Source organism: Lathamus discolor, chromosome 2 (assembly GCF_037157495.1).
Source record: "Lathamus discolor isolate bLatDis1 chromosome 2, bLatDis1.hap1, whole genome shotgun sequence".
Classification (NCBI taxonomy): Eukaryota; Metazoa; Chordata; class Aves; order Psittaciformes; family Psittacidae; genus Lathamus; species Lathamus discolor.
In genome coordinates this window covers 18,667,209-18,811,387 of record NC_088885.1, presented here as the reverse complement: position 1 = coordinate 18,811,387, position 144,179 = coordinate 18,667,209, and the positions used below count along the sequence as shown (strand labels likewise).

At 39.0% G+C, this 144,179-nt stretch overlaps 2 protein-coding genes across 17 annotated transcripts in view; one reads left to right on the top strand and one right to left on the bottom strand.

Annotated features, from left to right (window-relative positions):
• Positions 1 to 1,938, top strand: part of TBC1D5 (TBC1 domain family member 5) — a 328,319-nt gene extending 326,381 nt beyond the window's left edge. For all 11 annotated transcript variants that reach the window (XM_065666027.1, XM_065666031.1, XM_065666023.1 and 8 more), the window contains one exon: positions 1 to 1,938. This exon is cut by the window's left edge and continues 1,217 nt beyond it. The gene's annotated coding sequence lies outside the window, so the exon portion shown is untranslated.
• A 38,275-nt stretch (positions 1,939 to 40,213) lies between these two features.
• On the bottom strand, positions 40,214 to 143,949 carry PLCL2 (phospholipase C like 2). Of its 6 annotated transcripts, XM_065666018.1 has the most exons (7): positions 143,550 to 143,937; positions 142,301 to 142,861; positions 81,073 to 83,559; positions 77,421 to 77,624; positions 62,728 to 62,803; positions 50,062 to 50,171; positions 40,214 to 41,492 (listed from the first exon to the last, which is right to left on the bottom strand). In XM_065666018.1, exons 2-7 carry the CDS (start codon positions 142,631 to 142,633, stop codon positions 41,313 to 41,315), a joined length of 3,390 nt encoding a protein of 1,129 aa, XP_065522090.1. In that variant the 5' UTR covers positions 142,634 to 142,861; positions 143,550 to 143,937; the 3' UTR covers positions 40,214 to 41,312. The 6 variants fall into 6 exon arrangements, 4 of the variants coding, with proteins under 4 accessions (XP_065522090.1, XP_065522092.1, XP_065522091.1 ...); XM_065666020.1 differs by lacking the exon at positions 77,421 to 77,624 and having other exon boundaries at positions 143,550 to 143,938; XM_065666019.1 differs by lacking the exon at positions 143,550 to 143,937 and having other exon boundaries at positions 142,301 to 143,033.
• Between the last annotated feature and the right edge of the window lie 230 nt (positions 143,950 to 144,179).

Genomic DNA, 144,179 nt, shown 5'->3' with positions numbered 1-144,179 from the left:
CTTTATGTCTCATTACTAGTATCTTCTGTAGACTCTGTTTACATATATTCCTATACAATTTCCATATTTCTAGTCAAGACAAGCATAATGGTACAGCAGTGTTAACCATCAGAAAGTTTCTGAATAACCCTAGAACTTGTTCTTCTACGAAAAAAGTGTATTTCTTTCCCATCAAGTACATAGTACATCTAATAACAGTTTTTTCAAGCTGATGGTGGGGTTCCTTTTAAACTCTGTTGAAATTCATAAAAAGAAAGCAGTGGTAAGCAGACACCTCCTCTTTCAAGACCTAGACAGAGCTAGCTTTACGAAGGAATGCTAGAAAGTCATTCTATAACAGCATCAAAAGAAATTGTGTTATTTACTTTCAGATACACTATACCATGCAACAACTTCATAATTGCATGGCAAAGCTTGTGCTTGTATGGAGTTAAGAAATGGTAGTTATTTGCTGCTTAGTCTATAATTGTAAATGAAGTTAAGTACTGTATCCCAAAGATGAGGTGACATGTAGTTTGCTGGTCTTAGATTTCACAAGGTTTTTGTCAGTGACTGAATTGAAGAGATAATTGTAATGTAATTACATGGTAGCTGCCATATCCTTATACCTTCAAAAAATGCCGTGTAGTCCCTCTGAGATTATTTGTGCCTTGTTATATGATAAAATACTAGAATGTTATGAGCAGGCATAGCATGATACCTCTCTGCAACAGTGATACAAACAGTCAGATGACTGTTTAGATGAGAGATCTTAAATGCATAACATTTCAGAGAGGAGTTTATTTTGGTTTAATTTTAAGCTTCATTGAAAGTCACGTTGGAATTCAGCATGCATGCCTGTCTTCAGGTTTGTTTTATTTCCCTGAGTTTGCATGAATGCCAGGGGATTAGGTGGGCTGTTGATTTATTTAGGTCTTTCAAGCTTTTCTAGCCTTAACCCATTCAGCAAGGCTTGTGCCGCACTACCAACAAAGGGGAATCTGTTCAAGAAGTACCTATGGAAAGAGGAAAGAAATATTCTGGGGACAGAGAGAAAAGTTTTATATTCTGTGACACATAAACATTCAAAGATTCCAATACTTTGGCAGGGGAAATATTTTACTTCTTTTTTATTTTTTTAAGCATCAATCTTTTGATTTCTGTTCTGGTTGGTTGTTTCAGGGATCACATTGCTGTTTTCTTGAACAGTCTCATTGCCAATGGAAGAGTGTGATTTGTACAGTTCTTTTATTTTTGTAAGTTAGTTGTATCTTTAATATTGCATATTTTAAAGCAGTCCTAAAGGTTTGTAAAGATTTTGTGAGTTTCTGAGAAGTTTTCACTAATCAGTGAATACCGATGAGCTGAATGCCTGTCATGCCATGGGATATGATAAAAATCTTCATAAGCAGAGACATAATTATACTAACAAGATGAGAGCAATTTCCAGTAAATCAATTTATCTGCTTTGGTTATACCATGTCCTTCCACATCTCAAATATATCTGATACTTGATTATAGTGCAGGGGTACTTAGAATTTTGTACATTTATCAAGTTTGAAACTTCTCAGTTAGACAAAATGTCAAGTCATAACCCTGTCTAGTGTTATGTTAAAAATTCCAAGAAAGAAATTTTCATTTAAAACACAAAATCAGTCTTTTTCTCTGAAGATGACCTACTCGTAATATTAATGGATAACAATAAGCAGATAGAAAAATTATAGTCATTGCAATTTACTGATGAAAACTAATATGGGATAAGATATGTATCTGAGACTGTTGTAATGTATCTTGCATCTGTAATTTATGACTGTTTAAAGTCTCTTGCATGTCATGTCATTGTATGTACTGCAGAAAGGCAGTATCATATTTTCACTGGGTATTCATTTAGTCGTGGAACTTTGTATCTTTAGTCTGGAAGAACATCTAGTCTGCTTTATTAAAGAAAGAATTAACAAATTTTCTGTGCTTGTGCTGTGTTCTCAATAGGAGGGAAAGCTTTTTGACTGGAAGACTGGAAGTGTGAATACTGAGGACAAAAGTAGTTAAAAATTTTAAAATTATCCCATTATCTCCATAAACGCAAATATTCTCAGTATTTCAATCAGATTTTATATATATGATCCATAAAATAAAACTGACTGTCATTTATGTCAGCCAAACAACAGAAAACATTTCTTATTTTACCCTATTTATTGTATCTGAAAATATCAAACCAGAATTTAACAAGGTATAGCTTTTCTGCAGTTTCAGGAAACTTGGGATAGTTACATCCCTGTGTGTCAGTCACAGTGCCAGTATCTGTATGGTTCACTTTTCTGAATCTCAGTACTTTATTTCATATTCTTAAATGTTTCCTGCGATTCTCCAGTATGTTCTTATTAGATGGCACTGAGGCAGCTTTTTAAAAGATTAAATTTCAGATTGAAGGTGTACTTGTGCCCGGCAGTTACAATGTCATCTTTCAAATGTAGTCATAGCAGTCCTAACATGAACTCATTTCTGAGGGTGTCAGCCCTTAGATAATACTTTCAATTCTGTGCTGCACATGTTGGTCTTGAGTGAATATCTGTAATGGTTTATTAGACTTGAAAAGGTGCAATTTCATAAAATAAACTGCATTTGGCTACAGAATAGTAATGACGCTGTTTTATAATCTCTGCCGTACTTTTAAAAGTGATTATATACAGTCTCTGCATTAGTGTTTCCTGTGTCACCAAATCTGCTAGACTCCCACTTTAGTAGCTAGCTAAATTTAGAGATGAAAGAGCATGAAAGGAGGTCATCAGAGAAACAGCAACTTGAAGCGCGCACATAGGCAACTTGTTTGCCTGCTGCTTGAAATATATTTAAGCGTTAAAATGAGGGGAGCTTTTAGATATGTGGGAGGACCCTGCAAGAGGCAAAGTGCATAAACCCAGAAACAATGAGCTGGAAGAGATGAAGCATGAGACTCTCAAACTACAGATTCTGTAGGGCAGGAACCATCCTTTTCTCTTGAGTTTGTACAGACCTAGCACAGATTGCTATCATAGAATCATAGAATGATTGGGGTTGGTCCTTAGGATCATCTAGTTCCAACCCCCCTGCCATGGGCAGGGACACCTCACACTAATCCACATCACCCAAGGCTCTGTCCAACCTGGCCTTGAACACTGCCAGGGATGGAGCACTTACCACTTCTCTGGGCAACCCATTCCAGTGCCTCACCACCCTCACAGTTCACATCATCATAGATGCTGTCAAAATTAGGATGGTAATAGCAATATTATTTCACCAGGTTTTACTCTTTCCAACAGTGAGCTAGATGTAGTCCATTAATAATAACCTAGCTGATGGCAGTAGTACTGTGTCAGAGGAATTTGTTCCCGCACTGCTGAAATGGGTGCAACTGAAGAGCAGTAGCTTAAACAAGTAAGATAAAACCCCAAAAAAAAATCCGTACCAAAACCAGGATAACAATATTGCCAAATATAAAACGCTGCATTTCTCTCGAGACATATAGTAAGTGTAAGAAGTGTTTTCTAAAATGTGCTTCAGGTAGCACTTGTGTACCTTTTTTGACCACACCAAGTCAGTTTGAGCAAACCTGTCTTTGGTTTTAAGTTGCAAAAGCCTAGCTGAAGCTGAGGTGCAGGAAGTATTAAAATACATCAGCTGCAGAGGAAGACACTGCGGTTCCATTTTCTATGAATGGTAAGAATTTGATCATTCAAAGCACACTGATTTAACACTTTCGCTGTCTTTCATGGTGACAACATGAAAAACCCTGTAAGCATTTACAGAGACTTGATGGGAACTCTGCTGCTTCACTCGTCACGTGCAGTCACAGAGCTTTAAGCTGAGAAAGTTTTCGCAGCTTTGCTTTTCACTGTGTGCTTTAGGGACCATGGCAAGATTAGATTAGGTTCGCCTGAATTTTTAACTAGTACGAAGAAGAATTTGAAGATGCTATAAATTATCATGTCAGCATTTGAGACCTTTTGGAATGTGAATGGCTACACGGCTTTGAGATGGAAGAATGATTGTCACAATATCTTGATTTCCCACCTGCTGTGATAATTAAATCCAGGGGATGGGGAAGGTAGTAGCTTTTTCAGATCAGCAGTAAATTCCCCTTTAAAGTAAGAGAAAATATCAAGCAAATATCTATTGAAAGGTTATCATATAGCTTGCTGGATAATGCATACCTTTGTGCAATACTCAGGAACATGCATTTTTTATGCATAAGTAGGGGGACTTGCAACAGCTTGTAACGCATTGCAGAAAATGTACATGAATGCGAGCCTGTTCTTAGAAACATTCTTAAACTTCAAGGATTAAAATACATCAGGATGTTAAAAAAAGATCTTTAAATACACAGAAAGCTTCTTTAGGCTTGAAAAAATATCATCAGGTCTCAATAAAATTTCACCTAATTTAGAAAAGTTTGATTTCCTTATCTAATCACGCTATCGCTTGTTGCACCATGCAGACTTCCATTTACCACTGGTACTGCTGTCTGGATTGCTGCAGTACTTGCACCCATAGTTAATGTAATACCCATTCCACCACCTATCTGGGGGGGGTTGAACAGCATTAGGGTGGGGTTTTGCTGTGAGCACGCTGAATGTTACTTTCTGCAGTTACTGCCTTCCTCATTTATTACTACCTCGCAGTCTCTACCTGTGCTTTATCATGTGTGTCTTTTCATATTGATCTTTGATTGTAAGGTGTGCAAGTCTTCTCCCATCACATGTGCATTGCATGTGCAGCAATGAACCGCCAGCCTCCAGGTGACACCATAGTGCACCTTACAAAGGCACCTAAAGGTAGGAGTTTGGGACCCCAATGAACTTCTTGCGTTTCAGAATTGTGCTTCAGACCAATAACTTTCAAAACCTGGAGAAAATTAACTGTGGTATTTGAGCAATGACTTACATGTTTGCCAAGTTGTGAAGAAGTTGCAATGCGGGAGCTCCCCAACAAACACTCCTTCCAAACCCACTTTGTTCAGTCAACCCCATCTGGCAGTTTTGTGTTACCGGACATAACTCATAAAAGCCTCAGCTGTTTAATCTTCTTGAATCAATGAGTTCTCAGTCACTGTGATCGAAGTTAGCTGTTCATCATCTGAGGACTCCAGTACCCTGTGTCTGCAGCCTGGCCACCAGCCCAACCTGTGTGCTCCTTCTCGTGAAATCTTATGAAAAATCCCATAATACTTATACAGCAGGTGGTACCCATATTCAGTCCTCATAACTTCCCTGTGGTAAGCTTTACTGTAAGGTTTACTGCCTAATAGTTTCTTTATCCACACTTTATTTGTAATTCTTGCAATGAGAAAAAAAAATAACAGAAAAATATTGGCTTGGCTCAAAAATGCTTTGCTTTTTCTTTCCTCCCTCTCCAGCTAAAGGACCTTTGCTAAGATGCTTTTACTTGTAAAACATCCTACATGTATTTAAACTGGTTTCAAGACAGAGTTCTGGTATGTTTTGTCTCAAAAATGCTGAAACAAAACCATTGATTCCTCCAAAACTTTTCCCTTACTGAGTAAGTGGAGATTAAGTTATGCATCAACTTTACTGAGCTATAAATGGGAATAGTATATATTTTCAGTTACTAAAAACCAGCATGTTTTGTTGAACATATTGGACCACAATTGGGCAAATAACACACACACTTACCAAGCTGTGCTTTAATAATAAATTGAATTCAGTATTCCCCCTGGTGGGACCACAGAGAAGGAGAACAGCCTCAGGCCAAGGAGGCCGATGTGGCACGGTACCAGAACTTGTCTGTCCTCCTCCGAAGGGACCACAACCACATTTGGAGAAGGATGATCATGGGCACAGGGGAAGGTGGAGGAAACGCAGGGCACACAAGACCATGCCATGCCAGTGTGTGCCCCTGTGATGTGGGTCATCCTTGTGCAAGGGCCAGGGGCTACAGTGTTGCTAGAAAGATGGAGGATCAAAAGATGACAATTAGTGTTTGCTGCCTTCCACAGATCTCTTAAGCTTCGGCTTAAAGAAGGAAAGCAATTGCCAAGCATCATTAACCATGCTGGCATTGCAGTCGCTGCAGTGTGCTTTCCTCAGTGTTTGCCTTCTGTAGGATGCCAATTTTACATTGTAGAGTGGCTTATAAGGAAGAAAGATACATCTAGTTTTTCATACTTTGGCAGTTTTGCTGTATGTTAACATCTTTTTTTAAGAAATTTTATTATTGGTGTAAGTCCACAGAGAGACTGTGACAACTCTGCCCTTTTTGTCCCCCATGTATTAAGCATCTTGAAGTGAGCAAAAGAAAAAGAGAACAAAAGAAAAAAAGAGAAATAGCAACTTTAAAATTCTTGTAATCTAAGTGTTGGGGGTTTTTACATAATGGGATTAGTATGTTTAGTACCTTCCATGGAGTATAAAACCAATGTCTTTTAAGACATGTTGGACAATATGTTTGCACTTCTTCGACTGCACGGATGCAGACAGGACTGGGTGCTTTGATAGTGCTTACTATGGTACATCTGGCCTTATTGGTAAAAGTTATTAAGATTAATATGGCTTCCGCACAATTTTTTTAAGGAAAGGAAATCAGTTCATGTTCTTGCTTGTAAAAATTCTCATTTTTTCCTAAAATCTTTGGCCTCTGTAAATACCATAGAATCATAGAATAGTTAGGGTTGGAAAGGACCTTAAGATCATCTAGTTCCACCCTCCCCTGCCATGGGCAGGGACACCTCACACTTACAGCATGCCACCCAAGGCTTTGTTCAACCTGGCCTTTTGTGGTGCTCCTCTAAGGTATGGCAAGAGTATCTTCACTCATCGTCATCCTCTGTCTTCCTGTCTGCTCCCCGACATGTGCACAACCTACAGAACCATCTCATCCCCCCACCACCACCTTCCCTAGGCCAGGATTTATGAGACACCCAGTTGCAAATAATTTTGGGAGAACCACACAAAGGTTGTGGAGGTACGACACAAATCAGAGCCTGACACGAATTAACAAATCAGACCTTGCCAGAAAACATTCATACAGGTGCTGTGGGCTGGTGATAAAAAAACAACTCAAATATCCACTGCAAAATGCTGATGAGACCAGATGGAAACATCAGGTAAGAAACAGGTGATTTCAACAAATCGTGAAATACCACCCATTCCTTCAGAAAGAAGCTTTAAATGTTTTAGATATACTGGTTTGGTACTTTGTGAGAGACAGTCACCTTCTGGTTACAAATTACTTATTTTGGAAAACGTACATAATCCTCTGCGGAAAGTTAAAAGAAATTAAATGTGTACAAAACATTCCAAACGCATCAGTGCATTTCACTTTATGACATTTTAAAATGCCTTTATCAAATCACTGATTTTTGAATGGAGGGGAGCTTATCTTTAGTAAGAAATAAAATCTATATCCAGAGAGTGGGCCTGTTGTGTGGGATGCTCCATGGGAACCAGGGCAGGCAAGTTTAAAACTGAGAGATACTCGAGACTGAGAGTGGGGCTTTGCAGCTTACACACTCACACAAGACTGGCTGTTTATGGTGTTGGCTGTTGGATGTAGAAGATTTCTGACCTGAAAACCTCAGTCATTGAGGATAGCTGCTGAGCAGCGCAGTCAGGGATAGCACTGAGGCAAAGGAGGTGTCTGTCTCTTGGCTCTCTTTGTACATGCTCAGCCATTTGTCTATACAGCAGAGGATGCTGCACTAGTATCGAAATCATTAGCTGTGTGATTGGCATGCACCATAATTTGGATGAAAGAACATTAGTCTAACCCAAGGGCTGTGGCAGTGTGCTGGTCACTCTCTTCTCTAAGCTTATCACACATGCAGATCCACCATGGGTGAGGTAAAATACCATTTTCAGAGACTGCAGTGCAACTTGTCTGTTGAACACAGACCCAGCCTGCTTGGACCTGATCTGTCCCGAGTGCAAATCATCACACTTCTACTGATCCCCAGGGTCACAGCAGCTTTTTCAGACCAAGGTATGTTTCTTTTGCATCCATCATCTGCAGCCTAGATAACTGTGTGCCTCGCGGTTCACCACCAGGCTTGGGGTGGCAGTGCAAGCCAGCAAGTCACTGTAATGCAAATGCTCTCCAGATTCAATTCCAAAAGCTGCCACAGAGGGGATTTATTTTTTATGAGAGGGTCTGCTAAAACCCTCCTGCTCAATCAAAATAGCTCTGTGCTGGCTCCTGTTCATCTCTGCAAATGACATGCGTGTCCTTCTGATTTAGGACACCCATAAGCAAAGATACATCTTTGTCCTGTCTGGGGTCACTGGATTTGGTCTGTGGATCCAGACAGTTGTGCATAAACCATCCATGTTAAAAGTGATTTTAGACCTCTGCTGCAAGCAGTTTACCACAGATCCTCCTCATCAACTCCTGCCACAGCTGCTAATGGTGCTAAGTTACGTATCAAAACACAGCTAGGGTGGCAATGGTGGCAGCAGCCACTTCTTGGAAGTCATCACCTTGGTTCAGGCCAAGTCTAGGAGGGGAATCACAAACCACCACATGCTCTCATGCCGGGGCAGGGATAGCGCACTTGCCAGCAATACAGTACCGTGACCTTGGATGTGGCTAGCATGTCCAGTCAGTGCACACCTTGCCCTGCTTGTTATCCATAGCTATTTCAGGGCTGCTATGGCAGTTGTGGCAAGTTTACAAAGACTTCTGGTGTGAATGGACATCAAACTTCTTACAGGTTGATGTATTTTCACTTTCATGCATCCATCTGTCATCCAGTTGGGCTACATCTGGGGAGAAAATTTTCTGGTTTGGCTGTAATTGACATCTTATTATAAATCTTCACAAGTTGTCCTTGGGGCTTGAACTCAGCCAAACCCCTGTGCCTTTGGGGAGGGAGGTTGATGTTCTTCACTCTTTCAAAGCCAAGAAAGTGTTGGTGTTTCTTTCTTTCCTGGTGACGGGCACGCTGTCTGCCAGGTGCTGCTCTGTGCCACGGGCAGTGGTCACAGTTTACAAGCATGAGCTGTGCCATGCTTCAGCGGGGACAAGTGGTACCACTGGTGATGGTGAGAGAGGTCTGCATCTGAGTAGGTAAAGCAGCTGCCCTCACCCATCCCATGCTCATCCCTAATCCCAGCCCTTGCTACAAGCCGTGCTGACTGTGAGCTGGGGAGCACAGCCTCCAAATTCCCCCCTGAACCAGGCTCTTCAATAAGCAGAGCATGAAGAACCCCATTATCAAAGGTCCTCCGCAGAGCAATGCGAGGGCCAGACGCTGCCCTGCAGCCTGCAAGTGCCCAACAGCAGAATGAATCTGCGCTGACCTGAATCAGCATTAAAAATAGATCTCAAGATACAAGACTGGGTAGAGCAGAAAGGCAAAGCAGAAGCTCACAGGCAATGCTGACTTTGGCATTTGAATGGATTTTTTAAAACAGTAAATGAAGAGGTAACATCTGATTAGACAGTTGTTATGGAATCCAGGTTTTAGCACCGTAATTACTGTTGCATTCAAAGTTTTCCTGCATTTCCTTATTTTACATTTCATATTGCTTAATAAAAGTAGCAGAGTTTTTGCTGAAAATGCTTGCTCAGTATTGATTAGGAGGGTAATTTAGGGAATGTTTGGCAACTAGAACACGTTGCTGTTTCATAAAAAATATTTATAGTGTCTTGTGATTTTGTGGCTTGCCTTCTCAGCTTAATATCGAAGGTGAGTTTTTCAAAGTAAAGGTATGGGAGATAATGAGTGGAGAGTGTGAGAGCGATGTAACGACTGTTGACTCTAGTTGACTCAAAACAGATCAAAGAGTCAAATACTTCTGCTTTGCTGTAGGTGTAACAACTCATCAGCAAGCTAGAAGTCTTGACACACAGCCAGTGGGCAGAGCTGCACCAAGCAAGAGCAAGAGCTGGTTGCTCTCTGGTTTAATTGTGACCCCATGTAATCTGCAGGGGTAGCATGTCCATGTGAGACTGGGCAGAGCTGACATCTGAATGGGTTAGATGCCTAAATACCACTGAAGTGGATATTTGGGTTTAATAGCTGAAGTGCCTTGCTGCTTCTGAAAATACTGCCTGCAGCTTTGAAAGTCTTGTCTTAGCCATTCTTGTGTGCCATTTTCCAAGCTCTGGAGAGTATAATTATAGTTCTTCCTCGATACTGCATAATGAATGCATGAAAAATGGTATCCTCTCTGTGCCTTATTTCAGATTGATAGCTGGAGAGGGTTTATTGATTATGGCATTTATGAGGACTATAAACTTTGAAATTAAAGAAAATGAGTTGGCTGCAGAGGTAACTTTAAAGGTACTACAGAGATATCATTAGTGTCACATACTTGTACAAACTCTGCAAAAAAAAAGAAAGCTGCAGTGGTTTGGATGCTGAGAGCATACCTGCTACTTTTTTGCTTTGATTTTCTACAGAATTCAAGATTAAGGCTCTGTTTGAAGTGTAGCCTGGATCAAGTAGGTACATGCAACAAAAGTAATCATATGACACTGTGTTTATGACTTTTAAATAAAGTTGCTGCCCCAACAAATCATTCTCTGACTGCAATAACTCTCTGGGCATGGAAATATTGACTGATAGATGCATGACTTCTTCTGAATTATCACTCGCCTAAGTGTACTAATGTGTATAGACAGTGCCTGTTCTTTGCCAGTGACTGAAAAAGTAATTCATGCTTTAGGTTACCTTTGTGGTTTTTAACAATAAAGGCTAGACTAGCTTTATACTTTCACTGAGGAATAAATCCAGTACATCAGCCTCTGCACTGTTACATGCCAATTTAGCCAATATCATGTAGTGCAACCTCTCTGCAGCATGATAGAATAGAAGAATTTAGAGCAGGTTTGTTTCCTCAGTCTTTCCCAAAGTACAGCTCCAGCTCTTTGTAATTCAACCTATTCCACAAGAAGGAAGAAGTAATTCTGTGTGTATGCGTGGTTTGTTATTTTAGGGTGTTTATTATTTTTACATTAAGCTGCTGAACTTTATTTGAATTGATTAGTTCATTTAGTTTGCAGGAGAGGAATTTTCCTGCAGAAAAAGATTAGTTGTAGAAGTCTGCAGAACAAATGTTATGCTTTGGTGTCTGAATCTGAGAACCAAGATTTCTCCTTTTAGAAATCTGAGAAAGAATACCAATGAACTCTTACATATAGCATGACTTTAAATAATCTTCCTTAGGCTGAAAAACTCTGGCATTAATAGAGGACCTAGTATCTTTGGGGAGCATAAGCAAGCCTTTATGCAAGGATGAAGGGGTTTTAAACAAGGATGACCTGTCCAAGATCAAAACCTGACATACTCCCAATTGGCTTGAAACATTCTGGCAGTTGCTATATTTTGACTTGTTCCACTTGTATCTAATGCATACCTCCACTAAAACAACAAATAACTGGCTTGCAATGTTTATGTGGCCTTAAATGAGATATTAGCATCATGGTTTTTAATAGTCATCATAATCACAGAAAGGACTGTTCTTTCAGCTATTAAGTATGTTTAAAAAGAAAATCCCTCAGCATGGCCTGTGCCAATGATACAGTAAGTTTTTAGGATGCTAAGAACTTACTGCCTGACAGTTGACATTGCCAACCTGGTCTTTTACAATGGTCTTCACCTGCCAATTGCTGTGCTAAAACCAGTTTCCCATTCCTCCGTGTTTGAGCATCTTAGGTAGCACCATCCTTAATGGACCTCTCAATCTCCATCTTATTTGTCTTCTTACAGTAGACAGAGCTCAGCACAGGGCACAGATATTACTTTGTTGGGAATAACTTTCACTTCTTTTAGGGACAGGGAGGAATGGGAGGACCCACTTTATGATGGATAAAGGTCTTACCAACATTGTTAAAGCTGGTCTTCAAGAAAGCTGTGTCTAAGAGCATCACTGGAAATCATTCCCTAACAATCAGAGCTGGAGTTTACCTCACTGCTGAAGTCTGTTTCGGAGCAATGAACTATAAAAGTGGAATTATATTTAACATGCTGTTTTCCCCAATTCTTCGACTGTCTTATTGTTATTGCTAGTATTGTGTTTCTTACAAAATACGCTATTTATTACTAAGGGTATGAAGCCCTTCCCTTACAGATAGTATCATAAAGAATACAGATCAGGTTACTTCTAGAGGAGAAAAATAATCACCTGCTGACAGTGTCCTTGATGATATACGGGAGTATGTCCTCCAGGAAGTGGGGAGATGTCATTCTTGCATGTTATCTTTCTGTATTTCCTGTAAGACTCAGCATGTTGGTTGGAGTAAACAATGGTACACCCAGACTGTCGCTGCAGGTTATTATGAGTTGAAACAGCAGGTAGTTGACTTTGTTTGGGTACAAAGTTTAAGTTCCTTAATAGAGTACCAGATCTTGAAACTAGGCTTATGCAACTATGTGGTACTTGGTAAGAACACATGTTTCTCTAGGAAAGATTTCCTAAGCTTTATGCTTTGATCATAAATTCTGTACATTGGATAATTTATGTTGACCAGGATTCTCAAATAAAACCAGTGAAAATGCAAATAATGCTTGTTTCTTTTCATGAGAAAGCTTCTAAGAACACATAAATATTTTGTTAGAAGCTCCATTTTAGCTAACAGACCTCCAGAAATTAGGGCACTGAGCTGTAAAATTCACATCCTGTTTTTTCCTTAATACCATATGGGGAAAATAATAGAAGGTTTACTGTGTTCCCACAGATCATATGCAAGATACATAATGGTGCAAGCAAAAAGGCTATCTGTCTCTTGCCTCTCTCTGTTGAGACTGTCACCATTTGTGTGAAGCCTAAACCTTGTATTAATCTCTGAATCATGCCGGCTTTATTTTCAAAGGAGCAGCTTTGATTTAAAAGCTACGTGTGACTTGAGGTTCTGGCTGCCTGAAGCTGCTGTGGTCTGTAGGTCTTCTTACAGTGGCCATACCTCACCTGACTCCTCGCTAGAAGATGCTACATTCACTCATTGTCCTGACAGGAGAAACGTAGACAGGGCTTTCTTCTTCCCAAATATTGCAGCCATCCCAATAGCACTGGGAGGGGTTTTTTATCATCTTTTGTAAATCTTGTTTGTTATATTGACAAATAAAGGTATTTCCTCTAGACTCTCCACAGATTACGAACACCTACAAGCAAAGGAACTGCACATTGCACAGACTGCGATACAGTGGTTGCAGTGTTGTTACAGGAAGAGGAGACCTGTTGAGGCTCTTTTTGCAACAAAGGATTCAGATGTTGCACAGAGGAAACAGCAAACCCATCAGTATTGTTACCTCGTTCTCCACCCTCCTGAAAACAAAATAAACTCTGGGTCTTTTCAAAAACACAGCAATGGGATCGCTCATGATTTCCATCCTGGCCTGTGTTTTAGAAGATGACTTCCCAGCAGTTACTGCAGAGGACTTGAGTTTTCATTTTTACATTTAATGTAACAGAAATAATATTAATGGGGTTTGAGGTTTTGTTTGCTCATTAAGCAGTCAGCGGGAGCTCACTTAATGGAGCACAAACTCACAGTTATTACATTATCGCTTAATTATTCAGCACTGACATCACTGCATCTTCACAGCAGGCATCCTCACAACTCGGAATGGGGTGCCTTTCACTTCAGCTTCTTATGTCTTGATGAAAATAGGCTAATAGGAGTGGCCAAAGGCAGTGCTAGGGTGCACTGATCCTGCCTTACTGCATAAAGCTTTTTATGCAAGCCAGGCCCTCAGCACAAAGCTTGAGCTGTGGGAAGTTATTGTGAAATAGGTCAGCTGCAGGGAAGAGTAATCAATGGAAAGGAGCTGTCAGTAGAAGTGTTACTTGGCTGTACAAGTGTACTCACCAACATATTTTTAGGTTGTTTAACAGACAGAGAGAAGAGAAGGATGGTGTTTTTGCAGCGGTGAAAGAAGTGTTCACATAAATCTCCTGTAATCTCAATTCCTTTGTTCATCTACAGGTAAAACATATTTAAACACCATGAAGGTGCTGTTTGTCCATGAGTTAGCTTCTAGTATAGCCTTCTGTGGAGTCCTTGAGGAGCTAGCTGTTTCTGGAGTCTTTCCCAGACAAAAAGCCTGTTGAATGACAAGGCAGTACAAGCCAGATCATCACACTTCTCCACAAAGCAGTGGACACAAAGTGCACAAAGTACAGGGGACACGTTTTTCTGACAAAATCTTTGCGGTTTTATCCTCATGGTGGAGGGATTTTTTAATCATTCTTCTTTCAAACATGCAGTATAGCAGAGGCCAGATGCCATGCAGATCTTAACAGAGTCTCTTTGTACAACAGCTACACTGCCAAAGCCAGGCATGGTTCAGGTGGTAAAATTGGGGTTCCTGTGAATTAGTGTGTGAGACAATGGTGTTCAGCTTTGCAAGGCCACACTCCAGCTCACTACTGAAAACATGGAAAAGTAGCAAGGGAAAAAGGCAGGAATACTCTGCCCAAGGTTATTTGTTGGTATTCTGTGCAGAAAAATATGTTCTCTTAGTGCTTTCTCTTGGGAAAAGAAAAATCTCTTTGGGCAGAATAATCTTTTATGGAAGTGGTTGGCAGATTTACTCAGCAGCGCATGCCTGCAGATAAGTGATTGCCTGCAATATAAAGGGAACAACTTTCACAGAAAGTCATGAACACACAACTCTCAAGCATTTTATAGTCAGTGTAAAGAATGCACCATGACACAGGAATTTGGACTCACTGTAGCAAAATGGAGACCTGTGAAGTTTCTGGTTATGACTTTGTTGATATGTCACTTTGGGATTTGGAGATTGTTATAGTGACGTGCAAAGGCAGAAAAGGTTTTGCTCCACTGATGTTATCAAGATGCCTACCTTTGTGTTGAGTCTGTGGATCTGGGTTTGGGAACTTGCAGACAGAGGGATCTTTTCACTCCATTCCTTCTTATTTGATTTTGTGTCCATCATTTTCTTATTGCAATTGGCAAGGCAACACAGTGGTCACTGCGTTTCCTACAGTTCAAAAAACCTTCTTTTTTTTTTTATCAGAAATTGCTCATTTTCTATTGACAGAAAATTGTCTGAGAAAAGAAAGTGGGGAGGGGCTGGTGTGCAAAGTACAGACAAACTACTAGTGACATACAAGGCTTGAGAAAATGGCTCTGTGGAATATTGAATATCACAGAAGAGAGATCCCGTATCTGAGATCCCGTATCTGTGGGTAATGGTTTGAACACAACCTACCTAAGAAGTTTACTGCCAGCTATGATTTCACTAACTGAGTTTTTTATTCTTTTGAGTGTTTTGAGTAGAGTTTAGAAATCTTGGAATGCCTTATTACAGAGCAGGAGCACGTTGGAGGTACATCAGATCTTGGATATATTACTATATATCCTGCATATTACTTCTATGGACTTTGTACTAAAACTCATGGACTTTTCATAAGGAAAATATCCTCTGTATGCAACACAGATGAGGCAGCAGGTCTAGCAAAAGCCAAGCAGCAGTAGGAGAAGCAAGAGCCCTTCAGTCTGATGCATTCAGACGCAGCAGTTCTAGACCCTACACTAACTTTATTTAAAGAGAAGACTTCATTGCAGATTTAACCCAGATGATTGGCATTTGAGGTTAAGCACCTGGAAGAGCTGTATTCGGGTGTAAGGAACTTTACTGTAAAACTAGAGTCCATATTGACATCATATTCAGTATTTTGGGGCTTTAGGCATTCTGCAGCCAAAGCGTCTCTTTCTCAATATGAAATGATTCAAAATCCTCCTATGACTTATTTCCCTGTCCCCGCAATGTTGCAGGGGGAGTTGATAAAATCATCCAACCACATAGGAAAGTATGATCTTAATTCAATTATTTATTCAATAAACAGTTTCTGGCTTTCTGTCCATACTTTGTTTCAGTGGAAAAAAAGCTGTAAACAGCTATAAACAGCGAGGGATGGTGACCACCTGTACTAGTATCTGGCATTAACTGAAGTCTATTTCTGAGAAAAGGAGAAGGTGCCTGATAAACCCAAGACATATTCCGGCAGTTCCTGTGTCCAGCCACCCATTACCTTAAGAAAGATGCATGCATACTGCAGTAGATGGGTTTTGATAGTTGCACACTTCTGCTTCGAGAAGGCCTCCTTTCTTGAGCTGCAGGTGTTGGCTGTGCTGCAGCAGGATGCACAGAGACAGAGGTCATGTCTGCTTATAGGAGGACAGGCAAGTTCCAGTACTGAGCTGTCTACCTTCCTGGTTCTAGTGGTGATGAAGTCAGCTCCGTGTAGATTTGCTGTGTAGCTGTTCCTGTGGCTGGTCTGTACATGGTGAAGACTGCTGCAGTCTATGTGAAGGGGTGTTAGATATTCCAAACTCCACAGCCATAAGGGACACCCTTGACAACTGGTCTCCTGCAACCCCTCCAAATCTACCTACTTACCCAGTAGCAAGCTTACTATTCACCCATCATGGAATCCCTCACAGGAGGAGGTTTGTTACATGGAGTGTACCAACAAGGTGCCGAAGCAAACAAGAGATGCATTCCAACTCAGATTTTAAGGGGTTTTTTCTCCTTTTTTGCAGCTGCTGTTCGGAAGGTTTTCTGTGTTTCCAGTGGATGGGGAAAACCACTATGTGGAGAACAGTGTTTAATATTGAAAATGCAGAAGTGACACCAGGGATGGCATTTTTCTGACCTTCAGGTTTCCTGAAATTAGCAGAATGTTTTACATTTTATGTTTTGTAACTTCATTCTACTCCCACCTATACCCTGAACCTTTTGTCCTCCCTTAGTCATCCTGCTCTGCTGTCCGTCAGAATTGTGACTTGTGGCCTTTTAGTGCAGTGACCACTGTTTCCTGTCTGTGCATAAGCTGTTTTATGCATTATTTGATAGCATTGAGGTGAAACAATTAACAGTAAGTTAACTGCAACTGTAACTCTTGTAAACTCTGCCTTGCAAGTACGCTACCTTGGGAATTCACCTGCTGATACAGGGAAAGCCTGGTCTTCATTGATTGCACGTGTGCAAAGAGATGGCTAATTGAGCTCTTGTCATCTTTGTTGCAAATAAATCTTCTGCATTCTGGAGCTGTAGTCTCAAGAGTCTCAAGATAGATCATCTTAAGGTGTCCCTTTTACCACAAGCCCACAGTAATGTAGATTGATCAAGGGACTGGGGAATTGCGAAAACAATCTGACAGATGTGCCTGTGGCCACTGGTTTCATATTTAGTGCTACTAAATGCTTAAGGAAAAGTAATGTAGCTACCTAAAATATTCAAATATTACTATTTCCCCTCACATAGTTGCAGTTGCCTCTAAAATACCCCTGCAAACTGAAGCAGGGACCTCTGGAAATGTGGCCTTCCCCTCCTGTAGCATGAGGAGGTACAGCCCCAGTTTGATCTTCTCACAGCTCCTCAGTACTTTGTCCCTCTAATTTATTCCTGAGAGGCTGAGGCTGACAAGGGAGTGATAATTATGTGCTGACTGCCTTAATTAACCTTCAGTGACCTACTCCTGTCACTAAGCTGGCAGGAGCCCCCTTCCCCACATCACAGGGAAGTGACAGAGGTGCTGCTGGTGCCCCAGTGGGTGTCTGCAGCCTCACACGTGAGTGCAGCCATCTGTGCTCCCCGTTGATCTAACACGTGTAAAATATCAAATTAACATGGTGAAGGCAGCTGGGGGCAGGTTAATGCGAAGCTGGTGACAGGCTCTTTCTTCCCCTGTTCTTTTATTCTACTGTTGTTACACCATGATCATTTAAAAGGTTTTTATCTGCTGTATGGTGATGGTTCTGAACAGAGCTGCTACTGTTCTTGCAGAAAACTCTGACGTGCTTCTTCAGGGTATTTAATTTTGGCACAGGAATCTTGTGCATGGCAAGTTACAGAGCTATTACTAGCAGGACTTAGTGCACTGTGGTTCGTGTCCTCTGGGCTTCAAGACAGTCTGGGCTGAATCCCAGAGGAAATTTAGGAGCTGCTTTCCAAACAGGCATGGTCAGAAGAGACAAGTAAGGACCTGTCAGCACAGCTGGTACTTCCCCTTCCAGCAGAGAGTGGACAGGCAAATGTAAACCTTTTCTTTCCCCTCTCTGCACCAAAAGATGCCCTTCCAAATTCACTGGTAAAGGCTGGTACTGATTTTTGCCCTCGGAAAGAAGAATAAAGTTCAGACGACCTGCTAGGCAGAACAAATAGGTAATGTTGCCTGTTCCCAGCCCTTTGTGGAATCCGTGGGGAAAGCAAGGATGTTGTTTCCCTCTCCCTCACTCACCTCCAACAGTTGCTATCATGACCAGCTAGATCACTACTTCTCTTTTTTTACCTTTGTTCTCTGCAGAGAAGTCTTTCCACAAACTGAGCAGGATTATTCATTATAAGCCTTTGGCTGCTTAAGCTTTCGGTTCCCTTTTGCCCTGCCTGAGTCGATTTTCCTGCTCTGCAGGACCCACAGCGGTACTTTGCAGGAGCCTACTTTGTGGATGTCTGAGCTAGCTGCAGAGCTGTATTGAATCTGCCCTTTGGCTCTGGCAAAAGTAATCCTTTTGGTCTTTTGAAAATGTTACATCATGGACCAATCGTGTTTTTCATAAACCATGTTTTGCCCATCTACTCTGACAGCTAATACTGTTAACACTAAATTATGCAGGTCTTTGATCACCCTTGTATAGCATAAATGAGTATGCATGTTTGAAAGTTATTCGACATATGAGAATGGCTAATACTGGGTCTTCTTCAGATTGCCTGGAGATCTTCTTAGGTTTCATCCATCTCTGATAGTCCTCTATCACAATCCCATATAGCCTCCAATACTGCTTTCTTGGAAGAAACTGAATCAAAAGACTACCCTCAGCAGGAAGTTAAGACTTTACTGAACACTTTTAAGACTTTACTGAACACTTTTGTGACCTGACTTTGCAACCTGTCCCCATGCTGAACTCCTCTGGTTGATGAGACTTCAGGGTTTTGAAATGAAAATCCAGCTGGATCCACAGATCTACCACAACACAGGTGCAGATGCGAGGGGGTTTTAGTGGATTGTGTCAGGGTTTATCCAGCTTCCTTGTCTGTCTGGATTTGCTTTCAGGCATTTATGGATTCTTTTCATTCCCAGACAATTTCTCCAATCTTTCCAAAATGCAATTAGTAAAATTTAGCAAGTGTGCCTGCAACCTAAGAGAAAGCAAATTTGAAACAAGTGACAACTGCTTCCCTTGCTGGCTAGAATGGCAAGCTGTATATTCATAATATGCTGCCTCTGTTGAAAAGTATAGAAAAGTACTCACAACCTATCTTTGGATACATAAAATGATTTAATTTAAATCTTCTTCCTACATGGTTAGCTGGATTAACCTTAATACATCAATCTTGTCCATACCAGCACTTCCTTCTTTGCTCCAGAGAAGCAGCTGAATGAGAGCGCAAGCAAAGGATGCTAAGTTACTTTTATGTATTGGCACACAAAAGGTATTTGTTTTACCTTTAAGCAGGACCTCACTTCCAGGAGGGTGAATGAATGACTGCATCATAATTCATTTTGACTCTTTGTTTCTTCCCCTTATTCTGACACCCATATGTTTATTTTCATAAATGCAGGGATGCACATAGTTAACTTGGAGATAAATAGATAGATAAATAGATAGATAAAATGGAATATACTTCTTCTGAAAAGCAGAAAAAAAAAACCAAACCAAGTTTGGATGCATAGAAATGCAGTCTGAAACTGCTTTCATAACACAGACTCTCCTACCCCACCCCAAAACCCCAAATTACTAATTCTGCTCAACCATGAGGCACAGAGAAAAGAAGAAAGATCAAGGTATTTTAGGCAGGGAACTTGAAGCCAAAAGAGACTAAAAAAGGAATGAATAACTCAGTTAACTCTTATTTAAGCCACATTGATAGATGTCCTCTGAGTGACCTCCAAAAAGCTTTGCAGAGGCATCCTTTTATACTCTTCTGTAAGACTAAAGCTAACTTCCATAGCTTTAAATCTTCTCTTTCACAGATGCCATATGCTGTCATTCTTGATACATATAAAAGAGAGCTGATTAGAAAGCCACCTTGAAGACATGACTTTACTGAGTCATCCAATTTTGGAGATACATAAAATTGTTGCTGGGTTCTGGGCATTTCTCCTGAAAGGGTGAATGAACTGATTAGGCTGAAACTGTCACTGGCTTTTTATTGCCCACGGAACCAGCCATTCCCTCCAGCAAGAAGACAGAGAAGAAATGCTGCAGGCAGCTCTATTATACCAAAGAGATTATACAGGATTTGTCTGGCATTGAATCACTGGCTTGTGTAAACACCAGATGTAAGTGAAATGCAGTATCTTAACTAAAATGCTGTGTTTGGCCAGAAAAAGCCAAATATATTATTAAAGATAATGCTACCGTTACCTGTGTTTGGGTTATGTACCTGTAAGCATCCTCCCTTGTCTCCCCCAGCTCTGCCAGGGGCTGCTCTCATACACAGGAGCAGGTCCAGTGCCATGAAAGGGTGCTGTTGAGGTCTCCACACATGCCCTGCTCTCGGGTGGGCTCACAGGCAATGTTTCTTGACATCTGCAGAGATTAGGTCTTGCTGCTTGATGCTCAGAATAAGGAGCTGGGCACCAGAGCCTCCTTCTTCTTGCCGTAGTGCCTGAGCATATGTCCTTTGGGACAGGGTGTCCTGGCACTACGCTCCCCGGGGGAAGGCACACATGGGGTCTTATTCTGTCCAGAGGGAAAATGTGGCCATGGCCTGCTGGGAGCAATGTGGAGGAAGAGTGCAAGCGTTTAAATTCCAGGGACACAGCCCATGGGGTCAGTACCTGCCATTCTGTGTTTAATGGCTGCCAATTCAATTTGCTAACAGATGCAGGAAAGGGGCAGAAAGCTGTTGGCATAGGGTTCTTGCCTTCTCAACCCTATCTTCTCCTAGCCACTGCTGTTCCCAGACTCAAGGAAAGCCACCACACATTGTGTGTCCAGGTGGGTGCAGGAGATGGGTCCATGCAGGAGAGTTCTTGCTGGTGGCCAAAGGAGCTGGAGGTAGGTGTTCCTCCTGAAGGTATTGCCTGGGGCACCTTCCCATAGCCCTCCACAAGCATGCATCTAACGGAGAAGCATGGCCATAGATGTAGTCATTCAAGTTGCTGAACCCTGAAACAGCGAATCATTTAAGTACTGGGTGATAAATGTGGAGTCAACAGGGCTTTTTAGATGTTTATGGTAAACATAGTCCTGGGGTATGAAGAGGATATACATACGTATACATAAACACAGCATACACCCCATAAAACTTTTCATAGTCTCACAGCAAGCACATGCCTGAACCAAGAACTGGACTTGCTCTTGCAAAACCTTGCCTTGGATTTTGTTCCTAGGAAGGGCAATAGAAAATTTTTTTTCCTTCTTCCAGCTGTTGGAAGAACTGCATTATAAAAACACTCCTTATGGGTCTGCAGAAGAGGATGGTGAAAGTAATGTGCAAAAGGTCAACTGGTGACAGTAATACCCTGCAGATCTGCTGTGGTGAGGGGATTGACAAGAAGGGTTGCTGGTGTACCTGCATGGGGTGGCAAACTGGCCGACAGCAGAATAAACTGTAGTACAGTCAAAGTCTGCACTAGGAGAAATCATTTTACAAACAAAAATATGACTATGTCAGGTATATTCAAGTATAAACGCTGGTGCTACAAGGGTCAGCTAGTGCAGAGACTGAACTGGCAGGGAATTAGTGATACATGACAGTCTTACAGATTTAGTCATAGACCCAAAGTAAAAGACTTCTGAAAACTGAGCTAGCTTTGCATTTTATGTCCTGCCTAGCCAGGGTGGAGTAGTTCTCTCCAGCCTGGCTGCTTTTCCTGCTCTGCAGTTATCACAGCCAGCGATGCAGTGGGGGGCTGCTTGGTCTCTCTTCGCAGCAGCCAGATGCAGCTCTTCATCTGGCAGGGGAGAAGGAAGAGTACCACTTCAGGCTCAGCATGGTGCCTGCTTCATCCACAAAGTGGTGCAGCAATTGAGGACAAGGTCTGAGGTTTTCCAATGCTGTTCTGCTATGACAAAAATAAATCGATTAGCTGACCGAAAAAATGTGACAGAGGTATGAAGTGCTAAAATGTGTTCCTTCTCAGTTAAAGTACATTGTTATGGGAAGTCATTAACCCTGCTGCAGAAGAGCTGAAAGTATCTTGATGCTTTATTAAGCCAATGACTATATTCAAGGTACCTGTTTTAAGTTCCCAGCTTTACTTAAGCCATCTGGGATCTGCACAAGCCATCTGATGACAGGTTTGCACCACTGGTCTGTTAAATGAACTTTATTAACCTCGCACTCTGCAACAGTGAGTAGGTTTATGCAGCTTTCTCTTTCTATCATGCGGTTCGCTGAATTACCAAATATCCAGGAAAACTAGTGTCCTCCGAGGCTGGAAATGGCTGGAGAGTATAGTTCCGATCACAGTGATCTTGAGTCTGAACTCTTTAAATTAATCCCCTGTTCCTTCTGGCCTCTTTAAGAAGGGAAGGTTTGCAACTTTCCTTTTTATTACCGTGGCACCACATAGCGAGGAATGAACTAGCTTTTCCATTACAAAGCACTTTTTCATTTCTCAGCATGCTGAAGCCTGGCGCACAATGCCAACCCAAGGTGCAGGAAGTTTTTTTAGCAGCTTAAAGCAAATTAAGCTTTCTTTGAGTTTGGGGAGCAAACAGGGTTGTTTGTTTCTGAGGGGAAAAACTGGGTGGTTTTAGCTGGAGCCTGGCAAAATAGTGCATATAGAGAGCCAGGAAAGCCAGGTTGTTTTGCAGGCTCTAAATATACTCTTTCCCCTTACTCTGACTAAGATTTTATTTTTAAAAACAGACAAGATTCCAGCAATCTCTTAGTTCTTGCTTTGAGTAAGTTCCCTCTTTCGTTCATGTACGCTGTTTGCCTCTGTTGTTTTCCTTATTTTGCTTTGCCAGTTCAACACTGAATACACATCTCATGTCCTAGATTTATCAGCACAGGAAGTGATCACTCCTATTCCCACTGCAAGCAGCCTCTTTGGGTCACCCTTCACATAACACCCTTCACACGATGTGATCACAAGCAACATAAGTCTAATCCCTGCGTGATTTCAAGGGAATATAGAGAAGGCCAATACTGGTCTTGCAGTAACTTTACCAAAACATGTTCCTGTCCTGTGAAACAATGTCACCGTAATGAGGATCCAAGGCAAGTATTTCCGAGCTCACTTTCCTTCCTTCTTAGGTCACCCAGAGAAGTAGCTCTCGTTCCCAAAGAGGGAGTGGGCTTTTCTCTCTTCTTTCGCTTCTGCTGAGAAAATGTTAACATCACCATTGCTAATACCATATTCTTTATGGTCAGTTGCCTCTGTTTCATTTGTAAAGTATTCCGAGATGCCTGAATAAGTCAGAAATACCCTCCAGCTATAAGCCAGGCTTGAGGAAAATTGATTGAGTGAACCGAAGTCATTAGAGAAAATAAAGAGTGCAAAGCAAGGTATATGAATGTATAAACCTACACTGCTTCTTTGCCCATTTAAAGATCACAATGTAACATAGATCTATGATCTCTAGTTTAATTTTGACTTAAACTGGTTGCTGACTGTGTATCAAATGTTATTTTCTTACAAAAAATTACGTATTACATAGAACTGGGGTTTTTAAAGAAATGCACATCTAGTTCTCCTTAAAACACAGACAGGATTAGCAGAAACATGAGGGGTTTTTTTTGCTTTTATAACACCAATACAACAGCAGAATTGCCCAATTCTGCCATTTCTGTGCTGCCATTCCTGTGTTGCCTCCTCCTAATGGCAAAATCATGTATGCCAATCTGTGCAATGAGCATTATGAACATTGTATTACTTTAGAGCAACCCTCAAAAACTAAAGTAAGACAAAATCCACATGGAAAAATATTTTTAACAATATAAAAGTCCCTTCTCCCTCAAACAAGAACACAGGAAAAAAGTCACCCTCCTATAAGGTTAACCCTTTGTGTTCCTTGGAGCCTGTAGACCTCAAAGCAATCTGCCAGGGGGAGTTCTCATCAGTGTGTGCTTCATCCTCATTTAACAGTGGGAGGAAGCTGATACAGCCCATCTGTTTCATTTTTGAGGTACAGAGCTTAGGAAGCTGATTTGCCATGTGGAATTTGATGTGCAGAATGACAATGTCAGGAAGAGAGCTCAGGTTGTGTTTGTGCACTGCTCTGCTCTGCTCTCGCTGGCAGCCCTTTTCCTTTGGTGCATCTGGTACAGACAAGTAGCTACATAAATAGCCTTGCAGCAGCTCTGGTGCTCTGACTAGCACATTATTCAACCCCCCGAAAGAAAGTAATGCTGTGTATGGTTACAGTTATAGTTAGTATAAACGTCCCATAGGAGAAATAATGTCCAACAACTTGCAGTCCCATTTTTCAGTCCCAAAGACTTCATGCCTCAGTCTAATTCTTTTAACTAATGGCACCACATTTGCTACCTGAAAGGCCTCTTGTGACATCACCTCTGAGTCCTGTTAATAGTTCTTGTGCCACTAAAACCACGCTGAACACACAACAGCAACAAGAATAAACTGGAGAGTTTCCCCTGATTTTTCTGGGCAGACTTTGCTTTTGATACGAACAGAAAGCTCTCAGTTGTGGCCATAGCATAGAAGTTGCATTATGCAGCTGCCTTTCTTGATGGCACAATCAATCAGCTTTGCAGGGACACTTCATGAGCATCCTGCTGTGTGCATCTTTAGAAGGATGAGAACTTTGGCTGAATACAGCAAAGATGGTGGAAGTAAAGTCTTGAATAAAACCTTCAAAATCACTATAAAGCCAGTTTCTCAATTTAATACAAGCTAATTCTCTTCCTGCATTGCACAAAGTAACTTTCTAGCTCTAAGAGCCAAGTAAAAAATGCTGTAATTGTATAATACAGGGAATGGAATACATTTAGTGTACACAGCAGTGATAAATTCCTATTTAAGAAAACAACAAGAAACCATGGTATGTTTTTGTGGCTGTATATTACCTACTGTACTGTTAAAGGTTGCAGCCAGAGCAAAAGAAGTTCTGTCTTTAGAGTCAAGATACCTGCTAGAAATTAGTCCAATGGATCGAGACAATGGGAAAATCTGTGAGATCATATTGGAAAGTCCCTACATTAATTTTGTACAATGGGATCCCTGTTTTGTACTGACCTGGACTTTAATTTAACCTTTCTTTATCAGTGCTGGCAGCCTGTCCTCAGAGACCTTTTGTAAAGAAAAACCTTTTCCTTTTAACCACCTGTCATATTGCTGGAGTTTTAATGAACAGTGGTATGTGGAGATAGACCAACTGCCTCAAACAACCCGAGGGAGATCTGTAACATCGTACGAAACCTTAAAATGTACCAAACCCCAAAGCTGCTGAGATATTTCAGGCTTGCTTCTTGCTGAAGCCTGGGGTTTGTCGTCGTGTATTACCTCATGCGAGTTTTGTTTCCTATGTGCTTCCCCAAACTGGCCAGATCTTTGTGCAACAGAGCTGGAGCCCGCCCACTGAGAACAGGCTCTGCAGTAGACATTGCTCCAGCGCTTGCCAGCCTGAGAACTGTCGTGGCTAAAGCATCAGGGCTGGGAAATAAAAGGAAGGCAGAAAGTAGGCAGAAAGGAACCGTGTTCACTACAAACAAGTGATGTTTCACACAAAACCAGGAGATAACAGAGATGAGCTTTTTAGCCGCCAGGTCAGGCTGCGCAGGAAGGGAGATGGAGGTGTCTCTGTGGCCACGTCCTCAGGCTGCTGTGAGCAGGCGCAGAGGAGGTGCTGAGCCAAGGGAAAGAGCTGGGACCCAGCCACAGTGAACTGTTACACACGCTTTTGTCACAGAAGGTAACCAGGCGGCCAGAGCAAAACTGAGCACTAGAAAATCTCTCTCTGGCTGCTGCAGAAGCCTCCATTTACAGAGTTCCCCAGGGTGATGAGGAGGATCTATATGGGTTTGGCTGCCCCATGGACAGAGCTCTGCCCTGGCTGCATGCAGTCACCCTGAGCGTGCCTAGACAGGGGACATAAGCACCTGGTCACCGCCAGGGACTGAGAGGCTTCCAGGCAAAACTACGGCATTTGGAAATGGTGTTAGAAATGAAACAAGCCAAAAATATCCCTCCAGGTCCTGCTTATTAAAGCTTTAAGGCTGGTGAGAGTCATCATGATGAGCTCTCCCCGTCTCCTCCTCCAGTTACATTTATCTTTTTGTCAGGTCTTCTTGTATCCGGACAACAACAAATACACCAGCAGATTAAAGCACATTTCCCCCTAGGAACCACCCCAAGTCCTGCCATTTACCCAATTCAGGTACTGTACTATTTTGCCAAGGTTTTTCCAGACCCCACTTAACACCTTCAAAACCCCGACTTCTCAGCCTGCACCATAGCTAGGCAGTAGTTGCTATTCTTAAATGCAAGCTTAAATGCAATGAGCATTCAACGCTGAGCACAGCAGGTATTAATAACCAGCTGCTGCTTCTCTTCTCAAGCAAAGTAAGGAGAAGCTGCTGAAGGTCTGTTTACATGATTCTTAAAAAGCAAAGTTCTTTCTCCTCAGAAGCATTATTGATTTAATTGAAGAACTCCCCTGAGGGAGGGGGTTGCTTTCAGAAAGGTTGTAGCCTGTTAGGAAAAAATTATCTCTATCAATTGTCAGCTCTTTAACCTAATGATGACAATCTTGAATAGCCTGCTCCACTCTGCAAAATTACATACAGCACTTAATTAGATTAATTAGCGAAATAGAGTTATCATAAAGAGTCTGGTTCTATACTGAAGAGCCAGAAAGGAAGGTGGGGAAAAAGAGCTCAAGCTAGTCTGAATGAAACCTGTCACTCATTAAATAGCAACTGGTAACTGCTGTGCTCTGATTATTGGAGATTCGTTTTCATGTCTGTTCCAAAAGCTGAAAACTGAGCTCAAAACCTTTTTGTTTTATTATTTTTTTAATAGATACTTGCAGAAAATACAGTTTAGGATTGCTTGCTGCTGCCTTTCCAAAGGGGAGTTTCAGTACAGTGAATCTGCCCTTAAACTAAGAAGAGAGTTGTTGTAAAGGGAGGAAGCCAAAGCAAGGAGGTGGCTAGGTCAGGTTTCTCAGAGTCCTAGCACTGTGCAAGCACAAGCTTTACCAATTTCTTAAGAGCAAACCATACTTTAAGAAAAAAAACCCCAACAAAGTGCATAAATTGATGGTCTTTGCCAAGCCCAAGACTTGTGAGACTCAAAGAATGATGTTTTGTGGGTTTGCAGTAGACACCAAAGTGAGTCAGTGTTGTGTTTCGTATTTCCTGCTGAGGAGCATCGGCACTCACATGATGTTCAGCAACAAAACCCAAGCCCAGCTCTATGCTTTGTTTACTGAGCATAAATGCCTGTTTCACACTGAAAATGACATCTGCTGCCACTGTGTTTATCAGATGTTTCAGTGTTATACAAAACTACTTCTTCCAATCAAGTCCAACCATTACCCCAGGACTGCCAAGACCACCACTAAAGCATATCACTAAGGTACCCCTAAGTAAAAAGGGTGGATTTGGATCCCTCTCTTCACACAGAAATATTGAAGGAACGTTCAGAAACTTTCTGAACCTCTGACTTTGTTCCCAATACACTGTGGTAAGCTGAGAAAGTATCCAAGACAGAAAACCCAGAAGACTGGTAGTATTCTAATGGAGTAAAGACAGAGACTGCACAACCAGTGCACTCCTGGAAAAAAAGACAAGATACATAACTTACATTGGTCAAAACTAGGCAGGGGGCTGAAGAGGTGGGGAGAAATCAATGTGTAATGACTTAAAAGATTTCAATAAAGTGATTTTACTAAGCAAGATGTCAAGTAAGCTTAACTTCCAATTTGATGAGATTATAACAATAATTTTGTGCTGATATTCCATGTCATATCTTCAATTTAAAATAATTAAAATTACCTAAAATTAACTTCATAATATTAATATGTAACTAATAGGAAGACACCATCTTCAAGAAGCATTTCTAGTGCAGTGCCATGCAGTGCCTGACAGTTGCTTTCGATTTCTTTTTACTGATCTGAAAAAAAGAAATATAATTCAGGATACAATGTACAGAGGACGCATATTACCAAAGTGTGAATGTAAGTGAGGTGAAGTCATTTGTACAGATGGATTTGCATCACTTGACTACATTAAACACATTTAGGAAAGAAGAAATGTGTGACTAGCAATGGAAGCCCATGTGATGCATCTGTCATCAGGAGGGATCACGTCTCTGTCATTCCTGAAACGCTATAAATATTTTCATAGCGTCAACACCAGAATTTATGCTGAGAGATCAAAAGAGATTAACAAAGAAAGCAAAAGAATGACTTGAGGTCTTGCCAATGCACTTCAGTGAGATACTTCAATCTGATGCATATTATAATTTAAATTTCAGCATGTTTAGACTACAAGAAAGATTTCTGATTATAGTGGGATCTGTTATCTGTTGAATGAGTGAAAGCTCAAGGCAGACAAATTGAAACTGGAAATTATGTGAAGCTTTACCACGAGAAAAAATAGTGTTTGAAAAACATAGCCTACAAAAATGGTTTCATTTTTAATTTTCAGCATTTTATAGCTCTTAAGAAGGAAGGGATCTGGAGTAAAGACCTGCTGCAGGTGAAGGATCCAGGCAGGAGATGTGAATTGAACTGGTGCTTATAACTGGTGTTAGGCCGACTAAATTATCTGAAATGTTTCCACCCAAAACCCACTCTCAATACCTCTTTCTCAAGTGTGTTGAGAGGGTTTTTGTCAGAAATCTTCAGTAAAGTGGACCCGAGACCAACTCGAGCCTGTGCTGTGGCATCCCTCATGCTGAGGAGACGGGGCTGCAATGTTTCTTTTAGTTCTCTGCAGAGGTCAGCGAGATCATAAATCCAGCTGCATGGCAACTTTCAGGAAAGGTTGCAAGAGTATTATAAATAAGTGCAGGCAAACCAACCAAGATAAAGTTAGAAACAACCTCAGCCTAGGCCACAGACTAATATTTACACAAAATATGTGAAAAAATTGGAATATAAATAGCTGTCAGTGGCTAAAGTCAGGATGTTTTACATGAGTAAAGCACCCCAGGGAAGACATCTGATGGTTAGTTGTATCATGACTGACATTTTCAAAGACGAGGTCCCAGAACTGCAGCCCAACAAACTGTGATTTTTAGTGGTGCAGCCCTATTTTGTGAATTTTGGCCTACCTACAGTCATTCCCACCAGCACTGATGACCTCCATTCAGCCCAGGTTTTGCTCACCTGGAGCTGAGTGCCTTCAAAACAGCGCTTGAGATCTGTCAGTAAGAGCAGCATAATGTTTAGTTTTATTGAAGTATCTTCAGACAGAAAACCCACAGCTCTGCCACAGGGTAGCTAGAAATAGATTGTGGTGTACCCCAAGTAACATGTTACACATAAACCATACAGAGCCTTCCTGCCAGATCCCAGGAAACCAGCACACCTCTGCTCAGTCCCACAGACTGTTAGGCATATGTTCAGCTGGGCTCAAGAACTCAGTACAGCTTGAGGTCTACAAAAATATATTTCTCCCTCAAAATATTCCAGGTCAGGCCAGCCTCAGCTTTGCCTCCAAACATCCTGAGATCTCATTTCTCTTCTGGATTACACGGCACCAAACAACTCTTCTATTTGCAGTTTGCTTCCTCAGGGAAGCAATTTGGAGGCTGAGGTCAGTTCTCCTAAAGGTGTGCAAATTTTTTGACTGGCAGAAGGATAGAGATCCCTTCTATACAAATTGGATTTGTCTCTCTTAAAATTTGGCAAGAACAAACATTACACTACTTGAAAAAAATATATTTCTTAGAATTGTATTTCTTAGAAATGTCTTGGCGACTTTTTGCAGGACAAAGCCATTTGATTTGAGAGCTTTCCATTCTCAGTAAAAGAACAAGCAGTAAAGCCATCTCTGGCATGAGCATTTGATACAGGCCTCTGGAGACAGCCAGTTCTGCAATGAGCTGACTTAGACGCTGAAACTAAGAAGAACCTGCACTGGATTTCACCTCAAATTGCCTCTGCTGCACCTAATAGGGGCAAAATCCATGCACAAGGTCTGCTCATACCTCTATGATGCTGCATATGTTCTTGCATAGATTTATATACTGGAAGGTCCTTTCGTTAGGGACTCTAGCAAGACCCAATGTCCTCTTAGTCAGTGCTGTGTGCCAGCATCCCTTTTGGCAGAACAAGCCCAAGGCAAGCACTCCAGCAATAAAGACGACCATGGCTGCCACTCTTTTCGATTTATTGTACTTTTCTATTATGAGCTCCTCAGTTACTGAGTCCTCTCTGTCTGGCTGCATGGTCAACCTGCAGTATAGGATGAATGCAGCTGTGTTGGTCACATACATACCCAAGAGCATAAAAGGCCTGGTGAAAGACAGGTTACATGTATGGGTCAACACTAAGCCAAAACCTGTTGCATTGGTGGGACAGTGCATTCACACCTGGTGTGGAGTACATGAGAGACAAACAACTTGCAAAATTAATGTCTGACCCCCTAACTGCGTTACCAAAAGGGAAAGACCTGAACATGCTCCTGCCCTGCTCTCCGCTTGTTCACTTCATGTCTGCATTTCACAAAGAAGCAGCTTCTGTTTTGGGGTTGGGTTTGGGCTGCTTGCCTGCCTGCCCGCTGCCCCGATGTGAGGATGTGAAGCACTGCAGGGAAAGTGGTTAATGAAATAAGCACACACCATTTCTCAGTCATTTAAAATATTCTCACTTGTGTCAGGTTTCATTTTACGAACCCATCGTGTTGTGTCTGAAACCGGTTGGCAGTTTGAAGCTTTTGAGAACAGTTTCACAATGGATCATCCAGTATGTGGTAACAGGCCTTTACAATACCAGACCAGTGTTTCGTACTGCATTTGAATTTAACTTTGTTTTTGGTGCTAGCATCCTTCCAACTCCTGATTGCCTCAGCATGATACAAACCACTGGAAAAGACTGAGCTTTCAGCTTGTGTTTGCAGTGCAACTGGCTACAACAATTTGAGAAATAATTGGCTGCAGCCCATTTTGTCATCTTCCCTGCTTCTTCTGCAATGTTAGAGCTCTTTCAGTCATAGAAGAGCTGTGCGCATGAGAAGAACAAAGTCCCACTGCTGAGACATTTAAATGCCATAAAATGTCATAACACCAGATAAGCTTGAAGATCTTAAAAAAGGATTAAAAGTGCAGAGAGTTTATTGGATGCTGACATGCAGTTAATAGCACTTTTGCATACAATGACTTTACACAGTGTTCCTGTGCAGTTTTAAATGTCATGTAAGTGTATAAATTCCATTCAAACATAACCTTTATTATGAGAGCATCAATAACAGAAAAATCTAATTAAAGGATAAAAGGCTTGGTGGAAACACAACCTTTCTCATACCTAATTGGTAATGAAATAATAGAATTCTATGAAGAGTACTATTTCAGAGGAGGACTGACAGAGAGGAAACCCTGCCTTCTACCACACGGTTTAATGGAAGCTCCTCCTCTCTTCAGCAACCCACCCTCTTCCTTTGTAATCCTGAGTGAATTATTATTCCACGTGGCTGCATCAAAATACACGAAAACAGTGGCTGAACCTTTGAAATCCCCCCTGTTTTGTTCAGTTTGAATCATCTACACTGGGACATTTGCCACCTTGCCACTGTCTATTAGACCCAAGCCTGTAGCTGATGAATTACAGCTCTGTCAATCGTCCTGTCTAGCAAATTGCCAGCGTATGAGAAGGAACCCAATATGATCATCAGCATTACAGAGCACCACGGACAAAGTAATAGCAGGCTACATTTCCCTCATTTGGTGCCTACCCCAGAAAACTAGGCCATGGTGTCCTTCAAACCATAATGAGAATTACTATTGAGAGGACTGTCAATCTACATAACAGAAGAAATGAGGCCTGACAGTTTAGAAAATTGGGGATAAGTACAGTAGCAGAACCAATTACTGCAAAAGGATTCTCTTTTTTTTTTGACCATACTCAGCCGGAAACAACTGGAAATTACCCAGGCCAAATCTGTTGCCTAATTTTGATAATATATGCTCTGTATGTAGCTGTGGATTTTGGCTGGGAAGACTTAGAATGTGATAAAGTTCCATTTAGAGTTTGTCTTTCTGCAAATCACAGTTAAGCCCAAGGTATGAACACGCCACATCACACTGCAGATGGACAATCAGGATAGCTCTCTTCCCTTTCTGTTTGTTTCATTATACCCTTATAGCATCTGTATAAGAATACTTTTTATATCTTTTCCTTTGCATTTTCAAACGTCACTTGTTTTTTCTTCTAAAATAAGTCAGATACTTAGAAATTATAATTTCAATGATAATTCAGAAATGATTACTCTTCCTTCCAGACTAATTGAAGTTATTACAGGTCATTTGATACATGTAGACTGAGAGTCCTCACTGACAGTGAGAACAAAAACTCAGAAGGACGTCTGAAGAGCACCACTTTTTCAAGTGCCTTTCTCTGTGACCCTTTGCTCCCAAATACTGCAGGGTTCCCTCACTCTTGTTTCAGAAGTGCTTCCAGTGTCTGCCCCAGACCCTTTCTTTCTCAGATCTTGCCAAAGAGCCCTTCCTACAGCTGACAATGCTGTGGCAGCTGGGTCCTGTAGCTCATCAAGCTGAAGGTCTTCATAGCTGCAACTCTTTTCACCTTGCCTTGAAACTGCTCTGTGGGGCAGTCTGAGCCCTGCTGCAGCCCCTGCCAGGTCAGTGGCTATCATGGGAGGAGAAGCAGCTATCTCCAGTGATGGAGGCAGCAGGTTTGGAAGCTGTCAGCACCAGGAAAAAGGAAAATCACATTTCTGGGCTCCCTGAGAAGAGTCTGTCAGAGTGTCACAAGTAAAGCTATGCCAGCTACCTTCTTGGTATGCTAAGGATAAGGGCCTTTGCGTTACAGGTAGCCAGTGGCAAACAGCTGAAATATCTAAGCAAGAGAAACAGATTTTAATAAATAATAAAAGGTGTATTTTTTTTTTTCTGAGCATCATCACATGAGCTGAGAAATGAGGACTTTGGAAGCATACCTTGATGCCCCCAGCTTGGTGTCTTTCATTCATTGCTGTTGTCCTGGACCTTTCAAAATGGCTCTATAGCTTTATGTAGCAGCCACCAGCAGCCCTGCTAAGCTAAAGATGTCTCTTGATATCAGGTATTTCATGAATACCTTGCTACACCACTGGGAAACTCATTTAGATATACAACCTGGTTTCTGCATTCCATTTTATAGTCAGGGCTTGTGCTACTTGTGATCACGTGGTTCTGAACAGGTCTGAAATCTGTGTCTAGTCCTTCATAGTGTCAGTAATGCTGGGAGGGGAAGGGTTATTTTTAACATTTTTGTGGCACAATAATGCTACTTTGAAGTCATGTGCCCTAAACATATAGCAGAAATATTTCTATATTTACTCAAAATCACAGGAATTACCACATGGCTTTAAATGCATGATCTACTGTTGGCAGCTAGTGCTGGCCATTGGCCTGTCCCAGTTGTTTCAGTAGATACCTCCAAGTTCGGTCCATCATTATGAAATAGAGATTATTTTAGGCCTTAATGTATGACATTTAATCATCCCTTGTTTCGTGCAACACCCCGAACTCACAGATTCTGTATAAACTGCAAGGTATCTTTCTTGAGCTCACTGAGTAAGTCAGCCTGAATGAAATTCTGTGGCTGTGACTACTAGTTACCATAAAGAGAAAGCATTGACCTTTATGGGTTTCTGTATTTTGCAGCCTTTTATTTTATTAAAGGGTTTCACCATTTATCTACTTTATCTGTATTTGAAACAGGTTCAGTAAAACCTAAACCCAGTAATATCTGAATATCAAATATAGCCATTCTTACAGTGTTATAGGTACTATTACTTGCACACAAGATCATAAGACAATTTTAATCTGGCTCTCCTAATGAAAAGTCTATGAACAGGATCTTCATTGCAAGGATCTGATTTTCAGAGATATTCAGCACTTAGGGGAATTGCATCGACGTCATTTGCATGTTATATACTTCGGAAATTTGCAAAAGCTGCAGTTCCATTGTTGCTCATTACAGTGTTACTTATTAACTGTCCTTCTAGGTTGTATCTGTACAAGAAAGTAAGTATGTGAAAAATACATCACTGCTAGGAAACTGGACTGAGGATGTCTATGCTGATTATGAAAACAGTGGCAGTGATTGATTTTAGAGCATACAGCGCTCCAAGCTGTGCTCCTGTATCTTCACCAGTACAGGTGCATGTTATCTATCCAGGGTCCTAATCCTAGGATCATCCTACTTTCAGTAATGTGGCTATAGTAGGCAAAGCATGTAATTGTGCTTCTGACTAGCTTGAAACACACTGTTCGTATCTGATCATTGTTCTTGCAGTTTTCCTCTGGGCTTTGAGCTGTGGCAGAGATTTTATGTGGGTAGAAAATGCCATTTTTCTTTTGCCAGAATTCTTCTGGGGAAGATGCTGTCAGAGTGCTCCATCACATGGGATGGATCATCACTTGCAGAGAATTATCTCTAATACAAAATTGAGTTTTTATCTTGAACTGACATGTCTGAGAAGTCTCACCTGTGACATGGGGGAGGGGAAGGAGCTGGATTTAGTAGCTAATTCCTCCTCCAGGACTGAATATATCCTATCTCTCATACCCAGTTCTGTCCTGCATCTTGTAACTGCTGCAGCCTCCCCTTTCTGAGCTAACAGGTCTCCTCAGTTAACACTGTCACCAGCACAGCCTCCTCCACTGTTAAGCTGTGCTCATGTTATAGTGACCATATTGTTTCAGTCCAAACCAGTCCAAAACTGTTGTGACAGTGCTGACATCACTACTGCCTTTCATGCATTCAGGCTTTTACTGTTTCTGAGCTATTTAGCTGTTAACATAATTTTGGAAAGAGTGGTGGAAAAACACTGTTGGCAAATCAGTACAACTCTCTCCAAGCGAATAAACTTTGAATGCTGGTTGTGAATCAAGGCTCAGGAAAAAGATGGGAGTAAAGACTAAACCGTGTGGTTCTGTAAAACTGTGTGCAAGTAAACATAAGCACAAAATACTGCACCCTGGAGAAGGATGTTCAGGAAATGCTGTTTATAGTCTCTTTTGCTGACTGCTCCCTGTCAGAGGCACAAGGCTCTCTGAAATGCAGGGACAGCCATTAGTCTCCTGGAAAGCTCCCTGCTCGCCTCCACAGATTCCTGGAGGTGACATTATTTCTCCAAGACAAAAAATCTGTCTTTAAGTAATCCTGGCACAAGCAGAGGCACCAGGACATTATATAGAAAGATATTAGAAGATTTTATTACATATTCAGACTTGAGAAATTTCATAATTATTTGGCTAAAGACAATCCAAAATCACAGCAGGTATCATCAGTTCTGGAATACGGGACAGAGACTGAGATCTACAGCTGAATCCTAGGGCTTTTTCTAAGATTTCTGTGGGGGTTTTTTTGATCCATAGCATAATATCTGAGATAAAGAGCAGAGCTCATGCTGTGAGCCACAGCATAAAGCCCATATTTTAAGAGTGTAACAAAATCTTCTTTTACTCTCTTACTAGACAGGAAAACTATTGAACTCCCCAGGCCCTGGGACCCCACACAGACATGCTGAGTTCATAATCAACTGATAGGATTTGCATTTCAGCTTACAATCAACTGATAGGCTTTCTATTTCAAAACCCTCTTAACCACTCAGTAGCACATCTGAGTATGTCTGGTAAGTACATGCCACTGAAAAACTATGTAGGCATCACTGCACTTTGTAAAATAGCATCTAGTGAAACCTGATGTACATTGCACTCAAACACAGAGCGCTGCCTTTCCTCCATGTACTATTTATATATGTCAGTTTATTTCACTCCTTGACGCCTTCTGGGGGGTTATTTTTCCCCTGCACTTACACAGTATGTTTCTTCTGCTACTTCAAAAAGTGGTAGGTGTCATTTCCTCCAATTTATCGATGGAGGAAGCTGCGGGCCAGAGAACAAAGCCCAGGCCTTTGAGTTCCTGCACTGTTTCCTGGCCCTGCTGTTTTCCTTCTCACAGACAGTCACTAACGCACAGGTCAGTGCTGCATCCAGCCGAGGAAGCCTTCTGCTCCATCACATTTATCTCCATGGAAAACAGATAATAAGACATCTAAGCTTATTCAGAAAGCTCTTCTGCAGACTGCAGGTGGCTTAGCAAGGCTGGATTGCTTTCAGCAAAGCAGGACGGGTTCATGACAGCTGAATCTCTTGGTTGTGCTGTTCCCACTACAGCTCAAGCTGCCTCCTTTCATACTACCCTCCCACACCACCTCTCAAATGCTCCTCCCCTGATCACACACTCCATCCTCCCTCCCCCTTCCCTCTTCATTTTGGTGTGCTGAAGTGGCACCAAGTGGGAACTCCTGTGAGCTCAAGTGGCACAAGGACATATGCAAAAGCAGCACACACAGCTGGGCACTGAAAGCTAAACAGGGACTTCAGCGTTCTCACCTGACTGCTCTTCCCAGCATTGCTGCCCTCTTTGGCACACCAAATAGTCAAGGGAAGAAACATTATGCTTTTGTTCCAAGGTACTGGTGACATCTCCAGTACCACTGGGGAGCACTAGGGATCCTGCAGGATGGCACTGGGACCAAGCCATCCTATGGATGCACATACTCCTGGGCTAAAACTCTGGATTACTTTTTTTTCCATACAATCCTGTGCATCTTCCTCCCCCTCACCACTGCCTTTCCAACTCAGAAAAGACTACAGTGGATGCTCCCCTATGAGGGCTTGTTGTTGCTCTTGTACTCAAGACCTGTTTCTAATCTTTGTTGTGCTTTTTGCTGCCCTTCCCTTCCAGAGCCACCCAGAGATGAGAGGTGATGAGTCAGAAAGGGAAGTTTAACAGTGTCCAGAAACAGAAATAACCAGAAAACCTCAAGAGTTTAACTGCCTTTTTCTTATTGAGAACAAACAAGTTGTAATGAATAAAAAGCATCACATGGGTTAGTTTTGAAAACCACCAAACTGACCTGTCCCACAGCTGCTTTCAAAACCCTGAGTGCAAAAGGAATCAAGGGCTGGTAAGAACTGTGGAGATACTGTTTTTAACTGTTCGCAAGCATTCAGAAGACTGGAGGCCATTATAGGATACATGCAGATCTATTAATTTTTAAACCGAGGTGTTAAATGTTCCACTTACACAGCTTGACTGGTCAGAGTGAGTAGGTGTGAACAGAAAAACTGTGGTGAGACCTACACCCATAACAGTCATAAGAAGCAAGCTGGTAACTTCACCAGTTGCTCATGCTCATGCTATCAAACCCCCATGGGTTAGTGATCCTCCAGCAGCAGCGCTCCAACTGTTACCTGTATGGGGATAAAATGACTTCACAGTGAAATACATGCCACTGCATATGGCTGTATGATCGTCTTCTGAAAATACTGTTCTTTACATTCATTTTGAACCTTCATTTCACACAAGCGTACACATAGGTAGGCTAAAGCTTAATGAAAGGTTATTATAGCATGCACAGGACATTAAAGAGTTTCCATAGTCTGTGCAGCAAATAATGAATACAGTGAAATCAGTGTTACTGGTAAGTCATGCTGTATAAAACTAGGAAATCATACAAAGAGAAGGCAGACTCAAGCAAGAAAAGAGGACTGGGTCCTTTCAGATGAGTTAATTTGATTAGCAGACCAGAGTTTAAATTTTTAGTCATCTTGGAACTCACTTCCATTTTTCACTGCTGGCAACTCTGAATCATCTCTTTGCTGCTTCAACTTCAAAACAGGAAAAAGTGAATACAGTAACCAGCCATGGAGGCTTACAAAAGTACTCCCATGGTGTACAAAGTAGCTGAAAAGAGGCTTGGTTCATACAGCATCTTTCACCATGCCTCCATGGGCAAGCTCATGACATTGTTTAGGGCACCAATCTAGTACTCCTTGTTACACCAGTGTAAGATTGTGAAGAGAAGGTAAAGAAACAAAAGACTGGAAACAAAGGGGAAATTTTGCAACACTTAATTCCTGGTCCTACTGACTTGAGTAGAAGAGTTATCACCAACAGCAGAAGGGCCTGAACTTCATCAGTAGAGCTTGGAACCCGGCTCTGTTTTGAAGGCTTTTGCTGTTTTGGTGGCCTCAGTAGGCTCTGCAGAGCCCCTCAGTAAGTGCTGCTGGACAAATTACTGTAGCACAGAGCTGTCTTCTGCAGTTGGCCAGTGAGTTCAGAGGATGGAGGGCATGGTCCTGGGCTCTGTCATTAAATATCCAGTGGCTGCTATGTACCACATTAAACACAACCGATGGGGAGAGGGGGTTAGGGGGAGTTTAAGGCAGGAAGAATGTAGATGAAGCTTAGAGATGCTCCTCTTTCAAACAGGCCACTGTTCACCCTATTTCTTGTGTTCAAAAAAAGAATTAACTCTTAGCATCTACGTGGTTAATCTGCATGTGATTTTCCTTTCCCAATTAGTGTTTTCTTTAAAACTGAGCAGTATGTTGACTTAAGTCTCCATAGATACCCATACTTACTCACTGATTACGAGGTCTGCAAAGTGATCTTGTGTGCTTCTTCTATACAATCTAAAATAAACACTGTAAAAACTGGTCTAATAATAAAAGTAAATTGCATCATGGATACGAAGAACACTTTAAAGAAACACAACTGAGAAAAGTATGCTGATAAAATTGGTTTTAAAATTAGCACCACTGGGTTAACAATAGAGCCTGATCCTTTATTTGCAGGTGTTTATCCTGCATTCTTCTAACACGCAACGTGTAAACTTTCTAAAGGATTTCTAGCACCATATCATCTTTCAGAGTATCTGCTTGACTTAGTTCATTTTAAGGCTTAATGTACATACAGATTTGGACTGAGTATGAATAACGCACAAAAGTGACCTCCATTTTAAGGAATCAGCACTACACTTGAATCCAAACATATTAACATATCACTTAGCTAAATGCATATATTTAAACTTTTTCTTTTTTTAGAAAAGCAGATACTAGGTAAGGATATTGTTCCAAGAAAGTATTATCATCCCTTCTAACAAGATAGAACAGGATCAGAGTAAACAGAATATATACATTGTGGAGTTGAACACACAAAATCTGTCAGCCCTAGCTTATGTGATACTCATTTTTCACTTACTCTTTTTTGCCTTAAAACTGAGAAAAAAAAAACCCCACCAAACTACGTTTAATCCTTTAAATGCTCCCTTACCTCATTCCAGGTTGTAATATGCTAAATGGAAATATATAAATGCTAAGAATACCCAAGTCATCTATTCTGATAACCTGGTTGGAGGAAGAGGCTCTACAGGAATGCTTCATTTGTGATATAAATTACATCATTCTGTAAATACCATGCAAGCAGAGGTGGGCCAGAACTGGAAATGGAGCCTTACTGACTTTTAGGCCCCTCTGAAGTATAATGCTAACTGTATTGGCATCTTTCAATCAGGACTAAACTCAAAAGCAAAATTTCAACAGCCTAGGTTTTGGGTTTCTTGGTAAAGTGAAACTGACCTTGTATATTTATGGCCCATATGAATATTGATGTAACACAGTTATTTTCCTGTAGATAAATCAGATTTAAATCTGATAGATTTGGCCCTATATCATGCTGGCTATGGTATGAAGGCTGATTTCATACCATATCAGAATATAGTTAGCAACATTGAACTTCATGGTGCTTCCCATCAACTTCAGGTGCAATTGAAAGACTTCCAGCTGGTAACATAGAGAAGGACTGTCTAAAAACCAGTGCTTACAGTTGTTTCCCACAGGTTCAGTGTTTCATTTTGTACAATACAGAACAGAACTCGCTCCTGGCAAGACTGTAATACTGAGGCATATGATCTGTCACTAGACACAGAAGAGCTTAGCACCTTCCAAAACTGCTCCTAACCCATGCAGTTTGGCATTTAGAAGTGCACGCTCAAAATGTGGCATTTACTATGGAAATTGATTTAATCTCCCCCTGCACCCCTTCTCATTTTATAAGGACTAGAAAACAAATTTAAGTCCCTAACAGTTTAGATTAAGCATGAGTACACTGATGTTCCTGGTCAGAGCTCCACTGACGTTTACAGGATGTTATAAATATAAATATAAATATTCATTACAATCTGAATGCAGAAACAGTATCTTGAATTGGTTAAAAAAATAAAGATCAGTGTAGAATATATGTCTTTAAGACCTCTAATTCAAACAATCCTTTTGAACAGACATCACCATCTTCCTTTTTCCCCCACAACCGAACAAAAGCTGCATTTTGATCTCTGTAGATTTTTTCTTCAAATTTATTAGCTTCTGTAATTATATAGTCCATTTTATTGTTAAATCAGAAACAGTAAGAGAACACTCTAGGTTGGTATAGTATTTTACAATGAGCATATCAGCTATAATACCTTTACCTAATGTCAGAAAACCAAAACAGAACAGCAATATTTTTTCTTTTGGTTTTTTTTTTTTTTTTTTTTTTTTGACAAACCTGCTTTTTGAGATATCACTTATTCTGTAAGGAAGAAAATACTTGAAAAATAAAAAAGTTAAAATTTAGTTAAAAGCTTTACCTGTCTGGGAGCAATCTCATAAAACCTGTTTTAATATGAGCACTTCACAAAATGAAAAACTATTTACAATATCTTGCTTGCAGTTTGGTCACATTATCTACACACATTTGCAGAAGATCTTAGGCAATACAGGTATGTATCTTCTGACATAGGCTATCAGATTGATTGCACATTTTCCTTTTACATAATGGCTCTCCTATAGTGCACTGAAGTCAGTGATCACTGTCTAATTACATTCTCATTTTAGTTTATGGCTCAACAATAAAATTAATACCACTTCAAACCCAAATATCTGAGCTGCTGAATTACATACAATGTGAAACACATGGATTCTACTTTTTTGGGCCTGATTTTCAAGAGAATAATTCACTGCACCAGCACAATTAACAAATTGTGCAAAGAAGTAAGGGACCTGTGCATCGATTTCATTTGAAAATCAAGGCATCTTGTCAAATTCCCTCAACTGATTTCCCACTAGTTACAGCTCATTTAAGAAATGTTCATTTCCCTATGGCACTATAATGAACTTTTCAGCACGCTGTTACTGAATTACAGTATCTTTTACATATACACTATATTTTGGCCAATAATGTAATTTCCCATGTTACACAATATCATTGCCTTCACAAGCAGAGTTGCTACATACATTCACAGTTTCGATAGATTGTAATTAGCTTCTCCAGTTGTGCTTTAAGAATTCCAAATATTTTCCAATAGTAAGTGCAAAGCAAATGTCCGATGCAGCTACAATTGGTCACAGAGTTATAAACTCCATAATTACGAGAAGAGCATACTCTCATTCTCCGTTTTCATCACCTGCTTTTTCAGGTATGACCTCCAGACTTCGACGGGGCTTTGAGATTTCTGCATTCTCAGTGCCTGGCTTATTGAGTCCACAAGAAAGAGTGGCATAATGGATTTGTTTCAGATTCTCCAGTGCTTCATTTTTAGCGTATTTGAGAAGATCAGCCTGTCCCTATAAAAACAAAAACGCAATTAAAATACACAATTGATAATAAGATTCTCTTCCCCCCTCCTCCCTTCTGTTTGTTTCAGATTAATGGTACAGTTGCCCTCCTGAAAAGTAAAAAAAATAAACAACTATAAAACCACCCTATCCTCCCCCCCAAAAAAACCTAAACCAAATATCAAAATTGGATTATTTGACATTAGAAAGAACCAAGCTTTTTGCTTTCTCTGGAGCCAACCGGTTGCATAAACAAAGGGAATAGTATCATTTCTACCTAATGGTTTTCAGGAAAGTAATCTGTGCAGTATTTATTATCCGCAGGGGCTATAAATGTTTCTGCATGAAGAAATTGTGAAGGCTGATTTTAATACTTCAGGGAGTAATTCAACTCTTTTGGTTTTTGGTCCTTAGAGATTTTTTTTTTTTCCCTAGCAATGTGATTCACTCAATAGTAGCATGGTAAAGGATCAATGTTTGTCAAAGCATAAAATATGAAAATACAGGTTGGGAACCAACATATAAAAAGGACAGTGATGATAAAGACTTCACAGGGTTGTCTGCCTCTCAGCACTATTGCTATTCCTGTTTACTTGCACTCTTCATCGTAATTAAGTTTTAAGTAAAGCTGTAAGAGAAACTGTCCTAGCCATAGGTGATTTGGCTCTGTCCTGCACTATTATCTACTCCATCTCTTTGTGTTCATCAAAACCCTCTAACAGCAACAGCTCTCATCATCAGACTATGGACAGCCTTTCCTGCAGCCCTTACCTGCCTGCCCTGCCCATATGCAGGGAACAAGGCAAGGCTGAAGCACATGGTGAGCACGCCTGTCTTACTAGTGCACACAGAACAGTTCACAAACGTGCAGAAAGTCTGCAAGGGCTGAAGTGACTGCACTGTGCCTGCCCTCCTAAAGGAGAACTGCCCCACAGACTACAGAAAAGCAAACAGTACTTCAAAAATACCAGATCTTGAGCAGTGTCATTTCCAACTGAAGGGGAGAAAAACACACACACAAAGAAACCAACCTCAGGTACTATAGTTTCCTGAGACTGTCAGTTCCTACAATGTCTAGTAAGGAATAAACACTAACTGCACCTTTTCCTGTAACTGGGGTACTCATGTCTGTCCTGTGTAAATTCGGGCTCCTGACAGACATTTCTCCTGAAGAGATGCGAATCTGTCTTCTAAAGACGTAACACATACGTTGCCTCTTCTCCTTTGCCAAAAAAGGTTGAACTCCAACTTTACTTTTTGGTTTAAAAAATGAAGGAGGAGAGGTAGAATAGCAGTTATCCAAAACCATGTGTGCACTAATGGTGTGTTACTTTGCCTTACTTCTTTAGCAGCTCAGAACATAAATACTATTGCATGAAGTAAGCAGAATTACGCACTTGAGGCACACAAATTGAAAACAAATATTGCTTACTTCAAAGACATAATGCTCCCACCCCCCCCACACCCCCACCCCCCCTTACCCAAGACTGTAATAGCCAAAGTGGGGCTTTTTTCTGATTACCAAACAGGAAAAAAAAAAAAAATCTGCAAGTTCACCAATCACAGCACAAGCTTCAGCTAAAGAAAACCATGGCTACTTTGTTAAAAAATCACATACTTTTTTCCAAACTGACAAACAACTAACGGCTAATTTAAAACACTCCAGCAGACTAAATGAGTCATATCTGGAGTGCATCTGTTTCTAGCCCAAGATCCATTTTACATGGATTAGCAGAATATAGTTCTGGAACTTTAATCAAGTTTTTTATTATAGGCAGAGCTGTGAGCAACAGTCTATTAATAAGGTTGCCTAAAACTTCTCATTTTAAAAAAACATGATTTCACAGTTGCTTATATGCTTGCCAAACTTTTAACTACTCAAGCTTATACTTTCTATGCAGGATTTTTGCCATTGGCAGATTTTCTTATTATTACTGTTTAATATTATTCTTTACCCTCATCCATATGGTTAATTCACTTCTGAGAATAAAGACAGGAAAATACTGTCAGAATTTTTAAACAATCTTCTCTCCTTCCCTCCCTACTCCCACTTGGAGTAGGGACTTGTAATTCAAATTACTTCAGAGGCAGAAAGTAGTGAATCCAGTTATGTGCTTTTAATACACAAAAATCAGATTTTGAACGTGGTTAGTACAATTACTCAGGATTTATTCTTGATCATTCTTCATCTCTTGACAGCTCCAGCAATGTGGCAAGACAATGCATATTCCATTCCCACACAATGATGAACATGCATTAGAAGAAAAAAGTTGGAGTTGTCCTGTACGGCCTCTCCAAGTTGTCTTACCACCAACATTTGGTTGCCAATGCAGGCAGTCCAAAAGACAGATTGGAGGAGGAGAGGAAGAGCCTGGGGCAGGGACTCTGAAGAGAAGGCAGATGGAAAAAAGGAGGGGGCAAGAGTGATCTTTGGGACTGACCTGGCAAGAAGTCTAGGACTGCAGAAAGGGATGTTGGACTGCACTGTGTAGAGATTAGATCTCACTGAAAGAGGAGACTGTGAAATAACGAAAAATGAACACAGTGTGACAACACTGAATTTGGATTAGACAGGTGAGTGGAGAAAGGGAAATATTGAGACAACATTTGGGATTGGAATACAGAAAGAAAACAAGACTGACAAAATCCACCATGTTGAAAAAAGCCTGAAAGTGACAGACAAGTAGAAGGACTAACAACTCAAAAAGAGTGATAGAGCTTGGTAATGAGACTAAAAGCTGGTGAGAGACAAAGGAACATGCAGAGCAGGGAGAAGACTGTAGAATACAATGAAATCAAATATAAAGTGATGAGAAAACAAAAGCTAAGATTCATCGGGAGGATCTCTACAGAAGGCGAAGAGTGGGCAGTGTGAACTGGAAAGCAACAGGGACAATACTTATCAGGGAAGATTAATTTAGCAGACAAGAGAGGATCTGGGATAAGGGACTGGATTATTTAATACAAGAGGGGCCCAGTTTAAACACATCTGGCCAAGTGGGATCAAATTTAGACAAGGGTGAAATAGAAAAATGGATCTGTGGACTTAATTCTAAGTGTTGTAGAAGAGAGTAAAGTGACTGATTTCTGAATGCCACTGAACTTAGAAAAATGTTTCTGAAACCAACTGTGTTGTCATTATCTGCTGGCATGTCTTGATCCAAAGATGAAACAAGAGCCAACCACTGCTACCGAACCGAATATGCACAAGCTCTAGTGAGAAAGGTCTGTGCAACTGATGTAAAGTTCCTAGCTTGCTGATGTACCATCAGGAAGCCATATGCTGGGGAAAAAAAGCAGTATGCATCTTAAAAATTCAAGTTCTAGTCACAGTGAACACTGTTGAACAGTAACACAACCCATCTGAAAAGATAAAGTAATACAATGCATCTGAAAAAATTGCCCCCCCCGCAATTAACTCAAAGACCTTCCCTCTAGTTATGTATCAAATATCTGTTGTCCAAGGGCTCTCAAGATTCAGTCTCAATTCTTTATATTCTATGCATTCTGTAACTGCATAAGATCCTGATTTTCACAGTAGGTGCAGTTGATTTAAAAAATAATGTCATAGCTGACTACAAGCTGGAAGACGGTATTATCTCAGATCCATGGGCTACTCAGGTGTTCATCTTCTTACCAGCCCCAGAATTGCTGCAGGCTACTTGCTCTGAATGCATATTATAAAGCAAATATGAGAAACCTATCAATGGCTTGAACTTTAGTCAAGCAGATTTATTATAAGAAACTCAAAATCCTCTACATTCAAAGAAGCAAAGTTGGTTTCACAGACAACTCACTGCTGGGATCTGGAGCAGTCACAGAACCAAACCCATGATTCTTGCTATGTAGAGCTGCCTTGTCAGGCTTTCACCTCACAGATAAGTCAAAGTGTAACCAGATTTAGTCCCTAGTGTTGTCTGGCTAACACACCACAAAACTCAAATTTACCCTTAGCACTGTGGTTAACAGGCAGTTTGTGGTAATTCCCAACTGGGAATAGGACCAACACAGGCCTCACAAAACACAAGAGAAAACAAAACTGTGAGAGCACAGTTCTCACAGCAGCAGAAGCAATTGCTGTTCCCCTTCCTTCACTGGGGTTAAAATTCACTGACAGAACTGAGTATTATGTAACTTTGATACCTATTTCATATGTTGATGTTTAAAAGCTTCTCAAACAGAAGCAAGCACCAAGCTGTTTTGTAGGCAGACATGAAAAAGACTTTAAAGAACATCAGAGAACAAAACTGATATTCATTCATAAACCTTTAATAAACAACAACACTGATACAGGATGTGAATTTTAATGTGGAAACCCAACTCAATAGCCTTCCTACCTCTCTGTCCCAGTATTGCCTGCATCAACTATCTGGTTTATTTGTTTGGTTTTTTTTTTTTTTTTTAATCAACATTAAAAATCATCTGTTTGGGGTTTTTGAAGCTTTTGGCTAAGAGGCAGTGTTTTTATATCACAGCTCCTGAAAGGTAATTTAAGGGTAATTTAAATCAAACCCAAAATGATTCTTATCAGTTCTCATACCTATGAAATGCAATATTATTTCAGTCATTTGGACATAGAATCAACTATGTCTCAGCACAGCTATCTTTATAATCTGGTAAATATTCACTCATGAATTTTGGTTAACAGATTCTTCAGTGAATGTGTGAGCCCTTGAGATGTAGAGATGACATGTGAAATAACTCCATGAGCATTCTTTCCAAGAAACTGTATCAGTAATGACTGGGCTTTAGCTCAGGTTCCAGGACCCAAAGCTTGTACCAGGAAAAGAAGCCAGTATCCCTTTCTCAAAGCTTGCTGCTCACTATATACCACATACATACTATAACACAATGCTCCATGCCCAGCTGACATGCTCTCAGGGCATTTACAGAATCAGGACATAAATGACGTAACTTCTAACTTCTAAACATTACTTTAATTAAGAACCAGAATCCCATCAGTCCAATATCAAGAGGCTAGTAGTTTCAGGTATCTAAATTGAACTGCGATGTGGGAGGCTGTGTATAAAAAGTAAGCGTTGCACCCCTACAATTGCCTTGAACGTTCCATTTATAAATACATTTATAAAAATAATGTAGGTGCAGAACCAATGTCATTACAGAGATAAGAGATGCCATTAACTGTGTGTCTTGGGATTTCTTTTAAGAGAAAGTAATTCATGTTGTCTAATGTGACATGTCTAAAAGCTCATAGCCAACAAGAAGCACCTAACAAATGCTGGGGTTAGAAGTCCCACCTTCATTCCAAGTGCTTCCATTGAACTTTCCCTATGTTTTAGAACAGCTCTTTGTTGCAAAGACTAATTTGAAGATGCTGTTATGCTCTTCCTATGGGCATCTCATATTCTGAGACTCTAGAGGTTTTTCCCCCAAAGTTTTGCTATGCCACAAAAGTCTGCAAATTGTTACATTAGGCTGTTTGTAGGAGTCTGCTGCAACAGCACTTAAGAGTCATTTTCTTCCGTCAACTGTATACTCTTTCTGTCAGGAAATATGATTATCTATGTTTAGAAAAGATGAGAGCCATCAGTCTGAGTAATAACAATAAATAAATTACTAGCAAATGACCTTTCAAATTGTCTATTTGGAAGAGAGGCATATTCTAACACTGTACAATCTCTATATCTCTCAGATGGGCAATAAAGTTCACTAAAGCACACTAAATTTACTGTAAGTCAAGTTCTGAAGTTAAACAAATACCTCTATGTGCATATGTGGAGTGCATTAGAATGGGAATGTGTGCACATACACAAATCGGATAGAGATGTTTCAGCTGAATTCAAACACACTATACCAGTAATTTATTTGTCCACATGGCTTCAAATTAGGAAAAAAAAAATCCTTTAAAGTAGCAATTGTGATGTGTGCGCATACACACAGACATATAGATATTTAACAACTACAACAGATGTTCTAAACAAAAAGTTCCCCTAGAATTAAGCTGTTTCGTTATTTTATCAATCTTTCCATTGCATCAACTGTAGTCAAAATGTCCCAATTGGAAAAAAAAATAAAAATCAATATGTACCTGGAGGGTAAAATGCAGCTTAATTGGTTTGGAAAATACATCAGCTACACCATGTGAGCATTCTATGATTCCTCTGTGAGGGAGCTGAGGGTGGCACTCAAGCAGAGTTGTTTAGTACAGCTGTTCAGAGCCACACAGCAATTCCTAAATCATAGCCAAGAGACCATGTAAAATACTGTTCCTAATTACAAGAAGAATAAAAAGTTAAATCCATCTAAGCATGGCACTGCCTTCGATGTGTTGGCTGCTCAACTGTCTTGCTTGTGGAACAGCAAAATTTGGGACCATTAAATAGACAGGGGTTTATTTTTGTGCTGTTCAAGAAGGAAGTTAATTTGACACAGGCATGGAATTCAACAGAAAAAAGAAGTTTCAACAGAAAAAAGAAGTTTCTTCTTCTCAGACTGTCACTCTCCTGGATCAATTTTCACTCTAAAATATGTGGGCATTCACTTTCCATTCGTGTCCTCACATAGTTTTTAGAGAACTGGAAAAATGGAAAAACATCGTCGTTAGATCAAAATTATGATTGCATAATGTCTTTTTCTCCAGATAGGAAGAGTAGCAGTTTAGAAGCTGATAAACTTCTTCTATTTAATTATGTAACACAAGAGAAGTTATGGCTACAGCCTACAGGTAAGAGTCAGGACTAAAATACCTCAATGTGTTACTTCAAACAAATCACAACCTGTAACTTTCTGTTCATCTAAATGTGAATAACAGCACTTAATAGATGACTATGCATGATCTGTAAATACCTTTTAAGATGTAACAACGTGCCAGAACTTTCTGTAACACTCCTGTTAAAGTTTTGACAACAGACTGATTATAAAAAAAATAAAATCTGTGAGGTTTTTAAAGTATTAATTATGGGACAAATTGTACCTTCCTACAGAAGGGATCTTATCCTGCAAGTAGGAAAAAACCTAAGTCAATGTTGAAGAGGTTTTCTCTATAATCTCTCCAAAAGCAAGGCCTTCTAACTCTGTAATTACATTAATCCTAAGGATATGCACAAAAGCCCTTCAGTGCTCTGAAGAGCCAGATCAGCCACATGGGTTCTTCAATTTCTGGCTCACACAGAAATCACGACTTCACATTTCAGTCACTTATCAACCTCAAACCTCCTCCCCACCAACCCTTATGTTCTGAATGGAAAGTAGAGATAAAGTAAAGGTACTGCTGTTTCAGGCAATATTAAAGAGATCTGCCTATCCAACCTGGTATCTGATGCCTTTGACAGAAGAGTAAAGTGGGTAACTTAGTTCTCTGACATTTGCCCAAATCCAGTGAACTGACTCCCCTCCTCTCTATTCCCTAAGTAGCACAGGAATGGTACTTGACACATCCCATGCAGGTATGTGTTCAGGAAACTCCACTCTAATAAAGTGACAGTCTGCTCCTTTTACCTGTAAGTAAAACCTATATGCATACTTTCAGAATGTATTAACAGTATAAGCTGCAGCAAATTTCACCTCATTTTGATTCTCCTCTGCATTAGATCTGTGCAGTACAGCACAAAGGGCAGTACAGAGCACCAAGCAACACCATGAGAAGCTTAACAGCTGAAACTAGCATGGAAAGCTGGAGAAATACATATATATTACTGCTTTTTTGTAGTAGTTCATTGTAAGAAGAGGTGATAGGGAATTCTACTTTAAATAAGGACTAACAATAAAAAAATATGTGGGAAAAAATAACTTTATAATTAAAACAGGCTTTATAGTTTAAATAGTGATGAAACATTTGATTGAGTGGGACAGAAGAACTCGTTAGTGCATGTAAACACAAAACTTGAATAATTTGGGCTAGGAGGATAGTGTCAAGGGAATAAATTAATGGAGGCAGTTTTCCTATCTCTATAATTTTTTCTATACCGTGCTGAGATGAAAGACCAGCAACAAGAAACCTGAACTGTTCCACATTCTAAGTTTTCTGAGGGTCTCTGGCTAAAGGTATTTTTATACTTCATCATTTATTATGGCATCAAAATGCAAGCAAATGCACTCAACAAAATGCAAAGAGAATCTCTAGCTCATACACACTCAGCTTACTCCAGTCTGAATTAATAATATAATTTGTATGTCTCATTAATCATCATTCATCACAGACTGCAGCAGCAACACCTTCCCTTTTGTTTTTCAGTAACAGCATTAACCTCAACACTCTTACTCCCTTCCAAATCACAAAGCAGGGTTTAAACAGCAGCATAGCTTCTTCCCAGCACAAATCAACACTTAATAGTTTCACCCATGTACTCCAGATTACAGTAGATCCCATTAACACAAAAAGGTTGTAAGAAGAAAATGTCATGCAAACTAAATGAAACAACCCCCCCAACAATAAAAAAGAAGAAAAATCCACATTGACAGCCTGCTGTGTTTTCAAGTTATTTAAATTAAACTGAACATGGTTAAAGAAGTGAATAAATCCATTTAAACTGTGACACAAAATAATGACCAGTAAAAATATTAGAATGTCAGTTGTGAACGGAAAAACACAGTAACTAACCAAAGGAAGACACGTTACCTTTAAAATTGTAATGTTCCACGTAAAACTTTCTACTGATTTTTGCAGTTTTCTTTCTTTTAAGCCTTCTCTTGCTCCTATACTGTGCAGGTTTTCATGAAACTCCATTGCTGTAGAGAATAAAAGAGGGAGGAATATAGTATCTATTTTAACACATTTTTTGTAATCACAGAGATAATGATTCAAAACTAGTAAGGCAAAAGGACAGTGAAAAACACTCATTTTATTCTTCAAGCACAAATGTATCTGATCTAGTATGTGCAACATTATAAGCATGCCAACATACACAACTCTCTCTAAGCCAAAATCCACACTGAAGTACCTGCTGGGTCACTGCCATACAAAGATGGAGCCAAGCAAATATTTGCTATACAAAAATACTGTTTAAGCACAACTGAACTTGTTGCACCATATGTAAAATCCTTTTTGTGAGTTGTTATAGGATGGAAACAGTAATTTCATGAAATACTTCATCCTAACAGATTTATTTTGTGCCTTGCTCTTTTATGCACTAAATTTACATCACAGTTGTCCCGCTAACAGCTTATATGCTGCAGCCAGCCCAGAAAGTAGCCTTCTCACCTTAGCCCTGAGGAGACAAGGAGTAACTGTGAAGGAGGAGTACAAAGTGAACCACTAAGGACATTTTACCACACCCACGTAAACTGCTGTGTCCACAAAACCCATATCTGACAAACTTAAAACCAAAAATTTCTGGCAAAATTCATACTAGCTTGAACTAAACATTGAGTAGAGTGACCAAAGCTTTAATTTTAACACATCGCACTGCACAGATGTAAGAAAAATAACTTGCTTCCCATGCTGCTGTTACAAGTCATATAAAAATAAAATTTGAACGGCCTCCTTCATGCAGGGGAAGTAAAATGTCCTTCCAAGGGTACACACATCAGCCCGACATGGATTACAGCAACTCTCCTATGGAAGTCATATGTTAAACTGAGCTCTCAGGATCTCCATCAGGAAAAACAGAAAAGGTATTTCTGAGGGCAAAGGCTGGCAAATGGTTGTGACTTACACCTATGAATGTAAAATCAAGTTACAAGCTTAAGTAAAAACTATAACTAAGTTGACTGAGATCTTCTATTTGCACAGTGAATGTATGTACTTCAAAATTTGTATGTAATTTACTATCATGGAAAACGCATACGAACTTGCAGTGGCTGTCAATCCTACAGTGGACTGACTTTTAAGGTACCTATTCTTTGCAACCTCTCTACCTGACACTTATGTCTTGCTGTGAAATATGACTGAATGTTTTGGTTTTGGACATTCCCTTACCTTAGGCCAGTGTATATGTATATATACACACACTCATTAAAACAATTATTCATAAATTCATTTAGAAGAAAAGATTGCTCTTTTCAGCTTTTCTCAGTATTTTAAATTTTACTACAAGGAAAATAAATGCCAAATATTTTTCCTGCATTAAACTACTCTATCGTTTTTATTTCAAATACTTCTCCATAGCTCTAACTGCCTCTAGAGTGCAGCCTCAAGTAAACCATTCATCTTTTATTCCCCCCAAACAGATTTCTAACCAGGTGAGAAATTGCAGTTCATTCATTCATCACTATTTCCAAGTATCCATTTCCTGTTCACATCATCCAAAAAATAAACTTCCAATATGATCACGGAAAAATTAGGCACAGATCCCTACTTACAACATTACATTTCTAGAGCACCATGAAAATACAGAACGATAAATGCTGAGACTATATTGCTAAACTTTTGGAGCTCATTCATCCCAACTATTGTAACTCATGTAAATACGCTGCAATATATGTAACAAAATAGGAATAGCATGATTTAACAGCAGGTTTTTAAACTGAATACAATGCTGCGAACAAATTTTCCCAATCATAACCAAAGATTTCACAGCATCTCTTTCTCCTCTGCAGTACACTTTTTTCTTTAAAGCATGCTGATAAGCAATTTTTCAGTATTTCCAAATCACTATTTTTTCCCCTTCAGTGCTGAATCACATTCTGGTTCCCCAGTGAATGCTGATTAGTTTGAATTTCATGATTATCTCAGCTTTTCCTTCTTGCTCAGACCCTCTCCCCTAACCCTGGAATGCACTAGATAGCTAGCTTTAAAACTCCTTCATCCCTTCTGGGAATACTTTACCATTCAAGACGCTCTTTTGAAATTTAATGTACAATTCTTTTCTCCCATTTTCAATAACTTCAAAGAGCATGAGGAAAAGAGAAGTGCTATAAAGCTGATCAATGCAGTAAGAACCCTGTATCATGTGAGAAGACTAATAAAAACTTGCTTGGTTAGTCTAGCAAAAAGAAAACCAGAAGAGGTGTAATTGCTCCCTAGATACAGATCAATCAGGTAAGACCTTGGACATCAAAGAATCATTTCACCTAAAGGACAATATTAGGATGAATATCTGTCTGTAAAATTGGAATTTATGTAAAATTTATAACCATTGTAGATGTGGTTCTGTAAGCAGCCCTGAAAAGCAGAAAATTACTCAAATAAAAAACTCATATTCATTTTAAAAGAGAGCTGACACGATCAATTTACAAAAACTGTGCCTGGAAGTAGAATTCAGAACCTCCCAGCCCTGTGTTTCCTCAACCAGCTGCATGATGATCTCTCTAAGTAGTATTACACAGCAGACCTCAAACCTGCATTAACTTATGCTTAGCATATTGTGAAGGAATATTTCTGTTTCTGAACTAAACAAGGGCTGATGACAGTACAGAAAACGGGTTGTCTTATTGCTATAACACACTTCAATAACAAACTTTTTCTTCCCAAATAAAACATACAAGGCAATATAACAGTCTTGACAGGCTGATAAGAATTCTGAGCCATCACTTCTCAGAATAATTTCCAGATTGCAATCTTAGCTGTATTTTATAGTCCTGGATTCTCAATATTTTAATTATCACAAATATATTCAGCAGATACAAAACTTTTCATAATTTACAATAGGCATGGTATTATTTTGTTGATACTTGAAAGGCTGGAACAAGGAAGATGCATTTCTATTGCTGCCCTGCACACTGTTGGGAGAGCCCACACTGTATTTTGAGGTGAAAAAATAATTTGGAGATTTATGTGAAAACCAACATTGTATATATATATATATATATATATATATATATATACACACACTACTGAAATTTACTTGTCTCCAACCGTATTTAGCTTAGAAAAAACAAGGGTTTTTATTTCTTCAAAATGAAGTAACGCCATATGAAATTCACTATCCTTAATGACAAACTAGAAATAACACCTATTTAAAATTGGTTAGCAATTCCTCCCACTACTGGGCTTTCACTACAGTTTCAAAGTAGTATATGTAAGATACTGATTAAAAAGTGACATATAAAGCAGATGAAGTGATTCTTCTATTTTTAAACTAATTAAGAAGCATATACTAAAAAGGTAAGTTGCCTTAAGTCACTGAGCTGCATGTATTTATATTCTGGGGTTTTAAAACTGTAAAATATATATTTTCTTTTTGGAAAACTCTGATGATAACTACATGTATAAATCAAGATGTGAAAAGAGACCAAAACAGAGAGTTTGAGTGCATGTGTGTAAGGTAAGAAGGGGTTCAGGCTGTTTGGAAGTCTGCAATTTGTTTACTTTTGTAAGAATTACTATCAGAAAGCCCTGGAATACAACCAACTGAAAGCTGAGTTACTAATATTTTAAGGAATCTTTATCAAAACAGTGAGCACCACACTTGTTATACTGTATTTCTAGCCAAATCTCTACTTAACACACTCCTTTGTTTTCTCTGATGAAGGCTTTCTTGCCAAGAGCATGATTTCAACTAGCTGAAACACAACTATGCAGCAGGTAGGCTCCTCCTGATGCAGGTTTTTTTCTCTTAACAAATACCTTAATCAAATAGCACAATGGTAAAACTTTGGCAATAAATGTGTTTACTGAGTAGACCTAATATGAAATTGGTAGCAAACCATTTGTCTATAAAATACATGCTAATAATACTGCAAAGTAAGGGCTTACCTTCAGTCAAACCAAATATATTTTATTTCATTCTTGGTAGAGCACTTTGATTTAGAAGCAAATAAATTATTTTTTAAAAGAGTAATAAGTAATAAAAATAAACATGTTTTTAAATGGAAAGAAAATACCATACAGCTCTCAATTAGGTTACCACATATTGCAGCTCAAGGACTATGTACACTCATCTTGAATGCTTACTAAGTTTGTGTGAATAATTTGCACAGACAGATTTGTTCTTTCCAAGAAAAAATCCAAAGAAAACAACTCATACATCAAAATATTTCTTCCTACACTGTGTTGGTTAAATGGTGATATAGGAAAGAATTCTAGGAAATGAAGCTGGAAGTACTCATTTCCACATATAAATATTTAATCTGCACATTCAACTGCTATACTTGGCCACATCTTTGAAAGCCAGGATTTTAGGATTTTTACAGTATTAAATACGTTTCTGAGTTTTTTTACTCTAGATTATATTCCTTAAACAGTCATGTATTTCAATCTCACAAACAATTTCCTCTTAAAATAAGTTTATCAGAAAAGTGGTTGGGAGTCTGGCTACCAGATCACATCAACAATAAATCAAATAAATCATGTCAGAGAAGAAACAGAAGTCACTATACTTGTAAATTCTCACATATTTTGCTTACAGAACACTTTCCGTACAAAGGCTTAAAATGAACCTTATTAAATTAATACTCAGAACACCTCTGTATTATCTAAGTATCACTGCTAACTGCAAAAACTGAGTCTTAACAGGAATGAGGATTATATCTTCAAGTACTCCCAAGCACCCGTTTCCCACTGAAGTCACCCAAAATATTTTATGTCATAACTAGAGAATCAGAAATTTTTTGCAGATCCTAAGTGTGCTTCAGCTTCAAGAAGCTCCAGGTCTGAATTATGCGCATTCAGTAGGTTTAGACTAATATTTGACAAAACTATACGTTAAAAAACCTAGTTGTTCAGTATTTTTCAATTATTCCAACCTTTATGGCAATGTGCAGTGTTCCACCTCCAATGTACAGAAAACTTTATTCCACAAGGACAGTCCTTTGAAAAGATAGACTGCATTTCTCAGTGTGGGTGAAGTTAAGCCACTACCACATATAAGAATGAACTAACACTGACATTAAAGGGCAAAACAGAACTACAAAGGAGAAGATTCTTTCCACAGGCTGCCGTTTCCATCTTTTATTTATCAGCCTTGATCCTCAAGAGAGGCTAACAAAAGTCTAAGGAAAAAACCCCTTGATTTTATCCAATGCTAGAAAGCAGACTTAATATAGACATCGCTTTATGGTACACTCTAATTTCTCCCAGTCTTCAGATCCTCCTGAGCCCACGTTGTTTCACTGGCAATAGTAATTACTTTTGCTTCCACAGTAATGTAACTTCTCTTTTCTTTACTATCACCCAACGCACCAGAGAAATTTGGAACCTTTTTCTTTCAAATTGCCTGATTAACACAATCAATTTAAACCCAGAGCCATCTTACCAACATATATTTAACTTGGGATTTGTTGTTGTTGTTCAAAATATAAAGAGGAGGAAAGTACATCTGAAATCCTGTTCAACTTTCCAGCACTACTTCTAATAAAGCATGTTATGAAATCTGTCTTTCACCATACTGATTATAACACTTCACTGTCTCTGCTTTTTTTTTTAACCTTCATCTACAGATAGTTTGGAACTGTTGGTTAGTCTCTGTCAGCAGGCGTTGTACTAGTTAAACTGTCACATGTAGATACAGAAAATCCACAGGTGAATAAACAGATTCCTCATCCTTTCTTACCATTTTGGATTGGATTCTAGCTAGCATAGCAGCATAGCCTTTGAGCAGATCTTGGTACATAAAATGTCTGCTGTATTTGTGCACTCTAGTATACTTCTCTATATCTTAAGAAATATAATTAATCTTAACTCTTAAATAATTTTTGCAGGTATAAGGCAACTGCCAAAAGTACAAACTACAAGCCAATATAATAGGTTAACTTTGTAAATATTCCTGTACTGGGAAAGGCTATTTAAAATCAAGAGTTCTGTTTTAGCCTCTTACAGTGTTATCCTGATTTCCAGTATATAACCAAATTTTCCAATCATTTTTTCTCACCGAGGTTGCTGAAAGTTGAGCATGGAGCTCTAAATGGTCAACATTAATACGATCTGATCTTTTACTGGGCTAGAATTATGGGAACAGCAGGGGAAAAAAAGGCTTCATATGAAGGGGCAAACTCAGGAGAAAATATAAAAGTCTGTGTTAGTTTAAGCATTTGCCCTGGGAGGAGTGAGCAAGAATGTTGAGAACTCCTACAAGTCTGGATCTTGGTGGAGATCATCCACCCTTATAGAAAATATATCAGAATCCCCAAAAAACACCACTATCCAAGGCAATCCAAGACACAGCTACATGTTGGGCAGAGAAGAGATTCCGAGCAGCCTGAGAGGAAGGACTTAGGGGTGTTGGTCGATGAGAAAATGAACATGAGCCGGCTTCAGAGTGTGCTCGCAGCCCAGAAAGCCAACCGTATCCTGGCTGCATCAAAAGAAGCATGACCAGCAGGTTGAAAGAGGTGATCTTGCCCCTCTACCCTGCTCTCGTGAGACCTCACCTGGAGTATTGTGTGCAGTTCTGGCATCCTCAACATAAAAAGGACATGGAACTGTTGGAAGAAGCCCAGAGAAGGGCCATGAGGAAGATGAGGGGACTGGAGCACCTCCCGTATGAAGACAGGCTGAGAAAGTTGGGGGTGTTCAGCCTGGAGAAGAGAAGGCTGCGTGGAGACCTCATAGCAGCCTTCCAGTACCTGAAGGGGGCCTATAGGGATGCTGGAGAGGGACTCTTCATCATAGACTGTAGTGATGGGACAAGGGGTAATGGGCTTAAACTTAAGACAGGGGAAGTTCAAGTTAGATGCAAGGAAGAAGTTCTTTACTGTGAGGGTGGTGAGGCACTGGAAGAGGATGCCCATGGAAGTGGTAAATGCTCCACCCCTGGCAGTGCTCAAGGCCAGGCTGGACAGAGCCTTGGGCAACATGGTCTAGTCTGAGGTGTCCCTGCCCATGGCAGTGAGGTTGGAACTAAATGATCTTAAGGTCCTTTCCAACCCGAACCATTCTATGATTCTGTGTATTACAGTGAGTTATATATGAGGAGCAATATATGAAAAATATGGTGTATGACTGGTGTGAATAACAGTAGAGAGATTTAAGTGCAAAGAAAAAAGGCTGATGAACACTACCAAAGTTGATTTAAGCACTTCCCCCCACCCTGCCCCCAGAAGAATGTGGCTTCAAGAATATTCAAAGCATAGGAGAGGACCAGCATTACAGAGCTATGGAATATATACAACGACAGTATAACCAGAGTTGCTGTGGAGCTGTACTTGGAAATGCTTAATGGAGCAGCCTGAGGCAGAAGGACAAATAGGCAGAAAAAAATGTAGAAAAAATGAAGCAGACAGAGTAAAGAGGAAAGAAAAAAAACCAAAACAAAACCACGTAAAAATGATGGACTGAATACATGAAGTTAAGACATATAAAGGATTGTACTGAATATGTCCTTTATTAACACTTTTCCTTAACTCTCAGAGACAGCCTACTGTGCTAACAAACCTTCAAAATGATGTTGTGACAAGTGTGGAGAAAGGACTTACAATAATTTGATAGCTGGCTTAGAAATAATGGGAACAACGAGAAAACAGAGAAAATCACGTATTTCAGAGAAACGGATTACTGACTGAGAAAGGCCTCAAAGTGCTGTTTTAGTCATAGCAGGTGATGTTGGAGTTTATTTGATGGTGGTAAATATTGTAGATTCTTTACTTTTAACAGTGAACTTCATGAAAAATATAGTAAAGGACTCAATTCTAAGATCAGCATGTCCCACTGATGTAAACACATTAAACACTGGTCACTTATGAAGTCCAACACTAACGGATAAAGCAGCATTTCTTCACTCCCTACTTATGAAGTCATAGTTTCAGTGCAGTGCCTCCTCATCAAAAGACTGGCTGATAAGGGGCATTATTTCAGAAGACACAGATTAACAAATTCTGATGAACTTGTGTAAACTCCACAGTACCCAGGACATGAATATCGCAAATTCTCTTTCAAGTCAGTGGTAACTACACAAATATTTGGAACAACTGATGCAGTCATTCCTTTTCACTGCTTAAAAAACCTCAATTGCATACCCAGTCAAAAGTGCTCATCAAGATTTAATTGTATCAATTTCTTTGCCTCTATTAAGGGATTATCTAATCTGTACATAACATAGAATACTACCTTTTTTTTGCATCTTACATGCTTTGTTTTGGTGGACCCTAAGTCAAAAACCAATGCAAATAACAGGAACAAATAGCAAAAGAAACAGCTCAGTAAACGTGGTGTTTTGCTGAAAAGCTTAAGAGGTGGGGAACTGAGAGTTACAGCTATTAGAAAAAAATCAACTTTCTTACTTTAATTTTAAACAACAAGAACTATTTGCAGTGCTTGTAAAGCTATCATTCTCATCTTCTTCTACATGCAGCTAAGATGTAACTTTTTCCCAATGGATATTGTGTACTGTGCTTATCTTTGACAGCATCCAGAATGGCTTCATATTCCCTTTCTTGAAACTGTATCCTGAAACTCCCGAAGGACTGCTTTGGAGTAGATGTTAGAAAATGTACTAATTTTATGTCTTTTACTACTTGCATTATTTAATAAACTAAGTCCCTGCTATTTTAGTCACTGCACAGATGGAATAAATAAGACAGCCCCTGCTCCAACAAGTTAGAATCAAAGTATGAGGAAAAAAGAGAACAGATGGGTAAAGAAAGAGTGGGGAGGACAAGGAAGCAACAAAAACTATTTTGGTTAAGGTGGTAGGAGGACATGTGTCAATCTAGCTACACTTGTGGGATGGCTTTTAAAAAACAATTCAAAGGAAGTAGCCTGGTGGATGTTTACAGTGAGCATGTGGGACAACATGATAGAAAGCATGACGATGGCTGACAACGTATATAGGCAGTAGAAACTCTTGCTACCAAATGAGCAAACAGAAGAAAAGTGAAAGCAGCTCAGTCTGGATGTACAATGAGGAAGAAGTACAGAAAGGAATACAGGGAGAGACATCATCAAAACAACAGCCAGGAAAATGGCATACATAAAGCAAAACTGTAAGGGTCGATCTCAGAGGAAAAGGACAGTGTAGCTGAGATCCCAGAAGACAAGAACCTGAACAAGAGATCTGGCTGCACAGATGACTACAGAAAGTTATACGTCTTAAACAATAAGGAAAAAAACGATCTGAATTATTAGCACACAGTGCTGGAATGTGTATTTCTGCATGATATTAGCAGTAAACCAACACTGTTAGAACTGTATACAGTAACTTTATTTCCTGAATTAAATCAGGAACCTTAAACACCCTTTTTTTTTGTAGGTATTGTCAAGGCTACTTTTTCCCATACACACATTAACTTACCCTTACTGATGTTACATTTCACACACTGTAATTCTCAGGGTCACGAGATCCTCCTGTACTGTTCCACAGCCATATCTACCTTTGATTATGTTCAGTAATTCCTTGTCACCAGCAAACCGTGGTTGCTCATTATTTGCCCCCTGATTACTTAATGAATACTTGGCATATTGCATGTCCTTTTGACCTCCCACTGCTGAACACTGGAAACAAATTCCTAAACTATAATTCCCTCTTTCAACCAGTGATGAGCTCAGGCAGTATTTAAATATAAAACAAAAAGAAAACAAGGAAGATTCAAAAGATAAATATAAGAATGATGCAAGATGGGTAAAGAGGAGGTTAGGAATGGGGTACGGTGACCTGGACATTCAAATTCTTTACTCTAGAGAAGATAAAGGAGAATTTCAGGTCTTTTACAGATTAAGGGGATGGACTGGATTATCTTTAAATTCCTTTACATCTCCCATTCTTTTTTCCTGCAGCATCTTTAGCTGGCTTAACAGTAACAAGTTAATGACACTGCAGTAATTTTGAAGTCATGCAGATTTTTTTCTTAACTTTGCTAAAGAATGAGAAGTACAGTGGGAACCAAAGCAGTATTATGTTCCCATATCTTTTCATTAGTTAATGTATCTAAAATGCTTTTAATAACTATTTAATTAAGAACAGAATGTGTTGAGCTGAAGTTAATATGCCAATAGGAAGAAAACAGAGAACTTTTTTATGCGGTTTAATTCTAAAGAATCAAAATGAGAAGTTTATAGTTAAGTGCTCTTGAGGAAAATTAACAGCAAAGAACCTGAATTCTGAAAACAGCCATCTAAAGAATTGTATTTCTGCTTATGCAATAGGCGAGCAAACTAAATAAGAAATAATGGTGCATTTACTTTAAAATTAGTTCTGAATTTTAAAGGAGATCAAAAGTCTTCTTATTAAACATAAGTTAGAAAACAGTTTAATGGAGCAAGTCAACTTTGTCTGCTTAACAGAATTCTCTTATAAGACTGCTCGTGACAACAAAAATTTACTGCTTATTTGCAGCTTCAGTATTTCTTCTCATTTTAGCAGCTTTTCCACTCTTTGAGTAGAGCAAAAAAGCCCAGACGATGGCATAATTTTGCTTTTTCCTTATCAAGAAACTACATAGGAAAACATATAATCTTTTACTCAGAATTAAATACAGTAATATTATGAGATCAATTAGTCATAAGGGAATCTTTAAAAACCATTTATACTAAAAAGCAATTCAATTCAGCTCATTCATCTTAAAAAGTACCTTAACCCTGCAGGGCTAAACCAGCCCTAAATAGCAGGATCTATTGCATAATCCATATTTAGGCTTACGTTATCAAGCTGGAGGCTTCTCATTTAAATGAGATCAAAATCTCTGCTATTTAACACAAAGTCTTTAGCAGCAAGTCTTTAGCATTCTTAAAATAAAAGATTCTTGGCCCCAGCTTCAATTCATGTGAAATAAGGTTGTAAGACTCAAGAAAATTAAATATATGGAAGTTTATTGGAATCCATATGAGCTAGTAGAAAGCAATCTTCTCTGAAAGGCAACAATTCTAAAATACAAGGTAAAACAGGCAATTAGCTTTTGCCTTACCTCTAACCCAAGGATCTAAATTGTTTCAGACATTGATAAAGCTAAAAAAACATGGCACACTATAACCACAAAAATGGGAAATCATTCAAGAAGTTAAGTGTGCGAGTCTGCAAGACAGTGACTTAATGGCAGCGTGGTATTTTTTGAGTTTTGTTGTTGTGCTTTAACTTCAGCCAGTAAGCCCCACACCACCACTTGCTCACACCCCCTGTGGCAGGATGGTGGAGGAGTAAAAGTGAGAAAACTTATGGGTTGAGATAAGGACAGTTTAACAGGTAAGGCAAAAACCACATGCGCAAACAAGCAAAACAAAGAATTCATTCACTACTTCCCATGGCCAGATGGGTGTTCAGCCATCCGCAGGAGAGCAGGGCTCCATCATTTGTAATGGTTACTTGAGAAGACTAACACCATCACTCAAAACATGCCCCCCTCCTTCCTTCTTCTTCCCCCAGCTTTACATGCTGAGCATGACACCATATGGTCCGGGCTATCCCTTTGGTCACCTGGGGTCAGGTGTCCTGACTGTGTCCCCTCCGAACTTCTTGTACACCCCCAGCCAGCTCAGGGGTGGAGTGAGAAGCAGAAAAGGCCTTGGCTCTGTGTAAGCGCTGCTCAGCAGTAATTAAAACATCTCTGTGACATTGACACTGTTTTCAGCATAGATCCAAAATACAGCCACATATTTGCTACTATTAAGAAAATGAAATCTGCAGAGTAGTCACATATGAAAATAATCATAAATACTCACTCATGGTGTTTATGATTATTTATGTTTTACAGCTTGAAGTAAGAAGGAAAAATAAAATTTTTCAAGTATTTTGATAGTTCTGTGCCTTAGGAATGTGTGCTATGAATAATGGGGAGATTTAGAAACCCAGAGCTATCAACTGAATACCAGAAAAACTTTCAGAAAACCAGTAGGTCATAATGAAGTTTAAAAAAGACCCTCTGCATCCACGTGGTTTGAAAAGCCTGACAGATGTAACTGTCTACAAAACCAGTTATACTCTGAACAGACAGAACAGTAACAAATCAGCAGAACTAGAAGGTATCCACCAAATAGATCTAGAGAAATGCAAGGACAAAACACCTGAACTACTGTCATGTAATTATCAGAAGGCAAGGTACTCCACCAAGGCTCCTGAAGACATTAGGCTACCATGACAAAAGAGGAAAAGTTCTCACACAGTGAAAGAGGAGATAGGAGTAAATGGTTAAAAAAAGTGATTGGAAAGGAAGATCACTCCTTCTTTGCTGTAATCCTATGTTTGCCTTTGTGGAAACGTCTATATTGACAAGCTGCTGTCCATATATAAAACACCCACAATTTCCAAAGCCAAGCTGTAATTCTATGGCTCTTTGATCTGAAACGTCCTTTTCACTGTTATTCTATGCCCCTAAATCACAATAATCTTTTTTGTTTGGGTTTTTTTGGTTGGTGGGGGTTTTTGGTGTGTGGTGGTTTTTTTGTTTCTCTACAGTTGAATAATTAAACAGCATGAAGGGTTTTGGAAATAAAAATGCAGTAAGTTCTTTATAATATTTTTTAAAAACAGCTTGTACTTACCTGATTTCTGACACTGTACGATCTTCTCATATAAGCTATCTGTATTTTCAACTAGAGTCCTGATGGTCTGAATCATCTGTGGAGTAAAAAATAAAAAAAAATATGCAGAAATATCAGTAAAATTCAATTTTTACTGAAATATTTTAATGAGTAGATGATGCTTAAATCTGAACTCAAATCAATAGTCTTATTTTTGTTAACATAATTAATACATTCATTTTGCTGGTCATGACCAGGCAGAGAAGTGCTCTAAATGTAGCATAAAGACATAAAAAAAATGATGGCTTTGGGCTGGGATCTGTGAACACTGGAGTAAAACATCTACTCCACAGTTCATTGCCTATCAAAGCAAGTGGAAATTATACAACCATTTGCCAGGTAATACACTTCTGGTGGCTTGTGTGGGATAACCTGCATGCAGGTTTCCTCTTCCTCGCACACTCTGACATACCGGCTGATGATCACTCACCACCCCCTGCTTCCTTTTTCCTATGGATCATCCCATTGCTTTTCCAGATTTATTCCTCTACATTTTCCTTATTTGTGGCATGACCTGTACATATGTATGAGACAACACTCTATAGAGGAAAAAAAAAATCAGTAGAGGCTGATACTGGAGGATAAGGAAAATAAATTATTCCTTTACCTGGTCTTTCTAAAGAAAAACCCTATAATGGAAGCTCAGCTGAAACCACACCAACTAAGATGGAACTGTGCAGATTTTCCAGCTGACGGTATGTGTTGAGAAGCAACAACTTTGCTTCACGCCTTACCCACAGACATCTCTGGTATCCACTCAAGCAGACAGTTTTCTCACCACTAAAACAATTACTGAAGTTTAACATGCTACTTATGGGGGTGTTCATGTGGAAATTTCTTTTCCTTAGGAGACCACAGTTGCTGCTATGAGCAGGAACATGCCATTTTAAGGGGAAAAAACCCAAACCTCTCTAACACTTTTCCTCAGAGAAATATTACTTTAAAAGGCATGACTGTCGTTGTCCTTCCTCACACTTATTAGGAGACTTCTCCAGCTGAGTGACATTGAAGCTGTTTTTCTGAACACTGCTCTAAGTGAGGCATAAATCACTTTGAAGAAGCACACAAGTAAGCCTCAGATTTTTGATCATGACAAGTGTGCAAGCGAGCAGGCAGAACACCTTCAGTGATGTCAAGTACTCTACAGACTTCTATTATTTTCAGCTACACAAAAATCTGGTTTAAGTAAATGACAAAGCATTTAAAAATGAACCAGTTCTGTTTCTATTATTTCAATTAAAAATCATAAAGAAAATTATGCAAATCCCCAAATTTTTAATTTATGCTACATGTAAACAACATATGAATAAAGAACATTAGAGTACGTGGAGGTCATCATACTGGATAGTTTAATTTAATCGTCACATCCTGAATAATCTGTATTTAATTTCAAAGTACCTATTTATCTTGATTTATATTATGTCCATAAAAAAAAAAGGTAAATTATAATAAATGGAGAAAAAATTACTTAATCAGGTTGTTAAGCTTCAAGTGAAATACTTAAGCCTTTTAACTACCCATTTTTAACTGGATTGTTTTCTGAATGTAAATACCAATGTTTAGTCAAGCAAAAGCTGCCTGTAAATAGAATTTATGCTGCTAATTAGATGTCATAAATTGAAGACAACCATTTTAAAGAGGAGCATACTTCAAATAAATGAATACTATATATTACCTAGATAGGCTACTACAGTAGCACTGCAAACCAACTATTCCCTATTTGTAAGGAGAAAGCTGCATTTCACTATGTTTTATTACCATTTGCTTTTAAAACAGTATTCAGAAGTTGAAATGGAGCCACTATAAATTTGCTTGAAAGGCAAGGACTCTACCCATTTCATTATGTATGTCGTGTAACACATGTAATGCACTTAAATGAAGAGAAGCAAAACCACAGCTGAATTCAACTGTAAATACACGTCCAATAACTGATTTTGCTAAATAGCCAAAAGGAATCTGTAAAGCATCCTCCACCGAGTTTTGCTGCATTGAAAATCACCTTGAAAAATGAAATGCTGAGCATGTATGGCTCTTGTTCTGTCAGGATGCTAATACAAAATAGTAAGGACTACAGTGGGACTCTATGTTAAATAAGAATCCTTTTACCTGAGAACACTTTTGACTGGAGTTCATAAAAGCAACAGACCAATTATGTTGCCTATCCAAGGTATATATTCTGGAGGAACTGCAAGAAAACCGCAACTATCACCATTTGTGTAATAATGTAATTTCTAAGACACCACAGGTCCTATTCCAGAGACACAGAACATTTCTATCTCTCTTCGTACAATACATTTTATATACAGATCTAGAATAGAAACAGTGGAGAACAAGTCTCCATAGATTAAAAAACTTACTCTGAGATACTGCACTGATTTTCAGGAATAAGAGAGTTCAAAGATGAGTAAAAATGCTTACATCATGGCTTCTTTGTTTTCTGTACTGACACAGCAAGAAAGCTGTACTGTTCTGTAACTGTTCTGCAGATGAAAGGAAATTCAACTAATTGCTGTATTAACGCTCTTTTATCACGGCAAGGCTAACACTTAAGAAGAGCCTAAAATAATGTGCAGACTTCATATTTCACCATTTTGGTATGGGAAGTTGCTTTGCCCAAATACTCTTAGATCGAAGGCAACATTTTCTTTGAAACTTTTGAAGGAAAACGTCAATGCATTTCATGTGACAGAAATTATTCTAACGTCAATTTTTATATTACCAAGGCCAGTAACAATTACTTTTTTTATCTTTGATCTCTAAAATACATACAAAACTGCATTTAAGATAGCAGCACCACTAAGCAAAACTGGTTGAGCTGACTGCCACTACCATTTAAACAATATTGTGCTACATCCCAATTTTGTTTATGCCTTTCACTCAGGAAATAACAGACCAGTATGCTGTGTGCACGAGTGTCACCTTTTAGCTATGTTTGATTGATAAAGTAATAGTATTAGTTCATTATAATTTCGTTCCTTTACTGCTGTTCACGATGCAGTCAACTTTTGGTATGGATTCAGCTATTTGTTACATGACCCTTATGGAGTGTTTGATACAAGTTCGTTCTGGTGCTCAAGCCAAAATTATAACATCATGAAAACATTCATGTATATATTAACAGAGAATGAAAGACACTTGGTAGACATAGCATATGGAACAACTAAGTACAAATGGCTTCACTTAGGAAATTAGCCTGATCCAAATGATACTTGTATGTATGTGTGTGCTTGCTATAAAAGCGAAGCAGAAAACTATGAGTAAGTAGGAACTTCAGTGTGAGAATCAATACACAGCAGAATGAGAAATGAAATTCTCAAGGCAAGTTAGTTCTGGAAACTGAGGAGAAAACTGAGTCTAGTATATATTAGACTAGTCTATATTTAACAAGTCTATCAGTAAACAGGTATTAATTACAGCCATATATGAGACTATTCTCAGTGACAAAACTGGAAAGATAAATGCAAATAAACTTAATAGGGAACAACCAGATACCAGCTGAACATTAAAAATGTTAATGTAATGGCCATTACCCATGCCTATTCTAAGATAAGAATGGATATCGTATGAAGTTTAGTAGTTATACTTTCTAGTAAGTCTTTTACAATACTAATTCCCATTCTGGAAGTAAAGATTCAAAATACTGAATAAATATATTTTAAATACAGAATGTGTAACTCTTGCTGGAATAGCTTCAACTCTCCCTTCACTTCCCCCATCCACTCCAATCTCAGTATGACCAGAGAACTGCTCTTGTACTCACTACATACTGGACTACTTCTGTTTCTTGGTCATTGGAAAATAGGAAATGAAGACTGGTATGCATTATGAGACTTGAAGTCATCACAGTTCTGCAGAGGCCAGGCTGACAGTTTGATCTATGCATCAAACTCTATTTGTCAAGTCATGCAACCATTTTACGTAGTTATCAGAAAAGCTGGCAGCAATTCTAACAAAAGGACAAATGTCAAGCAAGATGTAAAAAAAATATTGAAGTTATTCTTACGGGAGTTTAGGAATAAACACTAAATGATAGCCCGGAGTTCTCAGTAAAGATTAGAGATCTCTGTTATTATTTACTGTCCCTGCCTTAAAAAGCATGGCAATGATGGTTAGAAATCAAAACAATTCTTATTTCAAACTGATGGAACTGTGTTGCTAACAGTACCATCCACCCTTTAGATGACTGTGTATTCACAAACCAAGTTCAAAAGTCATATAATTAAAAAACTGTATCTACCCTCTTAATCAGCAAACCAGCACTTTCTCATTAAGAGAATTACACAATTTTAAAAAGAATATTATGTGTTAAGACTATCCTTTAGGCTTATTTTTTTATGTTGCAAATCTTTGTTAAGTCAGTTTTGTTGCTTTAGGAAAGAGGTAAATGCTATTAACTAACACTGTGTATGTCTATGCATGTATGTAACTGCTGCAACATACGTACGCATACATGTATTTGAAACCATTCATCCAATTTCAGCCGAATTTGAACAATTGAAGATCTATTTCTACTAGGCTCATGAAAACAGGTTTTCTGGTAGAAGACAGAAAATCCTGTTTATGCCTGCAACTTAAGGAAAAGATGTAGCTTGAACTCAACCCTAAATATTTCCATTTAACACAGAATACAGAATTGAGAAATAAATAGTTCAAAAAAAATAATAAAAAAACAAAACAAACCAAAACAACAACAACAAAACCGAAACAATATCAAACCAGAGGATGTATTAATTCCTCTACATGTGAAAGTAGCTAACAGCACACCAAGAGAGACATCAGCTGCATTTTAAAATTGAAAAACCTGCTAGAGATAAACTGCGTCTGGCTGACGAAACTCAGTGAGAGAAAATACCTTTGCTGACCGAGTTGAAACACCAAGGATGAACTCTATTTTTACCAAGTAAAGCACACTACACGTTTATATTTTGAATCTATGAATGTGTTGCCAATACTGTCAGACCTGCATTCCAACAGTAAAAATGAAACCATCCTTACAGCAGGTATAAACCGAAGCTTCATTAAAATGTGTTTCTCCACAAAATGCTACTCACATTCTCCTTTCATCTCAAATCTCAGCATATTAGAAATGCCACAAATACACTATTTCTGAAAACAGTTTAGTATCCAGTGGCCAAACCGGTGCTCTTAACAGTAATAATAAAAATGTAATTTCCATTTTCCAGACATTTTACGAAGTCCAGGGTAGCACAAATGGCACCAAATAGAAAACAGCACTTCATAAAAAAGAAAACCAAACACGAGGCATCCCAAACATCCTTCCCCTCTAGTTGGTGTTGGTGAGGCCACATCTGGAGTGTGCAGTCCAGTTTGGGGCTTTCAGGACAAGAAAAATACGGACTTACTGTCCAGTGTAGGGCCACAAAGAGAGTTAAGGGGCTGGAGCATCTTTAATCTGAAGAGAGGCTGAGAGAGCTGGGACTGTCCAGCCTGGAAACAGAGAAAGCTCAGGGGGAATTTTGGTTGCTCAAACACTGGAAGAGGTTACTCAGAGAGGTTGTGCAGTTTCCATCCTTGATGATATTCAGCAGCCAACTGGAAGCAGTCATGGACAAAGTGCTTTATCTAATCCTGCTTTGAGAAAGAGGGATGGACTAGATGATCTTCAGAAGTACCTTCCAATCATAAAGATTCTGTGTAAGAAAGGATTTTAGTAAAGTGGACATCTCCAGTAAGAAGTTTTTAGAACTAAGTTTTCTGGCTCAAGACAACAATCAATAATAGCTTCATTATAGATAAAATTCAGGTGTGTTTTCACCCAGACAGTCCAAAGCTGCTCTATAATGAAGAACAACTGACCTTTCTACTATCAAAGTATAGTCCAAAGCGGCAAGGTAAGAAAACAAAACTGCTAATTGCTATTTCTGTAAACCTAAATTTTCTTCAAAGCAACACGGTTTTTAGCAAACATTGTCTAACTCAGAAATTATTTCTCCAACTAGGTAAGAATAGAAATTTAACACCAAAATAGAAAGTCACTGAAGTTGAAAGGGACCTCTGGAGGTCACTTGATCCAACTCCTACTCAAGCAGAGTCACCTAGGTCAGGCTGTCCAGGGCCATTCCAGATGACTTTTGACTGTCTCCAAGGGTAGACTCCATAACCTCTTCGACCAACCTGCTGCCATGCTTAGTCACCCTCACAGTCACAAAGTGTTTCCTGATGTTCAGACAGAGCCTCCTAGCTTTCACTTTGTGCCTCTTCTCCTGTCTCTGGGCACCAGTGAAAAGAGCTTGGCTCTGTCCTCTTTACACCTTCCCTTCAGACATCTATACACATTGATGCGATCCCCCCAAACCTTTTCTTCTCCAAGCTGAACGGTCTCAGCTCTCTTAGCCTTTTCTTATAGGAAAGATACTCCAGGCCCTTCATCACATTTGTGGTCTTTTATTCATGGCCTTCATCACATTTGGACTCTGTTCTGTATGCACATGCTTGTACTGAGGAGCCCAGAACTGGACAAAGTACTCCAGGTACGGCCTCACCAGTGCTGAACAGTGGGGAAAGATCATCTCCCTCAAACATAACTTAGATATTATGGCATCAGTATTACGTTGCCCTTTAGACTTTAAAACACTGGCCTCTTGTGAGACAAATCCAGAAGAAATTTCCACTATTTTTCCTGAACTCACTGACATATTATGATATAAACATAATGCTGTACCTAAGTCTGCAACACACAGGAACAGATGCATGGTTTCACTTTTTCAGCCTTCCTTCATTCTCTCACCTCTCATTGAGATATTTTATGTTCTGGAAACACATACATGGAACACAGCCTTTTGTCTCCAGTAAGAAGCAGGTTGAGATTATGCCATAATGTCGTGCAGTAGTGTAAGAGACAAAATCCACTTACCAAAACCAATTACTGTAGGCCCGAGAAAAAATAGGACATCATCTGTTCTTAATTCTGTAGTATCCCAGAATGAATTAGATTTCCCAAAGTTCAAGAAAATTTACCAAAAGGAACAAACAGTCCACAAGTTCTACATTAAAGTCTTACATTCTTTCTTAATCCCTCATGAGTAAAGTATTTGAGAAAGGCTAGGTTGAAGACAGAGTAAATAAAATAATCAGCAGCTCTCTTCTAAACTATGCACACCAGGACATTAAACTCTTTTTAACCCAAGGCATTCCTCCTTGCTTTCCTGACACTCTTGCTGTTACAGCAAAACTATTTTCATCATTTTTAAACTAAAGCTGGTAAGATGAAAACACTATGTAAAAAGTGGACAATGAGGAAGCAAATGTATATAAAAGGAAAATATATCTGTAAAGGAAGCAGAAATTTATCATCCTTGTGAAAAAATTAACAGGTAGTGCTATTTTTGAAACTAAACCCACCAGTAACAGTTCCAACAGCTATCATTTTTTCACACAGAAGTCAAAGAGACAAACAGAAGATTAAGAATTTATTGAGAAAGAGAACTACTATTGAAAATATGGAGTTCATTTAAGAGAAACTGCTGTTCATCTGACCTATCTATGTTCTTTCCTAACCATTCCATTGAACTATGTTAGAAACAAGACAGTAAGCTAGATGAACTCCTCTTTCTAAGTAGTTGTATTACTTTATGCTCTTATGAATACTGTGAGTCAGCCATTAGCCATAATGGGATTAGTAAGAGGATACAAAAGGCTTCACTGTTCATAGTCTTATTAAGAAAAAAAAAAAAAAAAAAAAGCAGAAATCTTGACTTCCCAGAGCATCAAGTTGTCATTAGCAGAGCTTTTCAATCAATGTGAAATAGTTCATACTTCACAAGATTTGGCACTGGAGTCTGAATATCCTAAATTAGATGCTTGTTTCTGCCCTTGTGGACTGAAAAGCCCAACATAAGCTGAGGTTATCATCTGCAGCTCCGGTTTTAGAAGCATAATTGCAACATTCAGTTTAGAATGACTGTCCTGTTATAAAACAGGAAAATAAAAACTGCTAATAAGCAACACAACTCTTTTTGAAGAAACTGTCCAAGCTATTAACTTTATTTTCCATCAATACTTTGTTTCCCATCAGTTTTTGTGACAGACTAACAACTACACAGTCAGTAACTGTTTATATTAGCCTAAAAAACCAGGATCTACAATTATTTTAATTTGTTAAACATGTTAAAAAAAACATTACCTGGGCTATTTCCACTATTAAATTGCTATGAATGATGTATGTTTTCCCTTAAATCTCTTCACCACTGAACTGTACCCATTTATTACCTAAAGACAGTTCTAAATCTGCAGAGACTTGATAATGAAAGTAAACATACTGTTCAAAGCCAGAGGCAATAATGGAAACAGCGTGTGTTATTGGTATTTAAATACTGCATTCCTATTGCCAACTCTGAAACTTACTTTTTTAACACACATTATAACAATCCACCAAGACCAAGAAAACTGTTTAAACTTTAATACCCACACTTCTCTCACCTTGAAGATCTTTGCAAACCTGGGGGTTCCATTATGTCATACATCTTCAAGAGTAGTTAGGTATTTCAGCTAGATCAAAGTTGTTGGAGCTATACTTACTACCTCTAACTCACTCACTACAAAACCATCCTACTGCAAAAATAAACACAAGCAACTATCTTTTAACAGTTCTTTTCCTGTTAGAACATCAGGTTAAGTTCATAATTTACTACAGCTATAAGAGCTAAGAATTTTAAAGGGCAAAAAATTTAACAGTAACTTCATTACAGTATGAGCATTTGAGAACGGACTTTGTCAAATGCTTTCAGAAAATCCAACTAGGCTAATCTTCTGCGTCTATATGCTTTTTGACTTCAAAGAAGTCCAAAAGATTAATGAGCCCTTCACTTTATAAAAGCTGTATTGACTCTTCCACAACATGATTCTCCATGTTTCCTCTGATTTTCCTCTTCAAAATAGTTTCTACCCATTTTCACAGTACAGATGTCAGCATGTCTGTTCTGTAATTTCATGATCTTCCCTGGAAACCTCTTAAAACACTGGCACCACACTAACAATTTTGATAGTCAGTTGTAAGTGAGAGGATACACACAACAATTAGCAGTTTGGATATATCAATTCTTGAGATCTTTCGGAACATTTGAATGAATATCACCTATTTCTGGTAATCTTTTCTGTCATTTTGCCTTTCCTGTGTAGTATCTTCTGTCAGCATTTCAGTTAGAGATGAATTCTCCCATGTGTCCTTCATAAAAAAGGACTTCATATGAACCCTTGATGTCCACAGGTAAATGGATGCAAAACTGATTTAGTGCTGTGGCTTTCGTTCTTTTCCTGGGGCCTTCTTTTATACTTTGATCAACTTGTGATCAAACATGTTCTTTTTATTTTGTTTCTTGTATTTTCAGAAAAGACATCTCTGTTATTTTTCAGTCCATGAAATTTTTCAGTTCCTGAAATTCTTCACTGTCAGCTTTCTTGTATTTTTTTACTTAACCACTGAAGAATTCAGTATCTATCCTATCTTTCTCATTTTCATCTGACTTCACTTTTTGCAAAGACACCTTCTTTTTTTGAACAGCACCTCCTCCTTTTTTATAAGTGGGACGTATTTACTTCAAGCTCTGAGTGTGGTATCGTTAGAGTGCTTATGACATCTGTTCTTTTGAACACTCCCCTTATCTTTTTCTTTTAACAAGGTTCCCTATTTTTATGTAGTTACTCTCTTCAGTATCAAAGCTTTTCAACCTTCTGTGCAAAGCCTAAGTTCTTTGCTTCAGAAGCCAGATGATGTTAAATTGTAATATGGAACACTCATGGAGCTGTACTCCAGAAGACATGGGTTCAAAACCAACATTCTCAACCAACCCAGAAACAGAACACAGCTATCACAGTCTATGGCAGTCATGTATTCCTCAGAAAAGGCAGAGATGGAAAAATCTGGATTTTCTTCATGTGCACAAAGCAGATGGTGGTCACATGGTATCACGATTTAAAACCATATGAGATCCAAAGATTGAGTTCAACTACAACAGACTGGTGACCAACTTGAACTCAACCTTCTCTGTCACAATCAGAAATTCAACATTTAGATCAAAAGGAAGGTAGGCAAGAGTTCAAGCAACCTATTCACTCACTCCAGTTTAGGTGATAAACTGGTAATTACTGCACTTAATCTAGCACTTCTGGTTACCCCAGAAGTTTGCAACCTCAAAGGGTAATTTGTGGAACAAAGGCTTCTCAGCTAAATAACTCTGGCACTCTAATAAGCTGAGATGCATCTACTTGTTCTCAAGATACAATTCTATAACCACAGCAGAATGAAATGCACCTTACTGTGTTTGCAAATTAACCACAACCAAGGACCTGCAAGGTAATACAGATTTTATGAGGTAAGCATAACTCAAAACAGATCTTCTAATCATTCTTTTTTAGGCCCTGTGAAAGAAGCAATGAATATATTGCTTCCTTCAGAACATGTTCGATACAAAAGTGCCCCACTCAATTCATATACACCTACGAAGTTGAGTTTTAAAGGTAAAGAATATTTAGGGGTTTGAGCAGTAGCAGAATTACAGGATGACTATTAAACTTTACCATAACTATGGCAATCAGTCCTTTTTAGGTAGTCTTTTAATAAATTCTACTAGTACCAGACCAGTCGATAACTCTTCAAGGTATATTCTCAGTCTATCTCTTTCCCAACAGGACAGTTATGTTTAAGTTCAAAATATAGACTATTATACTTAGTTTATGTCATCGGCCAAATTTGCAAATCCTTCACATGACATTAACTTCCACGTGATGCCTATGCAACCTGCTGTATTGAGTCAGTAGTTGAAATGAGCCAACAATAAGGTAACTGGAATTAAACTTTCTGTAGAGCTACTAATCACATGGTGTTTTCTGGCTTACTAGCTTTGCTGTATTTAAATCTCTCTCATTTTTATCATTTCACAGCCTACATCACCAATAAACGCAGCCCTGCTCTCGAGCCTATCCCCACCAGAAACTGTGAAAAAATGCATCTAGCAGCATTATCTAATCAGGCTTTAATAACATTTAATCCTAAGTATTGCAGCAACACTACTTTATCTTCTTTCACACAGGTACAGTTCTCTGCATTTTCTGGGTTAGCTTCCCTCTTAGAAGTAAATGTCTGCTTGCAAAGTCCATAAAACCTTATCTTCATCAATGGGACACTTCATCCTCCACTCAGGGCACATTTGTATGATCCTCTGGCTTCATTTGCATGATCCTCTGGCATATCACTGCAATGCTATTATACTCATCACTGAATAATGCTGCAGACTTAGACTGAGACAATTATTCTTTTTCTCTTGCCACAGCATGAATTTTTAAGGTTTACATTGTTTATTTTAAAGGTTATAAGACATCATAAAAAAACCCCAAACGTGCAATGGTGTGGAAGAGGCACGTGCCTTGACTCCAAGCTTCAGTCTGCAGCACTGATCAGGGATGGGTGTCATGACACCAACAGAGTGCATGCTGAAGTATCACATAAAGGAAGCTGAAGTTCATGAACAAGAAGGAAAAATAAAACATTGTTAAACAGTGAAAACATTTTAAGGGAAAAATACTCAGGAGCATGGAGAAGCTAGAGAAAAATACACAATTTAAACTTCTGTCTTTCTCAAAAAATTCTCAGTCATATTCGTTTCTCATTATTCTGAAAAGATACTCCAGCTCCTATAGCATGGATAAAAGCAAAAGATCCTTTTATTTCCTGGGTGAGCTTCTGGTTCTAATAATGCTGGTGACAAATTGCTCATTAGGTTCAAAAATACAGTATTCTATCTTCCAAATAGTACTAGACTTTATCATTTACAGCTCTTTCATTAATGTAGTACTGACTGCTGACAATTTAAGGAAGGATTATGTGCTGTTTACATTTAAAACCCCAAGCGTCTAGTGATATGCTAATTAACATACTATCATTTGCCTCACTGTTTCTAAAAAAATACATCTACCTGTGCTACACTGAAGGTATTTTCACCTTTTCATGTGCCCCTGCAGTATTTCACTCTTTTGTCATTATTTCAGTTATATTATTTATACAATATTTATTTATAATGTTTATTATGTAAAGGTCTTACATCCTTTCTCACTTTACAGAGCAACACTGAGACCTTTTAGCACCCCCAATATAAACAAATTCTTAATAATTAAAAACGTTGTCCATGTTTATTATCATTTTATAAAAACAAGAGTATTTCTGACAAATAAGAATCCCTTCATTAGCCAAAAAATACCGTGATCCTGAAACAGCAGTTAATTTGAGAATATTATTATGATGTGCCATACTGAGAATACACAGAAGATAATGGCAGTCTGTGGGATTTACCAAGGTTTATTTAATAAACATTTAACACAATCTCTGTTATCAACTTGATTTGATACTTGTAGTACTTGACATACTGGAAGAACATACTTATAATAATTTTGACCTATACTGAGGCTTAAGCCAGCAGAAAACAAGACAAGCGGCTAATTATTATTTCAGCATCCACCCTTTCTTAATTCTAGATAAGGATTCTCATTTTTAAGCCGAATTTTACACCCACCTGTTAATTAGCCATGTAAAAAAAATCCTGAAGCCAAAACCAACCACTGAGATAAAACATGTCATTTTGAGGGCTTATTTTATTAATCTACACAAAAAACACACAAAAAGGACACTAGCTATGACAGTATCAGACTCTGAACATCTGCCACTATAGCAAATATTAGTATATCAAGTAAATAGCTTCACAACTATTTGAAGTTGTAGCATCTATAAGTTACAGTATATAAAACTATAGCATCACAGCTCCTCTCCTTGAGAAAAGGATGATATGGATGAATGTCTCCTACTGTTTCACAATGTGCTTTCATAAGTAAGAGCTATCAGCATAGTTCCCGTGGCTGACTTCCTTTTCCAATATACCCTACAGATTTAATTGCCTTAAAACCTTTTGTCAACCTGGACAGAGTATTGGTAAGACCACAAATTGAAATACATCTCAGTAATTTATAAGTTTTATTTGATGAAAATAATCTTAATTTTTACTGATTTTTCAATACCACTTGTATCTAGAAACACTATCATGCTTCTAGTTTGAAAGTGAGTCTTTATCCTTTAGGGAAGAAGAGATGGAAAAATGGTTTGAACATGCCACTAAATAAATATTCTGTTATTCTTACATATGAAAATATACATTTCTAAAGTAAACAAATATTCAAATCATGTGTAGACTACAGGATGCAGGGAGGGGGGAAATGCATGTGAGAGACAAAGAGACAAACCAAACTTGGACAGGAAAGATTTCTGCAGTCATGAGTAACCTCTATGTAACTGACATACAAACAAAAACATTAACCTTGACTTACAGAAAGATTTGAAGTATCTGGAATAGTTTAATAACTTAGAAACAGCATTGCCACATCAGAACAAACCTCAGGTAGAGACATCTCCACTAAGAGAACAGAATTTCATTATGTATGTGTTACAGTTGCGATCCCAACAATCAAGCTTGTTTGCATTCTAATTATAGTGACATCTTATAAGCTACCACAAAGAGGGATTTTTCCACTATCTCCTTGTAACTCTGCTACCATTCTAAGCAAATACTGTATTTACCTCATCACTGAACTCCATAAACTCTACCTAAATTACTATTTAGTAGTGAGTCCTTTTCAGACCTTGCTAGAACACTATTCTAAAGCTACTTTATCTTTAGAAAGCAGTTTTAAAAACAGATACGAAACTTGGCTACTGTTTCCTTTTCCTTCATTTTCTTTCTTTAAATAGCATGGAGTGTTTAAACAGTGACTTGATCCTGCCAGGTGAGGTTCCTAATTTTAGCAGACAAAATTATCTTAGAAACATTTCCTCATTGTCCGATGATATATCAAATTAAAGAAATTATCAAATAAATACAGGCTCGGTTACTTTGTGCCAGATTACTTCAGCAGAAATAAGGAGGACATTTCAAATCACACTTGTCTGGATTCTTTTTCCAAGCTTTAAATTAATGAAATGCAGATGTAAATCAGTATTTCCCAGTGTATCAGTTCTTCCTTCTTGCAAAACGTTTAATTTCCAGTCTCTAAAGACACAATTGATGTATTTCCTGGAGTATGAGGGCTGAAGTTAACATTACAGCTGCTTACAGATGTGAAAATGCCTAAGTAAATGAGATCTATAAGAAAGATATAGCAAAGGAAAATGAAAAACCACGTACAGAATTAACACTTCAAGGTGCTTATAAAAATACAACTCCTTAAAGCAATTCCTGATGTTTTTCTGTTCTACGTTGAGTCAAAGCCAAAAGAAATCAAGGTCCACAAACTGGAAAATGTAAAGTAGCAAATTAATGTAAGAGGTTTATAAATATGCAAAAAGTTTCAAGTTACTGCAAAACAGGTAAATTAATACATCCTCTTCATGTTAAATCCTCTTGATTATAACCACTCTGCCCTCCAAAGTGTGCAAACATGTATTTGCGTGTCATCTATTAATCTCTATGTTTTACTCAATATGAAAACACTATCAGCTGCTGTACATTCATGGGAATCACTGCCAAAGAGACTAAATGCATCATGAAATAGGAAGTCACAGGTTAAAATGACCTTTCAAAACAGGCAGGGCACTGTATATTACAAAAAGAAGGTCTTTCAAATAGCATATAAAATAACCACAAAGGACTACTCACCATGTCATATGCTGTTACAATCTTTTTCAAGACCTCTGGAACAATCCCTTGGAGCTCCATAGTTGGATACTGATCATTGAGATTCAGTACTACCAAGGGTGCATTATCAGGCCCAACCAAGCGCATAGACACTGCCAAAATGCACTGCATAAGATTTGCTACAGGAGAGAGGCCACATAATTCTTTGAATGAAACTACCGCATTCTGCAAAAAGGAAAGAAAGAGTTTCCTTTACAGTTAAGCATGAATTTTAATGTCTTATTCTTTCAGGATAAAATACTTCACTGTTATAGTTGATCTCTAATGTGGAAATACCACAGCTTTTCCCTGAGGAGCTGGCAGTTCTCCAAAGCAATCAATATTACAGATATATGTTACCAAAAATGTTTAAAATTCAAACAGAATTCAATACTTGTCATAGGGAAAACCAGCCTATTTAGAACAAGTATGTCTGGTTTCTACCACTACTAAAATTAACCATGCAAATAAATGAATTCTAAAACATAGTGGTCATGAATTGGTAAAAATTCTAAAATATATTTCATAACATTTATTAAAATGCCACCAAGAGAAACAAAATATTAGGTGCTGAACATCCCAAATCAGCAAAAGTGATGTGGAAGGAGGAATTCAGCACATTTGTAACTTTAAACATACCTGAACTATAGTCCAGACGTGCTGTGGATCTGCTGGCTCCCATTTGGTGTGATTCACAAACCCAGCACTCCACTACCGATGTCATTCCTATCACAGAATCACACTTAAGTGAATATTTAAGGCACTTTAATATAAATACCAATTTGTACCTTTCCCTTAAATTTATTATAGTTGTATTTTATATCCAATAGGGTAGAATATAAAGCTATACATTTAAACGTTAAGAAAATTTCCAGTATTAGAAATACAACGTGACTCCCAAGTAGCCACTGAAATTCCATGAGGGGCATGTTCTTAGCACTGTAATGAATTTAGGATTTTTGTACCAAGTGGGAGCTGGTGATCTAAGGCAGGTCTGGAGTTTGTGTTCCTGTAGGAAACAAAAACAAAAACATGGTGTATTTAAGTTACAAATGTGCTCAGTGCTCCTTTCTCTCACGTGTTACCCAAGCAGGGTATTTGACTCAGATTTTCATCTTAATCAAAATCACCTTCCTCCTTGCTGACATGATGCAAGTCATTTGTGGACAAGTTTCTTAGAGAGACATAATGCCAAACTTAATGCAAACAGGAATCAAACATGAAATATTCTGTTGTCCCTTCATGGGACAGAACACCCAAAGATGACTTCAAAATATGTATATATAGCATATTCATGTAAAATAACATGAATACTAGAGTACATCTACTACAGTCAGTTACAGTGTACCTTAACTCTAAGTAAATGTTTAGTAGCATCTAGTAAATCTCCAGGAAACAGAAATTACTTTTATTAACTGGACTGCACCTTGATGACACATAGTTGAAAAGACTGACATCAGTATGCCCATTCAAACATTTTGTTTGAGATAAACATCATGGGTAAGCCATTACGAACATCAATTTTACAGACAGGAGGACCCAGGGAACATACATACTAACTGCAGGCAGGACAGAACTATAGCTGGAACTCTTTGCCGTTGGACTTCCAACTCTGTATCCAGAGACTATCCCTCATACTGTCAAGCAACTCACACATACAACGTCACAGCCAGTTTAATCACACATGTTACACATTTGTCAGTGATTAATATGTAATTAACAAATTATGACATTAGCTTTTGTCGCAGTAATGTAGTACCTAACAAGGAAGAAAAAAGGCTATTTCTACACATATTTAGAGAAACCATTAGACTCACATCTGCACCTTTTTTCTCTTCTTCCATCTTGTATTAAAAACAAACAAACAAAAAATCAACCACAAAAAACACAAACCACTTTGCTCTTTATAAGCTGGTTTGTGGGCACATTATTTCTCTATCATAAAAATCATAACAATTTGTAACACAAAATTTCAGTGATATAGAAACCAAACAAATTTCACATTCCCTGGCATAAGTTGATATTTATTTTGAGTGATTTATTTACTTCTATTAGCTGTAAAACCTTAGTTTTGCAAAGTTTAAACTGTGCACATTACATAATCCGACAGTAAAGCTATGCAAAACTATTATTCCCTCATGTACCTAAAAAATCTTCTTAATAGCATTTGGAGAGATGATAATGAATTTAGTTGCTAGCACAACTTTCAAACTGACAGAATAAAATACATAAAATACCTTTTAATATCTCATGTTCAAAGAAACCACACTGTAGAGCCTGGGTTTAATTATATCATTTCTGGAAAATACTGCAGCATTCACAGCAAAGAGTTCAAGGTAGCTACAGAAAACTTACGTTTTTGTGTTTCCTCAAATCTTAGGTTAAGCTCTTCACTGAAAGCTATCTTAACACACAGTATCCTTTACATGACAGAATTCTAGCCTTCAATAGCTTAACTACAGGTAAAGTTCAGTTTGCATGTTTCCCATAATGTGAAACATTTATGAGTCAAAATATCATCCCCATATTTTTAATAATCTTTTAGTGTTGTAATTTTATATACCAAGTAAATGGGTGAACTTCATAATGCTGTACTAGTATCTTCTTTCATATGAAGAAAAATTAGTTTTAAAACTGTATTACTATTAAAATCTCTTCAATATAAGATTATTCATGAAGAAAAATTATCTACACTGATGTGCCAGAATCAAGTCTCAGACATTTCCTTCAATCAGTTTAACATTACATAAGAGGATTTAATAGGTCATTTCATTCAAAATGATTATGCTTAATTTAACTGATCACTGCTAGTATTCCATCAGAATTTTAGGGACAGTTAAAAGCTTTACTGAATAAAATGCAACCTTGCAACTCACTTTAATCTGTGTCTAAAAGGGTGTATTCACCAGGAACCTCTAATGGAATCTCCAAACAATGCATTTTTGAGGTGGGATCTCTTGACTTCCAGAAAAACAAGCACCTCAGCCTGTACTTTTTCCTGAAATTCAACGTGTTAATTTTATGTGAACTTTAAGGTAAGGTTATTTCTTCTACAGGATGCTTCCTAATGCCTTAGCACTAATTCCATGTATTTCTAACATACTGTTACTAGGAAGACTCATGGAAAGCAAATATGCTTCAGAAAGTACTGCCTTCTATTTAGGAATGATAAAAAAACAAAACCTCAGTGAAACTACACTAAACATACTTTCACATACAGTAAGTTTTCTAATAAAGCATAACGTCTCCTTTTTCTATCAGGAGGTAGATGTATTTTCCTCCTGCATTTCTATTTAACTTAATTTTTTAAAACTAAAATAGTGCCATACTTTCCTCTAGTGTGTATCTAACATTCCTTCAAAGAGACAGGACAAGTCAACAAGCCTGAGTTCTAATGCTTGAGTCATATTTTCAGTTTACATTCAACAAAACATGCATACGCATCCAAGTTACCTCAACAGACAGTATCACCTAAGAGGCTGCTCTGACATAATCCATTTTTAAAGCTGTTCAGCATTAGATTCCAGTAATGTAACCGATTAAACGCAGCAAGACTCTCAAAAACATATATTCCATATGCATCATAATACAAAAATACATGTAAGAACCAATAAATTCATTGTAAAAACTGTACCTGCATATTTTCTCTCAAATCCGTGGCATCCCGAATAGGTTGGAGAGCATTCTTGAACACTTCATCTATTGTTTTAATCCATAATGTTCTCATGGAAGCATATTCCCTTGATTTCTTGCCTTTCCTAACAGAGAGGCCCCGTTTATGAGGTTTCCCACCACCCCTTCGATTAGTAATGGCCACATGCACAAACAAGGATGCATGTGCTAAATTTTCACCAGTTAAAGACTGCAGAGGAACGTGGCGATAACCAGTCTGTAGACACTCAAAGGGAATAGTGTATTGCCCAATAAACTCATCCCCTATGTAATCATCATCCAGTACTACAAAACGCACCATAGCTAGTTCTGGTAAATTTATTTGAAATTCAAAGCTTTCATCAAAAATTGGATTATCCCCATTCTGATGCATAGTTTTAGTCCTTTGCTCTGCACAGTCTGCAGGGATTCCATGTATTTCAACATAGACATAAGGATCCACAACATCACCTTTGGCACCTGATCCCTTGGGTTTAGGAAAGTTTTGCCCACTAATGATTTTAATATGAAGCAGCTGAGGCGAAACTCCAGGCACGGTGTCTTTTGTATTTGCACTGAAGAAGGATACTTCTTCTCTCATAATAGCAGGACGAAGGACATAGCCACAGTTGCCGTTCTGTCGAAACCAACCGATGTTAAGATCCATCATTAAGCCAGGCGTTTGGAAGTTCATTGCTACTATCTGACAACCACATTTCCAAAAGTCCTGGGGATTCATATTACTGGAGTCAATTCTCATAGGACTGGGGAAAACCCGTGCAAGAAAACGTTTGTTATAATTGACAAAGTCTCCCGGGTTTTCATTGGCATACTTGCTAGCAAGCACTTCATTAAAGGAGCACACTTCCCAGTACTTCTGGAGCTGAAATGAAACTTGAAACTCTTTGAACTGAACTGATTTACATATGCTTACCAACTCTGAGAGTTCTTTACAGAGCTGAAATCGTTTCCCCGTTATTGAGTTTTGCTGTTCCACTCCCTCTTTCCCCACTCTCTGTGACATTTCTGCTCCTTCGTCTTCATCTGTAACATCTCCCTCTAGTCCAGGACAACTGGAGGAAAGCTTCTTTGCTTTAATTAGTATTTTCCCTTTGAGTGATTCTGGTGATGGAAGGTAAGACTCCTCTATGTTTGGGGACTGCGTATGTAGCTTGTCCCCCAAAATTTTCTTCATGTGTTGTACCATCACTTTCTGCTGCTTAATGGAACAATGATTTTCTAAACACAAAATAAGAGGGTATTCTGAAGCAAAAAATGCATACTTGTTAATAATGTCAATCACGCTACGGAAGACAATCTGTGATGTCATTGTATGCCCTGTGTAAATCACAGGTTCGTTATCTGGGCCATCCCATACATCCAGTTCAACGCTTCGGCAACCCATTTTAAGAGCACGAATGTAGCCTGTGATGTCAGAAGGCCCTCGAAACTGATCCTCTATCAAGTACGTATTATGAGATGAATTTATAAAATAATGAGATAAAGGTTGTTTCATATCTTGACAAACTTTTTTATGTTCTGGATCAAATATGTGGCAGTCTGGTGAAGTAAGGTAATTTGTAAACCCATCTATAGAAAGACAACCCTTTTCCTGCCCCTCTTTGGCTGGCTCGTACTTGTGAATAATTTCCAGGCTTATTTCTTCCGTGACATGTGCCATACCCTGTTCTGCTTCTAAAAACATCATGAGGTCCTTGGTATCTAAGAATTCTTTATTGCTTGAAAACTGAACCAACAGGAAATAGATTTCAGGTCTGGTACAAAGCTCATGAAAAACTTCAATAAACTCTTCTTTTGTTACTTCAGTACCAGTTTTTTCCTTGGATCTATGTAACTCCTTGAATTTCAGTTCAATTTTATTCGTTTTTAAACCAGGATTTAAGTCTTTTATAAACTGTACAGCATTACACAGGGGTATATGTCCCAAATTATCTACATCTGATTCACTGAACATTTGCGAAAGCCATGAAGTCCGCATATTATCTTGAGTACTTTCTATCATATCTAGAGTATGTTTTCCATAAGAAATCAGGTATCTTAAGCCAGTAACCCAAATATTTGCAACGTCTGCTGAATTAGCAACAAGATCTAGGGACTCATAGTTTTCTCCATATATAATTGAAAATGCACAGTCTTCTGATATCTGGTCATATATCCCATTGCTGCGAAAAATATCTGTATTTTTTCCTGTTCTTACTTCTTTGATTGATTTAATATCAATCTTTGCTTTTTCAGAATCCTTTTTTGAAGGTTCCCAGCGTAGAGACTGCATATCTGCATCTAAAAGAAAATATCGGTGATACACCCTAGAGTTGGATCGAATCTTTTTGAGCTCAGAGCCTTCAACCATTGCATTTATACAGTCACTTGCACTGCTGATCTTTTTCTCAGTTGGCATACTGCTAAACGACACAGTCTTTTTCCGTTCCCGCTTTTGTTTTGTACCATCCTGGGAAACAAGGGAGAGAAAAAAGAAAACAAGTATCAGTATGATTTTGCTCAACATTGAAATAGGTTTCAACTGCAAGCTAAAAGTTCATAAAGTAGTTAAAAAAAGCCTAGCATCTATGTGATGACCAGTAAGACGGAAATTCTTAATGGAATCATCATAAATGAAAATACTGATGATGGCTTAGTATTTGTTCTTGCCTGTATAAGTAATCTTCCAGGGTTGGGGTTTGTTTTTTAATATTTATAAGAACACAAAAGTAAACAAAGCAACCTTTGAATGCTAATGAAACAATAATGCTGTATAAATGCATTTTATCAGTAATAAACTACTTACAGAAATAATGGGTTCTAAAGCCATGCCAGTAGGAAGTAAGCTTTTCTTAGTCCTTATATGGTCTTACAAATACTTGCTGATTGTCAGTGTGGAATATAATACTTTAACACCATGCTGACAGAGTCCTTATGAACACCAGAGAAACATAAATACACAATTAACCACATAAAATTCATAGGACATGGTCCTAATCTAAGCATACAAAATGTTAACTGCAATTATGTATAGTTCCCTCCTCAGTTGCACCCATCCACATTCTTCCCACAGACTGCCCATAGCATATCATCAGAAATCATAGCGTATCATTAGAAAGAACTTGAAGGGAAAATACAAGACCCAGTTGGAAAGGGACCAAAAGTGATTCTCCTTTGCTCTTAAAATAATGTAATGACCCAGAGGTCTTAATTCACTAGAGAAAGTGGGGATAGAAAACTGCGTATGTATAAACCATATGAAAAAGGGAGAGAGGAAATAATGTAATTTAGCTACCTCTGCTGCTGGCATTAAAGCAAACAAGTGCAAATAAATCCATAACAGATGACTTTAAGTACAATCAATTTCTTAAGAAAAAAGTGAGTTTAAGAAACCAGTGTGCGTTCATTATCTGCATTTTCTGAGATTGAAAAGATGCTGGTTTTGTTTTTTCTAAGAACATCATGTGTCTTGACAAACTAACTTTTAGTCCAAAATAATACTTCCACTAAATAATCTTTCTATTTAGAACTGTTTTTACATTCCAGCACTGCTCAAAAGAATACTTTTTATACAAGCAGTATGCTGAATTCCCCTCTACTAGTTTTCCATCGGAAGTATGTTCCAGTGCAAATCAGCATTGCTTATATGGCAAAAAGGAGAGGGAAAGAAAACTTTTCACAATCACTATGTTGAACAGATGTTCAAATGAAAAACATCCATTACAGAATGCGTTTCCAGCTCAGGGTGTATGTGCTGTATGCTCAATTTCATTAAAATAAAAATGCAGAATTCTGGTTTTGTATATTGACTTATAAGCATCTGAAAAGGCTTTCACCAAAAACAGTGATTAGTAAAGTAAGCACACTGAACAGTTACTGTTCTGTCTTTGAAAAAATCAATCAACCATATCATTCTTGCACCTTTAATGACAGCAGAATTTGCTTTGCTCAAGTTCTCGTGAGACCAGTAAAAGTGAATAAACCTTCAGAGGACCGTTCTATTTCCAACTCCAGATCAAACACCTGCAACAGATACCACACAGGGTCGACTCTTGGAATCTCATTACACATATGCCTTTGGGCATAAGGACTGCTCTTAAATAAAAGCCATTTTCCTTAATTTTAAAAACTTAAGAAATTACAAATGTGATTTTTGTTTAGCAAGATTGTTACTCTATTTTAAGCCTAGCTTCCTGTCTGGCTACATACCTATATCTCCTTAACCTGGAAAAGTGGTAAGGGACAGCCCCATAGAAATGAGCAATTAGATTCCTGTTCAATATCTTCAGGTTTGGAATGAAGCATGCTAAAACTCCATAATGCTCCAGATTTCTTCTTGAACTCTTCAGTCAGAGACAGCTGATAGATAACCTCCTAACGCCAGAACTGTCAAGGCTTGGGACATATTACCTTGCCTGACCACAATCAGTATTTACCAAACAGGAAAAAGGTCTATGCCTTTCTCTATAGTCAGGATTGTGTCTGATCCAAGACACTGAATGGCAAGTAATTAAAAAACTAAAAATCCGCCATTTCTTGATGCCATCTGATGTAAACAAGTCCATCTCGAGGCTCCAGAACACCCTTCATAAGTTTTTACTTCTCCAGCAGTCACTGATCCCAGATTTCCTGTGGAAGTCCCCATCCTGACATAAGCATGGCAATCACAATCAATCTGCACGAACAGAAGAATTAAATAGCATTTTCCCAAAGACGCTGGCCAGAATGACCTCCCTGTCAAAATTACCCTCCTGTTTGAAAAGAAACAGAAAAAAACTCTCATAAGATGAAAATATAATTGCAAAGAGTATGACAAAATTGTATGAAACCAGTTTGTGAGCCCCAAATACAGTCTGTCACAGAGAAGGGAGGCAGATATATTCAGCTATATGATGTGGAGTATTTCGCCTTCAAAGTTGGGTGGCATTCATGAACCGAATCAGGTCTCTCATGGCCTTACATCTGTCTCAAATCAATGACTGGCACATCAGAAAGCTGTATATTATCTGTACACACACAGGAGTGACTTCTCATTTATGAGACTTAAGAGTGCTCTTGCTGTTCAAGATGCTCAAAGTGAGTGAGACTGGCTCTACAGTGCAGATGCATAATTCTGTCCACAGCAAAAGCTACGGGTTTTGTACTGAAACAACTTTCCGAGTCATCCTGGAATCACTCACACAATGAATACCTTGTCAGATTGTAACAGGCACTGTAATCATACATCAGAACTTCCCCTAAAGACTGCCTTTTCTTCAGAAGACTTTATGGTTGAAACCAGGATCCCCACCTCATCAATACATTTCCTAAAACCATGTGTGCCACATCCAAGGTCACCTACAAGAAGTTCTGAGACAGAGCCCAGACCACAGATGTAAATGTTAGGAAACTCTGCTAATATCCGCTACAAGTGACAACACAGAGACTTCAGTTTATCCAGGAGTTCCTATCAACAGAAAGCAAAGAATCTAGCAGTGTAAAAACCAGAAATAATCCCAGCTGTCATACATGGCACTGAAGAGACAGAGACAGCTGGAGAAAACAGCTTCAGTGAGCGAGCAGGGAAGAGTATCTCCATGATCTCCTTCCTCCAAGTATCTCCTTTTTTTATTCCTTTGCAGGTACTGACAAAGAAACATTTGTGTGACTCAGACAGCACTATCTATAAAACAGAATTCTGGAGACAACAAAGAATCTTGAATTGGATGCTGAGAGATACACACACCATTCCTGAACGGCAAAGCTTTTAATACACACAGCTTTATCACAGAGTTACTCAAAGAGCAGTTGCAACAATCACAAGTACTGACAGGCGCAGTGATGAAGTTCAGAGATTTGATAACATAAGAGATCAGGATGACAGAGGAAACAATGAATAGTGCAATAGTAGATGTTTATAAACAACTACTAAAGAAAAGAATGCAGAGCGTGAACTTTATTACCTGTAAATGCCCAAATGAATCATGCCCCAGAAGACTCCCTGGGAAAAGCAGTAGTTCTTAAAACATTCAATCCCAAAGTTACCAAGAAGTTTAGGACAGTAGAATCCAGAACACTTTGGGAAGAAACTTACAGCCCAAGGCAGGGGCTTGCCACCCCCCCCGAGGTGGGAAGTGAGGGTCTGCAACCAGACACTGTGTAGAATAGTCCTTCCATCTGGCAATACAGAACAGTCCTTACAATCACCAATGCACATGCCGGAGATAGGGTGTCTGCAATCCTGCCACTCTCCACACAGAGCTAAAGCAGCTTTGACACAGTAGATACGCTAGCTGGGCTTTGAGAATTAATGCCTTTATCTGCATTTAGCCCACTAAGGTACTTCTTTGGGGACAGAGGACTTTACAAAGAAAAGACAATGGTAACAAGAGGAAGTGGCAGAATGACACATTTTCAGAGCACTGGTCTGGGAAGTGAAAGACCCTGATGACATTACTCCATAAACATTTCACTTGGTGATCCTGAATGCAAAATGCACAAACACTCCATGCAGCAGGGACCTGAACACTGAATTTTGCCCTCTCAGAAGTGTAAGGATAACTACCTCCCCAAGTGTCAGATCTGCTGCTTCTTGTTTACACTCTAACCTGTTTGTATACCAGAGGTTCATCAGAAGCATGGAAGGCAGCTCCATCCTCCTCTTGAGAGCATGTGGCTAGCACATGAGGAGCTGCACATCTGAAGATCACCAGGCTCACCAAACCGCTCCATGGGTAGACGAGTGCTCTGCCAACCAAGCAACTACATAAAGAACAGAGCACAAGACATCTCCCTCAACCACAGCACCTCACTGCAGGCTTTCTGATGGTGAATGCCTGAGCTTTGACAATGTGTGAAGAAAATCACACATCTTGTGTCAGTCCACAGGAGTCACAGTCCCAAGAATGCCTACTGAGTTAATCCCAAACAGGCTTAGAAACAGTATGGATGCTGAGGGACTCGGCCTAGCAAAGACTGGTTATGTCTGTACATACATGTTGTTACAAGATTGCAACCATATACAGTGTCTCCAGAGCTTTTAAATAAATCAATTAATTTTTTTGCATGTAAATTCTGAATTAAGTGACATGATTCTGAGGGTCAGTGTTGTGGCAATACACGGAGCAATTACTGGTGAGTAGGTAAGAATGCAGACCATGCCTAAGTTTAATTTTTTGCTTTTGTTTTTTTTTTAAATCACACTATTATTTAATGTCAAATAGCATGAAAAGCTTGACTCCAAAAGCTGAGGGGTCAACCTCGAGTCACCCCTGGAGCTTTCTGCCAGAGGCTCCAGGTAGGACCATTCTCCCCGGCTGCAGTGTAGAGTGCATTTTTGACATCTGGCCCGGTCCAGACTGGTCCAAGGGCTACTGCATGGACTCTCTCTCGTTTAATTTGCTCAAAGGCTTGCTGTTGCTCAGGGCCTCATTTGAAATTCTTCCAGGTCACATGATAGAGAGGGCTTACAATCGAACTGTAATTTGGGATGTGAATTCTCCAGAACCCCACAACACCTAAGAAAGCCTGTGTGTCACCCTTGGGCAGGGTTTAGAAGTAATCTAATGTAGATCTCTAGCCGACAGTTGCAACACAATTCACTGTTTTATGACAAGAACAGACAATCTAATGATCTTCATGGCGAACATAGAGAGAACTGCTCTTCTGACACTCTACAACTCATTGATGACTTGCTTTTACAGTACATGTGATACTTAAGTAGCCAGTTTTGAGTATGAAAACTGCCATGTCTTCGTCCAATACAATTCAGCAGCAACTGCAAAATCACCTAGCTTAAAAATATGATGTATAACATAAGCCTACTTCAGGAAGTGGCTAAAAAAAGAAACAATAATGAAGCTTTAGTTATTTAATTAAAATTCCTAAACATTTTCCTGAAGAACCCTGAATTCTACAGATTTCCTTTATATTTAAAAAAGCATGTTTTATATATATACATATATATAGTCTATATATAGTTAGGTCTATACATATATATTTATGTCTATTCAAAGGAGAGGGAAAAGAAAAAAAACCAAGCAACCAAATACTTCAGGCAGTATTTTAAAACATCCAATTTCTAAATGCGCTTTAATAAAAACACAATAATACCAGTAATTTGTTCTTTTCAAGGTGGTTTTAGAGAGATAAATGCAGACACAGATCAGCAAATGAGTTACAAGTGCAAGGTCAGTATCATATTATCCTTCTCTTTATAAATATTTTCATTGCACAAATATTTAGGTTTTTTGCTGAAAATATATCTTTACTGATCCAGCAATAATAAACGGGACAAGTTATTTTTGCAAACACACAAAAAAAGAATTCATTATTATGTCTAGGTAGCCTACATAAAGCTGCCAGGTTATTCCAGAATGTGCAGCATTACAAAAGAAGCTAAGCAACTTTTTGTGTGAGAGAGTCAGTAGAAAATAGAAAGGAAAACAACAGGTAACTAAAGTCAGCAATGTTTCATCTTTGTTACACAGAATTTAGGATTGATTTCAAAAGTTACATGCAATTAAAGGTGGAATAAGAGTCGTCTTTGAAAGAGGGTGAGGAAAAGGGAGAAAGGGGGAGGGAAAGAACGGAGAAGATGCAGCAGGAAAGCCATTCCACCACTAGGAGCTGTGTCCTGGAAGAAGGAAGGTCTATGCCCTTGAGGCACCCACTCTCAGCCTAATTCTCCCATAATCAACAACTCAGCAGAAGAATCTGCTGACACCCACCACTCAGCCTCTCTCCTCCAGCCAAGTATGCCTGTTCCTTCCTAGTCAGTACCTTTTAATTTGCCATTACTTGTAGATTCTTACTAGCACAGTGACCCAAATTCACTAAAAGGCATATATTTTATAATGCTTTAACACAGCTGTCTAAAGCTTGCAGAGCATGTGAAAATCAAAACGGGAATAAACTCTCCTATTAATCAGCAGTTCAGCTGACAGAACTCCAAACACTTCAGAAATGGCACAAACTAAATCACATCATGTACAATGGTTTCTGAATGGAACTATAGCCACTGATGAATAGTACGCAGCACTGAACAGATGTATTTAATACAAAGTAAAGAGTCCTCAACTAAAATAATAGGCATTTGGGGGGAGACAAAACATCAGCTATTTGGAAAACACAGGGCCTCCCACTCACAGTGAATCACTATATTTGAGCTCGGCATTTAAGTATTTTTCCAAACTGGTATTCACAGCAAATCTGCTGTTTGCAGAGATCTTTTAAGAGAAACTTATTTTTTCAACGTGTGGTGGGTTGACCCCAGATAGACCCAGTTACACAGTGTTATAAATAACAGTGAGCAGGAAAGAAAAATATGAAGATTAGCTGCACAAGTAACAATCCTTCCTTTTATCATCTTTTTCTTTTTTACTAAGGGAATACTATCATTAAAGGAATACAGACACGGGGAAGTCTTAGCTCAGTATTCAAACGAAAATAATCTATATTAGTTCGGATCAGCTAATTACATAGTTCATAACACACTAAAACAATTCCCCCTTCAAACCCTCTTCACAACATTAATTTTCTGTCCTGCCTCTTCCTCCACCTGCCCCAGCTGCATCTCCCTTCTCCCCAGCCCAGCCCCTCAGGCCCACATCAGCACCTCTCAGACACACAGTAAGTTAATTTACCTCATTGCCTCGGGAAATGAAAAATCTCTTTTTTGGTGAACTAGTTTTCTGCAATTGTAGTGAGCTGAAACAATCTGCCACGTGATTGGGTAAGTATCAGAGTTCTGTCCCCACTAAAAATCCGAGGAAAGAACAGAATAACTCACTTTCATAAAAAAATTAACTGCATGCAGTTAATCAATGCAGTTGAAACTGTTCTGTTGAAATCAGATCCTGTATGACCTGACAAGAGAACTTTATGTCCTTAGGGAAAATAAAATCTCTCCTCTTGGCCCATCCTCACAGAATGTCCATCTACAATTTCATAAAAATATCGTAAAGGCAAGGTGTAAGAAAGAACTACCAACACCCTAAAGTAACAGAATTGAGGTTCTCAGGGCTCCTTTGGCTCATTTTGTTTTGCTTCTCTTCAAGAAAACAGGACACCAGAAAATGTGAGTATATTGTATGAGACAGGTGACTACTACAACTACCTATGAAGAAGAGCAGAGCAGTATGGTATCCTGTGTCATCCTTGTTGGTTTAGAGCAGGCAATTTTACTCAGTTAAAGACTGTGACTACAATGAGCAGGGAAATAAGGGGTTATGGTTTTGCAAATAAAGTTTGGACTAAGGTTTTCCTTGTAAAACCTACTTCAGAAGAGCTTATTTAGCCATTTGTTCAGTTTACTAAGAGTAAAGAATTATTTTTTTTTTTAAGTATGCTTGAAGATGGCTTGTGAAAATTTGTGCTGTTCAGCCTGGAGAAGAGAAGCTGTGTGGAGACCTCATAGCAGCCTTCCAGCATCTGAAAGGGGCCTACAAGGACGCTGGGCTCTTCATAAGGGATTGTAGCGACAGGACAAGGGGGAATGGGTTTAAACTTAAACACGGGAAGTTCAGGTTACATATAAGGAAGAAGTTCTTCACTGTGAGAGTGGTGAGGCACTGGAATAGGTTGCCCAAAGAAGTGGTAAATGCTCCATCCCTGGCAGTGTTCAAGGCCACACTGGATGGGGCTTTGAGCAACCTGGTCTACCGTGAGGTGTCCCTGCCCATGGCAGGGGACTGGAATTAGATGATCTTAAGGTTCTTTCCAACCCTAACCACTCCATGATTCTATATTGCTGTCCTAAGTATCCACAGGTTCTTCAACACTCAAATGCTCTCACAGTGTGTCGCAGGGGAGCTTTCCATGAACCTCTGCTATGAGGCAGACACTTCCACCAAGATGCCCAAGACACCCACAGGCATGCTGCCATTTGCTCCCTCGCACTCAGCTCTTAAAGCTGACACAAGCTGAGCAACTAAGAGAATGTCTTAACTCCAGTGCTAAGTCACCAAAACAGCATGAACAAATTTCATGTCTCAAAACATTAACTGCATGATATTCCTTACTGCTAGTGTTTGCAAGTCATATTGCAAGTTTTACAAAGAGAACTAAAAAAGAAATGACAGCTCAGTTCGAAAATGTTCTTCAGTTAAATGACAGAACAGAGGCTAACAAACCAAAACAGTTTAGCCATCTCTTCTTAGGGCAATGTTTTTAATGGCAAAATGTATGCCTGATCTCTTGAGGGTCAATTAATAAACTTTTTAAAAACAAAACATAAAATCACAGGGGTATTTCACCATATAAACTCAGCACACATAAACCCTTCCATGGTTTTCAAAAGAAAGTAAACAATCTGATATTGCTTACTCTGATGAAAATACTTTTAATTACTTATACTATGTTCAATTTTGACCAAGATTTTAAAAAGTCTGTAGTAACTCAGACTTTTCCATTCTGCAGTTTCATGGTCCAAGTACATTTCCCTTCTAGCAGTTATTACTGTAGCTTACACAAACATGGTTATATTTTAAAGCAATACACATAATTACAGAACCTGATAATATTATACCTGAATATCAAAATACAGTAGTAAAAAAGTCAAACACTGAGGCATTCTTCATATGGAAGTACATCTGCATATTCATGATATTAAGATAAAGCAGCATTTGGGTTTCAAAGGTTCATTTACAATACAGATGAGCAGGGGAAAAGGGAAAAGCCTATCTCAAAAGAAAATAAATAAGAACCATGAAAGAAAACTACCCACACTGCTGGGAGCACTGAGTTATGTTTGGCATGAACATCTAAGTTTTTAATTTTATTGAGTTAATTACAGTTCACGCTTCTGGGCAACATTTCCAATAGAGCAAAGCTTAATTTTCACAAGCTTGAAAAAAGCAAAACATGTACATTTCAGATCCATACAAGCAATATTTTAACCAAGTTCATATAAACTACAATCATTATTTATGAAAACCAGAAGTTACTGATCAGTCTTAAGCTGAGAAAACTGCATTGTCAGAAAGTTGCTAAAAATCACATGATGGCAGGAAAAGAGTAATAAGCCTATATAAGTAAGTAGAAAGTGGTTTAGACTCCTAATTTCTCATTTACTAAGAAATTATATCTAAACTATTACAGACCATTTTAACTACTATAAATTGATGTTTATTATAAGCATTTTCTTTTTTTAGCCCTTGATGATCAAACAAAGGGATAATAGTTACATATGCTTTCAGCATGAAGAATAACTGAAGATGACAAGGCTGACACTACAGGTGAAGGTACTGGAGGCCTCAAACAAGCAAGTGGGCTCAACAGGTTTCAGTATGGCTCAGAAGTGAAGAAGCCTCCAAGTCTTTGCTGCTATCCTTAAAACCAACAAGACACTCTTTCTGCAGTCATGCACTACTAGTTAAACTCTGGGCATTTTCATTTCTTCAATAATGTTTTAAATACCCAAATGTTATAGCAAAGCTTCATTTTCACAAGCTTTTCAAACCCTGTTGACAAGATTTTATATGCAGAATACTACAGCAATCATTCTGAAGCTGAATCTCAGATTATTTTTTTTTTAAGTATTCATAGCTGCAAGTCAGTTCCACTGGAAGAAAGCACAGCATTTTACCATTTCCCATTTCAAGCACAAACAACAATTTGACTGAATTGGCAAAATAAGTAACTTCCTTAACACAGCTGTCAGGCTTCATAGCTTAAAGCAAAAATACAGCATGTGGGTGACTTATAACACAGTAACTACGTTTAAAATTTTTGTGATTTCAGATGCAGCACAGAAAGCTGCTTCACTTCTCCCTGTGCTGCTCCTCTTCAGCATCAGAAAGGAAAGAGAAGCCAACAGCAGGATCAGCAAGAGGTGAGTGTGAGCACTGGCTCATGCCTCCCTACCCTTTCCCATTCCTGTTGGTAAAGCCTTGCCAGCAGGTTTTCCAAAGTTTCCCACAGACATAAGCATTGGGTTTGTTTTCTTTGGGGCTTGTTTTTTACCAACTTTCCTACCTAGCAGGCCCAGACATCCTCCCATCTGATTCACAACCCACAAGGCAATTTTTGCGTAGGTATGTGCACAATGTGTTGACCATAAGTTAAAGACTACTGTTTCCACATTACTTCCAAATAAGCAAAGCAGAATTAGATAAGGCTTTGAAAAATTTGACAATGGTGCAAAAAAAAAAAAAAAAAGAATACTCACTGAAGGTGTTTTGAAACATGAAGGCAGCAGACCTATGTTCACAAAATAGGGAAACCATTATTGTGCCAGCCTCTCACTGCTTCCTTTGAGAATCAGGAGAATCAGTTCATAGAATCATAAAATGGTTTGAGTTGAAAAGGACCTTAAAGCTTACCTAGTTCCAACCTCCTTGCCATGGGCAGGGACACCTTCCAATAGACCAGGCTGCTCAAAGCCCTGTCCAACCTGGCCTTGAACACTTCCTTAAACACTTAAAAACACTTCATGAACCTAACTCTACAGGTTTCCTAGCAAATTGAACTACTTCTGAAGAACTAAAGGTTTAATTATTAAAAGTAACATAATTGTGTGTATTTGTGTGTACATGGTACTTTTCACACTTCTGTATGATTTAAAATGGTAGAATCGCAGAAGACAAGTAAGGAATCATTCTGAGGGTTCATACTGAAGGGCATTTTCAATGCCAAGAGGAAAGTTATTCTCACTGGGAGCTGGGATGCCCAAGCTCTTCTCCAATTAACTGACTTAAGTTTCGTTTTATTAATATCAACATTCCTATGCTCTGCACGTCACCCACAGCTAAGGGAGACAAGAAGACAAACCAGGTGAAAAAACCAAGCTTGTAGAGCATGCATCTTAGGGTGTCATCACAGGTACAAACCCCATGATGCAAAGTTACATAAATGTAAATGTAAATGATAAAAAAAACAGTAATAAGGAAAATGACCCCTTAATCCATGCAGGCAAGATTTGTATTTTTCAATGCTGCAAGTGCAGTCAACAAATGAAAATAGCTGCGTTTGTTATAAATGGCTAATTTAGTCAGAAAGCAGAAAAGTACAGTCACTCTTCTACCATGGTAAGTAGTCTGCGTGATACTCCCATAACTGCAAAACAACTCTTGCTCACAAAAAATGAGCAGCAGATTGACCACGGAGGTGTTACACAATTTAAAGGACTTTTTCACACATCCATACAGGTCATCCCACCCAAGCTCTCTGCACGAGGTTACATGACTAAATCACACAAATTCACTGTCACTCATATAGCAAAATGTTCATTGCCACCTGTACTGACAATTCGTATCTATTGTCCAAATTTCAATCCAAATGTCATCTGCTCTCTTGGAAAGTTCCTGGTTGTTTTTTGTCCTTTCCTGTTGCTGAGTGTTTTCCAGGAACAACACAGAAGTGAAATTACCGCCTAAAGGTTATTTCATTCAAGTAAAATGTTCAGTCTTAAAAACTGAGACTTTTTTTTAATTCTAAAAACTATCATTACCTCCACCCTGCAGCCTTCTATTCATCAACTGGTTTTATTCATTCTAGTGACTGATGAACGGTCTCTTCAGATCTGCTTCTTGACTGTAATTGGACTAGTAAATTTCATAAAATAGCTCTAAATAAAGAGATGGACCTTCACAAACTGAATTGTTCTTCTTTTGTGGTTTGCGGTAAATTTCTCATTGTCAAGTAGGAGAATGATCATTACCAGTATTAACTCTTCAATACCATGAAGAGTTCATGTACGTAATTCAATATTAAATTAAGCATAAAAGTTGCAACTTTTCAGAACTTACTACTTCCTAAACAAATATTATCTTGCGAATTCTTTAGTTGCTATTTCAACCTCATTACTTAGATGGCAACGATAATTAAGAGTGATAATTAACTGTTTATTTTTAAGAAGGACAATTCTTATGAATTAGACAAAAAATACTAGGTTACAATCACTCAGTGATCACATCAGCAGAGAAGACACGAACCTAAGTACCTTTGCTAACTACACACCACTGCTTCTGATATGTTCTCTTTGTTGATTTTCAGATGTATGTCATTTACAGTTGTCAAACAATTATAGGAAATTCTCATTCTGAACGCTACATCAGTGCCCTTCTTCCCCTTTAACTCTGTTGTTTAATTATTCATAACAGTTACAAGCACTTAGAACAGTGAACTATAAATATTTAATGCAAGATGACTGTAACAGAAAGACATGAGAAAGACTACAAAAACCAAAGAGTGTAAAGTATTTGTTTAGCCTAAGCCAACAAAAAATAAGCAAGACATATGCTCTTTAGATTTTAAATTCATATAAATGCTTGCAGCTTTGAGAAACCAAACCTAAGAAGTCATCTGTATGCTTTACCAAGCAATTACAATTAAACAAATAAAAATTACCAGGTATAGCTATTTTGTCAGGACTTTTACTATTTTAAAGGGGTCTTTTTTGATTATTAGCTACAAGTTTACCTTGTGAGGAATGCTGAACAAGCATTAATACTGGACTTTAAAGTGTCAAGCAATTAAGGATGCAAGAGTCAAGACCAAATACACTGAAGACAACTTCTGAAATCCCGTGTACAACAGTGGCATATTAGGAAGCAGTTGATGATCTTAGTACAAATTTTCAATATAAATTAGAATTCTAGAACTTGGGGTGCCAAGACAGTATGCAAGAATTTCAAATATCTTGACGTTTTCTAGATGTGGAGGGCTAAGGATCCAGCATGCACTCAAACTTCAGTATAATATGGCAGGTAAAAATAAACCTACTTTTCATTTTCACAGCTCATTGTATTTAACACTTGCAATAATGAATCACAGAATCATAGCATCACAGAATAGCTTGGGTTGAAAGGGACCTTCAAAGGTCATCTAGTCCCAACCCCCCTGCAATGAGAAGGGACATCTTCATCTAGATCAGGTTGCCCAGAACCACATTCAGTCTGGCTTTGAATGTCTCCAGTGATGTAGCACCTACCACTCTCTGGGCAGACTGTGCTCTCACTCTCCCAGCTTCCCACATTCAATTGTTTAATTTCACTTTTGTCATAATTACTGATTTACAAAAACTTTCCGAACACATTTTAAGATTCCAGTAGTTCATATATTATTATTTAAAAACCTTTTGAATGTTCATCTTCAATACACATTTGTGCAAAAAAAGTGTTTTCCTAATACCATTAACCAGAACTGAAAAAAAATTACAGTAGCCACTTTTATACGTATACCATATGTACATTATATTATATATATTTCTTATATACATTTTATTATATATTATATATATTAATATAAATCATATTACTATATATTTCATTTCTATACAGCATTACATAAAGCATATGCAGATAGTGTAATCAACATGCAGTGGAGAGTATATTTAGTTTATATTTGAAAATTTGCTTGTACAGCAGACAGTAACGTCAAGAAAATCCCAGCTGTAAATGACAGCAGTGTACCAAAGACTAGAATGGACATAGTTATATCTGCAAATGCATCTTTTGGTTACCTTAGCTTACTCCTTTCAGTAGTTAAATTACATGTGCAAAAGAAGCTTGCTGTTAGAATCTGTGCAGTCCTTAAAAATAGAGCTGCCCCTCAGGTCACCTATACCGATAAATCCAGTCAAAAGCAGACAAGTCCTCAGTATTAATACTTAGATTTGAACCCTGAGAATAAAGGCAAGCATTCAAGTGCTGTAATAATAAACTGAAGGACCTACATTTTGTATATTAAACTCTCTGAATAGTTTAATTACTACACAGATTAAAATAGTAAATCTTCTAACTTCTTACAAAGCCAAAAAAGATTGTTAGATAAAAATAAAACAATGAAAAGCACAGACATTAACATTTGGAACTGTTGCTTTTTTGGCTGAAAAACAGACTGTATGCAAAACATTTTAAAAGCACATCTTTAACCAGCTTTACCCAGATTTCCACACATTTTGATAAATTCATGCTGCAACATGACTTGCCCTGCTGGACTCCACAAAACTTAAGTCTGAAATGACAGAGGAGCCAAAGGGAAGCACAGAGGAAGCAGATGTGCTTTAGTGGAATGCTGATTCAGAAAATTCTGATTTCTGTAATAAGACAGAATAGAAAGAATACATATAAGGGAAAACAATTTGCTGAATTAATTTGATGCAATGGTTAATTGCAAAGTTAACAAAATTGTTAAATTATCTGAATACTGCATCTTGCCTATTTATACATCTGAGTATAGAATTCATTATCTATTACCCACTTCTGAATTCTGAACTAAAAATAGCCACATAATAATTCAAAATGCTATAAATCAACTAATTCTCTGAGGTACAAAATAAACTGAACATAGCAAAAGCATTCTGGCAGTGTCACCAGAACTGTCTATTCCTATCTGTAGTAACTTTTTGCTGGCCAATTTTTTCTGTATCGCTGGATTTTAACTGTCAGGATAGTTTAAAAGGGAAGAACAAACAGTAAGCGGTATAACTATTTTATTGATGTTTGGCAACTTCTCATTCAATATATGTTGAAATCTTATTTCACTAATTTGCTCTACGCTGCAAGTCTATTTCAATAATTTACTAAAGTATAAATCAGCTATTTGAACTTGTAAAAGGAAACAAACTAACTTTACAATAGAAAAATGCAACAATTTTACAGATTTGGAAAATCAATAACAGTTTGGTCCCAGCCTACTGCATCTGCTTATTTACTTTAGCATTTTTTGAGAACAGTTGAAGTTGCATGCCTTACACCGCAAAGGCTTCATTTTGGACTCAGTAATTTATTATAAATACCCTCCGTTTAAATACCCTTCGTCTCCTGCAGGTCCCATTCAACACAACATTATCTCCAAAATGCGAAGGAGCTCAACCTTCAGAAAGCTCCGTTAAATGGTTTGCACTCAACCACAGCCGAAATATCCCAGTTTATACACAGCCTCTCACTCTTTTTCATACCACACTATTTCCACACTTCTCACAATGGCATTTAGTTACAATAAAAACTATTTCTTAAAAGCAAGCTACAGATTTATGAGAGGAAAATCATGGCAGAGTAAGCTTCATAATGATAGAAGTGATTGAGATAGAAGCAAGCTGTTTCCAGGGCTACCAGTGAACTGTATGTTTTAGATAGTTTCCTAGGAAAATAATCCTAGGGATCACGTTGTCAATGTTTGTCTCTTTATGTATCCTTTCTCCTAACTTAGAATTCATTTCTTGATTTCAACTAAATCTGACAAAAGAAGAGATCTAAGAACAACCAGACTCCACAAGTTTTCCAAAACTGGGAGCCAGGAATTAAAAAAAGAATAAATAAAATTCAAATCATTAAAAAAGCATACATCAAGAGTTCAGACCTCCTTTGATCTCCAAGTCAACCAAGAATACACAATCCTACTGGAGTTCACATGTGATTAACTTTGTGGCAGACATAACGAAGTCCAAAGCAGAGGAAACATCCTGCCACTTTCCACGATGTCTCCCAGAGGCAAGTAAAATTTTAGTCAAAGAACAGTTTTTCCCCTTCATTTTATTCATTCTGGCTTCACATAAACAAAACAGGTACACAACCCTCCAATCTAAACCTCTGAACTGCCTCTCTTTACTGCCCTTCGTTCAGATTTCTTCAGCAGACATTATGGCATTGCTAACAACTCCTGAGGGCACAATAAGAAAAACAAAAGCTTGTTGTATAACATTATTAGTCAAACCCTGTTCCAAGAAAGGCAGATGCAGAGTACCTGTCTCTTCAAAGACAATACCCTCTGCCACTACAGAGACTAAGATTCCTTATCTCCTCTGAGCACAGCCTGCTGTCTTCCCATGGAAGATACTGGCAATTCTGAGAGAGAACAGGAAAGGTTTCAGAACTGATCCTAACCTCTGTCAAAATCCCTACTATGATCAACAGGTATTTCCTTCAATGTACAAAATTCATGTATTGCCTGAAGTGCTTAAAGCCAGCACTGTACTATTCACTTTGTTTTCTATCACCACAGCTGTAAATTGCATCTAAACAAAGCCACCCACCCCACTGGCCTTAGTGGGTACTGACAAGTGATGGATACACACAAGAGAATCATGAAACTTCCTTCTAGGAAGACAGTCTTTCGTCTGCATTAGAACATACGAATTAATCCGTAAGACTACGAAAATAATTTCATTTTGTTAAAGCAGTAAAGATTATCCTAATCTCAACTGATTTGTTCTCTTAGGGGAGATCAGAGCTTCATAAAAGGCTACCTGAAGTACTCTTCTGAAAACATTGGTACTAAGGGGCCACAGACTTTGAGCTAAAATAGTAACAAAAGCCTCAGGCATGTCAGGTTTGTCTGGATTTGTTCTGGCCTGCTTGGAGCTTGCCTAGTTGTAATAGCAATAATCTAACACCAAGTTGTTTATTACCTGCTTTGGTTTAGATTATGGCCAATTGTGCAATGTAACACCATATATTTTTGTAGGTAATGGACAGTAATAAGGAGTAGATGACCTATGTGGAATAAACAGTCGGTGACCCTAGAATAAAAACACAGCATACAGCACAGAGCTGAGAAGACATCAGCTGGCCTTGAAAGCACATGCAAACGATGATACTGGACACCCAAAGGATTCAACAGTCCATTACCTTTAGCCAAAGGAAAGCAACCTTGCAAAGTCGGTAAGAATAGTTTTACGGCAAAACCATAACATCACAGAAAGGGGTATATAGTAGAAACTGCGTGGGAAGGACTTTTACCATACATAATTTGAACTGTGTTACGATCATTGCCAGACTAATAAGAATTCTTTCATTCTTTCATTCTGAAAAGCCTCAAAATAATATCTTCCATGCTCTAAGACTTCTGACTTACAGCATATGGTTTTCTCAGAGTTTCTGGATCGTTTCTAAGTGATGCATGAAAAAAGGTAACTCAAAGCAAGACTGCTGTTAGAAACTTACTCTTAGATAACTCTAGGGGTCTAGAAACTAGACAAGACTAAAAGGCACTTTAATAACCCACAAAGTTCTAAAAGATTCCAAAATTATCACTATTACATAGCCCCAGACATCTTGGACCAGCTTAGATTTTTGGAGCTCAACTTCCATCTGCTTCTACCAAAGTGATCTATTTTCTTGAACCCTAGCAAAAATACGTCATTCCTTTAAAGAGGTGCTGGAAGTCAGGCACCTCAAAATCAACAGTCTAACATCATCATTTCTACAGTAATGAATTTTCAATCTCAAGGAAATCTTACAGGACAGTAATCCTTGTTTAGTTCCTAACTAATTAATAGTTCTTGAAGCAGTATCACAGCACCAGTATTCCATTCCATGAAAAAGATGCATGAAAACACATCCAAAATTTTCTACTCCATTTTGCTGTTCACTGCACTTCGCTGTGAATATTTTGCAGCTACAGTACTATGATTCGAGATTCATTCCCATATGCCAGATTGAAAAAATGTTCTTCAGAGAAGATACACACATTTTACGGATGCATGAAATTGTATTATTCACTGATTACACAGGCAACTTTCCTAAAATTCTGTACTGTATGGTAAGAGGACTGCAATTCAGTTTAAGATTGAAAGCAAATTACCATATCCAAACCCAAAGTCTAGGTATACTTATATAACTTTATGAATAACAAGTCTGCCATACACATCCTTTTGTTATGGACACAACTGAACAACATATACATTAGCAGTACAAGATTCCTCAAGAAAAACTGACAGACTTCTCACAGCTCTGAATCCTGCAATGTGTGGAGGAGTCATAAAAACAAGTAACTGGATGGCAACGAGTGTTGATGGTGAGACTGCACACACATCTGTCCTGGGCTCATTCCAGAAACAAACTGAACAGCTGAACCCAAAGGGTAAACAACAGTAAATCTTTTGGATGCTTTTCAACCAAAGACTCTTAACAAGTTTCAGGAACACGTTCCAAATTCAGGCTGCAGCTCTGACTCACTGTGTGACATTAATTTGTTTTAACTGACTTTAAATATTACAAATGTGGTCCAAAGTCTGAGGAAAACAGACTGGCTCGTTTGCCATCATCAGATAAAGAGTGATAAAAAATATGAAGACTATACAGATAAGACTAAGATTCAGGGGCATAAAAGACAAGGGACTAGATCATGTATTCTTTTCCTTACAGTCAATTCCCTAATCCATAGCAACAGAGATGAGTAGTACTTTTTATACATGTTTTCCTTTGGTTTATTTGCATGTTGCCACAGCAGGCCAGTATTTATAGAATCCACGACCTTCTAAAGCTTGCCTGATATAGTCATAATGTTCACCTTGTAATCTTTTTTTACTTTATTTAAAAACAGTATTTAGATAAAATTACTACTGTAACCACAAACTAGTTTAAGAATATCACTTGGATTCCTTTTGAAGAACAAATCAGCATTTCCTTCAGGAATGGACCACCCTATTATAAAACACACAACCATAGCAATTGTATATGCTCCTACACCTTTTGATATTTTAATATATTCTTGTTCAGTGGTATTATTCACCATCCAATAATTATGTCACCGGTGTATACATTTCCGGTCTTCTTATTTTAGTGAAATTACAGTACAATCAGGAAGTCTTTGTGACATTGGTCCAAATTCTTGTTTTACTAGGAAAATTCCATTGACGTATGTTTTGAAACCAAGCTGTACAGCTACTAAATTTAAATATGCACCACATGTCAAGATTCAAATAAGGATTCACAAGTCCTATATTTTCTGATTGGGAATAAACTGCTTTCTACAATTTCTATTTATAGCTTGTCCACAAAACAAAAGAAAAAGCTTTTCAGAAGCCAAGGTAACTATGAGAGAACAGGCATTCTATGACACAGGTGAGACTATATATCTTCCAATTGAAAGCTAGGGGTAATACAGCTCACTCTTCCCCTGAACTGCATAAAAAAATGCAAGGTGCCAACATTAATAAGCCACTTCCTCCTCAGGGTTCACAACTGAGAGCAAGCGCAAGAAAGAAAGGAAACAATTACTCACAATGAAGAGAATTATTCCTTTATTAGAAGTTAGATCTACCAAAATTCTGCTAAACTATCAAACATTTTGCTGGTGATACTAATGCATATGGATTTTCCATAGGGGAGTGGAAACAATTTTATTAATTTTAATTTAATCATTTATGATTTATGAGTTCATAAATTTTATTACTGAATCTGACCTTTATATAGTGTACTTCAACTCTGTTAAAATACTGTATCTTCTTGCCTTGTCTAGAGGCAAACAGTGTGAAAGCAGAAAGTGTGCAAGATCCACACCTCTTTCTTTTATTTCATATGAAGGCAGAAGTCAGAGAATCACAGAATGGTTGAGGCTGGAAGGGACGACCAGAGGTCATATAGTCCAACCTCCCTGCTCAAGCAGGGTCACCAGCACACTAACCAGGACAGTGTATGCAAGGCGCTTGAATATCTTCAGGGAAGGAAGACTCCACAACTTCTCTGGGCAACCTATTCCAATGTCTCACACTCACAGTAAAGAAGGTGACATCCTCATGTTCAGGTGGAACTATTGTATTTTAGTTTCTGCCCACTGCCTCTCATCCCATCACCTGGTACCACCAAGAAGAGTCTGGCTCTATCCTCTTGACACCCTTCCTTCAGACACTTACACACTGATCAGATCTCCTCTGAGCCTTCTCTCCTCCAAGCCGAACAGGCACAGCTCCCCCAGCCCTTCCTCATATGAAAATGCTCCAGACCCTTAATCATCCTAATAGCCCTTTGCTGGGCTTGCTCCACCTTGTACTGGGGGCTCCAGAAGAAGACACAGTATTGCACGTGAGACCTCACCAGGGCTGAGTAGAGAGGAAAGATTACCTCCCTTAACCATTGCTCTTCCTAATGCAACCCAGGATACCATTGGCTTTCTTGGCCACATGAGCACACTGCTGGTTCATGGGCAACTTGCTGTCCACCAGGACCTCCAGGTCCTTCTCCACAGAGCTACTTTTCAGGTCAGCCCCCTGCCTGTACTGGTGCATGGGGTTATTCCTTCCCAGGTGCAGGACTATGCACTTGCCTTTATTGAGCTTCTTAACATTCCTTTCTGCCCATCTCTCCAGCCTGTCTAGATCCTTTGGAATTACAGCACAGCACTCTGGGGTATCAGCCATTCCTCCCAGTTTTGTGTCGTCAGCAAACTTGCTGAGGCGGCACCCTGTCCTGATCCAAGTCACTGATGAGTAAAAGCTAAAACATTACTGGACCCAGTAATTACCTATAGGGAACACTGCTAGTTACAGTTCTCAAACTAGGCTTTTGCCACTGATCACATCCCTCTGAGACATGCTATTCAGCCAGTTCTCAATCCATGTCTCCATGAACATGTCCAGCCCATGTTTCCTGAGCTTGCCTATGAGGATGTCATGGGAGACACTGTCAAAAGCCTTGCTGAAGGCTGAAGTCCAGGTATAGAGCATCCACTAATCCCCCCTCAACTCACCAGCCAGTTGTCTCATCCTAGAAGGCAATCAGGTTGGTTAAGCATGATTTCCTTTTGGTGAATCCATGCTGACTACTCCTGCTCATAGAATCTTAGAATGGTTAGGGTTTAAAAGGGCCTTAAAATCATCTAGTTCCAACACACCCGTCACGGGCAGGGATGCCTCACATTAGACCATGTCACCCAATTCTCTGTCCTGCCTGGTCCTAAACACTGCCAGGGAACATTTACCACTTCTTTGGGCAACTTGTTCCAGTCCCTCACCACCCTCACAGTAAAAACCTTCTTTACATCTAACCTGACATGCTTAGAGATGGCCTCCAGAATGAGCCATTCCATTGTCCAGTTTCCAGGAACTGAGGTGAGGCTGACTGGCATGTAGTTCCTAGGGCCCTCTTCTTGCCCTTTTTGAAGCCTGGGTGATATTTGCTTTCTATCGTCCTCATGAACCTCTCCTGATCGCCATGACCTTTCAAAGATGATCAAGAGTGCCCTAGCAATGGCATCCACCACCTCCCTCAGCACTTGTGGCCGCATCCTGTCAGGACCCATGGCCTTCTGGATGTCAAGTTTGTCCAAATGATCTCTAACCCAATCCTCCTTAACCATTTTTCTAATGACTTAAATATAATTCTTAGTAAATTAACTTAATTTGTTAATTAAGTCATTATGGCAAAAGTAGAAGGCATCATCAAATAATGGCTCACAATTTGGGAGAGTGCTCAGTGATGTCTTTTTAGTCAACCCACATAATTTCAAAGTGTATGCTATCTTGCAGATTTTTCTTATTTTTATATTTGGGTGAGACTGCTACCAAAACCACCTTGCTATAACTGGTTTTAAATATAAACATAATTACTCAGTATTTTTAGATGGTGCATTGGCATGTAGACTTTGGGCCACTTTTCGGGTATATTTAGAGGCTCCTGGGACACCAGTTACCAGGGCAACCTCTGAGGTCACGGTCAGCTAATGTAAATTATGGATGTTTCAAGAGACTCCAATTTATGTTAAAATTGCATGTGCCATGCATGAGTGCAACCCACTGCACCGCATCGAGCCACTACAGCTGTTACAGCACTGTAAGAGCCCCAGTCCAGAAGGGTGTTTCAGAGAATTTCTCTTAACAGAACTGAAAGAAGTGAACACAGAGAGCAAAACAATCATTCTCAACCTCAACACACCTCAACACGGCCTGAAGCAACATATTCTCACATTGCCAGATTCCACAACTGCTGTAAATCTCATTTTCAATCACATCCCTCATCTTCCCAATCATGCACATCCTCTCCACTGCTTCCTCCCATCTGAGCAGTGCTCCTACTTTACCTTATGTGAATCCTGATCTTTTCCTCTTGTACTGTGTTCACGTGGCTTGCAGGACAGCCAAGAAGAGTGGATGTGTTGTAGCTCATTTGTGACAACACTTGTGCTCAAAGGCTAGGCAACAGATGTGTTGCCTGCTTGGTAAGACTAAAAGAACACGTAGTGATTGCACTTTTCCTAAGTTACTGTAGTGAAGAATAAACAGTGCCACTTTCCTCCACCCAGCTATAAATGTCCATGAAATTTATAAAAACTAAGTTATGTCCAATACCTCTATCCATTACTCTCTGTTTGGCAGACATTAGGTAGTGGCAGGCAGATGCAATAACTGACTTCCTCGGGAAACCTGGCTGGAAAAATTATCTTCTCATAGAATTATAATCTAACTTTTATAGATACAACTGGGAATCTTTGGATTAAGCTTTAATGATAAGGTATCAAGGTAATTAATTTATTACAATCCTCTCTGTCTTTCACTGTTTTTTTTTTTTCACTTAAGTAAGGAGGTGCGACCTGTCTGGATGTCCTGAACATTAAAGGGAAAACACACTGTATGAGAAACATGTAACTATCATTTGCTTCTCTAAAAAAAAAGAATTCTCCTCAGGGCTTACTTTAGCATCCTAGAACATTAAAAATCAAGTTATTTTTCCATTGCCTAAGCACTCCAGACAGGAAGCACATACAAAAAAGATCAGTCTCCGCTGGTTTTATAAAAACCAGATATAGTTTTTATAGGAGAGAAAAGACTACAGAACTGGAGAAAAAGACAGTAAAACCGGGATCTTTTCTCATTTATCAAAAAAATCTTAGTGGCTATACAGTAAGTCACACTGCCACACAGACCTTTCTAATTTGTTGACCTCACTATTGCCACACTTACATTCCAAAGTAATCTGCACTATTCTCTGAAAGAATCACAGCTTTCTATCTAGTTTACAAGCCTTTTGCTAAGTTTTTAAATCAGCAATATAGAACAGTACCTCCTCTTTATTATGTCTTGGTTTTGGAAGGAAACTAGCCAAGCAAGCCTGTAGTATAAAGGAAAGCGCTCATTTGTAGAAGATGCCATCAGTTCAGTAAAAAAAAACAAAACAAAAAAACAAAAAAGCCAGTGGAGTTATTTTGTTTATAAAAACGTTCAACAAAACACACTGAGACGATCAGTAAGAGTTTTGGCATCATTCTTTGAGCTTAGGACTGGAGAGAGAAGAAAACACAGCTCTGGAACCACTTTCAAAACAGCTGACCCTATTCCTCTTCAGCACAGTGGCAGCAGGGGAAAAACACATAATCACACTCTCCAATAACTGATATTGAAACACATACACACAAAAAAACCCATGTTGTATTAAAAACTGTTATTAAAAAAAAAAAGTGAAGATTCTCTTGCAGTTTTCCCACTAATTAAAAAAAAAAAAAAAAGAAGAAGAAAAAGAAGTAACATGTTTTTTAAAAGATAAAAAAAAAAAAACCCAAGACAAAATACTCTGGCCTCCTTACACTTTTTATTTTCAGCGTTAATCTCTCATTTATGTCTTCTGTTTTAGAGTTAAAAACACTTCACAATATAGGTTCAAATTTCTGAAACAGAAAAATACCTGTTTTTACAGCAGGACCAAGCCATGACTCTCAAGTACAGAACACCATACCCTATGCTAAATGAAAAAAAGAGAATAAGAAATTAATAATTCTACCGGGGAGGGGAAAGAAATTTAGGGGGTTATGGGTGTATACATACATGCTGTCACGGTTTAAGCCCAGCCACGCAGCTCGCTCTCTCACTCCCCCTGCTTCTTCCTCCCCCCGCTCCCGGAGGGATGGGGAGGAGAATCGAAAGAATGTAACTCCCACGGGTTGAGATAAGAACAGCCCAGTAACTAAGGTATAACACAAACCACTGCTGCTACCACCAATGATAATAATGATAAGGGAAATAATGAGGGAGGGGAATACAATCACTCACCACCCGCCAACCAATACCCAGCCCGACCAAGCAGTGATCTAGCCCTTCCAGGTAACTGCCCCAGTTCTACATCCTGCGCATGACGTGCTGTGGTATGGAATACCTCTTTGGTCAGTTTGGGTCAGGTGTCCTGTCTCTGCTTCCTCCCGGTTTCCCCTCCTCCCTGGCAGAGTATGAGACTCAGAAAGTCCTTGGTAAGACTAAACATTACTGAACAGCAACTAAAAACATCGATGTTATCAGTGCTGTTCCCAGCCTGAAAGTCAAAACCACAGCACTGCACCAGCTACTAAGAAGGAGAAAAATGACTGCTCCTGCTGAACCCAGGACACATGTAAACACACAAACACAAAACACATAAAAAGGGATGAGGAATAGCCATCTTCCAGTCTCACATAGTTTCTACCTCAAAACAAACCACAAGCACTGCATCCTGCCAAATATGACCACTGATATTATCCAATTTCTTTACTACTCTCACAGTAAATAGCTTCTTCCTTCTATGTAACCTACATCTCCTCTGTTGAAGTTTGAACCTATTACCCTTGTCCTATCACTACAGTCCCCGCTGAAAAAGTCCTTGTAGGCCCTCTTCAGGTATTGGAAATGGCCAGAACAAGCTTGTTCTAGGGTAATTATAAAGGGATTAAGTCAAATTCTGCTTAGCTGGACTGCACTGAAAATCCGCAATACTTGATTTTAACATTTTATTTGAAAACAAATCAACAAGGAAAATCTGGATGCTGTCCTGCAGCTAGTAGTTAGACTGGTTAAGCAAAGAAAAAGTTTTTGTTGGTGGAATTAGAGACAGGGTAAAGTATAAATGTCACCAACTTTGGAACCAAAAGTTCTTACTAAAAAATCGTTACAGATTTTTTATTTTTTAACTTCAGGTTTTGCCTCAAATTTTCTAATAAAATTGTTTCATGTGCTTTGCAGTAACTCCTGGAAAACCTCAGGTAGGGTTTCATTTTGCAAATTGCTAGCACTTAGTGAAGAAATTTAGTTGAAGTCAGATAATATATTCAATAAGAGAGGAACAGAACATTTAAGTTTGATTCATATCTGAAAAATGAAGGAATAAATTTGTTTTTAAGTGCAACCTTTATTATGTGCCTTGTAACTGTTTGTTTGTTTGGGGTTCCCCCCCCCCCATATAATCATTCTTATAAAAGGAACCCCTTCTTACTCCACTGTAGTTTCTGCTTATTTGTGGATACTGACTTTACAGGATTAGAATCAGTTGTGAAGATGGGCTGCAGAGCAGACATGATCTTAAAATCATATATTTTTGTCATTGTCATTTTTGCATGAACTGGATAAGCTTATTTTTAATCATTATTTTCCTTTTTTTGATTGTTTTTTGCAGACAATTTTTTTTCAGGTTAAACCTATAGAGTCATGTGTTAACCAAGCTGAAATAGAGAATTCAAAAATTATCCGTATCAGAGGTCACTTATGCACGTCTATGTGTATAATATGGCTTTCTAAATACAAACACTTCTAGGAGATGTTAGAAAACCAGTGTGATTCAGGAGTAGATGGCTCAAAATACTTCTCCCTCTTCCCAGCCAGAATATGTAGCTAATACTCTTCAAAATGTTTGTTCCAAAATACAGGACATTCCTTTGGGAGTAATATGCTGCTCACTTGATAGTAATTGAATATATCTACAAATATTTACATTGAATGTGAAGGGCTAACACTCTTGGAAGGGACTTTCAAAACTCAGAGAATGTTGGGAATGTCACATTATGCAACAACAAAGGAGTTTCTGCTTCCAGTCCACAGATATGATCACTTGACTGTGTATTCAGGAGTGACGAAATGCCTGGAAAAGTGTTTGGACTCTTACTCTTGTGTGTTAGTAAGAGCAATACTGTGCATCTTCATCATTATAAAATGCAGAGAATGTATTGTGCAGATGCAAAAAATATGGAGAATGCATTGGGTAATACTTCAAGACCAATCTAAATAAACATTTTCAATTTAATTTTATTTTTTGTTCATTTTCTGTATATTTCATTGAGTTTTCAAAATTAATACCAATTTCCTATGCATTATTTGGGCCTCGGTACTATGCATTATTTGGGCCTCGGATGTTGCGAGAGCACTCTGTAATTCAAATAACATTTTTCACTGTAAGGAAAGTGACTATGTTTCTAGAGATTCCTGTAAACTGTTCTTCACAGAGCTTATGCCTATATATTATTGAATAGACTCAAACTGCCCATACTCTACAGATCTGGGTAGTTCTTGCTAATTGTAAAGCACTGAAAAATCAGCTTGAAGTGTGTTTTGATTGAGTCCTGAGAGCCTGCTGCTCTGAAATTAGGGCACTACTACACATGACAAACTGTGTGCAAGCATTCTATAAAATCCTGATGCAATCAGATCTGTATCATTAACTGGAACAGGCTGCCCAAGGAAGCTGTGGATGCTCCATCCCTGGCAGTGTCCAAGGCCAGGCTGGATAGGGCCTTGAGCAACCTGGTGTAGTGGAAGGTGTCTCTGCCTATGGCAGCAGGGTTGAAACTAGATTATCTTATGGTCCCTTCCAAACCAAAACATTCTATGAATTCTATGAGTTTTAGAATTTAACTGATAATCCTGTTGTACAGTTTCCATGGTTTTCCTCTTGTAACTTCACAGGAAATTTAGTATGTACAAGTTTCATTTCATGGGTTTTAGTTTTGGGTTGGTTTTTTTTTGTTGCACACACTACTAAAATCTTAGTAATCATAGAATCATAGAATAGTTAGGGTTGGAAAGGACCTCAAGATCATCTAGTTCCAACCCCCCTGCCATGGACAGGGACACCTCACACTAAACCATCCCACATAAGGCTTCATCCAACCTGGCCTTGAACACTGCCAGGGATGGAGCACTCACAACCTTCCTGGGCAACCCATTCCAGTGCCTCACCACCCTAACAGGAAAGAATTTCCTCCTTATATCCAATTTAAACTTCCCCTGTTTAAGTTTTAACCCATTACCCCTTGTCCTGTCACTACAGTCCCTGACGAAGTGTCCCTCCCCAGCATCCCTATAGGCCCCCTTCAGATACTGGAAGGCTGCTATGAGGTCTCCACGCAGCCTTCTCTTCTCCAGGCTGAACAGCCCCAACTTCCTCAGCCTGTCTTCATACGGGAGGTGCTCCAGTCCCCTGATCATCCTCGTGGCCCTCCTCTGGAAATGAAGTATGCCTCCCAACAACAACAACCATGACAGAAGAACCCAAAATTATTCATAATTTCCTGATCACAGTACTGTCCGATTTTTGAAATTCCACTATTCTGTACTTTCCAATATTGTAAACCAATTGCTCCTAGGCAACTAAGACAAAGAGTATAAACAAATTATTTCAGTGATAACATGAAGTTAGAAATTAAGTTCTCTAGTCAACAACAAAAATGTGTTTCTTCCTCTGCTAATGCTACTTTAGCTTGCCAGAAAGATTACCACCCATTTTGCAAAAACTAGCCAGTGTTTTTAACTTAAAAGCATTTGCCAAGTCTTCAACCACAACAGCCTCTAACTACCACTCATGAGGTCATTGATCATACCACAAATATTAATTAACCTACCACTACACTAAACAATAAAATCAAAGACGACAGCTCTCAGAACATGTATTTTAATTTTACAGCCTTTACAAAACATGTTTACTAAAACTCGCTTGGAAAAGCACTAGTCCAAAAAAGAGTTTAAGCACATTATATTCTCTTTCCTGTTGCAGCTGTTTCAAGAATAATAAAAAAGCTTCCCTGCTCCCTTTTCAGGCTGTCAGCTTCAACTAACAGAGTAACCACACATCAGGAGTTATTAGGGATGCAACAGATTGCAGGAAGGCAAAATCTATTCAAGTGAAAAACTACTTCAGTTAGGTTACAATTATGAATTATAGTTCATAAAAAAATTACATAGCTTCACTAGTACCAGAGTTACATTGCTATCAATAGTAAAAAGCTTCCCTAAACAGAAAGCAAATTCCCACAGAAGACTGTCAAGCAGGAAAATTATGACAGACTGACAAGTGAAGCACAAGAGAAGTTATATAAGGTCTTGGCATTCTTCTAAGAAAGGGTTTTATCCTTATCAATGCAATTAAGTTTCTTCTTTCTGCAAGAGATATGTCTATATTTTAAACTACCTTTCTCTGAGAACACACAGATTAGGTAAATACTTTAAATATTCAGCTAGTGTTTCCCTTTTACAGTCCCCTACTCACAGCTTTTAGATGTATTAGCCGATCTTAATGAAATTTGAAAAAGGAGACAGACATCTGTCACAGCATTTTATTCCAACATTTTTCCTAAAAATTGGGTATGAGAAAAAGGGAGATTCGAATCAGTATTTCTCACTAGAAAAGGTGGGCAAAATTAAGCTGCTCATCAATACTCATCAACCCATTGCCGTATCTATAGCTACCTATACTGCTAGCTCTTTAAGAATGGGGCGTAACAGGAGAACTTAACAATAGTTACTGTGAAGTTCTTAGTTTTCTGAAGATATGTATCAAGCTTTAAAATTATTATTATAAAGCCCCATTTTTTACTACTACCCATAAAACATCCTGTGTTCCTAACCAGAAACATGCACAGAAGTCAAGTGTTCAGGAATCTTAAGATCTCTACTGAAACATGCCTTAGATTCAGAATTCCAAACAAAAGGATATTCTAACTTCAGCTTCAGAATTTCAAACAAAAGGATATTCTAACTTCAGCTTCAGTTTACTTAGACAGCAAAACCATAGCTGCTGATATAGTAAACTTCTACAAAGCCATTTTGGCCACTGTCTCATCTTTAGACCCAAGAGATTCAATTCGAATTTTGTCTTCTCCAAAATGGAAAAGTAGCATTTAAGGAACAAAAACTTGTAGCTTGACTGAAAAACTGCTTCATTAACACTGTGACTCCCAAGTGCCAAGTTTCTTTTGCTGTACACAAAGGCTCAGACATTCTACCCAATGAGATGTTACATAGCCTACCACTACTGATAAACAGCCTAGAGCTGGATTTAAGACCTTACGATCTCAGTATACATAGTTAATCCACTCTGAAACTTGAGTACTTGCAGCAGATGGTAATCAGAAATCTCTCATCAGCCCCAGAACATCCTCCTAGTATATCATCCCATAAATAAAGCATATCCCATTTCCCTGGGCTATTGACTGATTATAGAATATCAGACATTGCTCTGGATTATTCTATAATCCAGCTCAGAAAGATACTATGCTGCAATGCCTTACACCTCATTGTTTTGGAGTGGAGTATTTTTACGATGAAGTTAATGCAGTTTTGAAAAACGTCCTACTCCTTTGAAGCTTATGCAATTGCAATTTACACCAGATTTTCTAATTTACAAATATAATTTTTAAAGCATGTTTTGTCTTACTACTGCTATTATGGGCAGTAGTTTTCAAGTTTCACAGAATTGTAGTCAGATAAGGATAAAAAATATAGAAAGCTAATGACCTGATTTGGTTTGAAGAGTAGATTAGACTATCCATTTAAGAGCTGGTGCTACTTATTCAAGGCAGAAAATAGTACCTTTGAGTTTCGATCACTGTTGATAGGTAACGATACATATTAAAACCAATTACATGTTCTGGTTTGTTTCCAGAATCTTTAACAATTCAGCACGAGTCCCTTAAATAATCAGCATTATGACTCCTGACTTTAATCTTTGATTCTTGTCAGCTAGTAAGTCTTTATATTGACTATAGCTTTTACATGTTTTCTATTAATGTCTATCAATTCTTGTGCCCATACGAATGTATAGAACCCTTGTAAGTGTTCGGTGCATCTAAAAAATAAAACCTGAAACCAAACTCACATCACAACACTAAGAAACACTCTCTCAACTTCCCCTTCCAAATATCAAAAAGTAACATTTATTTTTCCCCCCTAAAATTAATTTGCAAATGAGGACATCATGTTCTGAAAACCTAGGGAAGAAAGTTATTTTTAATTACTTCCTGAATGTGGGAAAGTCAACAGTCATCATTACCTCTTCTGGCAACAAGTTGTAAGATCTGGGATTTCCTCCACTGTAGAACCAAAAAGGAACTTCATTTTCATTTACTCTTATATTAAGTCATAAAACTTTACCAACTATGAATACCACCAGTATCAGCATGTGTTGTTGACCAGGAACCTTATTTCTTTAATTATATAAAAATGCAGACTCATCTTTTGGTATTTGTTTCCATTTGTAAAAAAATTTCGCCAGGCAACCCAGTCCAACAGGATTCTGCTGCAGCAGAATGCAATACCTATCAATACTTCATAATCATATTAAATATTTCAGAATACTTCTGAAGTAAATTAGAACCAAGTAAACTCTAATCTAACACTTCTAACTTCCATGCATTTTTTTCCATAGTAATTTTTATAACATCTGCATTAACAATTCATTTATATAACCTTTTTCAGAGATCTCTTCTCCCAACACACACTTGTCTACACAAAATGTCAACATATTTAGCTATTCTGAAACTTCTGATTGCATCAGCAGCAAACACAGTCAAGTACCCAGATAAACATAATTAATTTAAGTAATAATGCTTATTAAGTAATCAGTAGTGCACACATTCCACTTCCAGTATTTTACCACCTATCTATACTGATGTAAGGACAGCAGCCACAATCAGTGCGTGAAAACAGTTACACCTTTTTTTTCTAGTGATATAGATCCTAATCACAGAATGGTTTGGGTTGGAAGGGAGCTATTCTATGATTCTATGATTCTAAAGTTTGTCCAGTACCAACCACTGCCAAGGGCAGGGACTCCTATTACAGCAGGTCGCATCCAACCTGGCCTTGAACACTGTCAGGGATGGGGCAGCCACAGCTTCTCTGGGCAACCTGTGCCAGGGCCTCACCACCCCCACAGTAAAGAATTTCTTCCTAAAGTCTAACCTAAATCTGCCCTCTTCCACTTTAAAGCCATTATTCTTTGTCTTATCCCTCCATGGCTTTGTAAAAAGTCCATCTTCAGCTTTCTTGTGGACCCCCTTTAGGTACTGGAAGGCTGCTCTAAGGTCTCCCCAGAGCCTGCTCTTCTCCAGGTCTAATGATCTAAAGCACAAATAAGGATTTGATATATTGAAGTGTATGCTAGTCTAAGATATTGGGGCAATTCAGACAACTTTCAATGCCAAACATGGAATTGCTTTGGTCAGGAGAGGAAGAAGTTATTTCCCGAGACTACTGACAATCGAACAAACAAACAAAAGCCCTGCTGCTTCTTAGTAAAGCAGTGAGGTACGTGCCTGAACCCCACATTTTACTCAGAATCTGTCACAACATGTGTAAATGGTTACATGCATCCCGATATCCCTTAAAATGTTAACACCAGTTAAGAAATAATTTTCAAGTTTTGACTTTTAATGAAGCTATTTAAGTATCTGCATTGATTTTGAAGTTTCCTATTACAGACCTTAATCACAATGCGCAACACAGATTTACATTTATTCATTTATACTTAGGAACTTCAAAGTCAATTCCCTACACCTTTTTCCATCGCTACACTGTATATTAGCTTGTCAAATTCATGTCCCTGTTACTAATCACTTGTAATATGTAACACTAGAGTTCTCCACTTACAAGGTCCTCAGTGAAGGAGGATATGCTCCCTGAGTAGAAAGAGTAGCTTTCAAAACACTGCCCTACCCATTATACAGTGTAATACAGCGAGTCTTTTCATATCATATTTGCAGTTTTGTTTTAACCATATAGACACTGAAATAAATACCAGGAAACTGAGATGTCAGCAGGGCCAATAGAAATATTTTTAAAGCTTCAATAAATGATAGAATCTAAATAGTATACTTCCATAAACACATTACAGAAACAAACTGCTAATGTTAGGGCTGCGTTCTGTGCCTATCATTATTTACAACTGGCAGAAGCTGCTGCTTTGTAATTAACTAATTCTGTTAGTTATATACTCACGTTTCTGGCTGCCATGTTGTAAAATCTAAGAAAATGCTAACAGCCACTGCAAGCACACTGACTACAGAATTAGCTCAGCAAATTTATTCTGCTCTTGGGTGAGAGATTACAAATGTTTGCACACATTTGACTAATTCCTGAAGGCCAGCAGCAGGAAGAGACACGAACTCTACACTGCCCTCCAAAATTTAAACAGAAGTGGATGCAAAACTATGTCAGTTCAGCAATTACTACAGTGTACTGTGATGGCGCTTAGATGCAGTTAGGAGAGGTACCTGAACATAGTTATCAGAAAGTGCCAGTCCCAGAGTTCACCAAAATAAATCATGAGTCCCTAGGTTTTGTTCTGCACCCTATACACTGCTAAACAGTAAGGTGTTATTCAAGATCAGGAATTTTATCATACGTCGAGCTACCAGAGTCTTCAGTATTAAATCATTTACAGGTATACTCCACCTCCTTTCACTGCTGACAGGACACACTGAATGAACTTCGCAGAGCAAATAAAGATAGCATTTGTAATTAGAGAGGTAAGAGTCCTTCAGGATATCCCACTGGGAGTGGTAAAAACTTAGGTCTAGATAAAATAAAAGGAAAATAATGCATGGTGAAGCAAGGGAAGTAAGAAAGTAAATATCACTATAGCAAGTAGCCTGATGAGGGTGACCGGTGACAAACATGACAAAAGCCATTTTGTATGGGGGTTGGGGGGGTGGGGGGGTGGGGGTGTTTTTGTGGGTTTTTTTTTTTAAAGAAATCAAGACTGGAATGATGAAGATGACCCATGAGATGATGGAACTGGAGGAAAAGACAAAGGCAGCCCAAAGAAGTCTTCACAATGGAAAGAGTGGAAAAAAGGAAGGAAGTGGTGACTTCTCAGCAATGGTTCACATGGTAACTAACCTAACCTTTGGACCACTTCTCACTGAAAAACAGCACTTCAGTGGAATGAAACTCATTCCCTAGAAACTATATTCATAGAACAGAGAGAGAACCCCTTCCCCAGCATCCAAGTCCCTTGCACTAGCATTAGAAAGGTACTGTGCAGGCATGTTTATAAACAGCAATACAGAACTACTTCCACTTTTTGGAATAAGTATTCATTTATCATCAGTAGTTCTGACCATTCTTAGCCAAGTAATTCTGCAACTAAGGAAGACTGCAATTTCTTTCTTACTTCCTTCAAAGGTACATTTATACCGTGACCAAGAACAGACAGTATTAGGGCAGTCACATAGCTGCTGTGGCCAGCTACTGTCTTTACAGGAGTACAAATCTTTTTACAGAAAGATTCCTTCAGCGGTCATCCCATTTGTATATTTCTGGTATCTTATTTTTATGAATTATACCCAAGCAACTTAAGAAGTGCCTATTTATCGTCAAGCTTGAGTGATTTTTCTTTTATTTTACTCTGTTTTATTAACACACTCGTCCTGCCTAACTATCACAAGCACTCTGGAAGCAGTTCAAATGAAACAGAAAGGTGACATTTTGAATTTCAAGTGTCTCCAAACTATACACGCTTGCAATCTAGAAAGACGGTTTTGTTCATGTCATTTTCTTTGAAATCCAAGTGCTGAAACTCATCTGCACTTTTCTTATTATTTCTGACTTCAAGTCAAGAAAGCAATGCTGTTCAGATAACCGCAAAATATACACAGAGTTTCCTTCCATAGGTAGGTTTAACAAAGGGGAGAGGGAACAGCTACTCAAAGTCATATCTTTGGAGGCAACACAGAAACGCATGACAATTACCTCATTACTCAGAATCAGCAAACACTTCCTTTCAGGTCAGGTCTTAATTTGAGAACAGCGCATGCAAACATTCTCCAGCACAACACAGGAAGTTAATTTTTTGCTTTTACTGGTACGACCCTTGCACTACGGTGTTTAACACTGAGCTATATACCAGCTGCTTACTTCTACTTTAGTGAGTGCAAAGAGCAGTATCAGTATGGCTTGGCTTTTTCATTTCAGTGCTGCACCCAAAAAAAAAAAAAAAAATATCCCATTGGCTCTTTGGTGACATTTCACCATTTCCATTCTACCTTCATCTATCAAACATCTTTTTAAGCTTTAAAACATTAAAAAAAACCCCTATTTTTATGCTTCAAAGACTAGGAACATAGTAACAGATGTAAGTACTAGAATTCAGCAGAGATATTAGATTCTGCAGTGTCTTTTTTTCCCCACCACCATTCCCTAACCTCTAAATGCATGCTAATTAAGAACAAGAATGTTCTTCCCACATTCTATCTAACTTTGGCAAGTCTTCATGTTAAATTACAACAACTAAGGAATGCAAGACTGCCGAGAAAAAGATAAAAATACCTTCTTCAAACAATTGCTTTTAATAGTATAATATCCATGTTTCAGCATTAACCATTCTAGTACTCTTCTATTCCTAAATTTTAAAACAAGAGCAGTTTCTCAATCCTGTTTGAAGATAGCCAGATTTAATAGAACTAATATGCTTTAATTGGAGTAATAAACTTTCCCTAACAATGCACAAACAAAAACCCAACTATTTGGCACTGTTTAACAGTTGACTAAAACTTGTTTGATAGTGGATGCTTGCTCAGCAGTCCTTTCTCTGCAACTTCTACATGGTGTGAATGAAACACAGTCTGTAACTCACACTTTGGCCTTCTACCATACTGCAGCTAGAAAGAAAACTGGCCAAAGGATAAAACCAATTCTCTCCTGGCACTGCTTCCTCCTGTTTAGAGCATTAATACTATGCTTCTTTTAAACGTTTTCTCCCTAATGTGTTTCCAAACAGACCATTCACAGATATTTCTGGCAGTGGCAGACTCGGATGCCAAGCTTGGGAACGTATTTTTCCATCAGTAACAGTTCCATCTACGGCTGTCTGTTTCTCAAGCCATCTGATGACTGTTTGTTAGCCTGTTCAGCTGCATGCAAGGCTAGTACGCTGCATGATAAACGAATGTGCAAGTTCTTCTATGGCAAAAGGGCTTTCTTTCCAGTTTCTGTTTGCTTTACATAAAAACACAAGAGCCTGAGATACTAAGGGCACTCACATACTAACCTCTGTAACAATAGAGAAGTAAAATTAGCACTGCCTTCCTTCGTAAAATATTCAAATTTCAATATTCAGAGAATGTACAATACATGTTCAGATGTCAGCCAAAGAGCACTTTAGCTGGCAATATTCTGATGGCTACAGAAAGTAGTAATAGATGTATGCCAATTTAATTAATGCTAATTTAGCACTTGGTGTATCTCTTACTTAATTCAAAATCATTCATGTATAAAATTGCACCTACTTGTGCCAATGTAGTTAGTTACAGGAAAATACTTCAAGTCAAGCTTCACGTTTTCTGTAAGCGCTTAATACTTTGCTTTTTAAACCCCCCACATTCACTGAGGAACAACCAGGAGAATCAAAAATCTTTGATTTTGTTTATACAATGATAATAACTTTAAAGTTTCACCTATAAATTATATTAAGTCAAACATCTAAATCAAAATTTTATACAAGCAAAAATACACAAGGGCTTTCAAGAGCAGTTAATTAATGGTCCTGTTTTAAACACCTACACACGGACAAAGAGTAATAGGCAATACAAAATCTAGGTTCTATTTCTCAAACTAACTCCTGCTAAGCTACTCACCTGTATAATAGAGGAAATAAAGCTACTTGAACAATGGAGCAATAACTACGGTCACTTCTCTACGGTTTCAGTGTAACAGTTTTTATGTGAAAGACAAACTCCCTTTTCCTAAATATTATGAGTAATGTAGATCACAAGCCACAGCACTTTCTCTCTGAATTCAAGACAAGGTTTTGGAGTTCAGGAGCAATTGTTTTAGAACGTAATTAAAATATAATCTTACCAGACTTTTGACCTACATGTTCTAGCCAGTTCCTAAAAACTGACACACAATAATTGAAATTATAAGGAAGTCTGGGACACTGGGTAGACTGTGAAATGAAAATTAGAATTGATCAAAGTCTCTCACTGTTACAACAAAATAACCTTGTACTCTGAAAAACTCATGCAGATTTCGGCTCTCCGGCACTGACAGGAGTGCACTGTCACCCTCTTCCAAATGATCAGGGTGTGCCTTTTATCTTGTGAAGCCTGAAAACCTTTAGATTTTTTAATTTTTTTTTATTATTATTAACACCACTCTATTCTTAACTGGAAAATGATGGGAGGAAGCATGCACAACTAAAGAAGAGAAATTAACTGGTATTAGCGGCAGTAAGGGAAATTTGAAGAGAGCACACCTGTAAAGCCAGCCTTGATGGCCTTCATTCTGCACCAGCTGATTCAATCTCTACTACAGATTGAGCCAAAATTTTTAACTAATGTATGTAATACTTTAAAATTAAGCACTCTAAAGAGCTACTAAGCATTTAAAGGCATTCACTTTTCAAAGCCGTACTAGTTGTATGCAAGTTTCTAAACACAAATGTATCACATTCCCTGCATTTGTCAACAGCTAACCCAAGAAGTGGTTTATTTAAGACCTCAGCATACTAAACCAAAGTACACAGAGAAACTCTAAACTGTACATGTATTTATCTGGGAAAAGTGTATTACTCTGATGAACTCTGGGACACACAAAAACCATGGTCTGGCTGGGATGGACTTAACTTTCTTCACAGCAGCCTATGTATGGACTTGTGGCTTGGATTTGCGACTAAAATAGTGTGGATAACACAACGTTTTGGCTGCTGCTGTGTATACCGCTTGCACAGTGTTAAGGCTGTTTTTTCCCCTCACCCTGGCCCCACTCCAGCAGATAAGCTATGGGTGGACAAGAAGCTGGAAGGAGATACAGCCAGGACAAATGAACTGAACTGGTCAAAGGCATATTCCATACTGTGTAACATCATGCTCAGGAGTAAAACTCAAGTAGGAGAAGGGGAAGGTTTGTCTTCCAAGGTGGCTGCTGCTTGGAGACTTGCTGGAAATGGGTTTGCTTGTGGGACATACTGAGTGATTTCCTTAGCATCACTTGTTTTCCCTTCCTCTTTCCTTCACTTATTAAACTGTCTTTATCCTAAACTATGAGATTCCTTGCTTTTGCTGTTCCTTTTCTCTCCCCTGGACATGGGAGGAGAAGGCAAGTTGAGTGGCTGTGTAGGTCACTTGGTTGCCAGCCAAAGTCAACCTACTACACATGGTAACTTCAAGATATTTTCCAGCCCTATCTTCTGCTAAAAGGATCATCACTAGCACATTCTTGGGATTAGTAACACTGTCCTTTTAGTTTTTAAAAGATCATTATTTGAAGGTGAGGGGAGGTAGCCAAGAAAAACGCTGCAGGGTTAGTTTCTGAGTAAGAAAACTTACCAATTCAATTTCTTCTAGGGTTTTATTGTCATTATTTTGATAATAAACCTGCACAGACTTCTGTAAGACATAGAAATCATTTAAGATTCTTAAGAGTAGTTTTACCATGTTCAACAGCTGTGTTGCCAGAGTGTTTTCAAATCTTTTCTCAGTACCCCAGAAACTGCCGTTTGTTTAGTCTAACCAGTCGCAGTACAGATTGTTTTTTCTAGATTCTACTTCCAAATTATCTGTGGTTTCTAGTACTCTAGACAGAAAATGTGTGCAACAGAGTTGTGAGGGACTAGCCATTCTTCACATTTCCCTTAGAGGGAACGGAGATTTCTCCCAAAGGTCTTGAGAGAGGCCAGAGTTCAAAGCCTTCAACCAGTACCAAAAATAACAAAAGAATTATCACTTGAAAACAAAACTACGATTCCTGTGAACCCTCCAGGCAGGGATTTTGCCGTTCTAAGCAAACAGATTTACACGGTCATTTTCCTCAAGATTCTGGGGTTTGTATTTAATTCTAATTTGGATCTGCAATGAATATATATATATATATTCTTTTTTTTTTTAAGCATGGACATAATACAAAGTTTTTATTTTGCCTTCTTTCAATCAGTAATAAATACATGGCAGCAATAAAGCTTTAATCTTAATCAGGAGCTGTGAAAGACATCCTCTCTTGTAGCCTCGGCTTTTAGGGATGAACACTGACAACTGTCATTTTCACATCTGCAGAATATTCTCCACTTCCAAATGATTCAGACTGACCTGCTAAGGACCCTCCAGATCAACTGGATTTCATCAGTCCCATCAGTTTATTACTAAATGCTATGGATAATCACTGAACAGTTTTCTGAACATTTTCACCTCTCATATAAACCACAATTCCCTGTTCCCCACTGAGCATGAAGAAATAATTCCAGTACCCACCATGACATAGCCACAGGTATCTTAAGTTGAATGCAAGAATGTTGTTAATGGATTCAATCAGCAAGCAATTTCTGTTAACAAAAGGCCAGCTTGAACTCCTTGAAAAGAGAAAAAGGCAACAAGAATGAAGAAAATAACCTCTCTCTCTCCCACACACAGAAGTCATCAAATCATTACCATCCTTTGCAGAACTACAAAGGGTTTTCTTTTTTATATGGGTAAAAGAGGTGAATGGAAAGGAAGGAGAATAAAAAAAAATAATGTAAAGCTCATCTCTCACTGGAGAGGCTAATTCTGGGAAGAGTAATTCCAAGCAGATTTGCCAAAACTGTAAGAAACAGTGCAAGCACATGCTGGAAAGAAGGCTTCATCTAAACCAAAAAGGAACAGTATTAGCAAGTTAATTCAACACTTTCCTGTAACCTTTTGAAATTTAATCACTGAGAAAAGCCTTAATAGATTCAACAGCACACATTTTAAGATGATGAATCCTTTGTGGAAGAATCCTGTATACTCAAGTAAGAGAGAGAAAGCGACTACACTTCAATAGTGAGTGAGCATAGAAAAGAGACATTTAAACAATGCAGACAGACAATATGGAGAAGCAGGAATGCCAAACTTTAAATGAGGATGTTGACATGACAGATGTTTCAGACTGTCAGTACAAAATTACTACCAGCACACAAGTTCACAAAGTCAAAATAAGCTGCAAGTATAGAATAGTTCTGCTACAGGTGAAAGGTGGCTTACAGTTAAATGAGATAACTCTTGTCAACACATATGACAAGATCCCTATGCATTGAGATTCCACATGTGTCGAAGATACTTTCAAACACTGAGGAAAAAGAGGTTGAGAGACACAGCACATCATTAATAAAAGACTTCAATACTTTTCAAGCAGACAAGACAGCCGTTATGTTAAAAATATGATTCCAAGATCTCAAGAAATCTTTGAAGTTATACATCATACACAAGTACTTTACGGGAGAGCAAATGCAACATCAGAATATTAATTAAAAAGTGAAATAAAGAACATGAATAAGGAATGATTGCTCACCATCTCACCCTATGAAGAAAATTAAGGAGACATCAAATTAAGCTAGCATGTGCCAGATTCAAAATAAAGACAAGAAGGTACCTTTTCATTATAAACACATTCAAGATACAGAACTCTGAGGCGCGGGATATGCTACAGATGCCAAAGTGTATAGGGTTCAAAAATAAACTTGGAAAAATAATGTCCTGTAAATGCAGATACTAAAGGTGAGAATACCACCTCTGACTCAGAAAACCCTTGAGCAGTAAGTCACTGAAAAATACTAGGTCAATACTGAGGGATAACGATACATACTTACTTCATCCTCACACTTCTCTCTGCAGAAAGCTGCAGGTGGTGAGGAACAAGCAGTGAACTTGTTTGTAGTTACGGTCAAAGCACAGACCAGGGCTTCACTGCCTGTCTCTTTCTTCCTCCACACTGAGGTGTCTGAGACAGTGAATAAAAGATGCGCTTGCTCCCTTGAAAACAGCACCTGGGCACATTCCGGAGGTCTCTCCAACTCTGCAGAGGTGAGGAAACTGCACAGCTGGGATCTTGGCTTTACAAGGCTCATCTACTGCAGCTCTCACCCAGCTTCTCCAGGCTGGCAGTCTTGACTGCAGTCAACAGCTCAAGGGCAAAGCAGCCCAGGAGGCAAAGGCAGCAGTGATGGCTACACTAGCCCTAGTGTGACCATATCCTTCAGGTGACCTCATTGTGAAGCACCTGGGCTGCTAAAGGGGCTCCAATGTGGTACTTTGGTACCTTATCCTTCCCTGGGCTAAAATTCAGCCAGTGCTTGCCCATCAGGGACAGGGCAGCCTGGACATTCAGCACCATGTTGTACTAACCAGTGAGTCCAGCCTTTGCCAAGCCATGCAACTCCACTCCCTGTACTTTTCCAAGCAGATTGTCCCATCTAGTATCTATCCAGTGGGCACTGAGCCATCAGTTTCAGTGCTGTTGCTCAGCTTTTGCCTACATGACTTTCAGCTGTGCCTTCCTTGTATGCTTTCCAGAGCATCATTCAAGCACTTATTCAAGCACGCCCACTTTCACTGGAGATAGGATGATGCAGAAAAGCAACAAAAGGGCTAGATGCAGGAAAGTCCTTGTTAAAAGAAGACTTAAGAAAGCTTAAGAGATGTGTGTTTAAGAGTAAATTTGTTTATATTCCTGTTTTTAAGTCTTCACATGATGGAGATTATTCCACCGCCACACTTGCTTTATAGCGCTCTACTGGAACAGAGGAGCTGCTAACTAGCAGTTCAACAGCCTCCAAAACCCACCTTTTTTTCCCCCAACAGGAATACTAACTAGATGGAAGTGAGTTTTACTAAGGAACTTAGCCTTTGCAACAACCCGTGAAGCTACTTTTGCTCATGGCAAGGATCCTACTACCACATCTATGGTTGGCCCCAGGAGAAGAGGAATATACAAGGTAGCTTTGAGCTACTTTCCATTTCCTCTCTCCTTGGCTGTATCAAAGTGTAAAGGAAAATGAGATGTAGAACCAGAGCGCAAGAGATATGCAACTCCAGCACTCTGTACCTTTCCCTTTTCCCTTATATAAACACTCTCCCTTAATGCTCTGACCTGCTTTGTGGTGTTTTTTTAACAATACAAACTCATCGGAATTGCAAACTGGTTTCACGGTGCACCAGAAGCCAGTTGGCCAATTTGAAACAGCACAGCAACACAACATTCTCTTCCTGCGCAGTTAGCCATCTACAAGCCACAAAATAAACCTGAATGGTAACTTGTAATTTTAATTAATCTCAAATTAAATAAGGAATATTTTGAATATCTCTGGGTTTAAGTTTGTATTGACAATTTTAAACGCAAACAGAACCCTGTTTTATTCACACATTTTGCTCTTCCAACAAATCTTGTGAATCAAGAACGTTTCATTATATTTGTTCCCGATTCATAGGAAAGTACAACTTCGATTCAACAATACTCATATTAAATAGGATAGCTTGTCTTCCTGGTAAATTGGTCTTCCCCTTAAAATACATACAGCCACCAAAATAGAAGTAGTCTGTTCAGTTAATCCTGTACATTGAACTAAATAGAACTATCTTACAAGTTTGGCCCAAGAAAATGACAATAATTTTATGTTACTACCTTTTAGAAGAAAATAAAAAGATTCCAAAAATACACAATGATACACAATGGACACGCATGCTACAAGGAGAAGAAATACATCTAATACAATAATTTTACGCATACAGTAGAAGAAAATAAAATGACACTATTCTTTTTATTGTTCTTGCCTACCAGCATAGGTCAGCTATACAGAACTCAATAGACAGGCCAGAGAAGAGACATCCACAGTCTCACACACATGCACACAAAAATATTTTAAAACAAACAAACAAAACAAAAAAACCCAAACAAAAAATAATAAAAAGGTATCATGTGGATGGAATCAAAAGCGCGTAAGTTACAACATGCTACCTTAGAAAACACCTTCTTGCATCAAGTGATTATTTCCTTCTATTTGAAAAACTGCCAGATGTCTTTCCAAAGCATTTGCTAAGAAACACTTTTTTGCTCATGGATCTGTCCCTTACATTGAGACGTTGTTTCTCTGCACAATTGCAAACAAGTGTCTCAGCCCTAATAAGCTTTGCAATAACTGGAGGAAAATAGATTATAAAATGCTGAGCACAACAAATACCTTTAGTAAGGAATCTCAAAATAGCTTGGTCAAGGACCTGGAGAAAAGATGCCCATAAACTTTAATTTTTCTATTATCCATGGTTGATGTTACAGCTTAAATCTGGACTGCTCTGGTCTGGATTTTTTTTTCTTCTGATTCTTACATGTAAACAAAACAGGGTTACAAAATTCTAGCAGGTGTCACTTTCTCCCAATCAGTTATTTGTGGGCACTGAAAGAAAATGTAAAATGTGAGATAAGTACATTTTTCAGTAACAGCCCAGTTCAAAGTCTCCTACAGTTATAGCACATTTCTTATTGTGTTTTACAGTAACAAATTACATTAAAACAAAGACTTCCTGGAGGCAAGGAGAAATGGCTTTTCATTGCCGAGTTAAAACAAGTAATGAGTCTGGCAAGCTACAAAAACAACATGGATGGAAATGAGGAAGCTTCAAGCAGCACAATTTCTGCCTCATAGAACTGCAGCTAGTGGAACACAGAATGACCACAGACATAGTGAATTTTCCTGTATCTACATAAACATAGTTAGATGAGAGCATTTCTTATTAATGAGCAGTAGTGCAATGTAGAAGGTCCAGATATCTTTCATTTTCTCTAAAGTGTTGCCTCTCTCCCTTTCTTCAATGCAGCAGGTGCAAGAATGGCAGTCCTGCTTGTTTTCCCACTGGAACTCTGGAGAGAAAATGCAGCTTCCTCCCTAAGATGACCATGACTTTCATTAAAAGCAAGGTAGAAACTAAAGAAAACTATATTAGACACAAAACTTTATTCCACCTACATTAAGGAAGAAATCTTACAAAGCAGGAACCACCATAAAAAGAACCCTATTTCCAGAGGGAGGGTTAAGAAGTGTCACATTAATTTCATACGCTGCAATGCTGAGAGAAGATGGTTTGACAAGTCACAGAGGGATTTTGCTGCTGTTCCACAATTGCTTCTAACAATAAGATCTCCCAAGACACTTTCCAGCAAGAAATTAACTGGACTCCCAGGAAGACAAAGAAAACCCACCACCACAGAATACTAGTAAATGTAGCTTTCCACAATCAGAGAATGGTTTGAGTTGGAAGGGACCTTAAGACCATTTAGTTCCAACCCCCTGCCACAGGCAGGGACACCTTCCACTAGACCAGGTTGCTCAAAGTCCTGTCCAACCTGGCAATGCTATACCATGCTGAAATCATTTATGGGCTACCAAAGTTGTAAGTAGAGGACTCAAAAATATCTTGCCTCATTCAGTCACATTATTCTTGGCATAAAACTCCTTCTGACCTACAACCAGAAATCCATTCTTTTTTTTTTCTCCACCAGCTCTCAAAAACTACCCTACTACTTAGCAACAAAGAATACATGCAACACCAACACTTACACCTCTTTCTGTTTGAGACTGCATGCAATTCTACAGTTTCCAAATATCTCCTTTAAACACTGTGACTATGATTTATATTGCTAACTGTGAAATCATTGTATTCTCTCTTCATTTCTAGTGCTGAAACCTGTTAACATTCTCAAGCCTCTGGTTTCAGAAACCTTGCACTCAGATCTAAATTCCTGCCAAGTTGTTGGCCTGAAATAATACTTAAGTATTTACTTTCTTTTCTGGTATACCAAATTAATAGCTTTGAACTGGGGCCTCACGCTCTTTCTTTTCTCTGAAGTTTTGCCTGTCAAGAACAGCATTTTAAGAATTTTTAAACTACCATAACCTTTTTTTTTTTTTAACTGATACGCTTTAGGTCCTCAGATTTCTGTATCTGGGTGTAAGTTTTGAGACGTTTTTTGGAACTGTTTATCCAAACTTCTTATCCTGTACAGAAATTTTCATAAATAGCTAAAGAAAAGTTTGTGAGCATCTGATTTCTGTTATCACAGCTTGCAGAGCCTCTATTCTAACACCATTCAGAAGTGTATGGCAATTACTCTCAAACTGCCGAAACAAATAGTTCAAATATAGCAATTTATTATATAAGGAACAATTTACATTTAAGGAACAATTTAAAGAACTGTTTACATTCTTCTTAAACATTAGACATTTAACTACAAGGATCATGAAATCTTTGCTAAGAGAAGTTTGAAAATACTTAAAATATATATTAGCACCTTGCTAGTCTTGCAAAAAAATAAACAATTACACATAGAAACAAAAGAGTAAGACCACCTATGTAAATAGATGGAAAGTAGAATGGTTTATCACTATCATGTTTTATCATTTAACGTTATCTGGTTTTCAGAATGTTATGGCAACAATACTAGGTGTTTTCTTAAAGCCTTTATGGATATTTAGATCTCAGAATCTCCAAGTTCACTTGAATTTTATACGTATTCATACATTTTATGTCCATATTTGGAAACTATGGCACACGTGCAAGATGTCTTATGTCACAAAGACCAATGAAAGCAAACCAATACATTAATTTTCATGTCTTACTATAAAAAAAAAAAGTTCAAAAATCACAAGTCAAGTCCTCAATCTCTGATTAAGTTTAGACAGTACTGTTAACATAATAAGAACGCAAAACATGAACTTCATACACTTTATCGCAAAGGGTTTCATTACAGTTAAACCAAAGAAAAGGACATCTGAAGTAAGTAAAAGAGTACACACTGTTTTAAGCAACTGAGGTATCAACAAAGAAAGAAAATTCAGCTGGGGAGTCCCAAAAAACTTTCTTTCCATAAGAACTTATTGCAAGTGAACTTCATAGACAGGAATGTTCAGTAATACTGGGCTTATCCTGAACACAATCGGCATTCAAGGACACAGAAGGTTAAGAAGGCCTTTAAACGACATTATCACCTGATCAGTTCAAGACCAATACTGTTTACATCATCCTGCAAGGACCTCTAAGTTTGTCAGCCATGTCTGCTAGGCAAGAAGTTTGCAGTAGAAGCCCATGACTTACTCCCACCAAGCACAGTAAGGGATGGACATCACAAAATTAAAATAAGGAAGAGTTGTACATTTCTAGAATACATAGCTGTATTCTAAATATTCTAAGTAGTAAAGAAAAAAAAATAGTAAGGAGTAGCTTTCACCACAATCAAATTTGACTCTTGCAAGCTCTAGTGACACGGCAGAAACGGGTAAGGTTCCGAACCGAACAGAAAAAAAGATGATGTTGCTCTGCATTTCTGTTTTATATACCAAATAATTTCACTTGTATTTATTTTATACAAATCTTTTTAAACATTTAACAGCTATGCTGTACTTTAACAGAACACATCAGAAAAATCTTATTTCTCCAACACCTCAGGTACTATTTGATAAAGTACTCTGAGCATCCACTGAATTAATATAAAACCTATTTCATGGTGGCACCATGTTAAACAACAAGGTGGTATGTTTTCTTGGCAAAAGATGCATTTAGTTAGTGGCATTCCATAATGGAATTTTACTAAATTCACCAGAAAAAGTGATAAAGACCTGAAATGAATTAAAAAAGTAGTTATTTACTTCATTGGGGATTGTTTGCAGACCAAATACAGAATCTATTTTTTTCTAAATAAAATTAATTCAAGATTCTTAGGTCTGTAGGAAGTGGTTAATCTTGTAAATACTTTTTTAGAGGCCAAAGCTTTAATCACAAGCTCTTTTTTAATCCCACTTACCTCCCCCTCAAAATGATTATAGTAAATTTTATGTATCCATTAAGGACAGAGTTGAATTTCAAATCAGATGTGGAACAAAAAAAAAATACTGCTGCAGCTGAGCACTCTGAGAGCATGCATTTGAGCTGTGATTTCTGGTTAATATAAAAATTCATCAGCAGTTACCAGGATCAGTTTTCTCCTGGCAAGGCAGGAGCAACTACTATTTTGAGAGCTGAAGTTCAATATTTATGGACAGAAATATTTATTTCCACATGTAAAACAATTTAAATCTATGTCATGTTCTATTCCTGTTACCCCAACAGAGTGTCATTTTCAAAGAACAAGAAACAAACAAGCACATAATCAGACTTTTAAAAACAAGAAGCAGAATTACCTGAAACTTTTAAAGTTAAGAATCAAGCAATGATAACACTGCTCAAAGTAATACTCAGAAACTATGAGTCAGGTACTAGATTTTGTCACAAAGTGGACACACAAAAGCATGAGGATTCCAGAATCCTTAGGAACTCAGGAATAACAAAAGTGTCTTCTCCGTCAACCTGGCTGAGAAGGAACAGGCTAACAGGAATCACTCTCCTTCCTAGTTTACTTTTTCCTAGCCAGAAAGTTTTGAAAAAGTAAAAAAAGAAAAAAATAAAAAAAATTCTTCTCCTCAAAGCAGAAAGAAAGGAGAATAAGAAGGGGGGGTGGGGTGGGGGAATTATCCTAGGAAAAACTAAGGGACCGCATCCTGACAGACTCCTCACACCATTTCTACTTTCAACAGCTGAAGGGACAAAGTGTTGGGATTTCCTTCCAAAATAATGCTGTTGTAGCAATCTCGTGGGACCTAAAAGCTTCCAGTTATTTTTATCCTTCATTTGTTACTGTAACCATGTAATAACCAGTTTAACCCTCAGATGAATTCTTCTCTGAGGTGTAATGTTAGATGTTTTTCAGTAAGTTATCTAGTCTCATTGTTATACTTTGTCTGAGTTTACTAAAGACCAGAAATGCCTTCTTTGCTGTTCTGGACTCTGATATGGGCATCCTGAACAGCCTCACAAATTACAAAAGCAAAAGAAGTACAAGATTGAATAAAACAATCCATTAACAAGAGTGTTGGGCAAGAACTGTAAAACAAAAAAATCTAGGACATCCAAAATACTCAGACTGCATTTACAAAAACAAAGTCCTTCCTCTTTCACATTTAACAGCTTACTATAAAAGGAAAGCACTTTTATTAGTGCTATATTTTTCAGCTTTATGCAATGTCCATGCCATTTCATTCTGTTACTAGGCAAACAAACGTACTTGACTATACCTAGGAGCTAGATGCACTGATCAGCAATTTGTGTGTCACCAGCACCACAAAGTCTTTATAACATGCTAAAAGATTTCTAACAGAACTTCCATCTCCTGCGAAGATGTTAATGCCAGCCACTTCCAACACAAGCATCATCACCAGCATCCTTACACGGGTCTTCAAAGAGAGGTTTTAAATATTTAGTCAAAGGTTTTAACAGCACTCTCCCATTGCCAATTAGTGACAGTGATACCATTTAAATCTTTGATGACAACACTAAAAATAAATATATTACAATCCACCTCAGCATCACAATATTGCTAAACCTTCATTATGCCATAGGGGCATAATTAACTGGCACATACTCAGAACAGCATTTTAGTCCCACATTGCAAAAAAAAAAAAAAAAAAAAAAAAATATATATATAGAACAGAAGGAAAAAGTACATAAAAGGGCAACAGAATTTTGAAAAGCACAGAAAAGCTTGAAGAGGTGGAACAACTAAATACATTCAGATTCTTTAGCCTGGGAACAAAACCAAACAAAACAAGAAGACAAAAAGTAAATGTGAGGAACACCCTTCTCTAGTCTTCAAGATACAGGTAACTTGAAAGTGTTCTTCTAACACAAGAACCAGGGGATAGCTGGTAAACAATTAAGTACCTGTCAGGTACAACCAGGCAGAAAAAGACTTCTTCACATAACACATAGTTAAGAAGCTGCCACAAGCACATTACAGCAGTGAAAAGCCTACAGAAGTCACACTGGGCTTTAGCTCCAAGTCACTTACAGGCCAGGAGCAGATGTTAGGAAAGGAGGCTTTTTCTGTTCTTCCTTCTCATAGCAGTTGCTGTTGGAGGCAAGCTAATGAGCCAAATGGACTTCTGGTCTGACCCTGGCAGCCTTTCTTAAATTCACAAGGGCTGGCAACTTCTGAAGACTGAGGGAAACAGATTCATCTACCCTAAGCTGTGCATTCAGCCTTCACCATAGGTTCAGACCTCAAACCCTGAGGGACTTCACCCCATTGTGAAGGCTGACAGCCTTGCATAGGAATCTGTACTCCCTTTTTGTTACTCCTTTTGGGGGATTTGCAAGCAGACTTGAACTCTTGCGGAAGGCTCTGCTCAGTTCTAGTGCTTTGCTGGAAATAGAAGGATCTCCACTAGCTGTTAAAGAAGAAAAGCAGAATACAGCCAATCTGTGGTCTCTGCTACTGAAGCAGAAAACCCAGGGTGTACGAGGGATGGGGAGAGACCAAAGAAGGGGAGGGACAAACAGAGAGAGTGACACATGAGACAAGGTGACACAAATCAGAACCAGGCCAAGCAGGACAGTAAAAGCATAACATTACAAATTCTTAAAGGGCCTCATTTCTAAATCCACAAAAAACCAGAAGACACCACTCACAACTAAAAGCACTCATTGCCTGTACGCTATACCACTACTCTTAGAGCAGATTCCAAGTCAGGCTGCCCATACAAAGAAGAAGGACCAAACACAAGGCACATGGTACATGTTATTTAAGATGAGGAGCAAATAAAGCTGAAAAGTGTCAACCTTGTCAACCTCAAACAATGCTCATGAGATGTATCACTGCAACTACTACAACTGGGGAGAACAAAGAGAAAATAAAGAACTGGAGTCTAACAAATGAAGTACCTCCAAGTAAGCCATAAAATGTTCTTGGGGGTTCTTCAAAAGCAAAAAAAAATATAATACTATCTGAACTCAAAAGTAGTTACATCTGCTCTACTTTCTCCACTATGTGGTAGTAATGTACCATAACTAAATGCATTCTCATTTCACATAAATATTAGTTTTTAACTCTAGGATTCAGACTGGAAATGTTCTTTGCAACAATCTGCTACCAACATATCTAAAAAAAACTGCTTTAGTGACAATTCTTTGTAAATGGCAAAATACATTTCAACTGATTCATTATTCCCTGAAGTGATTTATTTCCAACTATTACCGATGTTTTCCTGTCTTATGTAGCAAAAACGTATCTTATTTGAAAAAAAACAAATACTGTACTGAATATAAATATTACTACAGCAAATCATGTACACGAAAGATACTTACTCTGCTTCTAATTTACCAAAGCATGATAGAGTATACACAGTTGCTGTCTTGCTTGGTTTTTTTAAACAATTGCTCCTGTAAGGGTTTACAAGAATTGACTAAATGCAATAAACAACTGCCTATCATAAAAACACCTGCAATAACATAAAGGAACAAAAGCTTTGACAGTGAACTGAATTTCTGTCCTCTTAGTCCAAATTGCACTTTAATAACACTAAGAATTAAACAATGATTTATTTATTTTAAATAGTCATTTACACTTTATTTTAAGGAATGCAGTTACAGTAAGCAGTTGACAAAATCAAACACTTTTGCCATCAGGAACTAGGCAATAAAATACATAAAGCATCCAAGACTTTCCATCATACCACAAAACAAAAACCAGAATTTCAGAATCATTCTTCCTCTCCTATCCTACACTAAAAAGGGCAGTACCGGATGGGGATATGCTTACGTACATGAATGCTAACACGTCAAAGCATGCACAGAACCTTACAGTGCTCTATCTTTTTTAGCGAAGGCAAAACAGTAATGCTGGTAAGAAGGAGGGGAACAAATCAAACAAATGAAAATAGGGAAAGAAAAAAGAAATCATAGCCACAGAAGGCTATAATCGCAGAAGCCCAGCTACGAAAGGAACTTGAAAATTCTGTGGAAATGCTTTCTAGCAAACCAGAACTGGTTCTTTTTCTTGTAAAATACTGATTATGTCATAATTTAGAGGAAATATCAAAATACTTACAGTAATTTCAGCAAAGGTATTAGGTATCATGACACTAATGTGCATGTATCAATGTGAATAATATAGATTATCCAATATATAGTTGTAAGGTGCTGTCATGTTAAGGGGTTCTTTACCCCAGTTGGGAGTTTTGCCCCCTTACGGGGGAAGCATGGGGGCATTCTATTGGGAGTATAACCTTTTACTGGGGGAAGGTACCTGTCACGTTAAGCGGGTCTTGTTTCTCGCATCAAAATAAAACCCACAAATAAGTTCCCTTTATTAAAGTATTTTTACAGTAAATTTGGAAATCCAGGTTAATATCTTGTTATTTTATATTTTTCATTTGATTAGACTCTCAGCCACTACTCTGAAAAGGATTTTGCTTGTTTGTTTGCTTAAAGGCACTTCCTGTCTGCCTGCACTTATGAACTCCATACTACAATGTCCAGAATATGAATGTTTGGTATCCCAAAAGATCACTGAACACAGTACACAATCTGAAGTACTCAGGGATATTTTATTACTTATTCCAAAGGGTCAAATGGCATTAAAAGGAATCCCAGGAGAGGCAGAAATGAACCAGAATTATTTAACTTTCCCAAGGCTGCACCAGTTAACAGTGAGCCTCAGTACTGCGATTTCCAGTCACATGCTGCGTTGCACTCCTCACTGTCTTGAACTTCAGTGTTTTGTGAAGTCAAGGTCTAGGAGGGAAGAGGTGGGTGAACTCAGGCATGCAAGGGACAAGTAAGCCTATACTGAGAGCTCTTGAAAAGGAACAACTTAAGCAAGAAACTAAGAGATGTACTGCAGTCAAGAGAATAGGCAACATATCCTTCCGAAGGATTGCTTCATACATCTTCTACAGCAGGGAGAAGAAAGTACAGTGATGGCACTACTCCATTCTTAAAGGCATGCCAGGTGTGAAAATCAAGAGTAAAACAGTAAGTCTTCATAAGCACAAGTGAAAAGCAAGGAGGACACTTGCTACTTACTCTCCTTAAAGACAAACAAGCCACCCCTTCCAAAGAGCCCTTTTTTATGCCAATACTGCAACCAATTTAAGTATTTTATGAATTTGTACTTAATATTATTTTAACATACTAGAAGGAAAGACATTTTCTCATAAATGGTATTTCTGAATTAGACTCTGCAACATAACACTGTTCAGGTTACAGGCTGTAATGAATAAAAATAACTGATTTTTATCTTCAACATGGAGTATATAATTTGAACTTACATTTAAAACCCATGAACTACAGTAATTTAACAACAACAAAAAAATCATGTATCCCTGTATGATGGAAATGACAGCATATTTAAAACTGGCTGTTCACCTGAAGATGGAAAAGCTATATACAGGCATTCTAGAAAATAAGTTAAAATCAGGAAGAACCTGACAAATTGAAGATGTGATCTGAAATAATTAGAATGCAGTCAGTAGGACAAGTACAAGCTTTTAAACTCCATGCAGATGATTGCTTTTGCCCATACCCAAAAAGGAATAATCAGCCAGCAGTGCTGTACAGAAGGATCACAAACAAAAGGTGATTAAAACACAAAGAGCATCATGCTGAAATTTATTAACAGTTAATCCTGTAGCAGAGCAGTGGAGTAGAGTAGACTGACCTCTTGAGGTCTCTTCCAGCCCTGTTTTCGAACAATACGCATATGATGCTGCTTTTCACCATATTTTCCTCTTTTCCACATGTTTAACATAAATTATTATACACCTTTCTTCCCCCAAAATCTACCTCCGACTCTACTTAGATTTAGTCTATTTCTGAATTTTGAACACAATCCCACATTTGTGTGCAAAGATAAATATTTTAGAGTCAATGTTCCAGTATCATAACATGTGTTTTAACTTAATCTGGCCCACAGACAACCAGCAAATCTTATTTGAGGGATTTTTTTAACAGTCAGTGGGAATAAAACAAAGATCACTGTCAGTATCATCCATGGACCAGCAAAGGCTGGGGAACTATGCAATTAACTTGTCCTGTCAGTCTCAGTTTAAATGTTTTAATCTTCCATTAATTCAAACAAATCATGGGAGCAACGTATTACCTGTGAGCCAGGGGTAGTAGACCACTGCTCTAATTCCTAGTTTAAAAAAAGGCTAAACTACTTGTCCTATCTTTGATCAAGCCTGATAATAGGCATTAAAGAAATCTCATCAGGTATTCATAATGATTTTAAATTACATTAATTATTTTTTCACCACTGAACAGGCGGAACATTTTTGGTGGAATCCTAAGGATCTGGGGGTGGAGGGGGTGAAGAAGTGCTATTATTCACACTAGCCAAAGTCTTTATCCAGTCAACAGAAACAGACATGCAAGCTCTTCCAGAAGAGAAGTCAGAGAAGTTCAGATGATCCAAATTAAGATCCTGCTTCAAACATCTTTTGGCAAAAATACCTTATCTTCATGGGCTATAGTACATAAGCTAACTAAATTACATACTGGGCTTGGGTGAAGCAAGTATCCTCATGTATCCACCTAGTGGCTGTGACATAGCGCAGTGTCACTGTTAACAAGTAGTAAACTGCCTGATATATGGGTCTAATACATATATACAACACTATATACAAATACCTAAGGTTTACAGCTTTGCTATGACAGAAAAAAAAAAATATTTAGGAACACATACTATATGGTGTTCTGTATTGTTTTAAAATAGAGATTATATTTTTAAAAATTAGGAAGCCAGTACACAATAAGTAGTAGCGGATGAAGGAAGAATGCAAATACTAAAAGGTACCAATAACCTTCTACACTCTAGCTGAGAATCCACAGATCAAAAAGAAAGCATCCTCTAAAAGGATTTATGGAGCTGCACTTAGCAGATCTCTCACACTATCTGACAAACCAAAGAGATGAGAAAGATCTACAATACATCAACAAGAAGAAACTAAGAAACAAACAAATGAAACAAATCCAAAAACAGCTCCTCAGAAAAATCTACACTTCGGTTGTCTAGTTGAAAGCCTGCCCAAGGTAAGACGTAGGAGTAGCTCAACTGTCACAGCCTTGTTTCCTAAATATAGGCTTTATTGTGGTGCCAATTTTAGTGTCAATTAGTACGGGTGCTCTGAGCAAGACATCTTCTATTGTTGGGACATTCATGTCTTTTTTCCACACAGATTTCTGTAACTAAGAAGAATTCAGCTGATGCTGTTTTGTTTCCATGGGGAACAGGCATGAAGAAAGAAAGTACATGTTAGGTTTTTTTTCTCCTTCCTTCCTCTATATGGCTGTTTTCTTTCAACTTAGGGAGCCTTAGCACCTCTGAATCTGTGACTGCTCAATCAAGTTTACTTGAAAATGCCTAGCACATCTGAAAGGTATTGGGCACAAATGCATGTATGTATAAATATCACAACAGCATCATTACCCAGGGTTCTTTCCACACATGAGAGATGACTGAAAATCAGGTAATTTCATATATTTTAAACTGATTCCAGCAATCTAAGTTCTTTATATCCTTTTAGATGGAAGCTAGATGTTTATGATCTATGCCTGGTTCTCCATGAAGACTTGGTAATGTGCCGTTGTGGCTAAGGTCATTCAGGAGCAGAGAGAACATAGGTCTACTGAAAATACTACTTTAGCGTTTACTGTGAATGCAAAACGCTTTATTAACGCCTCTAAAACAATCACAGTGATAAAAATACTGCATAAGGTTCTCCACATTTCTATTTTTTACACCTGATACAAACAGGAATACAGTATGAACCAGAAATCATAAAAGACTGATAAGATAATACCGTATGCTGGTATTTTAATAAGAAACAAGATCTTGATGCATATGCTGTATAATTCCTCCATCACAGAAAGACACAGATATACAAATGTTTAGTTTCCAAAGCAAAGCTCTACTGAAAATTATACCTTAGAATATACACCTGCTACATTTGGTTCCTCTCTTCTCACAGACTTTGAAACTTAGGAGCTTCCAACGCTTAGCAGGTTCATGACTTCACAAAAAGCACTAGTTTACACCCAGAATAAAATGGAGATACAAATTTGTTTAAGTTATCAGCCAGTAAGTTTATTGACACTGAGATCAGTATTCTTTTATGCAAAAACCCTGGACTTTGCTTCCAGACACATATAGCTAAGAACACTCCTGGTCACAAAATGCCAAACCACCTTTCTCCATTTATTTCTCTTTGTTGTCTTCCTAAATAACTGCAGTCTCTCATAAGTGTATCTTTTCTCATTTTATTACTGCAACACCTCTCCTAACAAAGACATATTTATCCCACTGGATCTCTTTCTGTCTAGGTCTATAGTTTTGACAAACTGTGAGGTTCTGTAAGCATTTCTTGGAGACTCCTGGGAGCAAGCAACTCTGAGGAAACATACACACCACAAGTCATTTGCTGCCTTAAGGATTCTCAAAGTCCTACCCCGTCCAAGTCTCTTTAAGAAAGATGCAGAGGAACCTCACATAAAAACAAAGAAACCTCACTGCCAACTTGAGAATAGCCAAGAGAAGTTCACAGGATGCTCAAATCCACTCTGAACTGCAAGATGGACTCACTGTAAGCTCATTTTACAGACTATTAAAGGAACTGTTATAGGAAATTATAGGATACCATAGTTAGTTGCAGGAAGGAAAATATTATGGTAAAACAAAACAGTGACCAAAAGAAACATTACATACCAGTAAGTGGTACATAAATTAATCCACAAATCAAGTATCTGAAGAGCCTAATCTCTTAATGAATGCACGATGCATTGTCACTACCACCTCTGAAACATACAAAATCTCAAGAATACAGGCAGAAAGAAACAGAAAGTGAAAAGGTCTCTGTAAACACAGAAATGCGGTCCCCAGCTCTCAAATCTGGCTCAGCAAAGGTAAACAATGAAATAGACTATTCCATTAAAATTGCTACAGAGGAAGAGTACAAGCTTTAACACTTTCAGCCTAAACACAGCTTATACACACAAGAGTGAAAAGTAAACTACCATGGTATGAAGATCATATTAGCTTTCCCAGTAATAGCGGCCCTACCACCTGTCATCATGCTAGATGACACTTCAGCCTTGAAGAGGATATCCTCTAGTACCAAGCATGAAAGAAAAATCCAAAATGATGCAGGTGCACAAAATAGAAATAGAAAGAAAAATATGGAACCAGGGAAAAAAAGAAAGAACAGATACTGCAAGTAAGAAAGGAAAGGGAAAAAGGGCAGCAACTGCTCTGAGGAGTTATGAAAATAGACAACCAATGAAAGCACAGACTAAAACCAAAATAAAATGTCTCTGTGCTCCTGATTCTCATGCACAAACATGGGGTTCTAAAGAATTTAATCTCAACTGGACCTATTATTCAAACATCAGTTGTCTGTTTGTGACTCAAAAGCCTACAAGTAATCAGCAGGCAAAACATTTAAAGTATTGGATATTCTATAAACATGCATTTTACAGACCAACAATGCTGTGTTTTGAATGAAGCGTAAGAAATCTGCATCTGGATGGGACAGACCTGTTCCCTGAGGTTACTCTACATCTTCTTTAAGAGCAGTTTTACATCACTGATGCATGTTACTAAAACTCTAGGAACATTTTCCAAAAATAGGTTATATATTACTTTTCTACTCTGTTTTTCAGACTAGTCCTCTGCAAGAGCAGGTAACAAAAAGCGTCTAAAGGTTTACTACTCATGCCAGATATTCCAAGAAGTTTCATATTGAAAAGAAGGCACCTACACAACCAGATTCAAACTACCTCTGAACTGCTGAACTAAGCAGGCTGAAGAATATTCAGTACATGTGAAGTGATTTTTCCCAGAAGTATTAAAACAGTCATATATAAAATAAATATGGATCACATAACTTTAAATAGAGCATTGTAAGGTTTTTTCCACTCATGTCATAATTATCCAAACGGTAACACAAAGGTGCAGTAATCAGTTCTTGGCAGCTAAACAGATTACTGTTCACATTTGCAAAATGACATTCATGAGTAATAATACCAGAAAGTTGAATAATTTTATATTACAAAACGCTATCATTTGTGTAGAAACTACAAACGTCGACTTAGGTATTTGCGAAATATAATCCAAAACATATTTCCTTATCTCATGCTTCTTGATCTTACTATATCATGAATCCCTAGGTATTGTATCCTTGTTTAGTCTCCAGAGAGGCAGAAGGTTGCTATATAATCAAATCATACACTACAAAGTAGTGTGATGGCATGATATGCACTGCAAACAACACTAGTATCTTACTTGGGCTACCACAGAGAAACAAAACTGTTAGGAAAACATTAGGCCTGTAAAAAAAATCACTGACAAATCTAGTAAACATGAAGTTACTCCAACACCAAGCCCAACTGCCCCTAGTCTGTTGCTGTAATTTCTTTCACGCACACACAAACATACACGCCCAGCACTAGAGCTCTAACAGGAAGGGTGGGTGCAGGCTGTCAAATGCGTTCCAGCGCTGCCTGCCCTTGTTCTCCCCTTGGTTTTTACAGAAAGGTCCAGGAGACAGTAACACAACTTGAGATACACTACTAGTCTTGGATTTCCACACATTTTTCTATCATCCAGCCAACAGGACAGAGGTAACAGGCAAAACATGGACCTAACAATGTTAGAGAGCAAAACCATCATGGGCCATTTGTTATTCTACTTGAGGTGAAGTGACAAAGAGTGGATTGGGATGTGTAAACTGTCTGCATTTGTTCAGTGCTGTGATGGCATTGTTCTGATTTTGGTATAGGGAATTCTTTTCGTGTAGATGTGACTTAAGTTTCTACAGACTGTGTGATGGATGCAGATTTTAATGGTAGTTCTAAATATGCAATTCAAAGAGGTGAGGCATGGAATGTACTGGGTTTATGTGGCAAGGTTTTGGTAGCATGGGGGCTACAGGGGTGGCTTCTGTGAGAATCTGCTAGAAGCTTTCCCTGCGCCAAGAGAAGCAATGTCAGCCAGCTCCAAGATGGACCCACTGCTGGCCAATGCCGAGCCCAATGCTACTGCCTCGGGGATACCACAGTTAAGAAGAGGAAAAAACTGCTGTGAAAACAGCAGTCAGAATGAGGAGTGAGAATACAGGAGAGAGCCAACTCTGCAGACAACAAGGTCAGTGAAAAAGTAGCAGGAAGAGGAAGGCGCTCCAGGCACTGGAGCAGAGATTCCCCCGCAGCCCATGGAGCAGATCCTGGTGCAGACCATGGTGAGGCAGCTGTGCCCCTGCAGCCCTTGGAAGTCTATAAGGAGCAGATCTCCACCTGCAGCCCCTGGAGGACCCCACACTGGATCAAGAGGATTCCCAAAGGAGGCTGTGACCCCTTCCCCATGGGCAGAGAAGCCTGCGCTGGAGCAGGTTTGGTGCAGGACTTGTGACCCTATGGGGCACCCACACTAGAGCAGTTTGTGAAGAACTGCAGCCTGTGTGAAGGACTCACATTGGAGAAGTTCACGGAGGCCTGTCTCACATAGGAGGGAACCCACACTGGAGCTGGGGAAGAGTGGGAGGAGTCCTCCCCCTGAGAAAGAAGGAGTGGCAGAGAAAACGTGTGACAAGCAGACCACAACCCCCATTTCTCATCTCCCCTGTGCCACTGGCAGGGGGAGATGGAGAATTTGGGGGTAAAGTTAAGCCTAAGAAGTGGGGTGGGGAAGAAGTTTTGTGTTTGGGGTTTTCCTTTTTTTTTTGGGGGGGGGGGGGAGGGGAAGTTAAGATTTGGTTTTATTTCTCATTATCCTACTCTGATTTATTGGCAATAAATTAAACTAATTTCCCCAAGTCGAGTCTGGTTTGCCTGTGTCAATAATTACTGGATGATTCCCAGTCTTTGTCTTGACCTACAAGCCTTTTGTTTCATTTTCTCTCCCCTGTCCAGCTGAGGAGGGGGTATGATAGAGAGGCTCTGGTGGGGACCGGGCACCAGCCAAGGTCAACCCATCACAGTTTATTTGAAGGCGTATAAACATCTAAGAAGACAACAAATCTAGCTTGATTTTGACCTAGCTGACCTTGATTAAACTCAGTTCTTATGTACTTGAAGTTGTGCTTCATTTTACAGCTAGTACAGTCATTATACCAATGGAGTAATTTCTTTATGTTCTCTCAACCTTTTCATTGGAGCTGGGGAAAGGTAACCCAAGACGAAGTGTCATCTCAGGAACCATGGATTTAAGGAAAGGAAACAACTATATCTGTATAAAAAACTGCATTAAAAAAACAAACCCATTCCTTTTTATCTACATTCCACCACTGATGCTCCCCCTACTTTTCAAGCTGAAGCATTAGCATTCAGAATATGCATAGCTAAGGATAAAGATGTTTCTATAGGTGAAGTACAACATAGCCTACTGTTAAATGCGCTGTCACTTTCAACAAGAAGAACGCTCTCTACCCTACCTTCTCCCACCCCCAGCCCAATGAGATCCAGAATCTCTCATCACCTGCTGTGTGCCTGTCATGCACACAAGCCAATGGAGCCACAAAATTGCTCTGCACAGGTGCATCCCAAATAACAAGGATACTATCTAACCCATGTCTCCCTGCCAGGCTGATGCCCATGTTGTCCCTTTACAAGCCAGCTAGCTTCCCTGCCCTTCTCCAACAGGAGTTAGAGCCTTCTATTTTAATAAGCCTCATAACATGACATCTTCCCCCTCTCCAAACCCCAACCATGGATGTGTATAAAGCCATCCTCTCACTGGTTGTCCACTTCTGACAAAGGAAAAATCAAGTCTCCTCACCACAGCGAAATGAAGAAATAAAAAATAAAAGAAAAAAATAAAAGATCTGGAGCCAAGGCTCCGTGAGCCAAACCTACCACCCGCATCTCCCTGCCTCTGTCACAGAGAAAGAGGCAAGACCCCGATGGGGAGGAGCAAGTGCTCTTACCTTAATTATGCTGCTCCTCCGGGGGATGCCGGGTTTGCCTTCTCGTTGCTGACCGGTGGTAAATCCTTTCTCTTTGCTGCTGCTGCTGCACTCCGGGCTTGCAGGAGGAGCCGATCCCGGCTGGTCGCCGGCTCCCGCCAGGGCACAGTCCCCGTTGGAGACCCTGCTGCCACCACAGTCAAAGCGGGATCTCCCGCCGCCGCCACCACCGCCTCCGCCGTCTCCTCCTCCTTCCCCATCCCCTGCCTTGAAGGCCACCTTCCCTTGGACCGGCCCGGGGGAGGAAGGCAGCCCCCCGCCGGCGGTACTGCCACCACTGCCAAACTCCGCCATCAGCCTCCCTGACTACGGCAGCAACGATACCGCTGTCCCCCTCCCCTCCTCCTGCAGCTGCTCGGCGGTGGCTCTTCTTCCGCTTTCCGTGTATTTACGATCGTGGGGGGATTTTGAGCACAAGTCTCTCCCCTCCGCACATCTGGCAGCCGAGGCCGCGCTGCTCCTCCAGGCGGGGGGCACAGAAACGGCTGAGCTGCGCCTCGGCGAACACCGCTCCCCCGGCACCTGGGCAAGGGACAGAAACGAAACGTGACACGGAGCGGCGGGCGGGAGCGCGGCACGACAGCGCGCTCCCTACGGACACACGGACACGCGTGCGGACCGGCGGCTCTGCGAGGTCTCCGCGCATCGCGGCTCGGCGGCCCGGGCGCGGCTCAGAGCCGCGCGGGAACCAGGCGCACGCCGAGCGCAGCCCCGCGGCGGGGAGAGGGGCCCGGCGCGGCAGCGGGAGGTGCGGGGAGATGCGAGAGGGACCGGAGGAACTGCGCCGCGCGGGCTGCTCAGCCAGCAAAAACAAGAGCGGCGTTCATGGCGGTGTTGTCACCCGTGTTTCACAGCGAAACCCGCAATCGCGGCGCATCCGAGCGGGACCGCAAGGAGAACTTGACGAACAACACGCCCCAAAGGCTCCGGCCCCCGCCCGGGGGAAAAGCCCGTCCCATGCCCCCCGGGGACGACCCGCCGCAGCCCCGCTCCGGCCACGCGCGGCGTTGAGGAGGGGCGGAACGGCAGGCACGCCGCCGCCCCGGGGGGCACCCCCCAGGCGCCATCGGCAACTTTTCTGCCCTCCCCGCCGCCCGCCGCCACCCAGCCGCCTCACGGGCGGCAGCACCCCAGCCCTCACACCCTCCCGAGCCGTACCCGCCGCGCGTCCCCCCCACGGCCACCCGCCCGCTGTGTCCCCGCTACCCACCTCAGCGGCAAGGTGGCACGGCCAGCCCCGCTACTGCCGCTGCTGCAGTAGCCGCTTTTCCCCCCTCTCTCCTCCTCCCCGCTATGGTCGCCGCCTCTGCCCGGAGCCGGATACAGAGAGAAACTGATTCATGTGGTTGCTTTCCTCGCTCTCTGCTGCTGTTGCTGCTGCCGCCTCCCCCGGCTCAACGCCCGGCAGCAGCCTCGAGGGGGGAATCCGCCGGCAGCGCTGAAGGGAGCGGCAGCGCCGACCGCCCCCGATAAGAAACTCTCCGGGGAAGGCAGAGTAACCGAGCCGGGCTCCCCCCGCCGCCGCCGCCGCTGCCAATCACGGGGGCCGGCTCCGCGCGGATTGGGCGGCCCCGCCGCCAGCACCCCCCTCCGGCAGCTCGCTGCAGCTCCGCCGGAGGGCAGGACCCGGTCCTGGCAGGCCGGCCCCTTCCCTCGCCCCGGGGTTATCGGCGGATTCCTCCACACGCTCCCTCCCCACGTATCCGCCCCAGGCTAACGCTAAAATGCCCGCTCTCCGGCACCGCGCCCGCCCGCCCCGGGCTCGGCTCACACCGGACGGCGGCCCCGCCGGCCCTTCCGGCCCCGCGCCCTTCACCCGGGCGCTGGCGCGGGGCATCGC

Bases quoted from the DNA above. Each gene is read 5' to 3' on its own strand.
- PLCL2 (XM_065666018.1), bottom strand. From the start codon at position 142,633: ATGGCGGAGTTTGGCAGTGGTGGCAGTACCGCCGGCGGGGGGCTGCCT. The intron at 62,804-77,420 runs GTGAGTAGTCCT...TTTACTCCACAG, and splicing joins TTGTAACAGCATATGACATG to ATGATTCAGACCATCAGGAC. The intron at 41,493-50,061 runs GTAACGTGTCTT...TTGTTTTTATAG, and splicing joins GGAACATTACAATTTTAAAG to GGACAGGCTGATCTTCTCAA.